At 37.4% G+C, this 144,179-nt stretch overlaps 1 protein-coding gene, 1 non-coding gene and 2 pseudogenes across 3 annotated transcripts; 2 read left to right on the forward strand and 2 right to left on the reverse strand.

Annotated features, from left to right (window-relative positions):
* Positions 1-20,207: 20,207 nt before the first annotated feature.
* LOC118540615 (H/ACA ribonucleoprotein complex subunit 3 pseudogene) lies at positions 20,208-20,626 on the forward strand (annotated as a pseudogene).
* Positions 20,627-37,101: 16,475 nt separating this feature from the next.
* Positions 37,102-37,406, forward strand: LOC118540612 (dolichyl-diphosphooligosaccharide--protein glycosyltransferase subunit TMEM258 pseudogene; annotated as a pseudogene).
* A 1,032-nt stretch (positions 37,407-38,438) lies between these two features.
* Positions 38,439-119,915, reverse strand: FAM83B (family with sequence similarity 83 member B). Of its 2 annotated transcripts, none has more exons than XM_036099874.2 (5): positions 119,890-119,915; positions 103,585-104,088; positions 52,336-52,500; positions 51,450-51,574; positions 38,439-44,855 (listed from the first exon to the last, which is right to left on the reverse strand). In XM_036099874.2, exons 2-5 carry the CDS (start codon positions 104,026-104,028, stop codon positions 42,554-42,556), a joined length of 3,036 nt encoding a protein of 1,011 aa, XP_035955767.1. In that variant the 5' UTR covers positions 104,029-104,088; positions 119,890-119,915; the 3' UTR covers positions 38,439-42,553. The 2 variants fall into 2 exon arrangements, with proteins under 2 accessions (XP_035955767.1, XP_035955765.1); XM_036099872.2 differs by having other exon boundaries at positions 119,795-119,909.
* On the reverse strand, positions 89,727-89,833 carry LOC118540616 (U6 spliceosomal RNA). Its single transcript, XR_004919741.1, has one exon. It is a non-coding gene; the product is annotated as a U6 spliceosomal RNA (small nuclear RNA).
* Positions 119,916-144,179: the final 24,264 nt, after the last annotated feature.

Genomic DNA, 144,179 nt, shown 5'->3' on the forward strand with positions numbered 1-144,179 from the left:
TTTTCTATTTTTTTGAGTGAGGCTTGGATGGCTATGTATTTACCCCTTAGGACTGCCTTTGCCATATCCCATAGGTTTTGGACTGATGTGTTTTCATTCTCATTGGTTTCCATGAATTGTTTAAATTCTTCTTTGATTTCCTGGTGGACCCAAACATTCTTGAGCAGAGTGGTCTTTAGTTTCCAAGTGTTTGAATCTCTTCCAAATTTTTTCTTGTGTTTGAGTTCCAGTTTTAAAGCATTATGGTCTGAGAATATGCAGGGAATAATCTCAATCTTTTGGTATCAGTTGAGACCTGATTTGTGGCCCAGTATGTGGTGTATTCTGGAGTAAGTTCCATGTGCACTCGAGAAGAATCAGTATTCTGTTGTTTTAGGGTGGAATGTTCTGCATATATCTGTGAGGTCCATCTGGTCCAGTGTGTCATTCAAAGCTCTTGTTTCCTTGTTGATTTTCTGCTTAGATGATCTGTCTATTGCTGAGAGTGGAGTATTGGGGTCTCCTACAATTAATGTATTGTTATCAATATGACTCTTTATTTTGGTTAACAGTTGGCTTATGTAGATGGCTGCTTCCATGTTGGGGGTGTAGATATTTACAATTGTTAGATCCTCTTGTTGGATTGACCCTTTAAGAATGATATAGTGTCCTTCTGTGGCTCTAACTACAGTCTTTAGCTTAAAATCTAATTTGTCTGATATAAGAATTGCTACCCCAGTTTTCTTTTGAGGTCCGCTGGCATGGAAGATGGATCTCCATCCCTTCACTTTCAGTCTGGATGTATCTTTAGGTTCAAAATGAGTCTCTTGTAGACAGCATATGGATGGGTCCTGTCTTTTTATCCAATCTGCAACCCTGTGCCATTTTATGGGATCATTTAGGCCGTTCACGTTGAGAGTGATTATTGAAAGATATAAATTTATTGTCATCATGTTGCCTGTGAAGTCCTTGTTTCTATAGATTGTCTCTGTAAATTTCTGCTCTATATCACTCTTGGGGTCTTTCTTCTTTTATAGAACCCCCCTTAATATATCTTGCAGGGATGGCTTAATGGTCACATATTCTTTCAGTTTCTGCTGGTCTTGGAAGCTCTGCATCTCTCCATCCATTCTAAATGACAGCCTTGCCAGATAAAGTATTCTTGGCTGCATGTTCTTCTCATTTAGTACCCTGAATATGTCTTGCCAGGCCTTTCTGGCTTGCCAGGTCTCTGTGGATAGGTCTGACATTATTCTGATGTTCCTTCCTCTGTACCTAAGGAATCTCTTCCCCCTAACTGCCCTTAAGATGGTTTCCTTGGTTCTAAGATTCGTGAGTTTTACTATTACATGCCGGGGCGTTGGCCTGTTTTCCTTGATCTTGGGAGGGGTCTTCTCTGCCTCTAAGACAAGAATGTTTGTTTAATTCCCCAGATTAGGGAAGTTCTCAGCTATGATTTGCTCAAATATATCTCGTAGTCCTCTCTCTCTCTCCACCCCTCAGGGATCCCAATAATTCTGACATTGGAACATTTCATGGCATCACTTATTTCTCTAATTCTGTTTTCATGGATTTTGAGTTGTTTTTCCCTGGCGTCCTCTTTTTCCTTCTTTTCTATCAATTGGTCTTCTAGATCACTAATTCTTTCTTCTGCCTCGCTTACCCTAGCTGTTAGATTATCTAGATTGGATTGGATCTCATTGATAGCATTTTTAAGTTCTGCCAGTTCAGCTTTCATTTCTGCCCTTAGAGACTCTATGTTGCCATTAATCAATTTCTCCATTCTAGCTATTGTCTTCACAATTGCTACCCTGAATTCCATTTCTGACATTTGGTTATATCTGTATCCATTTGTAAATCTGTGGCAGAAGTCACAGTCTCTGAGTCTTTCCTATTTTGGGGGTTCCTCCTCCTAGTCATTCTGTTGAGGGGTGGTTGCAGGAATGTACAGAGTCCAAATTATTGACCACAACCCAAGCAAGATGCACCTGTTTTATTGGGACCTTTAAGTTGCTGGCTTCTTGTTCTCCCAGCCTGTCTTCTTGGGGAGGGGCCTGCTGCGCTATTACTCAGGCAACCCTGTTTGGGAAGAGTTGCCCTGCCCCCTGTGAGGGGGGGATGGGCTCAGTGAAAACCAGTTTTGGGGGCATTTGTTCTCTGGCGGCTTTCCCTGGTGGCTTTGGCATCTCTTCTGAGAGTCAGAGCAGAAGAGATCGTTTCCAACCCTCTGCCTCAGAGCAGAGAGATTGCAGTCTATTCTTCAGTGAGCTCTCCAGGCCACACTCTCTCCGTTTCTGTCTGTGCTGCTATAAACTGCAGTGTCCTGGGTTGTGTGCTCCTCAGCAGCACCCCCGGTCCTGCCTCCAGGTCGGGGCACGTCTCTGCCCTTTGTGCTTCTAAAACTGCCAGCCACCCCCAGTTCACACGCGCAGCCCCACCACTCTGAGTTTCAGTCCCGAGAGTTGCCCTAAAGTCCTTTCCCCGCCGCTACCGGTCTGAGAGTCTGTGCCCAGTACCCAGCATGGGAGGCTATCACTCACCAGTGGTGTAGGATCCCCACAGCCAGGCTCCCTCCCACTGCCATTTATACTCTGATATCTGCCTGCAGAATTACGGCTCCCTGTTTCATACCTTGAAACCAACCACCTGCGATATTCTGTTTGTAGAGATCCAGATATATCTTCTTACATCTCAGGCTGATTTCGTGGGTGTTCAGAGTGGTCTGGTGGATATCCAGCTCAATTCTGGGGACCAGTTGGATAGGGTCCCCTACTCCTCCGCCATCTTTTCCTGACTCCTCTGGGGACTTAATGTCCCTACGAAAGAGGGACTCCCAAAAGTAGGATATCAGGATCAAGCAGGAAATCGCCACCAGGAAGAAAACAGGAAGGCGACTGAGATATAGAAAGTTCCTCCTCTGTTACAGACACTGTGGTAAGGACTCTAGCACCTGTGTTACCCTCTCAACACCAGGTCTGAAGGCCATCCAAAATGGTTTTCACTGGCTAACATCAAGGTGTAGTCGAGGCTGCCTTCCTTCTGTATGCCATAGAAGGAATCTGTCCCCTTTCCCTTTTAGTTTCTGAAAGCTATCCGCATTCCTTGGCTTGCAGCCACAGATCCAATTTCGAGAGATTGATATGTTAATTTGATCTACTGAAATATATCTTTAACAACTAGTTATGCACTACAGAAAAAAGCATTCACACAATGATATGTACATCATCACTAGGACTAAGATATTTGTTTGTTTTGCATGAATGCAAATGTGGGAGTTTTATTCTTTATTTGAAAAAGATTGTGTTTTTTAATCATTAACTATGAATTTAGACATATAATTAAGAAAACACATAATTGAATAGGACTTCCTCTGTATACAGTTCAGAGCTGGGCTTCTTTGTTCTTTTATATTTCAAACTCAATTTTAACAAAGCATCAGGAAGGAAGTTAGATATAAGGCTGCCTTGAATTTATAAAATAGTTTTCTTCCCAGGAACTCAAAATTACTTGCATTATTCTTACAAGATATTTGTCAGGTTGCCAGGCTTTATTGTGTTCTATTATGCACTAAGATGTGTCAGACAGGATGAATACCAACTCCTCCTGCCATCTAATCAGGGAGCTGAGCAGAACCAAGTAGATCTATATGGGCTATGAGTCTGATTTACTTTTAGACATGATATACCTCATACATCTATATATGGGATTGTGTTTGTGGAAACTCTATCAAAGTAGTCATGGTGGAAGGATAAACATTCCATGAAATTGCTACTGTATCAAATATATTTAGTACTCTTGTGGGTAAAGGGTGGTATTGTCTTCAGAGCAAGTTGGTGGACCACTTTTGTGTCACACATCTCTCTATGAACACATCCATTTTCATCAAACACAGCTTCAATTTATTTTTATTTTTCTTACTGTTTACATCATCAAATTACCCCTGTGCTGAAGATTTAATGACCAATGTAAATATCCAAAGAATGAAACACCAAAACTCATCTTTGTCTTTCATAGATCTGCACAATAAAAATGATGTTGATAAACACAATATTAGCCAACACTTACTGAAAATTTCCTGAAAGCCAGAAACTATTCTAGGCCCCTTACCTGCATAACTTCATTTAATGCTCAACACAACTCATATAATAGATTTTTTTAATGAGATATTGAAAGTTCACATAATTTGCCTAAGGCCATAGCTAGTAAAATCCTCTCCATATGCAAGTTCAACATTATCTATTTCCAAGTCACTTATGACCAAGGCAAAAAATACACAGGCAACTGACAAACACACTACTACTAGCAATGTACAAAGTGAGAAAGAAGGATTTATACTGTAAAGAATTTGCAATATTTGCAATATAGGAGACAAGGTCTCTATTTATCAGAGAAGCAGTCTTGAACTGGCACCACTGCATGCTGAAAGAGAGACTTTACCCTTGGACTCAGGCTGATTCAGATTTTATGGTGCCTGAAACACATTCAATTGTATGACCCTCTCTTTAAGGATAGGTTTAAAAGTATGAATAAAAGTAAGGGATAAAGATGTATATTTATTAGGAATGAGAAATCCTAACAAATAAAAAAAATTAAATGGCCAAGTGCCACAAATATCACACAGTGTAGAAAAATAACATGTCAGTATTATTAACTAAAAATCTGATACACTTATCTAAAACTTTATTTCCAACAATTTGTGGTGCATATTCTCTGCCTCTTCACATGACAGCAGTGTTATAATTTTATAAATGGAAAATAGAGAGGTAATATTCAATTGCTCCTCTGGCATGATTAATGGAAAGTTGGGTGTATTTTTAAAAATCATTGATTCATAAGTTTCTCTCTATGTCATATTTCTTTATTGGTAATGTCACGTTTGCTCAGAAACTGCTTCCTGTACGGAGGCGAGTCATCACAGAACTGCAATGAATGCTGCCGGTCCAGCTTGTCCACATCCTCCCTGTATCATCACCTCTTCCTAGGCCAACCCTCACCAGACCATTGGTGCACAGGGCATGATGCAGCCATGATGCCTGGTCATGGTAACCTCTGAGTAAGGAGCAATGGAGCAGATTCTGAATGAATTCTTTCTTCTTTAAGTCAAAGGTGGGGTCTAGATACATAATGAGGTCTTTGAGGCACAGATCTAACTATTGAAGGTAAAAATGGTAGTCTATTGGTTTGTCCTCAGCCCAAGCCACCATCATGGGATAGAGGGTCATACCCAAGCTGGGCAGCCTATCATGTTCCCAGCACCTCTTCACATCCACTATGGAGAGGGCTCCAAGCTGTGCTTTATTAGAGTCTTGATAAAGCTATCTCTGATTGTATTACTTTATGTATTTATAGAGAAGTGGGAGATGGCAAGTCGTGGATTATGCAATAATGGAAGTTTCCTAACTAGGGAAATGTCTTATTAGAAAAAGAAAACCCAAGTGAGTCTGATTATCAGCATTGCCTTTATCCTAGAGACTTTGGGTTCTTTCACTGAGCAAGCTCAGTCCTGCTAGCAAACTTTCTTTATCAAAACTTTAAAAGACATAGAGAGAGCCAACAGAGGCATTTAGGAGAAAAAGTAGACACTCCTCGATGCTATAAAAGAGAATGGGCTTTGGATCCAGATAGACTATTTCTGGCTCTACCACTAAGTTTTTCTATTAAATGAGAGCAATACATACTGTGGACTGTTGAGTAGAGATTAAATGAGATATTCTATGTGCAAAGGACAGTGCACTGCTTGGTCTGTATGTGTTTACTGTTGAATCCCAATCATCTTCCCTGAACCAGTCAAGACCATTATGTTCCACCAGTGATACAAGTTTTACTGCTGTAAACTTGGCAGGCAGGGAGCCTTGCTGAGCACTGGCAACTCAAATATGCATCAAGTCACAGCTGATATCAATCTCTGTACTCTTTGTCTAATATCACATTTTTGAGTTTAGCATGTCATATCTCCATCCTTGTCATAAATCTCTGCTCACTTGACTAATTCTGAAGGTATTCCTAATGATGTTACTTTGTATTAATAGCTTACTGACTTCAACACTTCTTGATGTGAGTGATTCCTGCTACCTTGTTCAACCTACCAAATTGTATTTCCTTCAGCATCGTTGCTGGCTTGTTTGGAACTTGGAATTACTCAAGCCCTGTGGCACTGAGGAGCTGGCTACAAAGCTAAGTCATTTGATTTCATCTGGTACATTCATGCTTCTCTTCCCTGCTGGCTTATGCTGCCAAGTACTCAGCAAGTAGGAGGGTCTAATGCAGTCTTTTAAGCTACTTCTCAAAGAGGTACACAAAACCATTCCAAATAACATGGTTGAAAATATATATTAACTCCCGGGATGACTAGTCTATAAAAACCACATGTACTTGAATAAAAATTTTAAGGGCCAAAATAATGCTAAGAACTTTATGTTCATTATCTCTCTTATGCTTCATCAGAACTCCATAAGGGAGCTACTAAAATTCTGCCCATTTTATAGATCAGAATTTAGCAAAACATGGTCTTTGGGTCTGGCCTGCTATCTGTTTTTGTGTAACCCAATGAACCAAGGATGATTTTTAACTTTTTAAGTGGTTAAAACATAATTAAAGGGAGAATATTTTGTGACATGTGAAAATTATTTGAAATTCAAATTCTATATCTATAAATAAAGTTTTATTAGAATATAAGACAGCTACATCCATTTGTTTACAGATTGTCTATGGGTGCTTTTGCTCTACCAGGCAAAGCTAAGTAGTTGCAACAGAGACCCTATACTTGGCAAGGCCTAAAATATTTACTATATGATCCTGTATAGAAATCTTCACTGACCCCATTGACATATAATGAAGCTAAAGAGCAGAGAATTCAGTAACTTACCCAAGCCTACCCTAAAAAATAAGAAACTAAGATAAAATCTGGATCTGATTGACCCAAGAGATCATACCTTAACAACTGTACACTGTTACTATAGTTCTGGTTGTTATGAAATTCAGTGAATTTCACACACACAAAAAGTAAATCACATTTAATTGTTCTGTAGTCATATTTTCAATTTTGACCATTGCAGATAGGTTTGGCAGAAGGTGACTGCTACCACTTCTGTAAAACGGTGTGTGGTGAATTTATAAAGACAGCATTTTGCTTTGCTGACATCTTCACGGCACACTGAAGTTCTGGTCCTATTTCAAGTGGAATGATTGCCAACCCCCATATTATAACCCTTCTACTTCTAAGCTAACTTCAAAAGCTCAGCACATATGTTAGGCTTTTGGAATTGGATGAAAGGTATGGGACCATGCCCAAAAAATAATTACAAATGATTATTCAAAATTATACATTCAATTAATTGCCAGTAAAGAGAAAAAGTAATCCTTTCCTCATTTCAGGAGCCAGAAATAGTGGCAAAGCATTCGATCCATTAAATAAGCAAAAAAAAAAAAAAAAAAATGACATCATCATAATCATTATCTCAGAGCAACATCTTAATATCCAATATTCATCTTAAGATTAACTTTTAAATACATTTATAATATTTTATTTGCACTTTAACAACTGTTCAATTTTAGAGATAATGATTGAAAATAATTTTATAGTCTTTTTTTTCTTTTTCATCATAGTGGCACATAATGTTGGGATTTTCAAGAATCCCATTTGCATATGTTAGAGCACACAGCTAGGGACATGAAGGATTAAGGGACACTGTAGACTACATCTCTGCAGAGACTGGGGTACAATGATAAACTGATAATTAGCATTGTGATGATACACTGACTTATGAGTTAACAAATTCATAATTGGTATCACATGCTATCCTCATTGCCAACAGTATTAAAATCTTTGGGCTGAAAAACAATCTACTTATTTTGTGTCATGGCCGCCAACTCTGAAAGACTTCATCCTTCAACTATTGCTTCTACTGTTACCATGTTGCACCTTAGGATATTTGTCCTTGTGACTTGGCAATAAAGGTAAATGGCACATCTTGGATGAGCCATGGTTTTACTAGACTAGTGTTTACCTTCAGTAAACAAGTAAAAGAGATAAGGCTTAAAAACAAAACAAAACAACAACAACAAAAAACCCTCTAGGTAAGAAGAGAGGACATAAGTATTAGAACATTATAAAAGGTAAAGTAATTTGCTAAAAATTAAAGCTGGACTTCCTATCTCCAGTTCCATTTATAAGGTGCTTAGAAGTTGCCATTTCATCCTAACAACAAGTTAAAAACTGTACAGACTGAAAAATCAACAATTCTCTTGGATCCATAAGAGAGGAGAAAACACTGGAAAAACCACTGCCCCAAAGACAGAAAAGACACACAGTCATGGCTCACCAGAACAGACTGAGTAGAAATCGCATGGGATCCAGGGCAAGAGCATGAGAACCTGAACTGAAATTGAAGAATTTCTGGAGTTTTGGTGTGAACATTTCTGAGAGTTAAAAACTCTAGGGGGCCCCAGTCATAGTGGGGCCCCACAGTATCAAGAGATTTACCTAGAGGAGCTCAGTCAGATTCCCATGGGGAGAGTGGAAAAGGAACCATTTTGGAATACTCTACAGCACTCTGTTGTTAACAGGGCCTGCCCTCTGGTGAAACTAGTTAACCAGAGCCTAACCCACTGGGGTATTATCAGAGCCTAAAAAACTTGGGTAAGAGAAATGCCCAAATCCAGCCCACTGTAGCCATCCTGTTCCACCTGAGGGGGGAGGAAAACACTTAGACATACTCGTGTAATTCACAGTCCAGAGACAGAGGCTCACTAAAAGACTGACACCTAATCATTGGACTATGATTAGAATGCCAAGAATGCTTTCTCTCTCCCACTCCTCAGTACCACGTTACTAAAAGCTGATTTATAGCAGTTCCTTTTACCCCACACATCATGCCCCCTATCAAGAAAAGATTACAAGGCACACCAAAAGGCAAAGGACACAGTTTGAAAGGACTGAGAAGGCATCATAACCAGACATGGCAGGGTTGTTGGAATTATCAGACTGAGCATTTAAAACAACTCTGATTAATATGCTAAGGGCTTTAATGGATAAAGTACATAGCATGCAAGAACAGATGGGTGGTATAAACAGGAGATGGAAATCCTAAGAAAGAACCAAAAAGAAATGCTGTAGGTACAAACCACTGCAACAGAAGTGAAGAATGCCTTTAGTGGATTGAATCTCAGCACTAGAAGGTATAGCAATAGAATCCTAGGAAACTGTAAAGCAAAGAAAACGAAGAAAAATACCAGAACAGAATATCTGAAGACTGCGGGACAATTACAAAAGTATAATATATGCATCATGGGACTACCAGAAGAAGAAGAAAGGGAAAGGAAGAGAAAAATATTTGAAACAATAATCACTGGGAATTTGCCCAAATTAACATCAGAAACCACACCATAGTTCAAGGAAGCTCAGAAGAAGACCAAGCAGGATAAACACCAACAGAACTACACCTCAGATGTAGAGCTCAGTAATTCATCAGTTGCATATAACACCCAGTGCTCATCTACATCTGAAACTAATGATGTACTATATGTTGGCTAATTGAGTTTCAATTAAAAAAACTATACCTCAGAATAACATTTTCAAATTAGAGAAAATCAAAGATAAAGAAAAAAAATCCTGGAGAAAAAGAAAAAGAGCCAGAAGGGGGAAAAAAAAAAACTTATCTATAGAGAAACAGAGATCAGAATTATATCTTACTTCAACTCAGAAACTATGCAAACAAGAAGAGAGTGGAGTGAAATATTTAGTATTGAGAGAAAACCACCTATGAACTTAGAATTCTGTACCCTGTGAAATTATCCTTCAAAAGTGAAGGAGAAATACTTTATCAGACAAAAAAGGCTGGAGGGAATTTGTTGCCAGTAGACCTATTCCCTGCCTTGATAGAAATGTTAAAAGAAGTTCTTTAGAGAGAAAGAATATAATATAGTCAAAAACGTGAATCTATATAAATAAAGGAAGAACATCAAAGAAGGAATAGGTAAAGGTACAATAAAAACTTTTATTTTTTTTCTTAATTGATTTAACACATAACAGTTTGTTCAAAATAATAAGAGCAATTATATATTCAATTACATATGCATATATTTTTATATATAAGTTAAATGAATTACAGCAATGATACAAAGGATGGGAGGAAGGAATTAAGAGTTATTTTATTATAAGGTATTCACACTACATGTGCAGTAGTATAGTGTTATTTGAAAGTGGATTTGGACAAGTCGTAAATGTATTTTGCAAACTCTAGGACCACAAAAAGCATAACTGATATGCTAAGAAATGAGAAAATGGAATCATATAAAAATGCTAACTTAAAATCACAAAAGTGAGAAAAAGAGTTGACGACAAAAATAGAAACAAAGAATTAGGGGAACAAGCAGAAAACAGTAATATAGTAGATCTTAATCCAATTATATCAATAACCACTAGGAATGTAAATGGTCTAAATGCACCAATTAAAGACAGATTGTCAGAGTGGACCAAAAACATGACATAATTATATGTTACCTATAAGAAATCTCCTTTAAATATAAGGACACATATAGATTAAACATAAATTCATGGAAAAAATATACCATGCTAACACTAATCCAAAGATAGTGGGAGTAGTTATATTAATTTTAGACAGAACAGATGTCAAAGTAAGGAAAGTCATCAGAGATAAAGAAGGGCATTACATAATGATAAAGGGTCAGTTCTCCAAAAATACAACATTTTCTTAATATGCATGTGCCTAACAAAAGAGCATCATAATCCATGAGGCAAAAACTAATGGAACTTCAAGGAAAAACAGACAAATCCACTACCATAGTTTGAGACTTCACCACCTCTCTTTTAGAAACGGATAGATCCAGCAAGCAAACATCAGTAAGGACATAAATAAACTCAACAATATCATCTATCAACTGGATATAATGAACAGCTACAAGCCATTTCATCCAGCAAAAATACACATTTTTTTTCTGAAGCTAACATGGAACATTCACCAAGAGAGACCACATTCTAGTCCATAACACACACCTTTACAAATTTAAGGAACAGAAATTATATAATGTCTACTCTCAGACCACAGTGGATTTAAACTAGAAGTCATTAACAGAAAGATAACTGGAAAATCCCCAAATAGTTCAACATTAAACAACACAGTTCTAAATAACACATGGGTCAGAGAAGAAATCTCAAGAGAAATTTAAAAATATTTTGAATTAAATGAAAATGAAATGACAACTTATCAAAATTTCTAAGATGCAGAGAAAGCAGTGCTTAGAGGGAGGGTTATAGCATTGAAATGCATAGATTAGAAAAGATGATCCAAAATCAATCATCTAATTTTTCACCTTAGAAAACTAGAAAAGGAAGAACAAATTAGGTCCAAGTAAGTAGAAGACAAGAGATAGTAAGAATTAGAGCAGAAATCAATACGAAAATCAATAAAGAAGATAAATTAATAGAGAAAATCAACCAAAGCAAAAGCTAGGTCTTTGAAAAGATCAATAAATTGATAAGCAAATTAAAACAGCAATGAGATACCACTACACTCCCATTAGAATGGCCAGAATCTAGAACACTGATAAACCAAATACAGGAGAAGATGTAGGGCAACACGAGCTCTCATTCATTGTTGGACAAAATGCAAAATGGTGCAGTCACTTGGAAGACAGTTTGGCATTTTCCTACAAAACTAAACACATTCTTTCTATACAATCCACCCTTCGCACTTCTTGGTATTTACCAAAAGGAACTGAAAACTTATGTTCATACAAAAACTTGCACATGAATGTTTACAGCAGCTTTATTCATAATCACCAAAACTTGGAGGCAACCAAGATGTCTTTCAGTAGGTGAATGGATAAATAAATTGTGCTACATTAGGGACAATGGAATATTATTTAACACTAAAAAGAAATGAGCTATCAAACCATTAAAAGATATAGAGGAGGGGTGCCTGGGTGTTTCAGTCAGTTAAGCATCTGCCTCCGGCTCAGGTCATGATCCCAGGATCCTGGGATTAGTCCCCACGTCAGGCCCCATGTTGGGCTCCCAGATCAGCGGAGAGCCTGTTTTTCCCTGCTCGTGCTCTCTCACTCCCTCTCTCTCTCAATAAATAAAATCTTTTTAAGAAAAGGTATAGAGGAAAATTAAATGCTTACTACTAAGTGAAAGAAACCAGTCTGAAAATGCTACATACCATATGATCCCAACTACATGGCATTTTGGGAAAGGTAAAACTATGGAAACAGTAAAAAGATCTGTGTTTGCAGAGGGTGGGGTTGGAGGAGTAGAGATGAATAGGCAGGGCACAGAGGATATTTAAGGCAGTGAAATATTCTATCTGCTATTACAATGATTGATATACATCATTATACTTTTGTTCAAACCTATAGAGTATAAGACACCGAGAGCGAACCCTCAGGTAAACTGTGGACTGTGGGTGATTGTGAGGTGTCACTGTAGATTCACCCTTGGTAAGAAATGCACCTTCCTGATCAGCGTTGTTGCTAATAGGGGAGGACAGGCATGGGGGGGGGCAGGGAGTATATGATAAATCTCTGTACTTTCCTGTACTCTGTATTCTCCACTCAATTTTGTCATAAACCTACAATTGCTCTTGAAGTTTTTAAATAAGAAAAACTAAAGCAAATGAGATATCCCTAACCTGTCTTCTTACTTTTAGTGTCTTTGTCTCATTTTCTGGACAAAACTTGCTTCAAATTTAAGCTACTTCATATAGTGAATGAATGATGTGAAGCTTTTCCTGGTTATGTTTCTTCCTTTCCCTTAGTCCTCTAAGGATTTTGTCTGCATGCCTCTGGTTGCAGTTTTGTTTCTTATTATTGCTGTTTATTTCCTTGAGTCATTCTGCCAGATTGCATATACTGTAAACTTTTTGAGGGCAGGTACTGAATCTTAAAAAGGTATTTTCATCTCCTGCTATAGGGGATGAATGAAAAATTATTGACTTCAATTGGATGAAACATTTAATTGTGGAAATGTACATGATAAGGAAAGATGTGTGCTTTTTTTTGTTTGGCAGGCACAGGGAAACAATGATGTGCCAAACAGTTTCTTGTGTTAAACTAATAAATACCTGTCTGCTTTAAATGTCTGGTTTGCTTTGATCTTTTGCAAAGAGAGAGATTAGATAAATATGAAGTGGAGAGGAGAATTTATTTTGGGGGGAGAAAAGTAGAGAAGGGGAAGGGAAACTTCAGAGGGAAGTTAGAGGATTAGACCTGAAAAGAACATGCCATCCCCAAGGTCAGGAGGGCACAAGATGTCATATTGGAAGCACTGGAGTGCCCAATCTGAACCTTGTTTTCAGTAGGATCTTCCTTCCAGGTGCAGTCACATCATCCAAGCATGTTCTCCTTTTCTCCGTGTCTCTAATACTTATTAAACATTTAGTATATGCACAGAACTGCTTTAAAGGCCTTAATATTTTGTATTCTAAGTGCCTCAAGTTAATTTTGCTGAGGTGGGTAGATAAATATGATTGCTTATTCTAATTTATGATAATAAATCTGATCTGAACAGACTTTGTGGTTAAGATACTAGCAGTCATGCCAAGTGTTTTGAGCTGTAGTCAATCCAGTGAAAGATGAGTCAATTCTAAAACATAATATTTTTTCTTTAATAGGCTTTGAAAGCTAATTGTCTCAGTTCAAATTCTGATTCTACCATTTACTGGCTCTTTGTACTTTCAGATATTAAAAAAGTTCTGTAAGTGTTCAGTTTCCTTGTTGGATACATGAGGATGTTAGCAGAGCCTAGCCAATAACATCTCTGTGAGGATCAATTGAAATAATGAATTTAAAATACTCTGCACATTATTGGCACTCAATAAATACCAATAAATATTAATAATATTGTAATGTTCATCTATTCTACAGCTGTCTCTATTATGGCCAGACATTTTTGAGTGGATAGTTAATGCTAATAAACTTGAATTTATTAACTGGACTTTAATAAGCTGCTATTTGTCCATTCAGAATGCTTTATATAAAGAGAACTAACTGTCCCAGGCCCCCGAGTCCTTGGCATTTTCTCTTCATACTTAACAAAGCACAGAATCACCAATCTTGATGATCTGTCCACTTTTATTTTAATTTTTTAGCTAGCTTTAAATAGTATGATGTATTCAAGTATATCTTACAGTTCATTAGTTATATAATCTGAATAGAATATATAAACCAACAGTATGTTTTTTAAAAAAAATCTAGTTCTAGTGTGTTAAGTCTGATAAAGATAACACAGTTACTCAATATGCCTTTACTGTGAATATACGACACTGATTCAAGAAGTGAGGGGTGGGTTAGTTTAATGGGCTAAAATGGTTAATTTTACTTATTATTTCTGAAAATAAAATTTTTTGTGAGGAGTACCTTATTGGCTTCTATTCAAGTTTATTAAAATTATCATTGATTTTAGGAGTATCTAAAAAAAGTTCAGAATTCACATTTGATGTCCAGGTTATTTAATAATGTTTTTTCGTGCTATGTGTTAGCCAGATCAAAACGATTGCAACCACAGAACTCTGGAGCAGCAAATGAGCTCCCTTGTCATGAATACAGCAAAACATTTAGGAAAAAAAAAAGAGAGAGAGATTCCATTCTCAAATGGCAAATTAAATTATACCTTGATGATCTATAAATGATATAGAACATATAATTTCCAATCTAATTTCTAATATCATTTATTAAAAATAAAATACATTAGCCTAGAGGCAAATAACATTTGTCCCAATAAGGCAAACTAGTGTACATATCATCCCTCTCCACTTCTGATATACACATCTCCCACAGCTGAGTAAGCAAATCTACAAATTTGGATTGGGTGGGTAAATTAACTATCTTTGCACAAGTTGAAGAATGAACCCATTTAGTGGGAAACTATTCTGGGCTTAAAGATGGAGGAAGCATGATTTCTCTCTAATATAATGTCATTTATTAAATATTGATTTTAGGAAGTACATGTGCATGTGTGTGTGTGTGCTTTTGTAGGAGATAATGAAGGAGGTAAATCATTCCTAAAGAAACAAGTTTTAATATTTTATTTTGGTAGAATATATTATAGTTAAACATTGTGATTTCAACATTGAATTTTGGTAGTGTCATCTTTCCTGAAATTATTAAGGCTTAGGAATTTTTTTAGAGGCACTAAGAAATGTAGCATTTGGTGGCTCTCAAATGTTATTTCTAAACTAGCAGCATGCACATCACCTGGGGAGTTAGAAATGCAAATTTTTAGGCCCCAACCCAGAACTAGTGACTCAGAAACTGTAGGGGTAAGATCCAGAAATCTGTATTTTCTTGAGCTCACTAAGAGATTTAGATACACACTAAAGTTTGAGGGCCTCTGGTCTAACTCAATTCCTCACCAAAAGGAGAAATTTGATACATGTGCCAAGAAGTCTAGGAGCAAACACATGAAATCATTAACTTAAGTCGCATGTTTGTCATGGATGCCTTTTCCAGATCCTTTCAGGTCCTGTCTAGCTATTTACTCCTTTGACTAAATTAGAAAACAATGGACACAGTGCCATACCTGCTTCACGTCCTCTGTGTAACAAGCTCAAGCTCAACCTCATTTTGGTGTATAAGATGGATCTTGATCATAGTCAGGGATATTCAAGTAAACTCTAGATCAACAATTTGAGGTTCAGCATCATGACACTCACTGCCAATCTGACTCGCCATATGGGCTCGTTCTACTTTGTCTAGTTATCAGAGCATGTCCCTATTTCTAGAAAAGAGTAAAATATTAATGCTCTTCTCATATTTCCACCCCTTCCCACAGAGGATAGAATGTCCAGCCAAGCATGTGCTTCTGACCACCAACCTTATTAGCTCCTCTGAGTGGATGGATTGATTCATAAGATTAGTCAGAAAGGAAGTCATTGAATAGGGCACTTTTCACTAGCATGCAAAAACACTGTGTGTATTTATATGAGGATAAAACATGGGAGTGGGCAGGAAAGAGGGGTGGAAAGGAACAGAACTACTGCAGGAAGCATCCAACAGGTTCCTAGATCTAAGCTTTAGCACTACTTTTCAGCCAAACCCTGAGTGTGGTGAGGACTGACTACTGGGGTATCAGGAGCTTCCTTATTAGAGAAGGCAGAAAGAATAACGTACAGAATTCAAACACTAACATTCACTCCCCGACACTCTAATTTCTCAGATCTAGTCACTGTATCCCTGTTTTGTTGTCTGAGTCCAGATTTCTACCTGGATAACCAAAGATTTCCAGTCTCAGAGCAACTTAGTTGCTCTGACAAGTCCCCAGATTAATTAGAATATGTGCTAGAAACCCTGTCAGGAGCAGGTCCCAGTGGCCAGCCCTAACTCCCATGCTAACCACTCTCAGATAAACTAGCAGGTTATATACTCCACTTACCTACCTTTGGGGCCTCATCTTACTCCTTGTTAGTACTTCCAAATGTTGGATTCTGTTTTGGACTATCTGTTCTGGTCTCTCGTTATATTTCTAACATTCTAAGTTCTTCTTTCCTCTCATCCTTCCAACTGAAGTAGTCAAACTCCCCCCATGCCTCATTAGAAGTTATTATAGTTGTAGCTCTAGGTTTTAGATCTTTCTTTACAATTGTGCTGTGGTTCCTTGGTTCCTGTCTGGTCATATTTTGAAGTATGGTAACTTTACTTGGCAAATAATGTCAGGACAAAGAGATCCTTTGTGAAAATGCTTCACCTTTGAGTTTATGTTACCACCATGAAAGGCCATCTGAATAAAGAAGAGCTTAATAGATAAAACACTTAAGGAGTTACCAAATCTTCTTTCTTTGTTACTTTTAGCCTAAGGCAGTTTTGTGGTTGCTACCATCGTGAGAAATTTTGGTGTGTATTATACACATTTTTATCCTCATCATGAATGTGGAAGAAATATTTAAGAAAACTGGCCAGCATCCCTCAGTGGGATGCCTGATTGGCTGAGTTGGTGAAGCGTGCAACTCTTGATTTCAGGGTTGTGAGTTCGAGCCCCACGTTGGATGTGGTGATTACTTAAAAAAAAAATAAATAAAATCTTAAAAAAAAAGAAGAAAGAAAGAAAGAAACATAGCCAGCATCTTGGATTTAAGTCAGAGGTTTCCAAGGAAAGATCTCAGGAAAAGTCTTATTGACTATTTAAAATATACAATCAATAGCAAAATAAACATTTTCAGCAGGGGAGACACATTTATTTTGTGGTCATTTGTTTTGTGAAAAAATATAGGATAAAAACTCATTTTCTCTTCTCTCCTCTCTCTCTTCTTTCTTTTTTCTTTTCTCTTTCTATCTCTCCCTGGAAATCTTACCCAGTGTAATTATCCAGTTCAAGCAGATTACTTTCACATCTGTCTCATTCTTCCCTCCTGAGCTCCAGATACACACCATTAATGGCTACCTACAACTGAGCATCTTGTGGGCATCTGAAACATAATACAATTGCAAATGACTCATCCTCGTTGTCCCTGCCACAACACACACCAAGCCGGCTCCTCCTTCTGTATGCCTTTTCTCTGGTAAGGAAACCATGCAGTCTTCCAAGCTAAAAACCTCAGAAATATCCAACACTCATCCCTTTCTTCAATGAAAATCATATATTTGGTTATCAAGTATTTATTCTAATTCCAAATTAGTTAGCAATTTTGTTCCCTCTCATTCACCCTCCAATGCCTCTGCATTAGTTTGTCATCCACCGACAGTTTCTTGGATTCACTGCAATAGTCTCCTTGTCGAACCCCATGTCTCCACATTTCCTCCCAACCATGTCTCAGAGTCACCTCCTGGGACTTCTTTTTACAAAATCGTCATCATCACCATCATTATCACAACAACAATGATAATAAAGTTTGCTCCATACTTAAGGGACAGCAAAAATTTCTCACTGCTTCCAAAATGCAGTCTAAACTTTAGCTTGACACATAGGATATATAATTTGGCTCCAAACTTTCTTTTTTCATATTTACTGCTCCTTCTTTGCACCCCCATAAACACTAAGATCAAACCATACAAACTTCTTCATTGTTTTAGAAAAATGCCATGCCTTTTATACATTTCTTTCTCTACATGCTTTCCCTCTGTCTAGAGTATATCCTCTATTTACTGACATTCAGTATTTCCACTGTGGCTTCTCACATGCAACACTGTTTATTTGTTACTCTTGGCTCACTAAACTGTGCTCCTGAAGAAAAGGGAATATAAGTCAACTATAGGTATCAAGCGAACAACGGACATTTAATTTCAGTGACTGAATAATAAATGAATCTAAGGCAACATGCATAGTAATTACATCTATAAAGAAGGATCTTTGTGATGTTAGAATAAGGTTGATTAATCAGTGAGTAGTAAATTGTTCAAGATATACACATTTAAGAAAGGATGAAAAATCCAGGAAGATACTTTTTTCTTCTCTGTTACTTGCAGAATGAGGAAAAACTTGATTCTACATCAAAAGCAGCCCAAATAATGCTACTTTACATTCCCATCAAAGTCTAATTCAGAAATTATGTCATAAATTTCCAACATATAGCATCTACTCAATCCACCACATGTAATGTCAGGCACACTTCTAAGTAGTGAAACAGAGATGGTGACCATGAAAGACAAACACATTTTTAGGTCTTTGATGATATTAAGGAATAATTGATAATGGTATTGTAGTTACGTTAGAAAATAATCCTTGAATTTTAGTGATACATAGTGAAAACACAGGTATGACATCAAAGATGGCTTCAAACAGAGTATGAAATGGTGAGGTAGTAAGACTGTGGATATGGCAGCTTTACTAAGTGTTGATGGATGTTTAGGACAGGTGATGGATAATGGGAATTCATTAAAGTATCTGTCTACTTTTGCATGTGCTTGAAATTCTGTCAATATATTTAAAACATTTTCGATCATGACCAACTACACAGTTGTAAACAATTAAAGTGACATTAAATACATGTTATTTGTACTTGTGAGGCACTCTGGTACTTTCTATTTTATTCTTTCCTATTCTATTTTATTTAAAAAAAACCATAATGATAAACCACTAAATTTATTTGTTTTAGCTAATGAGCCATGGAAAACACAGTTTTATACAATGAAATAATTCTCCATGTGTTAATTTCCCCCTGTCCAATGTACACTCTATGAGTTTTCTACATTTCATATTAAATACCAACCTTCTCATAGGGCTTCCAGACTTTTAAGCATCTCATCTCCCTGATGTTGCTCTAATTTTGTCGGGGAGCATATTAAAATTATGTTCTCGAGTATATATTCCAACAGAAACATCACTTTAAATAAACAGTGTTGTTCCAAGTGATGAAATTGTATCTTTTATTCAAACTTGACCCTAGTATAAAAGGAGAGTGCTCCTGAACATACACTCTTCTCTATGTTCCACTCTGTATGTAAGCGTCTACTCTCGTTATACTGGTCTTTCTAGCATTAGGTTCTGATTATTCTTTAGCTCTGCAACCACAAATAAATGTCCAGATTCATAGACTCTCCAGGCATCCAGTCATTCCTTAGCTTATGTTTGTACAGCCTATTTTTCAGATTTTTAAAAACTGAATGTCATTCTGTGGTTTTAAATACTTTCCCATTTACTAAGGTCATTTTCAATCTTATTTTCTATGGCACAAGCTAAGCCTCCTGGGATGGTGCCATCTATGAAAAAATAAATACTTTTTACATAGCAGCATTCAGCTGAATGATAAAGTTGAATACTATGCAGTCCCACTGAACCATCTTTTTTAACTGTCACTTCAAAACAGTGACACTTCATTTCAAGCCTCAAACCTATTGTAACTGATCAAATAAATGTAACAAATAAGGAACAATTGAGTACCACTAAGTTCTTGATAATAAGCCATATAGATTATCTAAAAAGTGGCAAATATAACAGTTTGGAGATGATTTAATAGATATTCATTTATAGTACTACATTTAAGAACCATAAGACTTGATAAAATGAATATATAAACTTACACATTGTGTTATAATCTCTAGCCTTCTATAATTGTACTTATGTGTTTACATACTTTCCACAAATGTATGTTATAATCCTTAAGATCTGTACTTCATAATGTGTAAGATGGTGTTTGATGTGTGCTAGGTAATTTAATATTATGCATACTGAATTAAAGTCCAACTTATCCTATTTCATTATTACTCTGACATAGGAAGATACAAAGACAAATAATATCCAGGCATAGAAAAAATAATTTGTTAAGTACTTGAAGAAATGTACCTACAAATAATTTTTGGTGATTACATACGGAGTAATATGAAAAACAAAAACAAAAACAAAAAGCCTTGGGGATAAAAAAGAAAATGTGAGTCAGAAGGAGTTGCAGACTAAACTGCAACATCTGGCTTTGGCGTGATCATGTTTCTGCAGCATTATCTCAACAGGGGGGAGATCAAGTCTATACAATGAAGAAGCTGAGCTGAACCTATGGGACAAGAGACCTCCTCGGCTCATCCTGCTGGGCTCTCCCCAGATGACAAATACTCTCGACACTGAATCACCATCAAGAAACACTTCAAGGCACTCAAGACCCAGCAACCATGCCCCGTCCTCCGAGCGTCCCTTACATTTCATGTCTCTTCTGCTGTCTGCTCCCCTCAGAGACTTTTTGAAACCAAGCTCTTCCATCTGTGAGCCCTGAAGCCTTCTTACCACCCTTGCTCTTTGGAACCCTGTTTCACTGTTGCCTTTGATCCGCTTGTGTGAGGCAATCATGGTAGCAATCCCCCTTAAGGGAACCAGTTTGAATCTTCTTTCCATATTTTGAATCACTGCCAGGCTACTAAAATGATTTGAAAGAAAAAAAAAACAAAAAACTTGAATTTGGATAAGTCAATATGGAGCCTGATGCAGAAAAGTATGTAACTAATCTAAAATCCACAACTTAGTGTGGATAAGGATCATGGCCGTTCACCACACTTATTTATTTTTTATTTTTTTAAAGATTTCATTTACTTAATTGAGAGAGAGAGAGAGGATGAGCGGTGGGGATGGGGCAGAGGGAGAGAGAGAAGCAGACTCCCTGCTGAGCACAAAGTTTGATGCGGGACTCGATCCCAGGACCCTGGGATCATGACCTGGGCTGAAGGCAGACGCTTAACCGACTGAGCCACCCAGGCGCCCCCAGTTGCCACACTTTAAAAACACATTTTGCCACTAACCAAACTGAGCTGTATTGCTATTGTAGTAGATGGTCTGTGAGAATCCCAAACATTCTTAGGATTCCCTGACATGAGATAAAGACAACTTAAAACTGACTTCTCAGGTTCACGATACATTAAGAAATCCTCACAATCTCTAAAACCATTGTATTTAGGAATCCAATAAAAGTAAATGGGATTCTATCACTTTGACAAATGGAACAGCTCTTACTCCACGAAAGTCATGGAAAGGCTGGGCGGGAACATGTGCGGCAAGATGACGCTGGAGAAGCACCTGCCTCCCACCTGCTGCCTACCTGCCACCCACCAGCCTGCCCTGCCTCCCAGTCATTCTGCTCTAGCCAATCTGTAACCTCTGGTTTTCTATTTCTTGGAACTCACTCAGAAACACATTAAGCTAGATGACCTTTAAATATATACTTCACCTTCACATGTTTACAGTTTTCATTCCCAACATCTGGAAATCAACCTTATTGTCCAACTTTGAACCCTGGAGAAAATTGCTAAGAGTTTAAAAATTATTCCTGCCTTTATCCAAAAAAAACACATTAAAAAAAATGCTGGTCCTACTATGCTAATATTTACCTTGTGCCCTTTTTTTTAAAGGGAACTCACATCACAAAGTAAATGTCTTTAATATTCAAATATTTATATGAAGTACCAGATGTTATTATTTTCATGTATTACAAAGGGAATCAAGCACAAAGAAGTTCAGTGCCTGTAAGTGGTTTGTCAGAAGATAGTACATTCAGCTTTCCACTCTGTTCTTCCTTCTATTTTTATCTAATTTTATTTTAAAGCAACGCCTTTTATCTTATCATGATTAGAATGCAAAATATTCTCAAGTTTTTCCTCTGCAAATCAAATGTGATCAGCACTTTCAGTCCCTTCCCTGTGCCAAGCACTGTGACAGCACTTGATAGAACAAATGCTATTTAACTCTGGATCACATAAAACACATTTTAAAACATTCTTTGCAAAGTGGAATACACATTGTTTTATACTTGAATTAGCAAAATACATAACAGAATTTTCTTTTCTCTTTAAAAAAGCAGTATTATATTCTGCTTGGGGGAGAACAATAAAACATCAAACCAAGTTTAGACTCCCCTGCGCATGAAAACTGCAGCAGGTGACTGATGTCAGCCTTCTGTGAATGTCTCAAGCGACCTCAAGGAGATCTCAAAAACAGGTAGAACCAGAAAACCAGTTAAGGAGAGGCATGCAGGCAATATTTCTGAATAATCAGATATGACAAAAACCTAATGTATTAAGATGGCCTAAGGGTTTTTCTCGTGTCTATGTGGAAATCAGAAAACCCTAATTTTTTATAACTGTAACAAAGTATACCTTATGACACACAGGTATTTGGAGAATTGCTTGCCAGCATGTACCCCCTTCCCCTTTTTGTATATATAACCCCCTGTAGCTAACAAGCGTTGGAGCAATTCCTCAAAGCAGTCTGAAAGACTGCTTCCTGGGCAATCGTCCTCAGTAAGACAGCTAATAAAGTATTTACTAACCTATTTTGAGGTTGGCTTTCTTTCAGTTGACAATTTGGCGACCACGAAAGGACCCCAGAAGAGGCCATTTTCTCATCTGGGCTCCACCAGGAAACGGACCCCTGGTACTGGTTCTTGTGCCCAATTGTCTCCTTACACGAAGTACAATGGACTGGGTGGGCGCTTCCTGGGATCCGGACCTCTCCGCCTGGTAGATGGTCCAGAGCTTTATTGATTGTTGTTGTTTTTCTTTCTTCTGCAAAGTCAGGAAAAGGTGGCATTCTGTGTATGACCCAGGTTTTGGGTTTTAACCTTTCTTTCTTTCTCCTGCAGTCAGGGAAGAGCACCATTTTGTGCTTAACACAGGTTCCGGGTCCTATCTGTTGTCTCTTTCCTCCTGCGTAAGTCAGAAAGGGCACCGTGCTGTACAGAGCACAGGCTGCAGGTCTGTTGGAGGGACAAATCTTCATCCTAGAAATTAAAAATTTTTCAGAATTTTGCCAATGTGAATACGCGATGCTACCATGACATAAATGAGATTCTGAAGAAATCCGAAGACAAAGGACAGGAGCTCCTCTCATTGGAGAGTGCAGAGACTAACCTTACATGCTGCAACTGGTCTCGTAGGGATTCCCATTTACAGTACAGATAATTTAGTTGCTCTACTGAGGGATGCATGTAAGTTTTCTGCTCAGCATTCTGAGCACTTTTCATTTTCGCCAGGCTAAATAGAGAGAAACAGCAAGACACAAATACCATTAACCAACTCCAGGGGGAGACCCTAGAGGTGCAAGGTCACTCTAATCAGCACATCACTCCACAACTAAAATCCCTTAGGTAGTGCCAAGCATTTAAACCCAGTAGGACTGAGATAAATCATCACAAATGGAAAAACAGGATGGGTAACCCTTCCAACACTCCAGGGGGGATTCATGTTTAACACACATGGATCATATATTTGCAAGCTTCTAAATAAATGAGAAAATTATACTAAGGATGATTCTAACATTCAAATGGCCTAAATGGGAATCCCTTGAAATACCATGTATTTACCCACCCAACTCAAGAAAGCCAGCTATTAAATTAAACTGGAGTGGGATGCATATTTTGATTGGTATTTAGAAGCTCCTAAAAGAAATGCTGGTGCTTACTTGGCAGCACATGTACTAAAAATTGGAGCAGCTGGATGGCTCAGTTGGTTAAGCGTCTGCCTTCGGGCTCAGGTCATGATCCCAGGGTCCTGGGATCGAGCCCCACGTCAGGCTCCCTGCTCAGCGGGGAGCCTGCTTCTTCCTCTCCCTCTGCCTGCCGCTCTGCCTACTTGTGCTCTCTCTGTCAAATAAATAAATTATATAATCTTAAAAAAAAAAAAGGGAAAAGATGATAGCTGATAAGCATCTCAAATTTTTTATTAAGAACAAGGGGATTAAAATAGATTTAAGATAAAAGTTTATAGATTTGTCAGCAATATTTGTGTCTACTTAAGGTATTTTCCCCTAATTGTTTTTTTGTAAGTTAAAACGTTAGAGTTTTGCTAAGTTATGTGATGGATAGTCATTAAATACCTAGATCATTTTCAAATAAGATAAAATACTGAAACATTAATTACTAACATAGGTTTATCTACCTTGAACTTTCTATTACAGAGAAACTAAAGGTATTTGGGTCTATTAATAAACATATTTTGTGCCATGTTGAAACATTTACGAGAAGGCATATATTTCTAAAAATTACTAAATGTATTTGTAAATTTGCCCATCTAAAGAATACTGGTATAACAAACAGTTCACAGTTGCTTACTACTTTAGTTTTTACTAGAAACTAAGGTTTCTAAGAGTTCAGAACTCTAATAAATGTAATTAAGATTAATGGACATAATAAGGGAAACAACTCTATGCAAGGAAAGTGAGATATATGTTTTTGGTATAAAAAACAAAGAGCATGAGGAATGGGAATGCATTTTTGTTGAAGGAAAAGAAAATTATTTTGTCCTAAAGTGAGACTATTTAAAGAGGGAAAACTTAGGACAAATCTAAATGTAAAAAAAAGAAGAAAGACAAAAAAAGAAAGAAAAGAAAAAAGTTGTAGAAAGTTTGCAAAAAGGAAACCTTTGGAAAAGAATATGTATGGTTAGTAGTAGCTAAGATTAGAATAAATTTATATAAAATGATGTCAAAAGTACACTGGTATAAGATTGGAATTTGGTTTTTCTCTTTTAAAATGACAAAGTTTCCTTAGATTATTGCTCTACTCTTTTTTTTTAAATTTTTTTATTGTTATGTTAATCCCCATACATTACATCATTAGTTTTAGATATAGTGTTCCATGATTCATTGTTTGTGCATAACACCCAGTGCTCCATGCAGAACGTGCCCTCCTCAATACCCATCACCAGGCTAACCCATCCTCCCACCCCCCTCCCCTCTAGAACCCTCAGTTTGTTTTTCAGAGTCCACCGTCTCTCATGGTTCGTCTACCCCTCCGATTTCCCCCCCTTCCTTCTTCCCCTCCTGCTACATTCTTCTTCTATTTTTTTCTTTCTTAACATATATTGCATTATTTGTTTCAGAGGTACAGATCTGAGATTCAATAGTCTTGCACAATTCACAGCGCTTACCAGAGCACATTCCCTCCCCAGTGTCCATCACCCAGTCACCCCATCCCTCCCACCCCACCCCCCACTCCAGCAACCCTCAGTTTGTTTCCTGAGATTAAGAATTCCTCATATCAGTGAGGTCATATGATACATGTCTTTCTCTGTTTGACTTATTTCGCTCAGCATAATACCCTCCAGTTCCATCCACGTCGTTGCAAATGGCAAGATCTCATTCCTTTTGATGGCTGCATAATATTCCATTGTATATATATACCACCTCTTCTTTTTTTTTTTTTTTAATGATTTTATTTATTTATTTGACAGAGAGAGACACAGCGAGAGAGGGAACACAAGCAAGGGGGAGTGGGAGAGGGAGAAGCGGGCTTCCTGCCGAGCAGGGAGCCCGATGTGGGGCTTGATCCCAGGACCCTGGGATCATGACCTGAGCCGAAGGCAGACGGTTAACCGACTGAGCCACCCAGGCACCCCTATACCACATCTTCTTTATCCATTCATCTGTTGATGGACATCTTGGCTCTTTCCACAGTTTGGCTACTGTGGACATTGCTGCTATAAACATCGGGGTGCACGTACACTTTCGGGTCCCTACTTTTGTATCTTTGGGGTAAATACCCAGTAGTGCAATTGCTGGATCATATGGTAGCTCTATTTTCAACTTTTTGAGGAATCTCCATACTGTTTTCCAGAGTGGCTGCACCAGCTTGCATTCCCACCAACAGTGTAGGAAGGTTCCCCTTTCTCTGCATCCCCGCCAACATCTGTCGTTTCCTGACTTGTTAACTTTAGCCATTCTGACTGGTGTGAGGTGGTATCTCATTGAGGTTTTGATTTGGATTTCCCTGATGCCGAGCGATATTGAGCATTTTTTAATGTGTCTGTTGGCCATTTGGATGTCTTCTTTGGAAAAATGTCTGTTCATGTCTTCTGCCCATTCCTTGATTGGATTCTTTGTTCTTTTGGTGTTGAGTTTGATGAGTTCTTTATAGATTTTGGATACTAGCCCTTTATCTGATATGTCATTTGCAAATATCTTCTACCATTCTGTCAGTTGTCTTTTGGTTTTGTTGACTGTTTCCTTTGCTTTGCAAAAGCTTTTTATCTTGATGAAGTCCCAATAGTTCATTTTTGCCCTTGCTTCCCTTGCCTTTGGCGATGTTTCTAGGAAGAAGTTGCTGCGGCTGAGGTCAAAGAGGTTGCTGCCTGTGTTCTCCTTTAGGATTTTGATGGACTCCTGTCTCACATTTAGGTCTTTCAACCATTTTCAGTCTATTTTGGTGTGTGGTGTAAGGAAATCGTCCAGTTTCATTCTTCTGCATGTGGCTGTCCAATTTTCCCAACACCATTTGTTGAAGAGACTGTCTTTTTTCCATTGGACATTCTTTCCTGCTTTGTCAAAGATGAGTTGACCATAGAGTTGAGGGTCCATTTCTGGGCTCTCTATTCTGTTCCATTGATCTATGTGTCTGTTTTTGTGCCAGTACCATACTGTCTTGATGATGACAGCTTTGTAGTAGAGCTGGAAGTCCGGAATTGTGATGCCGCCAGCTTTGCTTTTCTTTTTCAACATTCCTCTGGCTATTCGGGGTCTTTTCTGGTTCCATACAAATTTTAGGATTATTTGTTCCATTTCTTTGAAAAAAGTGGGTGGTATTTTGATGGGGATTGCATTGAATGTGTAGATTGCTCTAGGTAGGATTGACATCTTCACAATATTTGTTCTTCCAATCCATGAGCATGGAACGTTTTTCCATTTCTTTGTGTCTTCCTCAATTTCTTTCATGAGTATTTTATAGTTTTCTGAGTACAGATTCTTTGCCTCTTTGGTTAGATTTATTCCTAGGTATCTTATGGTTTTGGGTGCAATTGTAAATGGGATCGACTCCTTAATTTCTCTTTCTTCTGTCTTGTTGTTGGTGTATAGGAATGCCACTGACTTCTGTGCATTGATTTTATATCCTGCCACTTGACTGAATTCCTGTATGAGTTCTAGCAGTTTTGGGGTGGAGTCTTTGGGATTTTCCACATAAAGTATCATATCATCTGCAAAGAGTGAGAATTTGACTTCTTCTTTGCCGATTTGGATGCCTTTGATTTCTTTTTGTTGTCTGATTGCTGTGGCTATGACTTCTAATACTATGTTGAATAGCAGTGGTGATAGTGGACATCCCTGCTGCGTTCCTGACCTTAAGGGGAAATCTCTCAGTTTTTCCCCATTGAGAATGATATTCGCTGTGGGTTTTTCATAGATGGCTTTTATGATGTTGAGGTATGTACCCTCTATGCCTATACTCTGAAGAGTTTTGATCAAGAAAGGGATGCTGTACTTTGTCAAATGCTTTTTCTGCATCTATTGAGAGGATCATATGATTCTTGTTCTTTCTTTTGTTAATGTATTGTATCACGTTGATTGATTTGCGGATGTTGAACCAACCTTGCAGCCCAGGGATAAATCCCACTTGGTCGTGGTGAATAATCCTTTTAATGTACTGTTGGATCCTATTGGCTAGTATTTTGGTGAGAATTTTTGCATCCATGTTCATCAGGGATATTGGTCTGTAATTCTCCTTTTTAATGGGGTCTTTGTCTGGTTTTGGGATCAAGGTAATGCTGGCCTCATAAAATGAGCTTGGAAGTTTTCCTTCCATTTCTATTTTTTGGAACAGTTTCAGAAGAATAGGTATTAATTCTTCTTGAATGTTTGGTAGAATTCCCCTGGGAAGCCATCTGGCCCTGGGCTTTTGTGTTTTGGGAGATTTTTGATGACTGCTTCAATTTCCTTAGTGGTTATAGGTCTGTTCAGGTTTTCTATTTCTTCCTGGTTCAGTTTTGGTAGTTGATAGTCTAGGAATGCATCCATTTCTTCCAGGTTATCTAATTTGCTGACATAGAGTTGCTCATAATATGTTCTTAGAATTGCTTGTATTTCTTTGGTGTTAGTTGTGATCTCTCCTCTTTCATTCATGATTTTGTTGATTTGGGTCCTTTCTCTTTTCTTTTTGATAAGTCTGGCCAGGGGTTTATCAATCTTGTTAATTCTTTCAAAGAACCAGCTCCTTGTTTCCTTGATCTGTTCTACTGTTCTTTTAGTTTCTATTTCATTGATTTCTGCTCTGATCTTTATTATTTCTCTTCTCCTGCTGGGTTTAGGCTTTATTTGCTGTTCTTTCTCCAGCTCCTTTAGGTGTAGGGTTAGCTTGTGTACTTGAGACCTTTCTTGTTTCTTGAGAAAGGCTTGTATTGCTATATACTTTCCTCTTAGGACTGCTTTTGCTGCATCCCAAAGATTTTGAATAGTTCTGTTTTCATTTTCATTGGTTTCCATGAATTTTTTTAATTCTTCTTTAATTTCCTGGTTGACCCATTCATTCTTCAGTAGGATGCTCTTTAGCCGCCATGTATTTGAGTTCTTTCCGACTTTCCTCTTGTGATTGAGTTCTAGTTTCAAAGCATTGTGGTCTGAAAATAGGCAGGGGATGATCCCAATCTTTTGGTACCGGTTGAGACCTGATTTATGACCTAGGATGTGATCGATTCTGGAGAATGTTCCATGGGCACTAGAGAAGAATGTGTATTCCGTTGTTTTGGGATGGAATGTTCTGAATACGTCTGTGAAGTCCATTTGGACCAGTGTGTCATTTCAGTCTTTATTTCCTTCTTGATCTTTTGCTTAAACGATCTGTCCATTTCAGTGAGGGGGGTGTTAAAGTCCCCCACTATTATTGTATTGTTGTCAATGTGTTTCTTTGCTTTTGTTATTAATTGGCTTATATAATTGGCTGCTCCCATGTTAGGGGCATAGATATTTACAATTGTTAGATCTTCTTGTTGGATAGACCCTTTAAGTAGGATATAGTGTCCTTCCTCATCTCTTATTACAGTCTTTGGTTTAAAATCTAATTTGTCTGATATAAGGATTGCCACCCCAGCTTTCTTTTGGTGTCCATTAGCATGGTAAATGGTTTTCCACCCCCTCACTTTCAATCTGGGTGTGTCTTTGGGTCTAAAATGAGTCTCTTGCAGACAGCATATCGATGGGTCTTGTTTTTTAATCCAATCTGATAGCCTGTGTCTTTTGATTGGGGCATTTAGCCCATTTACATTCAGGGTAACTATTGAAAGATAGGAATTTAGTGCCATTGTATTGCCTGTAAGGTGATTGTTACTGTATATTGTCTGTGTTCCTTTCTGGTCTATGTTGCTTTTAGGCTCTCTCTTTGCTTAGAGGACCCCTTTCAAGATTTCTTGTAGGGCTGGTTTCGTGTTTGCAAATTCCTTTAGTTTTTGTTTGTCCTGGAAGCTTTTTATCTCTCCTTCAATTTTCAATGACAGCCTAGCTGGATATAGTATTCTTGGCTGCATATTTTTCTCATTTAGTGCTCTGAATATATCCTGCCAGTCCTTTCTGGCCTGCCAGGTCTCTGTGGATAGGTCTGTTGCCAATCTAATGTTTCTACCATTGTAGGTTACAGATCTCTTCTCCCGAGCTGCTTTCAGGATTTTCTCTTTGTCTCTGAGACTCGTAAGTTTTACTATTAGATGTTGGGGTGTTGACCTATTTTTATTGATTTTGAGAGGAGTTCTCTGTGCTTCCTGGATTTTGATGCCTGTTTCCTTCCCCAAATTAGGGAAGTTCTCTGCTATAATTTGCTCCATTATACCTTCTGCCCCTCTCTCTCTTTCTCCTTCTTCTGGGATCCCAATTATTCTAATGTTGTTTCGTCTTATGGTATCGTTTATCTCTCGAATTCTGCCCTCGTGATCCAGTAGTTGTTTATCTCTCTTTTTCTCAGCTTCTTTATTTTCCATCATTTGGTCTTCTATCTCACTGATTCTGTCTTCTGCCTCATTTATCCTAGCAGTTAGTGCCCCCATATTTGATTGCACCTCATTAATAGCCTTTTTGATTTCTACTTGGTTAGATTTTAGTTCTTTTACTTCTCCAGAAAGGGTTTCTCTAATAACTTCCATGCTTTTTTCAAGCCCAGCTAGTATCTTTAAAGTGATGATTCTGAACTCTAGATCTGACATCGTACTAATGTCCGTATTGAGTAGATCCCTGGCAGTCGGTACTACCTCTTGTTCTTTTTGTTGAGGTGATTTTTTCCGTCTTGTCATTTTGTGCAGAGGAGAATAGATTAGTGAGAGAACAAAATGCTAGCAGGGTAACAACGTCCCCAGAAAATATCCTCTAAACAAATCAGAAAAGACCTGAAGCAGTGGGAAAAGAAAGGGAAAGAGAGAAAAAAGAAAAAGAAAAAAAAAAAGGAAAAAGAAAAAGATAAAGATAAAAACAAACAAAAACAGAACAAAACAAAACAAAACAAAAACAGAATGTGATCAAATATGATCAGGCTGGTATATAGATCAGTGCCACACACTAGATTTTGGGTGTATTTTGGTCTGTTAAAAGAAAGTCCCTCCCAAAATTTTAAAGAAATAAAAACTTATATATGTACAAAAATAAGGGTTGATCTGATGAAGGAATGGAATATGACTGTAAAGATGGAAATTATAAAAAATTTTATAAAAGGAATTGATAAGTTGTTTGAAAAAAGAAAGAAGAGGATTTAAAAAAAAGAAAAAAAAAGGGAGAGAATGTGATCAGGCAGGGGAGTAGAAAAAAACCATACACTAGAGATTTAGAGTATATTTTGATCTGTTAGAAGAAACTATCTCAAAGTTTTAAAGAGAGAACAACTTAAATATATATGCCAAAAATACGGGTAACTACTATGAAGGGATAGAATATGACTCTAAAAATGAAAAATAAAAATGTTTTTTAAAAAAGGGATTGATAAGATGTTGGTTGAAAAAGGGAAAAAGAAAAATTCCAAAAAAAAAAAAAAAGTTAAAAAAAATAATTAACTTTGAAAGACTAAAGAATCATGGTAAAAAAGCCATGAATTCTATGTGCAGTATTCTCCTAGCGCTGGAGTTCTGCCGTTCTCATTGATCGGTAAACTTGGTCTTGGCTGGCTGTTCTCCCTGATCTTCTGGGGGAGGGGCCTGTTGCCGTGGTTCCCAAATGTCTTTGCCCAAGAGGAATTGCCCCGCCCTTGCCGGGTCCGGGCTAAGTAATCTGCTGGGTTTGCTCTCCGGAGCTTTTGTTCCCTGCAAGCTTTCCGTACAGCTTTGGAGGCGGAGAGTGAAAATGGCGGCCTCCCAATCTCCGCCCCGGAGGAGCCGAGAACTCGGGGCCCTGCTCTTCAGTGAGCCCCTAGAGAAAAGCAGTCAGTCACTCCCGTCTCCCCGGTCTCCGGCCACACTCTGCGCTCACCCGGCCTGTGACCGCGCCTTTCTATCTGGCACCCGACCCCGGGTGGAGTCTCCAAACCCAGCAGATCCCCGCGGTGCGCTCCCGCACCTCTCCTCCCGGGGGAAGAAGGTGAGTCTCCCCGGATCTGCCGCTTGTTGGGTCCCTGCTGGAGGAGCAGTGGCCCGACTGTGCTGCGGATCACGGTTTATAGCAACCCCGAGCTGAGAGCCCGCGCCTGGGCTCCGTCTCTGCAGCCGGCTTCCCTGCTCCGATACCTGGGAGCTCTGCCGCACTCAGGCACCCCCGGTCTTTCTGTGACCCTGAGGGTCCTGAGACCACACTGTCCCGCGAGGGTTCCACCCCCCACTTCGCCACCAGAGTGACGTCCCTCAGCGGCACAGACTCTAAAAGTTCCGATTTTGTGCTCCGTGGCTCTATCACTTGCCAGAAGCGGCCAACGGAGGCCCCTCCCCCGCAGTCTATCCTCCCGAATATCACCTCGGATTCACTTCTCCGCACGTCTTACCTTCCAGAAAGTGGTCGCTTTTCTGTTCAGAGAGTTGTTGCTATTCTTTTCTTCGATCTCCTGTTTAGTTTGTAGGTGTTCAGAATGGTTTGATCCCTATCCAGCTGAATTCCTGAGAGGAGATGAAATCCAGGTCTCCTACTCCTCCGCCATCTTGCTCCGCCCCTCCTTATTGCTCTACTCTTAATGTGAAATTGTAAACAGGGTTGTTTATCTTTAATGTAATCACCTAGAAAAAGTTTCTTTGTTTTGTATTTATGAGATCTTTGATCACTTAAGAAAACTGAATTTTCTCAGTATTAAAAGAGCTAAGTTTTGCTAACAACTATGTAATTTCTTTATTTGCCTTTAGAATCTTTTATTGCTACCTTGGTTAAATAGATAATTAAGTATTATTAAGTATTAAGTTTTGCTCTGTAATTCTATTTAGGCACATCCGTTAAAACTTTGATATTTTTGACAACCTTCACAAAATTTTGAAGGACATCTTTTTGACTAATTAGTCTTATTTGGTACATTAAACTACATGGGAAGCATTGTCAGATAAATGATAAACCTTCTTAGATTATATAATATGGGTGAATGCTATTAATATAATTGTTCTAGAAATTCTATGAAATTTCTCAAGTTTTGATTTGTTTTGGTATAATGTTATCACTTGTAAGTCTAATTATTGAAATGGTGTGTGTCTCAGAAATAACCAACTTTGCCTTATAATAATGAACTCTCATCAGATCTTTAACCATGGCCATTTTTGAATCTTTTGTCATTTACCATTATTGTTTTTACTCTGATGCTCTTGCAAACATGTTTCAGATTCAAGAATATTCATGGAAAGGACTTACGACAAATACAAGTATCTGATACCCTTAAGGTCATAAAACTAAACTGGGTAAAGAATTGCCAGAACTAATGGGAATACTGGATTCAAACAGAGCAGGAATTAATAGCATGGTAGTGAATGGACTGAGGAAGATGATTATATTTTTTATGACTTTTGTTTGAAACATTTACTGGTTCTATAATGTTTGCTCTTTCAGATTTAAGGAAACTTTTTCTCTTAAGCTATCTTTGACTTAGAGAAATTTGGTAAAATATTCCTTTGTAAACAAATATGAAACATTTCTCTTTCTCCCTACCTGATCCCTCCAGAATTTGGAAACTCTCAGTAAGTATTCTTACTTCCAGGACAGTTATAATTATTTGCATAAGTTCAATAAGAATCTGTTCTCCTTGTAACAGGACATCATTGGAAACATCACTTATATTAGCAAGGCTTTGACTGGAATGCCATATTTGAGAGAGACATTCATAGGCTCAGGGATGAGCAGACAGCTTTAAGCAACTAAGGTTGATTTTATGCAGCCAGTGAAGCCCCTTGGAGAAATCAGCCTGATACTGCTTATAGGATTCCTGGGAACCTTACCAGGTGAGTAAGGAAGGTCACTTCCTGGCAGGCTTTGGAACCTCAGAATATTTTAGGGACTGCAAGAAGAAAGGAAGTAACCAAATCTACAGCTATTACAGGCGAGTCTGATGTCAGGTATTTGGCTTGGCTTCTTAGCCTCAAGGGGCCATTAAAATTCTTGATAAAAATTTGCAGCAGAGCAGATTTGAAAGGACCTATATGGCCAATCCCTATTCTTGCTGGCATTGTGTAAATAATTAGGACAAGATTGTTAAAACTGGACTTATTTTATAAATTAGTCTCTGGCTAACTTTGATGGAAAGTAAGGGTGATTTCAGAAAAACTGTTTCAGTAACACAACTTTGTGGATGTTAGATTCTAGTCCTGATTAATTGTCTTTGAGTGTTTGTTGTTTGCCTATAAAATTGGGCTGGATCCTGAATTCCTCTGGTTTCCTCAAATATCTGGCTATTACTTTCCAAACTAAGATTTCCAATTTTCTTCTGTTCTTTTGACTTAGAGTCATTGAGAACTTAAACTGCCCATTTCCCTGAAGCCCTGCAGACTGAAGCTAGACAACTTGAGGTAAACTTCAGAAAAATTGCCACAGTGGCCATATTTAGACAATCTTCATATTTGTTGCTAAATGGGCCAATCAGAAAGATCACCAGAGATACTCAAACTGAACCAGAAAAATCTGTCAGACTGCACTGTCTGTTCTCACTCCATCTGAAGATGCTTTGAGCCCAACATCCAGAAATTATCTCACCGATAGTACTCAGGACTCAGACACTGAGTTTATAATTTGCTCCATTAACCCGTGTTTTTCTTTTCTTTCTATAAGAAATGCCTCTATTCATTACCTACATTGCTTGCACAATGCAGTCCTAACTCTGAGAGACCACCTGCAGGACCGCTCCTGAAACGAGACAACTGTATTTAACTGAACTGACCTGTTCTCAAGACTAGGACTGGTTCATGAGATGTGAAACAGACTTCTTACCTAAGGTCCAGAACAGAACAGTTAAACTCCAGCTAAGAGGGAACAGTGTTGATAGGTGATGTTATTCTAAGAAAAAAAAAAAAATCTTGTCAAAAGGGGAGAATGTTACTTTGTAACCATACCACAAGGACTTTTGGTGAAAATCTATTCCAGATATGTGTAGACGACTCTCAGGGTAGATTAAGTCAGAGGGCTCCACTCTGCTGGAACAAGCTAATCATACCAAATATCAGCCTTAAGTGACCCAACACCCAGTCTCAGGAAAATGTTAGCTCAATGGCTTGGTTCTGAAATTCTTGGTTAAAATCTATTCTAATGTTTCTAGCTAAGATATTAGCCTTTTTACTGTTAATATATTTACTATACAAATTAACTTCTTGTTGTGTGCATTGGTGTACTCAGACTTGCCCTAAGCTAATGATGGTCAAATGTCTGGATACTATAAATAATATATACAGTTCTGTATAAAGTTTGACAGTTTATACCTAGACACAACGAAACACCTCAGGCTATAAAATTCTTAAACTTTAGCACATTTAGAGGTTTACAGATAGTTATGCTTTTTAGGACATGTTTGCCTCATATATCAGAATAACTAGGAATCTACCTTCCTAGTGCCCTGGGACAAAGAGATACTTGGTCACCATTGTCTCCTACAGGTTGCAATTTGCCAAAAAGGGGGACTGTGCATGAAAACTGCAGCAGGTGACTGATGTCAGGCTTCTGTGAATATCTCAAGTGACCTCAAGGAAATCTCAAAAACAGGAAGAACCAGAAAACCAGTTAAGCAGAGGTATGCAACAATCAGCTCTGATTAAAACATAAGGTATTAAGATGACCTCAGGGTCTTTCTCCTGTGTGGAAATCAGAAAACCCTAAATTTTACAACTATTACAAGTTATACCTTGTGACACACATGCATTTGGAGAACATGTATCCCCTTGTCCCCATTTTGTATATATAACCTGTAGCTAATAAGCTTTGGAACAGTTCTTCAAAGCAATTTGAAAGATTTTACTGGGTGTTCATCCTCAGTAAGACAACTTATAAAGCATTTGCTAATTTACCATTTTGAGGTTGGCTTTCTTTCGATTGACACCCCAATTATGAAAACACATCTAAGTCTGAGCTTTCTGGCAGACTCTTATTAGCTAGAATGCTTATCTTGATTAAATGACTATCAACTTATTTAGCCTTAGTAGTGAACTCAAAGAAAATTTTGCTAATTTGTAAAACAACCAAATAAACCAAAAATATGCCCCCTTCCCACAACCCAAAAGAACCTTCTTTAAAAAATGTGGTCTATTAAATCTAATTGAATGTGCCTGATAACTGAGACACAGAGAGATTGTGAAAAGGAAGTTTAGAGACAGAATGTGTTAATGTCAGGCTATACCTTGAAAGTTGTTCTCTAAAATAAGTCCCTGATTTAAGGTTCTTGTTTTTGTTTTGTTTTGGGGGTTGTTGGTTTCTCCCCCCCATTACCTCTTTCTAATTCAAGCAAAATAGCAGAGACCATTCTGTCGAACTGATTATGTGAATTTTGTCACAACATTTTGTGTTTCCTTGTGGCTCCGTTACAGATGTGACATACTTCCCAAGCCAATGGAGTTCAGCAAGAATAAGGAAACTGTAAGTGCCCATCTAAAGCTGTTCTGGTGGGGTGTCCACCTCTCCTCATTTCCTACTACATATGTTCTAGGAGTCCCCAGAGGGATTTGCTAGCTTGGCTTCCTCATGGCACCTGTTCTTCTCTGCTCTGGCCCTCTGTGGTAATGCTGCCAAGGACCACTCACACCCAAAGTGGTAGATGTACCTACTTGTGCCCAGAAGAGTCTGCACTGGTTGCTGTAACATTTTAACATTAGCACAGAGGCTGCTGTTGAACACAGGAGGCTGTGCTGAGGATCATGGTGCGGACACCCATGGTGGTGGCCCCTGACACCTGACTCTCCACGCACCGTCCATGGAGAGTTTAGAGAAGTCATTCTTCTGCTGCAGTCCCACAGAGTCGATCTACATTGGTTGACAATCCGAATGACCTTACGCACAGTCACCACTTCCTTCCCTTGTGTGTCAACTATCTTTGAACTGAATTTGAACAGCTCTCCTCCATTTTCCTTTAGAATGAATTCTTCATCAGGGGTTTTCTTTCCTTCAAAAAAAATTATGTCCTCAGAAGACTAGCCCTGTTGGATCTATAAAGATGCCAAGATCCTAGGTAAATGTGACTGAAATTTATACTAGGACCCCTGCTGCATTAACTCATCCATGTTTTTGTTTTTTTTTTTAATACAAATGGCTATTTAGGTATCTGTACATTTTAATGTATCGATATTACTGGAATATATATTTACCTAACTATAGTTAAGGAAATGACTGGATTCACACACAGAATATTTATCAGGCATTTCTTCTGTGCACTTTGGTAGGCACTAGGAGTACAAAAAAACACAAATTTGGACAAACAGGCTGTGGGTAGCAAATTTTTGCTGTTAGTTTGGGCTATTCTTAAAACACTCATGAAAACTTGCTGCAGCTTCTGATTACCCATTCTTTTATTCCTTACATCAAAAGTTTACTATAACCTATATACTTGGAACAAAGTAGTTTCCCAGTATGAGTGTTAGATTCCAGTGGCAGAGCTGTGGATGACCCTGTGCCTGGTAAAATGGAGCTTGAGGCCATGAGCAGATACACCAGCCCAGTGAACCTGGCTGTCTTCCCCCATCTGACTGTGGTGCTGTTGATCATTGGCATGTTCTTCACTGCCTAGTTCTTTATTTATGAGGATATCGACACGTGCACTCGGGATATCTACAAAGAGCTCCTCATCTCCTTGGTGGCCTCACTCTTCATGGGCTTTGGAATCCTCTTCCTGTTGCTCTGGGTTGCATCTATGTATGAGCTTCCCAGGGTTCCAACCAGGTGGCTTCACTGAATCCCTGCTTTTGTAAATTAATTTTTTTACTATTGTTGGAAGTGTCCTACCTGCTGCTCACAATAAAGACAGATGTGTGACCACCCCCCCCCCCCAAAAAATGAGCCAGACTGTTGAAACAGATTATGGGAGAATTGTCCAATTTGACATATTTTTCATCTATATGTCTCTTACTTCAGTTTCTTACTGCTTTCAGCTCAGGTAATTTCACCTCATGTAATTCTTTCCCACAGGCAGGACATACGCTTACTCCTTTCAATCCCCTCTCATCTTAAACCCAGTTACCTCAGGTTGGTCTTTGACTCCTTAAATAACAGAGCCTAGTTAGGCGTTTCTTTTAGGTATGGTCACAAAAGCAAAACCTTACTTATTTTCCTTACTAGCCCATTGAACTAGGGTTTTCTTAAACATCCGTATTTACAGTAAATGGAAAAAAAAATCAAGGTTTTTACTGAAAATTATACTTATCTACTTAAAAATCACATTTGCCTTTAAAATGATACTATTTAATTCTCAATACACAGTATTTCAACTACATCATAATCTGTGATAGAAGGGACAGGTTGTTTTTTTTTTTCCCTAGGAAAAATGCCTTTTGAATTTTAAATAACTTTCAGACTCTAGGTTATTTAATGTCACTAATTGATCTACTACAAATGCACCTTTAGAATATTTATTCAAACTAAATGCTACAAAGTTATACAAAATTCAGTTATCAAGTTTTTAGCAAAATTGCCTGTATTTTTCAAAGTCTCAAGTTATTTAAAATAACTATATGTTACAGTAGCAATAGAAATAGAGTGTATAGGATATCGTTGTTTAAGGGAAGAGTATTGTCACTGGGTATCAAATATGGATAAATTATTGTATGAAATATAACTGCTAACCAAAAATAAAATGACGTGTTTAAGATATTTCAAAATTCATAAATATTTAAAAACGTGCACAAATATAAATGATATAAAACTAAGTAAAAGCATGTGTTTAAGTGGAGAAATGCAGGGTATGAAGATAAAAAACAACTTACATTGATGTTTGTACAAAATTATTTAATATTCATTTATTAGATCTGAAACCAAGCTACTTAGGAAGAATATTTCTTTGATAACATTTATGTATATAAAAATGGACTCTGGTTTATAATTTCATCCTTTTCATTTTAAATATTCTAGAACCAAACTAAATATTAAAATAAACATTTTTTTTAAACAGTATGACACATGGTTAATGTGAAACAATGATTCTACTTTATATTCCTCAGCCATAGTCATATTACATCATATTTGTCTTTCATGACAAATATCTTTGGAATAATAGGTGAATAACTGGATAATCTTGAGTAAAGTTAAAGTTGAATGTAGCCAGAGTTCAACTTCTTCCTTGCTTATCTGGATTACTCTAGATGTCATCTTGATTAAACAAGATATTTGCTTCCATAAAAGTAGATTGCCAATATATACCCATTACTCGATACGCCACATTAGAATTATGGCTAATCCCAATCATTATAATAGAGAGACACCAGCGTGTTCAGGATACAGGCACTTAAACTATTCTGAAGATATCTGCCAAGAACTACTTTGAATTCATACCTATTTTCTTGAGTTTCTGCTTACACACTAAATGTACTATGTAGAGAGTAAAACCACCTTACCCATCTTTACTATGAAAGTACATCTAAGTGCCATTATCTTTCCACCAATATTAATATGGGGAGAAAAGGGAAGTATTTTGCTTGAAAGGATTAAATCCATGAAGTTTAGAAGTGTCTGTTGAGAACTTAAACTCTGAGCAAATTATTTGAAGTATTATGTGCTTGCTCAGCGTTCACCCCTGAGGAATTTCTCAGCCACAGAAACTTTGGAAAGTTACTACACCTAGATTCTGACATACAGATGTTTCTGGAGGGAAAAATAAATAAAGGAAAATAAAGACAAACGGCAGAGGAGAATAAATCTGTGCAAAAGTCAAAGCTACCAGTCATAGGCCAATGAAACAAAGCCTCCTGCACTTCTCAATGCCATGAGGAGAGGAGGAATTCAGGAGCTATTATTTAAAAGCATGGAGCACTGGGTGTTACATGAAAATAATGAATCGTGGATCAGCACATCAAAAACTAATGATGTATTGTAGGTGACTAACATAATAAAATAAAATTTAAAAAATAATAAAAAATAAATAAAAGCGACCTGTTTCCAGAAATGGCAGTTGCTGCACAAAAAGGCAAGACTTTTGCTTGTAATTAAAAATGATTAAAACTAGTTTATGTAATTTCACCTTCAAAGTTATCTTGCTCTACATTTTAGGACTTCCAATTTCAGAGCTGCCTAAAGACAATTAGCCCATTTTCCTCTTAGGCCTGAAAAATGCCCCATCTAACAAAGAATGGGTAATATTAAAGTCAATCTGGTTTGGGTAACTGTGGGTTCTGTCTTTGGTAAGTGGGTAAAGGACAATGGTCCAGAATTACAAAAGCGAATTTTTCTAAGAGCAAAATGAAAAATCTCTTGCATTCATTGGACTCCAATTCTAATGCTTTTTAATAATTTGATACTAATATATAAAGATTATACAATTTCCTTATCAGATTATAAGCCAATGCCCATTCCAACAGTTATTTTTCTTTAAACGCAAAACTTTTGTAGATCAAATGGTTACTTTTCCTGTGAAGAATAACTGTTCTCTCTCAAAGTTTTATTTGTATGCTATTACCTCATTAGAAAGTCTGCAAAATTTCCAATCGAATACATGCAGCTTTCCAAAACAATAAAATCCCATGTTGCAGTAATTGGGAATTCCCTGTTATAATGGGAGTTGTAAAACCTGCTTTTATGAATAATGTTAAACTGGGTCCATATTCTGGATTTGTGTTTATACAATGCCATAAACGGCTTAGGTTACTGCAGTATTTCTGGTATATTCTGGTAGAGACAGAGCAAAAGAGAGAGACAACATTCAGAAAAGTTGCCTCCATCATAATGGAGTAGAAACCAGCAAGGTATGGTGTGGTGTAGTATTAAAAGTACAGGCTTTTGCGTTCAAACCTGATTCTGCGTTCAAACCCAGTTCTACTGATGCAGAGCCATGTGACTCTTGGAAAGTTATGTAACTTCTCGAAGGGTTAGTTTTCTCATTTGCAAAAAGGAACTATTTACTTTACAGCATTATTGTGAATACTTAACAAGGTAATATATTTAACATTGAGTTCCATCCCCTGCCTAGCTTCCTAAGGGACTGCTTTGCCTAGCACAGACACAAGTTAAACTTGTTTCCTTTCCCTTTTCATTGTCACAGGGCAACCAGCACAAGATCAAAATGGTGGCCTAGCAATTAAAACTGTCCTGGTAAGTTACAATCAGAAAGTAATGTCAATTTCATTCCCTACCTCACCTACTATGATTATTTTGAGCCCTGCGTGTCCTTGTTGTCTGGTGGAATTCAACTAAAGCTTTCTTGGCTGATTACCGTTGAGTCACAAAATGTAAATATTCTCTCATTTAATTCTCAACAGTTTGGGCGAGGCAGATATTGAACACATTCGGGAGGTAATGGGGTGTGACAATGTTACAGACACGTTAGTACAATTACTTATTTGTTATGTGACTTGGAGCATTACCTGAGTCTCAAAGTCTCATTTATCACCTCAATCATCATCTACAAATAATGGGACAAGGGTACCCACAAAATAATTCTTGTGGGAACTTTAGGTTCTAGCTCAAGACCTGGTCCATACAAGGGCTCACTAAATGTTAGATTTTCTTTTCCCTACTGTCATGTTTTCTCTTGTCATGTTCTCATCGTGTTTTTTAAACACTATGGAAAATTATCTTAATGACTGATATTTTAATACTCTCATCTTAACTTAATAGATATTATTTGACTGAATCTTGAATTTTTAAAACAACATACTGCCCCATATTACAACTTAGAAGGTGTTAATATATTTAAAGAGTTACAGAAATACCTCACACTTCTCAAATGGTGTGTTGTTTCTTGAATTCTGTCCTTTGTGGATGAAGTGCAGCCAAGCTAAAGTCTCTTTAATGGATGTGGGGCTTTAATTTCATTACTTTAAGAAAGGCAAAGAGTATCTTATGATCTAAATACTTGAGGATGATCCAGTTAAGATAGGAAAGATTTAAAACTTTCAACCAGGCTCTCTGGTCATGAAAGAATGAGGCCAGATACCATTTCTCATGTCCATCACGGTACTTTCATGAAAACACTATGCACTCACACTGCATTTGGCACAGCATAAAAAAGAGCAAGAACTTTTGCAAGCAAAACACCTAAGCATTGTTGGACTGCTCTAAGATAAAAATTTATGCAGAAGTTTACATTTCTAAAAGCTTTTTTATCTTAGAGGAGAGGTATAATTCAGGTTTCTCAAATATCTGCTGGTTGCTCTAAGTTTCAAGGAAGGAATGACTATATAAGTTCAGCAGCTGACCGGTGAGGGCAGCATGGGGTCCTCTAGTCCAGAGTGGAAAGATTTTCACAAAATGAGGAAAAGAAATTCCTACCATGTACCACATGAGGCTGATACTTTGCAAACACCTCAAAATGAAAGATGTGCTGAGCTACATAGTTTAAATTGTACTGTTGCTGCCCGACCAGTTGTATATGCTCCACAGGAAAATTAATAAAATATAACAAGTTGTCCTGTAGAGTTTAAAGGTAATTAAAACCCAAAAAGGCTTTGTCCTATTTTTCTCATAATTTGGAAATATGAAAACCCATAAAGATATATTATAAAGGGCCACTGATAGTATTAGGATCCTTTTTTAAAAGGAAAGACTTTGGAATGAATGCTTAAAATCCATACGCCATCTCTCCACTAAAGTTTCTATTTGAGACTTAAGAAGATCTTCAGTCTGAAGAAGACAATTTACATTCTATTTACCATTACCATTTAAAAATCATGTGTATAGAGACATTTCATCTACACTGTAATTAAGCACAACTAACTTTATCACACAGAACAACTTTACTGTATATTAGTACACTGGTAAACATACATCATACCCCAAACTCTCTCCCTACAGAAATCTATTGGCATGTTACAAAAACTGTCCACAAAGTTCTTTGGACAAATGCTTATAGCTATAGTCATTTGTATTTTAAAAACTATTTGAAATTATAGTATTTCATTTATTTTTGTGTATAAAGTTTCCAAACTTCTGCATAAATCCTCGGAACTTGTTTTCATTTGGCTGGTATGAGTGATAAACACCAGTGTTGTAATTAAGCATCGGGCTGGACCTGCCATAACTATTGCCCATGGTTGTGGATTTTATTTCTGGGCGGTGCACACCAGTATTTGGTACGTTGCTTGCTGGCTGAATAGAGCTTTCAATCTTATAAAATGGCTCAAAACGACTGTAAATGCGCCTGTCAGTTGAATGAGATCTTAGAAGCTCATTGGGCTTTGGCCGTGGAGAAGAAGCTGGTTTTCTTTCAGGAGCAAGAACTGTATTAATCTCCTTTGAATCTCGGTATTGGATCTGTTCAGTGTTAAATCTCGGGGCAGAAGCATCTCCTGCTCTTTCCAAGAACTTGTTTTCAACTGGACCCGGAGCAGGTATTATTTTGCTACTTTCATCAGATGGAGAATTTATCCCCTGAGATGAGCTAACAGTTACATCTTCCTTACTCTTGTGAATACTGCCTTGAGAATTTGATGACGAAGAACACTTTCTTCTAGGAGATGAATCAATTTTTGGTTCTGATTTTTTTGGTTTTTGATTCTCTTCAGCCTCAGAAACTAAAGTGACAGAACTACTACACATTCTATAAAAGGCGGGTGCTTTATTTTTGGATAGATTTTCTTTCTTCTCTGGGGTAAGGCTAAGTAATGACCTTAACTTCTGAGATCCCTTTTTCAAAAAACTCGGAGAGCCTTTAACTTCCTTCTTTGAAGTGAGTTCTTTGCCAGGTTCATCTTTATTCATGTCAAGCAAAGCAGCAACGGAAATTGACTTGGTCGTGGTGCCACTTGGAGGCTGTCTCTTTATGACCTCCCTGTCCTCTTCTATGCTCTGGGTCATGTTGTGCATGCTTTTAGAACTTTTCAGCAAGTCCTCTTTGGGTTTTTCTGGTTGTCTAACTCGATTCCTGGTAAGCGTACTATATACATAATGCTTACTATGTCCATGATCTAGGTTGGCTTTTGAGTGGTCAAAGAATGGGAAACTTCGTCTTTTGAGCAGATTCTCATTTTGTTGATTCTTTAGATTTTCTGTCTGCTTATTTACACACAAGGATGTATATAAATAGTTGTTTGCCTCTGTTTGGCCATTTGTGGTTTGATTTAAGACTGTGGAGTGGTTTTCGGGAACCTGCAAGGTGTGCATTTTTGGTGCCTCTGACTGCAACGGGAGCTTGGGGCTTGATTCTGGCAAGGGTTTGTCTGTCACGTGCTGTCCACTTGTAGGTGTGTCCGGGACCTCCTTAGGTGTGTCACTTCCCTGGGAACCAATGACAGTTGAATTTGAGGAGCTAGTCGTACAACTGTTAACTTCCTGCTGTTCGGGTAAAGTTGGTTTAAACACAAAAGAGGAACGAAGCCGAGAATGAGTATAATGGGCATTGGCTTTCAAATTTTCAGAACTATCGTAGCCCTCAAACCGGTCACCTAGAGCCAATCCATTTGAGTCAGGTGCAGCTTCTGAATGATCATTTAAGTAGGATTCAATTCTCCAGTTACGCAAGAAGGACCTCGTGGTATGTTCAAGGGTTGGCATTCTTTGCTGCAAAAAGCGAATATGATTATCTGTTCCGTTAAAAGACCTCCGCACATTTGAGTTCCTCTCTGCAAGATTTGCTGTTTTTCTCTGGGCAAGCCGATCAGCAAAACTCTGTGCAGGTGTGTTTTGGTGGCTCACGTAGCCTCCTCGCGATGAGGAGGCCACACTGAGGCTATCTGAAGGCTTTTTCCAATTACCTGGAGGATTAATGTTTCGATTTAGAGCCCTGTTAAGCAGCAGGTATGGTGCGGTTTCTGGCTGTTCCCCAGCATAACTATGCCTCTTCCAATTTTCATTTATCTGACTGGATTGATACTGACGGACTGTATTTGGACCATTAAAGTTTGGAATAAAATGAGGCTTGTATCCATGATTTCTTATGCTGTATTTGTCATGTTCATTTAGAGTATATATCCCTCTGTTTTTGAAGTAACCAGATTCTAGTTTATGAATTTTGTCTTGTCTGCCAAAAAGGTTTCTTTGGCTGGAAACGGAAGCTAATGAAGAAAGTGACCGCTGGTAGGTGCCATTCTCCCAGAGTGCTTTGCCAGGCTTCACCCTTGCTGATTCTTCTTGAGCGAATGAACTGGGGACACAGGATCGGGCATAGAGAGTTCTAAATTCTTCATCAAAGGACTCAACAAGTTGTCCTGTGATTATCTGAACCATGCTGAGGTGAGCTTTTTCAAATGACCACATGTAGCTGAAAAAGAATCAAAATTGGAAAATTTTAATTTTTCCGTTAGAAGATTAATGACAATATATAACTCTACGAAGAAAAAATGTGTTGTTTAACATCAAGAGCATTTTTGTTCATTTTCCCTGCCTACCGTAATTTAGAACATCTTCCATCATTAAATGCTTGCAGAGCCTGTATCTCCCTACTCCCACATTTGTATCTTAAATAACAAAGCAACTCAAGTCCTGGCTTTGAATCCACCCATAATTTCTGACTTTACTTTCTAGAAGTCCAAAGAAAAGCCTGCTGTGCATTTTGCATCTCTGCCTAAGATTTTATGGTGTAGAAAATGTTATATTTCATAGACAGCAGCCTGGCAGAGGGCAGGCAAGCCAGTATGAGTGGAAAAGTTGAGAGACCTGGCTTTTGTTGAGCTATCTACTCACATGAGTGTGGACCTCAGTTTCCAAAATGCTAGCATAATCCTACCATTCCTTATAGTTCTAGCATGTTATAATGCAAGATAGGTCTTTGCTAATACATTTTATCTCTTTGGCTTACTCAGGAAGTGTACTTTGGGATGCTAGGGCTTGTGAACAGAGAGAGCATTTGTGGGCTGCAGTCGCAGTCCATAAAGGGCGCCTTACTGCTTACTTTATGCACGCAGTGGACAGAGAACTGGTAAATTTAGCCTCAAAAGCCATGCCAGTCAGAATGCCAATTAAGATCTTTTCATATAAAATACAATTTCTAGGAAGTTAAAGTTTGTAACTACTTTATAGTATTTTGTGGAACTTCTACAGTTTAGAGGTGACAGTTGAAATGTCATGTAAAATTTTAAGTCAGATTTGTAAAAATTTAGATAATGTAACATACAGAGTCATTGAGCCAAAAAAGGAATTGCTAATATGCTATTTATCAAATACTGTTCCTGATATAATAGGGGTTAATAAAGGAAAAAGGAGACAGACATTCTCCACAATGGAGGAGCCTGCTCTTTATAGAGGGGACACAATAACAAAGGCAGATGAAATACTAAAAGAATGTACAGAGTATGAATTTAAAATACACAAAATATCATAAACAAGAGAGTACAACTTAAAAGTCCTATTATTTTATCTAGTGTGTTTACTGGATGCATGGTATGAAAAGAATAACTAAGTGCTCTTTTTGTACAGACTTGTGGGCCACAGGTTGACTTAAAATAAGTGATACAAAGTGAATCACTACAGGAATTTTCAACCCCACTGAAGAACTGAATATAAAATTTGTGAGAAACAGCCAGTAGAGGAATGAATAGTCAACTATGACATATGAGAAAATCCCCAGAGACAAATGGAAGTTTAGCTGTATTTTGACAGAGACTAGACAACCCAGAAGTTAAAACACAAAAGGTGTGGAACAGCTTGTGTGGGAGGAGAGACATATGGGAATAAGAGGGAAGTAAGAATGGCCATGTTTTGGTTGAACAGAGAAAAGAAATTACATTTAGTGGAAGTAAAGAAGTTATATAAGAGACTGATGAATGGGTGGGGACAATCTTGAAAGCAAAGCAGAGAGTTTGACTGTGTACGATTTTTTTTTGTCAAATTCAGATAAATTATCATAAAAAGATGTTTGAGGAGTGATTTTTTTCCAGTAGGTATTTGTACTATAGACTTGAAAGATGAGGGACTGAATTTACTGTGATGGGTAAAAGAATTGAAGTAAGGTGATAAGAGCCCACACGAGAGTAGAAATTGGAATAAAGAGTAAAAATGTTGAGGCAGTAACAAGAAGAGAGAACCAGAATATCGGCACATCATAAAGGACGTGTATAGGTTATTAAATAAAAATAAGCTCCAGGTGTTGAGCTCAGGAAACTGAAAAGATAGTGGTACTGGTGAATATGTTGAACTGGAGAACTTTCCCTGCTTTGGTCAATCAAAAACAATATTGTGATATCACTTCAGGTAACAGGAAGACATTCAATTATATATATTCAGTGTAGAGATTATTCTCTGGAAACACTAACAGCCCCAAATAAAAGAGCTATTTTACTGACATCCAGGAAACTTTCAATAAAACTGTCAAGACTCCAGCCAATCACTCTCCTGTAAACTCAGCTCTTGATAAACTTCCCATGCAATTTCCAATAAGCGTTAGAGTCCCTCATTCTTTAACAATACACAGCAAAAGATCAGCAGACATTTGAAGACAGTTTAGAAGATGGTTTATAAAGCTTAAAAGTTTAGATGCAAAACAGACCAAAACAAGCAGGAAACAGGCACCTGGAGGAAACAGAAATTGCACAGATAAGAATACGTATAAAAACAGAGCTACAAAAAAACTATAATTAATATCCTCAAAGAAATAGAGAAAATGATGCATCTATAAAACACAAACAGGATGCTTTGAAAATGGTCCAAGTAGGAGATATTAAAAATATTTGATAACAAAATTAAAAAAAAAAAGTTGTAAAAGATGTGTTAGAATAAACAACTGAGAAAATCCCTCAGGCAGTACAATGCCACCCACCCTCAGACAGAAAATCAGAGGGGAAAAAATTATAATGGGAGCAGAAATCTAGTGAATAAGAATTCCAGAGGGAGAGAGAGAGAGAGAGGATAGAGACAACTGAGGAGAAGAAATGATCAAAGAATAAGTAAGAAAATGTCCCAGAATTGGAAGATAGGAGTATTTGGATTGCCTAGAACAATAAATTAAAAAAAGCCTAGACCAAGAAACATAATAAATTTGAGAATAGCAGGGAATAGAAACCTTAGAAGTTTCCAGTAAGAAAAAAAAAAAAAGTTACATAAGAAGAATGGGAATAACAATTGTTTGAGACTTCTCAACAGTAATTTTGATTGCCGGGCAGTGTCTTTCAAATTCGGAGGAAAAACGATTTGGCTTAGAGTTCTATCCACAGTTAAGCCATTAATCACATAAAATTATGAATTTTTGGACTTAAAAAAAAGTTCCATGCTAATGGAAATCGTTCTTGAACAAACATGAGAGAAAAACTATGACTTGGAAACAAAAAAGAAGGAAAAAGGGGATTAACATGGGATTTAAGAAATTGTGGCTCAAACTACCCGGGAGTATGGGAAATTACAGGACCCCAGCAGAGCTCCAGGTAAAAGACCTGCTAGGCCACATGGGACATGACAGATTGTTGGTAGTGATCGAGCATTTGGAAAAGTTGTTCATGTGCTAAGAAATCTGTAGAGTCAACTGGAAAAAGAAATAATAACTATCAGAAGAATTAGCTGAAAGAATTAAATAACTGCATCTGGAGATCAGATTCCAGGAGTGGATACAGATGGAGGACAAAAACCGTCTTGTATTGCATATCTATCTATCTTTTCTTTCTCTCTGTCTTTCCTTTTCTTTCTTTCTTTCCTTCCTTCCTTTCTCTTTCTTTCTTTCCTTTCTTTCTTTCTTTCTTTCCTTCCTTCCTTCCGTCTTTTCTTTCTTTCTTTCTTTCTCCTTCCTTCCTTCCTTCCTTCCTTCCTTCCTTCCTTCCTTCCTTCCTTCCTTCCTCCTTCCTTCCTTCCTTCCTTCCTTCCTTCCTTCCTTCCTTCCTTCCTTCCTTCCTTCCTTCCTTCCTTCCTTCCTCTCTTTCTCTTCTCTTCTTTCTTTTCTTTTTTGTAGGCTCCACGCTAGGCAGTGCTTGAACTCACGACCCCCGAGATAAAGGCCTGAGCTGAGATCAAGAGTCGGACGCTTAACCAAGTGAGCCACCCAGGTGCCCCTGTATTGCTTATGTTTTAGTAATATTTGCTATTTTTAAAAATGTGCGTGAAACATAAAATTAACTTACTGCTCCCATTCCCTCCAGACACACTGTCATATTCACACATTGGGAAAGTGGTTATGAATTTACATATTAAAAAGTGGCTCAGAAACTCTGACTTCCCGGTTGGGGGTTTACACAGTGCAATCCAGAGAGTGAAAGCAGTGACAGCACAGGGGTTGCAGCACGGATCTCTGACTGTGACAGTCTTCAAGCCGAATCAAAGATGGCAGCTGGGAGCCAACAACTTCAGTGAAATGTGTCTTTTGAAAGGAACTTTAATAGAGACCATAAGATTAAAAAAAAAAAAAAGGCTTATAAAATTCTCCTCTGTCAAATTTGTGGACAATATTTTACTAAGTATGTTCCAGATTTTCATACAATTTCAAAGGTGGGCATCCAATTCACAATTTGATTTGTACACATCAATAAAAAGTATATGTGTTTTATCTCATCAGTGTAAGTATCATGATAGGACAGAACACCTGTTGCATTCTTCTGATAAAACTGTCATCACGATGAGTGAATTGTCACACATTGTATGACTAGATATCAGGCCTCTCTAGAAATGCTTGGAGTTTAGAATATGAAGACATTTTGGGGCGTCTGGGTGGCTCAGTCGGTTAAGCATCTGCCTTCAGCTCAGGTCGTGATCCCAGGGTCCTGGGATCGAGCCCCGTATCGGGCTCCCTGCTTGGTGAACCTGCTTCTCCCTCAGCCTCTGCTGCTCCCCCTGCTTGTGCTCTCTCTCTGACAAATAAATAAATAAAATCTTTAAAAAAAAATAGACTATGAAGACATTTTATGGCAAAGAATTTTGAGTTAAAGAAGGTGGCATTTTGATTTGGGCTATGAGGAAGACGATGGCAATACTGGGATATGAAACAAAGGCTGTTTTTAACCAAAAATAAGTCAATTTTTAACCAGTTTCTATGAAGACTGGTTCATAACTGTTCCACCAAATCCTGTTACAATATTGTTAATAGGAAAGGTCCATGATAATGAGGAGAAAAAAAAAAAAAAAGACAAGGGCTGACAATCATTTTTTTTTTAAATAAGTATATCTAAAATCAACATGGAAAATAAGGAAAGTGGAGTTGTTACATAAAGAGTTTTGGTTAATTTTTATCATCTGTGGTCCTAGGCATTCTATAGATTCACTTCCATAAACAGTAACTTAAATTCTGCCTTGGCTTATGATATATATAGAAAGATAAAGAGTTTCTATTGCTGTTGTTTGTTTTTCCCAACATCACTTTAAAGTAGTTTAGCCACAGTCATCTCAACATACAACACCTATTAATGCCTAGTGGTAGCAAACCAAAGTTAAGGTGAAATTATTGTTCAAGGTAATCTTAAAAGTCAAGTTAAATAATAAAAACAGAAAGCCTTCATTATGATGAGATTAATAAATACCATTCTATAAGTCAAGTGAACGCCTAATTTTAATTAAAATTTCAATTAAAAACCCTGTAAAACCAAGTGGGTCTGAACAAATACATACACGTATAATGAGTCTTTAAGAGGACTCGTTAGTTTCAAGCACTGGTTGTAATTTCGGCTCTTAACAAGTTTTCCTTTAGAACTCTAAAAGGCACTTTTGAAAAACGGTCCCAGAGCCTAGAGGGAAAATTAGCAGATAGTAACAGCTAAAACATGCCTATGGTAATAGCTGACTTCAGGGGCTATGCTGCATTGACTCCTTTGATTCTTACGACGACACAAGGTAGGCTCTAGGATCATCGTTACTTTACAGAGGAGTAAACTGAAGTGCAACCAAGTTGAGTAACTTGCCCATGGCCAATCACTTCAACACGTTTCGTTGTCTCCTTATTGTGGACTTTTTCAGTCCTTAAGAGGCAGATGTTTCCTCTCACACTGTCCTGTTTACCCCCACAGCTCCCCTGGCTCCTTCCCACGGTCGTTAGTAATGAGTCTGTGCTGCCCTGGTGACTTAGCAGTTCGCATGTGCTGGTTGGTATTTTCATCTGCCTGGTGATACGACCTTATTGTGTAGCCCATTTAGGACTGATGGCCGGAATTTATCAGAGAGTATTAGAGAAGCGCTTGAACTCTGGAGCCAGCAGAACTTGGACTGGGCTGCCAGTCCTCGACTGCTTCTGACCTTTAGCTGTGGAGTTTTCAGACAAGTCACTTAGCCTTCTGGAACTTCAGTTTCATCATTATAAATGTAGATGAGAACAAGTGCCCTTACACCCTGTATAAGTGGTAAGGATGGGGGATGATATATGTGGAAGAGCCAAGCTGGAACAGAGTAGGGATTCCAACCGGTGGTCGCCTTGAAAGATGTCAGATAATAGTAACCCGAGTAACCTTGTCTAGTGTCTACAATGGCATTTTTAATAGCCTGACTCTGAAATGCTTTTTTGGGTAGTACTATATATAGTGGCTACATGATGATAACTATCAGATTCTTAATAATACTAAAATAAGAACAATCCATAGGTCAGATTGCTCCAACTGATAAAGCGCTTCTATTTTTATGAGCAACTGATATTATTAAGCCCATACTACGACTGTTTTCGTAAGGAGCAAAACCACTCCTAGCATTACAGAACTGTAGGGAACCTGAAATATTAGTCAACACCCCACTCCCCATTTTGGGGACAGAGAACTTGGAACCCAAGGAAGTTTTATGACTTGTCCGATGTCTTAATGTTCTTTAGAGGCACAACCAGAACTGAAACCCAAGTCTCCAAGCTTCCATGCAAAGGTTCTTTTTTATTTCTAAGAAATAGCTAAATAGATTATATTAAAATTTAAAATTAATAAATTCTATAAATGACTGAAAATGCTGGAGGTAAACACAATGATCTTACCTGTAGGACCCATACATAACTTTCTGGCAGTCAATTAACAAAAATTTCTGTTCCAATTTTCCATGAAATTTTGCTCCTGTTTTGGAAAGATAATCTTGGCCTCTTACTGTCCGCACTCGAATATTCTATAATTACATGTAAATATAAAGTAAAATTATAACTAGAAAAGAGATATTTTGAAAGTGAAATACATGTCAATATAAAATCTTAGTACCAAAAATGTATACTTGAAATAATCTTTTAAAACACGTAACAGCAACAACAAAAAATGGTAAAAGCAAATTTTAAGATGTCACCCAAAAAAGACATACTCAAGAAAAACAGTCACTTTAAATATGTATTTTAACATAACATAAAGAGGAGGCATTATTTCACATTTACACAGAATGGTTTCATAAATCACCTACGATCCTATCGCAAGAGAGCCTTTCAGGTTATAGTAGCATGATTTCACAATAACTACAATTAAAATCCATGCTCCTTTTTAAGAAGTCAAATGCAACTGAAAACACTATGCCTAATGTTTGTGATAAGCAACATCTGCTGAATCAAAGAATCACTCGAGTCAGTGGTTTCAAGGGTATTCATGGAGAAACTGAAGCATTTATTATGACTGAGCAAAGTTAACCCAGAAGCTTAAGCGCCCCATTATCAAGAAAAGCACCTTCTAAAACCATCATGAAGATGTGTGTTTTCAGTCACATTCCAAAAAAGTACAAGGGTACCCTTCTGTGATCAATCATTATACCATCTTAAATATATTTATGCATATATGTATATATTTTTATTTTGGGAGTGCTGTAGCTTAACTTGCCTTAAATTCAACTGAGATAAAAATGGTACACAAAATACTTGAAGAAAAAACAAACAAACAGGGAATTCTTACCCTGAGTCGTTGAACTTGACAGCCCTGTTTTTCAGTCATATTTAGGAAATGATTAAAGTTGGACTCATCAAGCAGAATGTATACAGATATCCCTCGAGTTGATGCCTCCACTATTTCTTTGAAAATGTCCACATCTGTAAATATATCCATCACTAAAGCAATGACCTATTAAAGATAAAAATGTAAAACAATTAATAGATACCCAGTAGGGAAAGGTTTAGAAATTGCTTGCTTTCAATAATAATTGGATAAAATAGAAAATAATCAAATACATAACACTTATAAATGTATACACAATGTGTGTGCAGTTTCCTAAAATAGGAGATGCAAAAGTATACTGAAAATAAACAAGTGACTACATACAGATTTGCAGAACTAAGTAATTTCATACTGGCTTTAAGTCAAAGGGAATCTGAATTTCAGTAGGATGCTGGGCAAAGGACGAACCCAAATCATAGTCACAAGGATGCAAGTAGGGTAGTGGGAGGAGGCGGGTAGACAGAAGGCGGAAACCAGTGTTACAATTTTTTGTGGGAAACATTTCTAGGGAAAACTAGCTGTTAGTAATAAATGTTTTGGGGTACTGGGAAAGAGAAAAAAAATCTTATAGAAATAGAAATATAGCTAGGAAGCAGCCAAAGCTGAGAAAGGATACAGACTTGAAGATCAGAAAATTAAATACATGTGCCTAAAATAAGCTTAGCAGACAAAATAAGCAGAATAAGCAAAAGGCAGAATGATTAAGAAGATAAACACAGAAATTTCCTAAAGAACAGACCCCTAAAATGAAGAGAGTCCAAGTTAACTGTTGGCAACAGAACCATTATTGACTCTGAGAAGCAATGGAGTGAAATAATGCTGAAAGCAGGGTGAAATCATTCAACTGATCACCTACTATGTGCTAGACAAGAACACAAAATCCCTGCCCTTGGTGAAGATCATACTTTAGGTCAGGGAAGAAACCACAAGCAATAAATACAAGAAATAGATAAATTTGGTAATAAGCTCTAAGGTTTTTTTGCATGCATGAGTGGGAGAGGGATAAACAGATTCCTTACTGAGCATGGAGCGTGATGCAGGGCTCAATATCATGACCCTGAGATCATGACCTGAGCTGAAATCAAGAGTTGGATGCTTACCTGACTGAGCCACCCAGGCACCCCTGTAAGATGAGCTTATTGGGGAAAAAATAGAAAAGAATAAGAGGGATCATGAGCCCCCAGAAATTGACAAGGTAGGGTTTGGGACTTTCTAGGTAGGTCTCTTTGAGAAAGTGTCCTTTGAGCAAAGACATAAAAAGGAATTGAGTTAGTCATCAACATGGATATCTTGAGAAATTGTGTTCCTGGCAGGGGATACCAGCAGTGCAAAGGCCCAACATAACTAGTTTGCCTGGCATATTCAAGAGACAGCAAGTAGACAGTGGAAGTGACATGAAATCACAATGTCTTGAAGGTATTATAAAGCCTTCAGCCTTCTGTCCTGAATAAGACTGTAAGCTATGAGAAGTTTTTCAGTTGAGGGAACAATATGATCTGATTAATGTTTGAAAGGATTGTTTTGGCTACTTTGTTGATTCTAAGGGTGCGAACCAGGGTGGAAACAGGCAGCCAGTTAGAACTACTGGAGCAATTTAAGTGAGGGGTGATGGTGGCTAGGAGAAGGATAGTCCTGGTCCTAGTCACCATCAATGATGAAGACAAATGGCCAAATGCTGGATACCTTTGAGCCAAAAGATTTCTGAATGGATTGAACATAGCATGTGAGAGGAAAAGCAGGAAAAGAGGGTGACTCTAAAATTTTTAGCCTCACCAACCTGAAGGACCAAGTTGTCATCAACTGAGATCGGGAAGAATGCAGCGACACAAAATTTTAGGTAGAAGATTAGAAAGGCTAGTTAAGTTTGAGGGGCCAAGTGGAATGCTAAGTAGAGAAGTCTTGGCCAGAGATATCAATTGGGTGTCAGTTGTGTGGAGATGACAATTAAATCCAAGTCACCAAGGGAGACTGGATAAAGGAAGGGAGATCAAGGACTGTGCCCTGGGACAAGAGAAGCTACCAGCAAAGGATGCTATAGTTTTAGTGGAGTGGTGAGAGCAAAAGCCCTACTGTAAGGGGTTTAAGAGGCAATGGGAAGACAGATACTGGAAATAGCAGGAATAGGCAACTCTTCTTGAGTAAGTTGGCTATAATAAGCACAGAAATGAAGATGTAGCCATGGGGAAAGCTGGATCAAGTGGTTTTACTTTTTTGTTGTTTTAGGGTGACAGAAATAATGGCATGTCTGTATGCTAATGGAATGAGTGAAACTGAAAGATGTAGGAGATGGTGGGAGGTGGGTGGGGAAGGAAAGAATTTCTGGAGCAGTGTCTTTGAGTAGGAAATAAAAGAGCAAATCTAATGTAAAATAAAGTAATGAGAGCACAGAGAATAAAGACCAGGAAAAGATCATCTTTAATATCAAGACAGAAGGCCAAGGGTGCAGATGCTGGAGGAAAGGCAGGTGTGGCGGTGGTACTGGGCAAGCTCTCTTGTGAATGCTTCAGTGTTTTCCAGAAACTGGGAAGCAAGGGCTTCAACTGAGAAGACCCTAGATTATGGGAGATGTGTTAGATAGAAGATGACAAAAGGGGGATTAAGCAATCATCTAGGATGGCAGGAAACAGAATGAACTACAGAAATATAGTAAAATTACAGGGCTGTATTAAGGACTCACTAGATCATAAATTTAAAATGAGAACAGTCAATGTGATTGTGAGTTATTCTCCAGCTTTAATGAGCTGCTCCTGCATGGAGCAGGCAGAGAGTTTGACTTAACCACGGATGTAGTTATGGCCATGAGAGTATAATGGAGTGAGAGAAGGAAGCGGAACTGAGGGTGTAGGTAATGTGGAGTGGCTAGAGTGACTGGTCATGGGATTTAAACTAGACAAAGAGAGGAAAGAGTCATGGATGTGGGAGGCAGTGAAATGAGAGTGGAATCAATGAATCTGTGAGGTCTTGATGGGGTTAAAAAGCAAATATTAAGAAATTACTTTTAACTTTTTGACAGTATATATAATAATAAAAGTCTTATCCTTTAAATATACATAATAATATACATATTAATATAATTACAGTTGAAATAATAGGTTGCCTTGTATTTAGTTCACATGATAGTCAATGAAACAAAATTGGGAAAACATGAGGGTTCTACGTACTTACTTTCTACTTTTGGAAACTTTCACAGCACAAAGTTTAAAAAATAAATAAATAAAGGAATACTGGATACTAGCAAGTACCAGAGGGAAGTGACAATCAGATAAGGATAGACAATCAGATAGAGTTAGGTTCTAGAGGATCTGCAGTTACAGGCTATGCTGTTATCAAGGATATGACCAAGAGTCAATGGCTGAGGTATATGTAGGACAAGATCATGGGAGGCAAGGGATTGATCTTAGAAGCATCTCTTCATGGATAGCGGAGATGGGAGTAGCACTGGAAAGAGTGATGGAGACCAAGGAACAAAAACTGTCAAGAAACGAGAGGGGATGGAAGAGAGACATGGCAATGATAACCAGGAAAATGTAATGAACATAATTGTGAATATGTTAGAAGATGAAGAAAGTCATGGATGATATGTAAACTTGTTTTTATTTACTCTAATGAGAGCTTGTAAGAAAAAATTGGACCATACCCAAATTATACAAGTCGATGCCATTCTTCAAATTACCAATGAAACATACTTCATCAGATTTTTTCTAGGAAGAACAATTTCAATCATTCTAGCAGCTTCACATGACCCTTTTCTTATTTATGAATGGTATGAGGTGCCAGAACAATGAAAAAGATAGTGGTAACAAACTCATGCATGTCTTGTGCATATTCTTTATAAAACTACATATGAGAAAAAACCTTCAAGTCACATCAAAATTATTAATTAATGCATTTACTCTGAAATGACAAGTGGAATGACGATGTAGAACTTTGAGATAAGGAAAAGAAAATGTCTGTATTATAAACTTATTTTACAGAATAACTTCTAAAAATTTAGGTCTGAAGCAGTCTGACTATTTTTTTTAACTAGAATTTTTTCTAAATAAGAAAACATTATTATACAACGTGTATTGTTTAAGAAATTAATCAGCACATCTAAAGAATTTATCTCTTATTTGCTAGAGTCTCAGGTAATAAATTAATTAAGACTTTGGAAATAAACAAAACACATTACCAGGATAAATAAAGGTTTCTGTTTGCAAAAAAGTAATTGAAGTCAGTCAGCCAATGGATGATTCTAGCATACTAAATGTAGAACAAATTACAGTCTCTCTTGCATGACAGATAATACAGTGGATCAGGATCCAAGAGACTAGATTATACATCTTTGACAAGCTTATCTGATGTCAACCGAGTCAGGTAGCTTATCAGGACTTCAGGTTTCCTGCATCCTCATGAGGTGGAAAATTATATAAAGTCTACAGAAAATTTCAGCTGTGCCAAGGAAGGCAAAATAAAATTTAGTGCTTTTTTTTTCTTATGGGGGTTATATTCCTGGAAAGGAATAGTAATTACTAAGGAGGTATGCCAACCTGATCTGAAAGTATAACAATCCCAAGTAGTTAACTAAATCACACTGTGCTGTAGAAATGACAATGACTATCTATAATGAAAGAAAATTATATACCTAATTAACATAAGGCTTTTCAAAAGGTACATCAATTGATTTTATAAGTCAATAAAGAAACCAGTCACATGAAATGGTACTCATTAAACTATCATGCTATATACTGTTTAAATTCTTATTTTGCTTCTTCATTAATTCCTGTTTTATTCTTGCTTTGTAAATTGAAAAACTAAACAAATAAATGCATTTATCAGCAACATGAGACTTAGAAAATTTTTAGAAAGATATCCTGGGTCATTTTTAAGATTTGACTGAAACCTCACATCTTTTAGTAGTTTCAGAGAACCTGACTCAAGGTCATTGGTTTTCTCTCAGCTTACTCAGAGTAGCAAATTCTCCCAAAGTGACCCAGACACTGCAGGTCACACTAAGTTAAAATAATATGAATACTGACAATGAATTTCTCATATAAGGCCATTCAGGAGATTATATAATCAGTTGTTAAGTAATATACTGTAATCGTAATTCAGAGAAAGAAAAAACATGCTCTATATGTGCATGGTTATTAGGGGTGGGTCCACAGCAGAAGGAAAAAGACTAACAGAGCTTCGTGGATAAGCCTTAAATAATGAGTAAAGATTACTTTTAGCTATCTAAGCTGGAGGACCAGCATTGCAAAGACAAAGAGACAAAGATCAGAATGAAGATGATAGTAATATTTTTAAAAATGTTTATTGAATTAACCTCAAATTAAACACAAAGGTCATTCCTTATGAATATGGAATAGGCTTAGGATTTATACAGGTTATGAAAGATCTTGAAAATCTGACACATGTTTAGATTTGATTTGGAGTGCAATATAAATCCTGAAAAAATAAATATCTGGTCAAAATAGTGTCCTGAGAAAATGAGTCTGATAGTAATATTCATATTGAAAATATCTAAATTCCACTGAGTGATAATGACTGAAGATTATGAAGCCCCATTATTCTCATTGTAATGTTCATATTTATAAATGCACTAAAATACAAAAAAAAAAAGTGAGGCAGAAACCAGTGATAAGATGAAAAGAACTGAAAATTGAAGATAGATTTGATAGAAAATGTTTATCACAATGTTAATATTCAATACCTGCATTACCTTAGAAACATGCTTCACAATCTTCAGAATTTTAATTTTGAACCCTATCTTATTTTTCTCATTGTAATCCATTAGGAAAGAAAGCCATTAGCAATATGCTTTTGTATGACCTAGATACTTCATGAAATGTAAGTATACCTTGGGTTAATGTTCTGTAGTCACAGAACTGTCATTATCATCCTCAAAATTGAAAAACTGAATATTATACCTTTTATGCTTCAAAATACTAAGCACCATTTGAAAGGGTTCGGACTTCCTTGGTAATTGCCTACATAGATACAGGAAGATTTACTTTTTCCAACAGAAGAAAAGCTAATAAGGAGTTCAAATTAAAAAAAAAAATAAATTAATGGAGTTCTATAATAACTATGTTTTTAATAAAATTCAACATAGCTAGAAAACTTTGAATTGAGTAATAGAAATCAAGGGAAATGATCACTTAGGGAATATATATTTTTGAGTCTACAAAATCTCTCAAAAGCAATGAGCTAAGTGGATTTCAGAAAAAAAGAGAGGCTGATGTTATGAATAAATGCTTTTGGCCCTTATCCTTCTGCAGCCTAAGGAAAAGTGTTCATTTTGTATAAAATGTTACATACAATATATTGTGTGCACTATACTATTGTTTAGTATGACAGCTTTACCTTACGAAGGCCTTAATTTTTGCAGACATTTAAGCACCTGTACTAATAGTTGTTACCAATATATCATTTGCTTGGTCTATCACAAGTGACCTTGGGGAAGCTGCTGAAACAATTTGGAGTCTCACTGACCTCTGTTATACATTAAATAAACCAGAGAAGATCTTGCATTTTATCAAGTTCTAAAACTCTATGTTCCAAGAACTGTTGATTTACTCCCGATTACCCAACATCTGGGGGAATGTTTGGGCTCTATTATGGCTGCGACATAAATTTGTTGAACTAGTATGTATGTTTGACAACTCAGAAGAGAAACTGCATAAATTATTTCCTGCATCTTTTACATTGTACTATATGATTGAAGGTACTTATACACCACTGTTATGGACTGAATGTCTGTGTCCTTTCAAACTTTGTTTGTTGAAATCCTAACCCCCAATGTGATGGTGTTTGGAGGTGGAGACTTTGGGAAGTAATTAGGTCATGAGGACAGAGCGCTCATGAATAGGAATAGTGACTTTATAAAGAAAGACCCCAGAGAGCTCTCCTGTACCTTCCACCATGTCAGGAGAGTGAGAAGACAGGTGTCTATAAAGCAGAAAGGGAGTTCCAGCAGACATTGAATCTGCCAGCATCTTGATCTTGGACTCCAGACCTGTGAGAAATAAATGTTTGCTATTTAAGCTACCAAGCTACTCAGTCTGTGATATTTTTGTTACAGTAGCCCGAACAGACTACGACAACTACAAAAATGGATTATGTTTTTATCTTTATAATTTAATCAAAGCCTTTTATCAGCTCTGTGCAAGTCGGATCTTTGCTTTTTCAAAGACTGATTGATTGATTTTTAAGATTTTATTTATTTGTCAGAGAGAGAGAGAGAGCGAGTACAAGCAAGGGGAGTGGCAGGTAGAGGGAGAAGCAGACTCCCCGCTGAGCAGGGAGCCCGATGTGGGACTCGATCCCAGGACCCTTGGACCATGACCTGAGACAAAGGCAGACACTTAACTGACTGAGCCACCCAGATATCCCATAAATACTTATTTATTTGAGAGAGAGAGAGCGAGAGCATGAGTGAGACGGGCAGAGGAAGAGGGAGAATCTGAGGCAGGCTCCGTGCTCAGCGTGGATCCCAATGTGGGGCTGGATCTCACAACCCTGAGATCATGACCTGAGCCAAAACCAAGAGTCAGACACTTAACCGACTGCGCCACCCTGGTGCCCCTCTTTGCTTTTTAAAATAGCTTTTACCCTAATACAGAAAGAGGAAAGGAAGGAAAGGAAGGAAGGAAAGGGAAGGGAAGGAAGGGAGGGAGGGAGGGAGGGGAGGGAGAGAGGAAGAAAAAGGAAGGAAAAGGAAGAAAAAGGAAAGAAGAAAAAGGAAGAAAAAGGAGAAAGGAAGAAAGAAAGAAATGGGAGCAGGCCTAAAAGCCTGAAAGCAACTGCAAGGAAGAGCCATACTCCTTTCACTGATTTCACAGTTCAGTACTTCCCCTAAAGTGACTTTTCCTCAAATCTGGCCAGGCAAGGGTCTTCTAGCACGAGCCCCCGAAGCTGAGGCGTCACAGCATCTAGACAGAGGAGTCAGCAGTGGGAAAAAGGAGCTCAGGACTTCCCAGCCTCTGTGATCACAGCACAGTCCACCGGACTGCTGAAGCAGGAGCCCTACCAGGGAAGACGCGGAGAGCCTGAATGCGAGGAGGCAGCATGGAAGCCAATTCTGTTCAACCAGCAACAGTTACCATCCCACTGACTTTGTGCAAAGCCCAACTCAGTGTGTCAAAAGGATGCTCTCTAAAATAAAGATTTGTGCTCTGTCATCATAGCACTAGAAATGCTAGTTTATTCTGCTGCTATGGAAAAATCAGAGTCACATTTTAGTCAAATTCTGGCAACATTTATAAAAAAAAACAGGAGAAAGTTAAATTTATATATTTATTTAAAAGTAATAACAGACTTTACTAGGAAACTATAAAGCATTCACAATTTCTAAAAGACACAGTACATGTTATATAGTAGCCTAATACTTTAAGGTATATAAGTATACAGCAATATAGATATATAGTAGCAGTACCTCCCTAGGACTGAATTAAAATGTAATATTTATATGTGACTTTTTTTTAAAACTTCATTCTTAACTTTTATTTTCAAAATTGTCAAACATGCAGTAAAGCTGAAAGAATATCAGAATGAATATCCATACTGACACCAATATTTAAGAAGTGTTAAAATGCTGTCATGTAAATGTATTAAGAAATTTGGGATCAAAATTCAGAATAAAAATTGAGATAAATTTGATTATGGCTGGAATTTTTACCCAGGGTGTGGAAAAAGGCTTGGGATGGATACATAAGGCACCTGACTAGAACAGAAGATTCACTTGAGACCAACAGCCATTCATTAATAGTAATAAACATTTCTCTACTTAATTTCTTAACAGCTATTAACCTTTCAATTTTGCCCTAAAATTGTATGTGTAATTGGTTATTTTCACTGATGATGTTTAAAAGAAAACATTATGGGGAAAATGAGTTTATTAGAGTAATTATTATTTTAAATCATTAATTTAAACTAAACTATTCAAAATTCTGACCAAAGAGGTAAAACTATGGCAAAGGGTATGTCATTATATTTTTAAATGTTTTTGCTTTTTAATTTTCACCAATCATGAGTATTAGCATGGCATTAAAATGAGAAATAATTTTTTAAAAAATATTTTAAATTTAAGAGGAAGCCACTGGGAAAGAAAGAATTAGGAGTGGAAAATTCTTTAAAAATCATTTTATAGTCTTATAAAAACTGTAATTTTAAATAAAACCTCTGTTTAGACTAACACATATTTAATTGTTCTGAGTAAATGTGCTGTAATTATTGGGTTAGTTAAAACTTTCTGTAACTCCACAAAACTTGAATATATTTACATTGTTACCTAGCCCCCAAGGATAAGTATACCTGAAATAAATCAGGTGTTTAATTAATTTTTGTTGGGATGCAGTAGCTACACGATGCCTGTTCTCAAGGAGCACACAGTTTTGTTTTTTTTATGAGGTTCATTTGTAGAACTATAAATCAATGTGATACTTGCCATAATAAAATTATGACCAAACTACTGTAAGAGAAAAATTTCTTCTAAGAACTGTATGCCATTAGTACCTGGAGCCTAGCTGAGTGAAGTGTCTCCTTAGATCTTGTTAAATAAGGGAATGAGACTACCTTCTAAGAATTAAATGTCATTGAAGAGTGGATCAAAGCACTGGTACAAAGAGTCCCTTAGCAGAGAGAGAGGTCTGCACAATATGAGGATAGTCAAATGAATCCGCATGAATGACAGTAACATAAATAAAAGTAGATGCTTCAACAGAAGAATATGGCAGTTGGTTAACTGTGGAAACAGAGTCACAGAGACAAATACTGCCCACGTTCATTTAAGTACTGTCCAGAGGGACAAGTGGGTGACCAAAGGCATGAACTTGAGCTTTCTGTAATATTGGCCAAGTAGACTTGGTTTAGTAACAGCATCTGAACCAGACACATTCTAAACCTCATGTAACAAGTCCCTCTTACTCTAATTTTGTGGCCTTCAAGTATACTGGGGCTTACTATCATATTGCCACAGGGAAAGAATGAGACAGCTAGATAACTAAGGTCTGTCAGGACCGTGAGCCCTTACAACGGGCACTGTTAAAATGGCATTCTGATGTCAGACATCAGTGTTCAAAACATAGTCAAAATAGGTTTACTTTAAAGAAATGGATGAGGCTTTTAAGTCTAAGGTCCAGAATTTAGATCTTGTTGAGTTGACGAAAGTTAACTTTTTTTCCTGAGACTCGGGAGGATCTTTTTATTCTAAAACATAATCATCCATGGGCTTGAAATACCTCGTATGTGAATTTCTGCACTATAAAGGGGTGTCTGTCGTGAAGAAAGGAGTGAAGGGGACTGCAGTCAGAAAGAGAAAGAGAAGAAAGAGTGGAAATCCAGGTGTGTTAGGAACATTGCAGAATAGTGCCTGAGGAGGAGGAAGGGTTTGGGTAATAGGAGCTGAATCGTAAGGGAGGCTCAGAGGCAGGGAAGCACTACAGTGGGAACAGCTCGTGATCCAGTTTTGCTGAGACATGGAAATCTGCTGAGGAGGAGCTAACCATAAGGTTAGAAAGACTAGAATGGTCAATTTGGCCCAGATTGGAGGGGGCAGTCCTTGAATGCCAGTCTAATCAGATGCCATAAGGCACAATGGGGAAACATTTAAAAGCTTTATAGTCAAAGAATGATGTAATCAAAACAATACTTGAGAAGATTAATATGTTGGTATATATGGGATGAGTTAGAAATTGGAACATCTATCAGCAGTAGAGGGGTTAGGGGGTTTCAATCCTAATGCAGCATAAATGTATAGGATCCCAATGTGGATAGTGGTAGCAGAAATAAAAAGAAGGGGTGGAGGTAAATTTGTAAAGGGTGTTTTGACAACATTCAATGGCTAAGTGCTTGAGGAACACAACACAGAGCAGCTAGTCTGGGATCATTAGGGATAAGAGACCCAAATTAAATGGATAATTATAGCACCATTATAAGAAAACTTAAAATTCAAAAGTAGTATTTCACTTTTTTTGTATGTAGAAAAGCCAAAACTGTGATAAACAATGTGCTAAAAAAGTTGTATTCTTTGATTTTTCTATTTACCTATCCATCTATTTATCCATCCAATCATCTATCCATCATCCACCCACCCATCCATGCAGTCATCTTCTTCTTCTTTTTTTAACCACTGCTTAGGCATTTTTAGGCATATGGGAAAAGTTGGGTGGACACCAAAAGAATAAAATGGGAAAGAGGTAATTAGGTTGATGGCATAAGATCTCAGTGGTGTTAGAATGGGATAGGGTGAGCACAGGAAGAAGAGTTTGTCTTCGAATTAGGTTACACAAAAGTGCTAAGACCACAGGGAAGAAGAGAACCAGTGGTAACTGAAAGAAATACCATACATTTCATGGTTAGAGTTAAAGTGTTCCCCTGGGTGTGTGGTAAGAGCCCAGATTATGGGCTTGCATGGGAATGAAAAAGATCTGCTCTCACGAATACAGTAAAAAGTTAGGGGGAAATCAAGAGAGTTTATGGTGTAAAGTGAGAGATCAATTGGGATTAAAAAAATGTGAACTTGTTGATTTTTAAGCAAGTTTTTGAGAAATTTTCCAGCAATGTTCTATAGCTATCAAAGACATTTTTGTAACAAATAGGGAAATTTTAATACTGACTGGATATTTAATATTAATGATTTTTTTTAGGTTTGTAATGTATGTTTTTTTAAAAGCCCTTATTTTTTAGAGAATGAAATTGAAACAATTACCGATGAAATGAAATGATCTAATATATGTAGTTTTCTTTAATTTAATTCAGCACCAAAGGGGAATATGGAGGAAACAAAACTGACCACAAGTTGCTCACTACTGAAATAAGTGGTGGGTGCATGAAGTTTCATTATATTATTTTCTCTTTTATGTATGTTTGAAAACTTCCCTAACAAGATTAAGTAATCAAGAAACTAGAGTTTGACTCATCTTATTACTTATCTTTTCTTTTCCTATTTTTATCTTTTTAACTCATGTCAAATTTTCCATTTATTTTTGTACTCATTCTTCCTAAGTCACTTTTTGAGGTTTCCTTTTCTTCTACAAATGTCTGTCTTTACATATCTATTTGAATCTGAGATCAGCCACTTTCTAACTAGGTGAAATCAAGCGAGGAAAATGAATCTCTTTAAGCCTCAAATTTCTCATCTATAAAATCAAGTAAATAACTCCTATCCTGCAGGATTGTTAGAGAAATTAAGATGACATGTATCAAGTTGCTGGTAAGTGGCCCGTGAGAAAGAATAATAAGCATTATAAGCACATGGCAAAGGATCATTAAATAGTTGCTATTACTAAAAAACAAATGTTGGTGATAATATAGCTTAAAGAATAGACATTTTTGGGCACCTGGGTGGCTCAGTTGGTTAAGCGACTGCCTTCGGCTCAGGTCATGATCCTGGGGACCCGGGATCGAGTCCCGCATCGGGCTCCCTGCTCAGCAGGGAGTCTGCTTCTCCCTCTGACCCTCCCCCCTCTCATGCTCTCTCTCTCATTCTCTCTCTAATAAATAAATAAAATCTTTAAAAAAAATTTAAAAAAGAAAGAATAGACATTTTTATTATACTGAGCAGAACTTTATAGTCCCTAATTTAAAGAGAAGGTGAGTGAAGTGTTTCACATTTCTCACTTCATTATCCTCTTCATTTATAATGTTGTCTGAAAGAAATATTCCTGAATCCTTAGAAGAACAACAACCACAAACAGAACAAAACTTTCTATTCCTGCTTTAAGAGGCTGTAGTCTTTACTTGGGAAACAATTGTTCCACTTTAATGCCAACCATAAATAATTAATTAACATGACAAAAAAATAACAAACACACTGCATGGCAAAAATACCACAAATCCTATTTATTCTAGTAATTTCTATTGGAATAAGGAACTTCAATATCAAGGAGTTAAAGTCTTGAAATAATTGCAGCGGCTTTTGTATTGAATTCAACACATTGCCATGCCTTTACCTTATAGTCAAATCATATGCACTTCATCCCCTGCTCATTTAACTCCAATACTCCTCTTTTGTCTCTTGGGTAATTCTCACACTACTAACTTCTGTGAGTTGTGTATTATTTTTCACTTTGGTGCTTGAAAGTTGCAAGACAGCATCCCTTTGGTATAGGGAGCAGTGTTTCTAAAAGCTAGGAGATACGGATAATAATTTTCAGGAGACCATCAAGCTAAATTGAAAAACTTTAGCCGCATTAGACTACTTCCTGAATAATCCCTCTCCCACGCACTTCAGGTTTCTTAAGCATTTTGAACACCTAATGGCAGTCATTCTATACAGATAAACGATATACAGACACAAAACAGTAAATGTTTTTCAGTGGGGCTCTAATAAGAAGACACAGATTTTGTATTTTATTAGCAGCTATTTTATTTTCAAGTTTTCAATATTATTATTCAAATCCCATTGTGAAAATCTTCATTTTCTCTGCTGAGAAAATGATAAAGTATAATTTATTTGTTTTCCTAAAGTAGGTTCATAGCAAGGGACGGGTCTTATGTCTACGTAAAGTCTGTTTCTGTTTATTACATATTTTGCATCTGAAAGTTGAGGTTTTATCAAAATGAGACTGTTATCAAGAGCTGAAATAATCACATTTATTCCAACCATTGCCATTACATTAAACGCAATTGTTTCATCTATAAAATTAAGAAAGTTCCATGTCCTCATATATCACCCTTGACTGATAATTCTCCATAAATACATTTGAAAAATAAAGTGTCCCATATAATACATCCTCAAGCATCTAATCAAGCTGTAAATATAGGCAAAATGGAAGTTAATGATTAAAGAGGAGCAGAATGAGATGAGGACAAGAAGAAGAAAAACTATACACAAATTCTCTTGGAATAATACATTAAATTTGTACTTCCCTTCTAACAAAATTAGGGCAAGTAAAATATTTTTTAAAAAAATTAAATATGCCTATAATTTAGGTTTCTTGAGACTTCATTTTTGGAAATAGATCAAATGGCAAAATAAACTTATACTAGATAGGCATTAAAACATTCAGATAATCACAGCAGAAGAAAAAATTATCCAAATGATTAAAATGTGGAGCAACTCAGTAAGAAATCCAACCATAAGCTTTTATTATTGAGTTAATCATATGCAGCAGTAAGCCTGCCAACTGATAAGGGGTCCAAAGTAATTTGTCCTCTGAGAGGAGTGTAGAAGAGGGTTATGCAAAATGCTCTTGGGAATTTAAATAACTGATAGAATGTAGCATTTTAAATAACATATTCAGTTTTTTTTTTTTTTAAAGATTTTATTTATTTATTTGACAGAGAGAGACACAGTGAGAGAGGGAACACAAGCAGGGGGAGTGGGAGAGGGAGAAGCAGGCTTCCTGCCGAGCAGGGAGCCCAATGCGGGGCTTGATCCCAGAACCCTGGGATCAAACATATTTAGTTTTAAGTTAAATTATAATTCATGAGCATCTAGAAAAGATTCCCAACCCTACCTCATATATCCAGTTAAAAGATCACCTCACTATTTTTTTAGACTTAATGTTAGATCTGCCCTTTTTTACATTGAACTCAAACTTTCTAAGTAAAATTTAGGGGCATTTCTTTCAATTCTAGCATCTGGGTCAGAAAGTAAACAAACCAGCAGTTAGCAACATTGTTATAATATCAAAAAAAGTTATAAAATATTTGTCTATTATATAAATACACAGTTTGTCTAATTTTCTCCACCCCCAGAGTAAATATTAAACAAATAAACCCAGACCAAGTAAAGAAAAACAGCAATATTTTCACAGTTATGCCAGGGACCATGCCATCTCCCTTTCATACTGGAGTATGCACATTTTTTTTTTTTTTTACAAAACTGAGATTATATTATTTATGTAATGCCACACATTGGTCATTACAGAATATTCTCCTATTATACAAACTGTCATAACATCACATGTTCAAAAAACATAGTTCTCCAAAGCAGTGTGAAGAATGCAGTCTGCACAGAGAAAGACCAGTTAGAATTCTGCTGCAAAAGTCCAGAACCCTAATTGGAAAAGGGGATTCTATCTTTCAGAGTTCTGGCAGGAAAACAAATTTCCTGCAGGGTTTTAATGTTGACAAATTTATGAAAAGACTATTTACAGAAATGTGGGCACAGTTAAGGGTACCAAGAAGGGAGATGAAAGCCTGGAACTTAAGCAGGGAGTGTGCCAGGGAAAAAACAAAAAGAAAATGAACTTTTCTCTGTTCAGTCTTCACTCTCCTGTTGGTGCCTCCCACTGGGCACCCCTTACCCCCCAAGAGGAAAGCAGGCAGGAAGGACCCAGGTGATGCAGCCTACTGCAGCGCCCTCCGAAAACCAAAGGGCAGAGAAAGGTGGAAAAGATCTGACAAGCGTGCGGCAAGAGGATAAAACGCTCAAGATGTAGAACACAAGCCAGATTTCAGAGATATTTAGGATGGAGGTGACAAAAACAACATATGACAGTCAACTGGATGGCAAAGTACATGAGGAGAGTGTACTTCTGGAAAACATCCAGATTTCTAGGTTGTGTGACTTGATAAGTTGGTATCGTCGATGACAGACATAGGCAGATGGGAGGTTGGAAAGAATGAACTTGGCTTTGGGTCTGTTGAGTTTCAGCCATCTATGACACAGTAGGTGGAAACCCATATAGTCTGCTGGTCTTCGGGGCTGAGACTCAGGAGAAAGCTTCTGGCTTCCAATTTCACATATTCTGTTCTATACTTCAGAATATTCGAAAATAATTTATGGAATCAAATGTGAATTTTTTATAATGGAATTCACCAATCTAACTTTTCTTCTTAGTTTCATACATCACCGCATATTCCATGCATCCCACTCTGATGGCCATGTTCTTTCACCATCTTTCATATTGTACTACTTGTGCAGTTCCTTTTGTTTAAAATCCCCATCCTTCCCTTTGTCTAGGAAAATCCAACTTACCTTTCAGGCCCTAGCCTACCTGCAGGCCCCTTTTACAAAGCCTTTGCCAATTCCCTGGGCCTAAATTAACTGCATCCTAATTTATATTCCATCTGTAGTTTATTTATACTTTTAGCATTTATTTCACTCAGCTCTGCTGCTTACTTAGTCAAGGAAGAAATAAACTACCAGATGGTGGGAGGTATACCAGTCACTTTTTTGTCCCCATCAATTTACCAATAAAACTCAATAATATTACTGTTATTTCTCCAAAGCATCAAGTGTAGTTATTTTCAAATAGTAAACAACCAAATATTTTAAATGAATATTTACATTTCTTCTTTTGAACTCAAGATTCTTGTGATTTTCTAAATAAAGCACTGTCTTGGAAACTTCTCATGGTGCTTTTCATTTAAAACTGAGTACTCAAAAATAAATAAATAAATAATAAATAAATAAATAAATAAATAAAACTGAGTTCCAGGAAGGAAGTAGAAGGGAGCACGTGGACTGCTGTTACTACTATGTTTACAGTCTTGCGTTTGTAGGCAATATTTTATGTATGTGCACCTCTCTGAGAAAACTAGAAGATTTCCAAAAGGTTATCTGCCCGCTATTCAAATAAAGTATGTCCTGAAATATACTGTAATTGCCACAGATAATAAATGTTAAAAATGTGGGTTGTAGTAAATTGGGAATACAAACATTTGCACTGTGGAAGGTATTAATAAGAATCATATTTCTCAAAACAGTTCTATGAGTTGGGCTGGACAAGTCGTATCACAGACCAATGACATCCGTGACAAAAAGCGAATGATCACAGAAACTAAGATATTTAGGGGCGCTTGGGTGGCTCAGTCGTTAGGCGTCTGCCTTCGGCTCAGGTCATGATCCCGGGGTCCTGGGATCGAGCCCCGCATCGGGCTCCCTGCTCAGCGGGAAGCCTGCTTCTCCCTCTCCCACTCCTCTGCTTGTGTTCTTGCTCTCTCTCTCTCTCTCTCTGTCAAATAAATAAATAAAATCTTTAAAAAAAAAAAAAAAACTAAGATATTTATTTAATATCACACAGTAAGCGATGAAGTTATAACTAGAACTAATTTTCTTCTAGTTCAGCACTCTAATATGATGCCATATGACCCCTTGTCTGAATCAGTGGAAAATGTGTTTACTTGAGGAGGTTCCAGAACATGGTGGCCATCTCTTTTGGTAGAATCCAATTTGAGGGGCGCCTGGGTGGCTCAGTCGTTAAGTGTCTGCCTTCGGCTCAGGTCATGATCCCAGGGTCCTGGGATCTAGCCCCACATCGGGCTCCCTGCTCAGCGGGAAGCCTGCTTCTCCCTCTCCCACTCCCCCTGCTTGTATTCCCTCTCTTGCTGTGTCTCTGTCACATAAATAAAATCTTAAAAAAAAAAAAAACAGAAAAAAGAATCCAACTTGGGGCGCCTGGGTGGCTCAGTTGGTTAAGCGACTGCCTTCGGCTCAGGTCATGATCCTGGAGTCCCTGGATCGAGTCCCACATCGGGCTCCCTGCTCGGCAGGGAGTCTGCTTCTCCCTCTGACCCTCCCCCCTCTCATGCTCTCTCTCTCATTCTCTCTCAAATAAATAAATAAAATCTTTAAAAAAAAAAAAAGAATCCAACTTGATCCCAGATGTATGGTTAATGCTTCACTGATAATAAGAGGCAAAGAATAGTTTGATGCAGAGTTGCATTCTTGAAATAAAAATGTATGCTACGTTCTGAATGTTGTCTAAAAAATTCTGATAATCCCCACGTTATTATCATTGGATTAAACTAGTATTGAATTCTACTTTCTCTCGATAGTCTATGTAGAGCCATATCTAAAGCCATTACGGGCAGAACCTTAGTCTGAAGGGTCTATTCCAAATGTATATAAAATCATTATGGGCGCTTTCCAATATATGCATAAGTTATATGAGATATGAAAATTACAGCTGGATTTTTTTCTTAAAAAGTATAGCTGAAAAGTGGTTGTTTGAAAAATCTATCTCATTAATTTAAAAATTAAAAATCAAGTAATCAAAATGAATCATATGTTCATCCATGCTAAAATTCACAGAATATTTACATAAGACAGGTTTCAGAATATTTAAAGGAGCTCTTCTCTTCGGTGGTAGAGCTGTACCTTAGAAATATTTCTCAGAATGGAAGAACTGTACCTATTAAAGGAGTCAAAGCTACAAAAGTATAAACAGAATGGCTCAAGAGAGAAACTGCTTAGTTTCTAATAAAGAAACGAAGGGGAAAAAAGTGGAATGAGATAATAAGGAATTTGAGAGTGAATGAAATCACTGACTACAACTTCTATTAGTGGAATATCTTTTCTCAGCATCTTTGCTAGCATTTGCTAGGCATTTTTTTTTTTTTTTTCCCATGAAATCCCAAGAAGGTAATGCTCTCCACTGGGTCAACAAATGAGGTAGCAACAGCTGCCTTTTATTGCACAAATATCAAGTCCACTTACTTTTTTTCTTCTTCTAAATTTTGGTAAAGGAGAGCCTTAAATAAGTAGTGGTAATTTTTTTAACCCCTTGAGTGGATTTTCTTTCATAATGAGTTCTATATCACATCTGTTTAATGCTATTTCTTTGATAAAAATCATATGGTGACTCAAACTAAATATGTTACAACATTTATATTTGGTCCCTTTCCAAGCCATAATAAAAAACATGTTAGCTTTAGAAATTGAGATTCCTTCAATTTTTAATACGTTCTCTGAAATTTGGTCAACACTACAGTGTTTAACTGGAATCCTGCACAGAATAGAAGAAATTCATTCATTTATCAAAGGCATAAATTAGGTCAATTCTGACCTCTGAAATTCTTTCAAACTCTGAGATTCTATGCTCCTTTAAAAAAAAACCAAAAACTAAAACAAACACAAACAAACTTCACAAAACACATCCCCTATGAAAATGTTACCAAGATTTCTATTTCCTTGGTCTCATGCCATCAGGAGGCTCTTTATGCTACAAGCTAACGAGATGTTAGGTACAGAAGTTGAAAGTAAAGATCTAATGAGAGCAAAGAGAGTAAGGAACTGAAGAGACACAGCACTCCCTTTATGAGAATGGCGACCAGTACTCAAAAGTGTTAGCCGCACAAACATTTTACTTTTATATCTTAGCAACATTTTAACAATGCTTTGGAATTTGATGGTTTTCCACTATAACATTTCTAAACAATTGAGATCAGTAAATACAATTACACTAAGAAAAATAACACATTCTTAAATACTATTTGGTTGAATAAAATAATGATAGGAACAATCTTTAGTTTAATTAAAAATATGGTAAGACTTATCTTGATAATGGCTGTACACTACAGAAACAACAACAACAAAAGAGGCTGGAATATGTTTCTTTCTTTTCTTTTTCTTTCTTTCTTTTTTTTTTTTTTTTTTTTTTTTTTTTTTTTTTTTTTTTACAGTTAACCAGCATTCAAGAAAGGGCACAGGGTAAAAATGGATACAAAGCACATATTAAAAAGTAGGCTTTCTCCATATAACTGTAATGAGGTTTATATTTGATGGTACTGTTTACTCTAAATACGTTGCAGTAATAACATAAAATGGAAATGGGCACCTCATAAAACGGAATGAATTTCTATATAATCAGGAAAGGATGTCTAACCAAAGGGTTCGTGAATACACATTGGATGAAAGAGACTGCATCATACCTGTTGTACCTGTGGATGGATATTTCACCATGTCATTAGTCATAGCATTCTACCAGGACTTAAAGATAATTCTTGGCAACATTATATCAAATCCCCACATTTTTCAAAATCACCTAAGCAACTGTAGGAATAGTCAATAACTTGTTTTGCTTTCACAATGTAGTCTATAGTATAGACTTAGATTGAGTTCTGAGTCTAGGAAAATAAGGATGTTTTAAACATTTCAATTTAGATGATCAGATAAAATAGATTAAGTAGCAGCTCCATTCAGTCCATGCGATACCTATATGGAATCACTGTCACAGGTTCTGTTGCTTTTATCAGTTCTTAATAGCATAAATGACCCAGTTTATTTCTAAACTGAGCCAGACATTCTGTAAGTTGTGGCCCTTTGAAAGTGCCACTTAAATGGAGTCTAGGTTCTCTGCAGTGATGGAACAGGGTGGGCAGCTGAAGCAAGATCAGACTCCACGTTTAGTCCCATCAGCATACTCACACACACTGATGCCTTTACATTGGAGCCATGGGGGGACCCGTTTCCTGAGGAGTGGACTCCTGGCCATGTGGTCAGTATGAGAGCAGCTCCGACAGGCACGGCTGGAGCCCACAGTGACCCCCAACCGCTCCAATGCCCGACACTGTCTCTGCAGCAGTTCCGCTTCCCCTCTGTCCTTTCCTCACCCTCTTCCTCTTACCTTGAGTGGAAGCAGAGAAGACTTTACACTGAGTAAGCGGCATGACTTTAGCCAGCAGCTCCTCCTCATCTCTGCCCACTCTATTCTTGCTTCCACATGGCTCCTGCCTCTGGGATTCCTCCCCAGGCCTTGCCAGAACATCCTTCCCTTTCCTTACAGGTAATCAATTCTCCCTCCCATCCCTTCCCCTCTCCTCTTAGCCCTTTCTCCTCTCTCATTTTGTTTCTCTGTCCCTCTGGATATATATTTTTTCTTTGCTTCTCTTGACCCCTTGGCTTCTCCACAGAGTTAGTTTTTGCCTCCCACGTCCACTTGGCCAACTTTGGCTTGCGTGACGTTCCCGTAGCCGGAGCTAAACTCTGGGCCTGACTATTGTTGGCCTCCCAGCTCTAGTGCTAATGTCATCTACAGTCTCATGTTCTGAATTTCTTAGTCTAATATCTGGGCCAGAACCTCTTAAGCCCATCCATGAAACAAACACTAACGACTGAAATGGGCAGAGGTGGGGTCATGTGCATCTGTATATTTTTTATTTAAAACAAACAAACAAAACACTGTGTACTGAGCTCTCATTCTCTGCCAGGCACTGTGAGAGGTATTAAATCGGGGCTGGAGGGTGGGGGGTGGGAGGGTACCGTGGATGACTCTTTATCTTAAATTACCTCAGAAAAGTGTGGGGAGGCAATATCTAGGTTACAACAATATTCAATCTTTGGGCAATAGTACTTCTAGACAGACATGGTAGTATCTGTAAATTCACTTGACAGGGTGCCTTAGGACTTTTGGAAGATAATGCTATTCACTGCTTTAGAACAAATTTTTGTTTGTTCAGTGAACTTGTTGTTAACTGCCTTCATAGCAACATATTTACTGATCATCACTCCCTAACACTGTTAAATATCTGAGAAGAACAACTACTTTGTAAAGTATTTTAGAATAAAGAGAAATAGTCTTTCACTTATAATTTTTTTAAAACGTTGACTCAATACTTAATAACTGAACACTGAACAATATGTAAACAAAAACTTTAAACTACTTGTGATTAGTCATAGGAGCCTTAAAAAGCAAATATCTTGGCCAAATGGTGTGGGACAATAACAATCGAGGGTGCAGGACATAATTTTCACTCTAACGAAGAACTCTTCCCTTAGTCCTACTAGATAAGTTGACACTAATTCCTTAATGAGGAAGAGCTGGGCAGTGCTATCAGAACCTACTCTGTATGTGCATGATCTGTAAATATAGGGAGTCATGATTCTAATATTTGCCTGGAAAATGAAATGTGAATATATAGAAAAATTCACAAAAATTTGAGTAAGTGTAATATTTTGCTAGAATTAAATAGTATGCTTCTAACACATAAAAAAATAGATCAGTAGAAAGGAATGGAAAAAAAATAAAGGAAAGAAGAATGAGTCAAAAATATATTCAAGATGCTTTTTGATAAAGGTGATTTTAGAACAGTTGAAGAAAAACAATGTATTACATTAATGGAGTTAGGAAATAAGAAAATAAAGAGTAATACTTCTATAGAAAAATGATTAAAACCAATACACATATCCAATAAATGTATGAGAAGATGTACAAGACCTCAGTAACAGACAGGATTGCAAATTAAACTAGTTATTAGGTTTTACCTATCACCATGTCAAAAAATTGAAATGATTAACAACACACAATGCTGGCAGGTAAAGAGAGAAAACAGGTACTCATATGCAATCTCAGAGGGAGTACAAACTGAAATAATTTTCCAAGATGACAATCTGGCAATGTTCTTTACAGTTAATAGGTGACCAAACTATACCTTTTTACCACACCAGACCAATTCTCTGGACTTATCCTAAGGGGCAACATTACTCAAATGTGGAGATGTATGTATTTGCATGTTCAACACTGGATTCTCTATAATTACACAAATAACCTAAATGTCTGGAAAATAAAAGGGCATTGCAGTTATGGTACAATCATATAGTGGGGAAAAAAGTGGTGCAGATAAGCCAGATTCAAAGCAGTATGTAGGATAGAAACCCATTTATTGAAATATAGAGAAATATACAACTATAATCACAAAATTATTTCAGGTTATTTTTATTGTCTTCTTTCCACCTCTGGTGTTGTATTTGTATTAATATTATAAGTAGAATTAGTTCCATTTTTTGGATTATCAAAATGTTTTTAAGTATTTATGAAATTAAATTATATAGATTTTACCTTACATAACTGGGAGTTCAGTCATTCTGAACAAATCGTTTTATCCTAAAGGCTGAAGTTAAAGAGTCCCTCAAGATTCCTGTGCATAGAGAGAAAATACGGTAATCCAGCACTCTAAAAAATTCTGTCTTAATGAGACTTATTTCTGCCCGAGTGAACAATGGGTTACACGTATAAAAGGTTTTGGACATCACTACTAGAGTAATAGAAGTAAAATGAAGAGAACAATCTTAAATCTTACTCATACAATATAAGGGAGGTCTGCCTAGAATTCTGCAGTCTTTTTATCTTAAGACAAACACAAAAGTATTGGAAATTGTCAAAAACAAGATGACTGTAATTAAGAAGGGCATGTGTAGCCTCTCCGATAACCAAGACAAACTAATTAGAATTCTCAGAAATACTATTATCACAAGAGAGTTGAAGACTCTCGGAATAGACCTGGACAATTCCCACTAATGTGTCCCTAGATAAGACAAAATTCCATCTAGGGATCAGACTTCCAAAATTTCTACTTCTGGAAGTTGGTAGAGTCAAAACAATGGAAATATGATCCAAAATTACTAAAAGTGAATTCATGATTTATAGACTCACATATGCCTCTGAAATAGAAATGTAGGTGCATTTGGGGACACAGTCTTCCAATTTCAGAGTCAACATCACGAAACACAATTACTCTGCTATCTCACAACATGCAGTTTGATTTCAGTGTCAGAAGCAAAGCACAGAGATACAGAAAACAATGTTCAATCCCAAAAGGCAATCCCTTTGCCATGAGTGAGATGAAATAAACAACTGTCCTGAAAGTGATTCAGGCAAATGGTGGCACAATCACATATTATGAATGCAAATAAAGTCAGTCTTATCCTCCCTAAATAAGAAAGACCCAAGGATGGGAAGACAGCTGACCTCTAAAGACTGGAAAAGGAGGCAGGAGAGGGACTCCTGAAAAAAAAAATACAGTCTCAAATTAGCTACTTGCCATACAAATGACACACCTGTCACTAAACAACATCAACCTGTCAGAGTTAAAGTGCTTAATTACCTTAAATTACTTCTTTATCAAGCTGGTTAATAAAAATGATCTGAATGTAAAATACTGACTTCTCTTCAAAGTCATTCCAAGGTAAAACTTAATATTACCTCAACAGCGTGACTTCAACCAGCAACTGTTCCTTCTTTTGTTTCAATATTAAAAGAACGGATAAAAGAAGCAAGGCTATTTTTATAAGAACCTATGTGTTATTTCATTAATTATCTCTATCATGGCAATGCTGTGTCACCACAGCATTTTTATTTTTTTTTATTTTTTTTTTATTTATTTTTTTTTTTTAAGATTTTATTTATTTATTTGAGAGAGAGAGAATGAGAGAGACAGCACATGAGAGGGGGGAGGGTCAGAGGGAGAAGCAGACTCCCTGCCGAGCAGGGAGCCCGATGTGGGACTCGATCCAGGGACTCCAGGATCATGACCTGAGCCGAAGGCAGTCGCTTAACCAACTGAGCCACCCAGGCGCCCTCACCACAGCATTTTTAAAAGCTTCTTTCAGTGAGTATGTGATGTGTTACGTCTTCTTTCATTGGACAGGAAAGTCTTTAACATAATTGTTTCAGGGGATAAGACCATCACCTCTTTGCCTTATTATAACAAGCTTTTACCATATTTGTTTCAAGTCATAATAATATACAATTTTTTTATAAAGGTGAGCCACACTAAACCTGATACAATTTTGCTTACTGAGATACTGTGTTGAGTTAGGCATTTGCCAAATTCCCTAGTTCCTATGATGTTTCCAATCTAGGAAAACATGGTTAATGTATTAAGAGGAGGGCAACAGATTTCAAGGATAACCTTAAAAAAAAAGCAGGATCAATATAAATTATATTCTGAGACATTTATCATCTTTAACCTTCAGACTTGTTGTTTTTAGACTACTCAAGAATCCTGATTTGGCTAGATATATAGACAGATCCCCAGTTCTTTCTACATATGTGTCCATAATAGCTTTTGTTGCCAGCAACTCAGCAAAGTTGACTCGTGTCAAAGAACAGTCATGTTCTATTGAAGAAATTTAAATTCTGACCTATGATTGCCCTTTAATGTCTGAATACACAATTAATATTCTTTTGAAACGTGAGTATATCGGTGCCTGGTGTTATTTAGCAGTTACACATGTAAACAGAGTTCCTGTGGTCTTGCATCCATATTTCCCAGCCATTCTTACTAAGTAGAATGGGTGGTCTATCATGCTCACTTTTGGCATCTCTCGCTTCCTTGTTAAAGGGACATATGTGAGGTTTACCACCTTTAGCTAGAAGCAGAGTCGGCTCAGCCTTCCTATGTCAAGCATTTTATTTACTATGTATATGTGTTACAGGTATTTATGCATATATTGTCAATGATATGTCCCTTTTTCTCCCCTTAGTCATCAATATTTACTTGATTAAGAGAAAAGACAGAATCTGTAACACCAAAATTATTATTTTATAAATGCTTCATTTTGAGTATGTGAAAATATAAAAGGCAAATATGAAACAAAAGTGATATCAACCACTGACTCCTTTTTCAATAGTACTCTCATTTTTTCTGCCTTAATATTCTTCCAGAATAACAAACTCTCGTCAAGGAAAAGCTGTCTTTACACACGGCGATTCCTACTGTGTCCAAGAAGAATGAACAGTCTGAAAAGGCCCCCAGAGATTCTGATACGCTGCCATGGTGGGATGAGGTTGGGAGTGCCTCACTCTCTTCCGATCACTCCACCCCACTGAAAGGCAATGATCTAAAGATAGATAAATTCTATGTTCTTGCTTTCAAGTTGCCTTGTAATTTACATGAGGATACTAAAAACTGCAAAGCCCCACCATTAAGCTGAAGTATGCTATAATAATTATTACATTAATAACTTCATGTACATAATTACATTTTGCACACAAGTGCACATTTTCACAAAACTCTAGTCAATTTTAAATGTGATACTGCATTTTATAATCATTCATAAACTGTGTATCATGGAATAAACTATTTTAACCTGTTTCATGTATAGGTTTTATTTTTGTCTGTTTATACCTGAATCATTTCATTATGAATCATTTCATTATGATTAAAAAGTATGCTCTGGGTCATTTGGCCCCTGGAGCTCAACTTATCTTCAGTCACCAATGAACCCTTGAAAAGCATTCAATTTGGCAATTTCTACTAGCTTTTGAACCAACTACTGACAGAACCAGGTAGAGTGCTGGAATATTGTGTATTTTGATTCAGGCACAGAGTTGCCGCATTTACTACTACATCCTAAAATCACAGTGTAAATCATATTTGCTTGTGGTTTTTAAAATGCTTAAGAGAGAAATATTTAGGAAAACCTGGAACCTATTCTCTCATTCACATAAATGCTGTACATAAGGTCTGTTTAAAATACAATAATAAGGCCTTCCTGATTTCTACTTTATCCATTTATACCACTAATTCTGGATTTCACAACCCATCAGCACTTGTTCTAGTCATCATTTTGATTTAAGCAAGATGCTGGACATTTACTATGTGCTCAGAATTTTAAAGTATACCTTTAAAATTTCTTGAGGGCTTCCAAGTCTAGTTGGAGAAACAGAGGCATAAACAAAGATGTGGATCACGGCATGAGTAAGTGCTACAAAGATGTGCACGTGAGCATGGAAGGCAATACTGAACTAACGTGGGAAGTTCAGGAAATGCTTAGCAGAGAAGACATGTTAATTAAAACTTGAAGGTTAAGAAGAAATTAGCAGGAAGGAACACTGCAGGAGAACAGACAGATAAGAGGTTCCCAAAACAGTATGGGCAAGAGACCATGCAAGCCTGACGTAGAGCAGATGGCACTGGGGACAGAAGAGATAAAACCAATTTGGCATACGTTGGTGAGACAATCAACAGGTCTTGATAAAAATTTTAAAAGGGGGTAAAAGAAGGTATATGGGAGAGGGAAGAGTTAACAAAAACGGATTTCAAGGTTACTATTTTCAATGCATGTTAAGATGGTGATACCATTATCCTAGTGAGAAAATACAAATGCAATATCCAATTCGTAAGAAGGGTAGAGATAAAGAGTTCAGTTGGGCAAATACTAAGTTTGGGGTGGAGGCACTCAGATGGAGATGTCCAGAAGACAGTGATTGTGAGCTAATGATAGGCAGCAATTCATTCTTTCTGCTTCTGTCCCAATTCTCAACAAGTAACAAATGACCTACAAGACCAGCCATCTCCAAACAAGTAACAAATGACCTACAAGACCAGCCATCTCCATGTTTGAGTCTCCGCACAAAGTATAGCGAATACCCGAGCCTGCTTCCCACCTGAACACAGCTAGTGATGAGTCTCCCAAGGATTCCTATTATTCCTGCAGAGTCTTGGGGTTGGCAGAAAATTCTTTTCTGAGCTATAGGCAGCTTTGGAGGAGAAGAGCACTGAGGACAGCAATAGGCCAGTTAGAAAATGCCAGAACCTTCTTGTTCATCTCTGGCATTAATTCCCAGGGGATATATAGAGAAATCCATGTTGGTTCCTTGGAAATGCTACTTAAGCAAAAAAAAAAAAAAAAAAAAAAAAGTAGCTAAAACATCCAAAGGGGTAGGGAGAACATAACATAACATTAGCCACTCTAAGAAGGGCCAACCTGAATAGAAAAAGGAAAAGTATGTAAGGGATAGCATGATTTTGAGAATGTCTGATAAGGCTGGGTAAAAACGTATACTAATTCAGATATTTTCCCAGGTCTTCTCTTTGGCACAGACAATTGTTTTACTTGATTACACTAAAACACTGAAATTGGACAGGCATTATTTCTATTTTATACATGCCTAATCCCTCCCTGCTTGCCAAAAGCATTGCTGTGAACTGAGCTGCTCAATTCTTCTTCGGTCAGATATCTTAGTGTTACTTCCATGTCTTTTTTACTGTCATATTATCCTACTAGTCCAGGAAAAAAAAAAAAAAAAAAGAGTTACTAAGAAGTTCCAGAATATAAATCTACCAAACAAAAGCTTAAACTCTTTGACCTGAATTTGACAGCTAACTTAACAGTTAGGTTTTTGTGTTCTTTTGTATTTTTCCAGACATCTGCAGAATTTTTCAGATGGAAATTATTAGGATTTCTGTCAAAAGTTCTAAGAAAATTTCCTTAACCCTCTGCCCCTCTATTCTATTCACAGAGAACGCAATATTACATAAGTAAATGCCAGAAATTCTGACTTTACTTAAGAGCTTTCTATTTATAAGATTTAAACTACCCAGAATACATAATAATGCAATCAAGGCTTTCATTATCAGCAACATTATAAATATTATTTTAGATTAATCATGGTACCCATAGCTGTGTCCCATCTGTGGGACTATCTACTATCCAGATGTTACTGTTGTGGTTTTTTCATTAGGTCACGTAGCAGGTTACTGCCACACCAGTGTAGAAGCAGAATTAGCAGGTAAAGCTATCCCAGGTCTGTTAGAGGGTAGTAAGTAGCCTAAAGGGTCTCAGGGAGAGGACATGCGAAGGAATGGATGCAGTGTTGAATAGAAAATTAAATGAAGTATTAATAACAACAGAGAGGACTCAAGTGAAGAAAATAGACAACTTTGAACTAAATACTAACAGGATGGCATCAAATGTATTTTTATATTATTTTGCATTTCCTATTTTTTCCAAATGAATCTAGGCTTGACTATAATATTCAATTGTGTTTAATTTTTAACAGATATACTTGATTTTTACTAAAGAGAAGTTCCTTCCAAGGATCCTGGCTAACATATACAGTAATTTTCCTGATAGTTGTAGAAATGTGACTTTAAGGACCAAAATATGTTTGTTGCTTTGTCCTATCAATTTTAAATGGAAAACATTCTTACATAGAGAACAATCTTCCTTGACTTTTCAAGCATAGTATACCGAATATAATTTAAATCTGGAATTAAAGATTTCTAAGACAATGGCAATTTATTTTTTTTAATGTATAAACAGTTATTTTAATTTAATAAACAGTTAAATGTACCATAATCGTAAGAATATTGCAGAAGAGCCATAGTTTGGATCACTGGTCTCCCTTTTCACAGGGAGATAATAAATGTTCATGAGTCGAAAACAACTGGGTATAAGTCTCAGGACCGCCTGCCTGCCTTCCCCCCCCTCTTCTTTTATTTCTTATCTTCTTTTGGATGTGTTATAGGGTACTTGCAGAATTCTTATAAAGGGATTCATTGTTTGCCTATCATAATATAGAGTAAATATTTTCAATGTCAATAAATATACATGATATATATATAATCTTAAAGCAATCAAAAATACTATTAGTGCTAATAAATGAATTCAGCAATGGTACAGGATAAAAAAATTACGGTGAAAATGTATATTTATTGACAATGGCAATTTAGAAGGTTATTGACAGCGCCAGTCACTACATTTTAGGGCCTTAACTGCTAAGGCTCATGGTATTCTTGTGTCTGCTTCCTACTGTTTTTCTCTTGCTATCAAGATATCAAACTAATCTTTCCTCTTCTTGTCAGTATAGCTCCTTGTATTCTAATTTAACAGTTGTAACCTGATCTGGGTTGGGAAAGATTAGGGAGTTTATTTTAATTGTGTGTGAAATAAAGATAAATAGGTCCTGGAGGACGACCAGGTGGTGTGCTGCACCAAAAAGCTGTAGTTTATGGTCATGTCTATACTGGCTATTTTAGGGCTGATTCATTGATTTCTTGGTTCTCTGAATCATTCTAGATGCTATAAACAGGCAGCCAAATCTTGAAAGGTAACACGTTAGGCATATACTTTTGGTTTAAGCAATTGATAAAGTATTTTTTTTTTAAGATTTTATTTATTTATTTGAGAGAGAGAGAATGAGAGAGAGCACATGAGAGGGGGGAGGGTCAGAGGGAGAAGCAGACTCCCTGCCGAGCAGGGAGCCCGATGCGGGACTCGATCCTGGGACTCCAGGATCATGACCTGGGCCGAAGGCAGTCGCTTAACCAACTGAGCCACCCAGGCGCCCAAGCAATTGATAAAGTATTTTAACCAAAGATTTTTTAAAAAATATGCCACGTTATCGGTTATTGGTTTTAAAACCCATTTTCTCTAATTTAGTTGAAGTGTCTCTCAATAGAAACAACCATTATACACAATACATACAACCACACAAAGTTAAAACTATGAACGTGAACTTCACATGCTCGCTGTTAGAACAGGTGTCGCTTTGGTCATGTGAGTGTGTATTAACATTCTCTGATGAAACAACTGTGTTTGAACACATACTGCTTGTGAAAGTAAAAGCCAGAACCACAAACTGGCACATCTACCTGAGGAAAGAAAAGGTACACATGTTACAAAGGCAGTCTCAAGGAAGTAAAAAGACGTGTAATAGAATTTTATGCACGGCTAAAATGAGAAGGACTGAGGGGCCTTTACCCTCCCCTTTACCTTCCCAAGAATAGGCTTGCTCCAGTCAAACCAAAACTTGTTCTCTCCCAGCTCAGGAGTGATCATTTCTTCAACAGCTCTTTGTAATGCTCATTCTCACCCTTCAAACCAAAACTTGTTCTCTCCCAGCTCAGGAGTGATCATTTCTTCAATAGCTCTTTGTAATGCTCATTCTCACCCTTCCAGCATTTGGAAATTACTGTTGTTATTGTTTTCCCAGATCCCTTCTGAGTTACAAAGTCTACAACAATAGAGTATTTGTAATCCTTTGGCTGTAAGTCATAGAGAGGTTCCAGTCTTCCATCTACCATGTGTATCAGCTGCTAATCTTGGTCAAATTACTTAACTTCTTGAAATCTCAGTTTATCTGAAAAAATGGAAAAATAAAACATACCTACGGTGTTTTTGAGGATCCAATGAAATACTCTTTTAGTCACAGGGCACCAGACCTAGCACATGGTAAAAGCTAAGTCGGCAGAACTACAATTCAGAGCCAGTCTGGATCCAGAGTCCATGCTCAAAACCATTGCCCGAAGCTGCCACGTACACTTGCATGTTCTGAACTTTCTCTCTGAAAGGAAAATGTCAAATTTGTCCCTGCTCATTTCTAATACATTTCTGGCCAAACAAAACCATTCTCCACTAGAATCCTAAATTTCAAGGGCCTGTACCCCTTCCAAACTTAAGGAAGAGGCTTTGTATTTTATTCCAGTCAAAAACAAAAATGTTAATTCAAACACCAGATGGTTGAGGACAAACCCCCGTAGAGTTCTGTTTCTTAGTTTCCCTAAGATGACAGATATTCTTAATTAAAATCTCTTCAAGTATGTTCTCTCAAATATTAGACACCTGCATAAACCAGATTATATCTGTCCATTTTTTTTTTTTTTGGTATATGTGTTTTTTATTGGCAGACATCAGACACATATGTTAAGTTATAGAAAGTGGGTTATATTTCCCCAATTTACCTATGGGATTGTCATCCTAAATAAAATCAAGACATTCATCAGAATCCAATAGACTACTTATACCATCTGACTACTAATTATGAGATTTAAAAAAATGCTTCTAGGACTTGAGAGTTTGTAAATTCTTGGTAGATCCATTGCTTCCTGAATTTAAATATGGAACACCTGGGAGAGTCACTTAAAGCAGTGGACACCAGTCATCGAAGGCCACCAGCTGCATATACTACAGAATTAATGTGATTAAAGAGCAAAGGCTACACTGTTAAATATGAGCCTAGAAAGAACTCTTCTCCCTCACCCTTAAACTAACCCTCTACAAATATAAATGTCCAAATGGAAAAGAAGAGTTTCCTTGGTGGCATAATTAAAGAGGACTGTTCTCTGACCACCATAAAACATACTGATTCAGGTTAAAATAAGATGACAAAAAAACCAATTATCTTTTAGCACTTGTAACACTTAAAGTGATTAGATTGTCAAATCACTTCCAAAATGGAGAAGTAGGATGGCTATAGTCATAAATATTGAGGGCTCACACATATAAATGTCCATTATAAAGTACTTTTTAAGATTACTTTTTATATTTCTTTGCATATAAGTGTTATCAAAGAAGAATCCTTGGTGCTAAACTTTAGGTTTTTATAAAAAAGAATCACTTTCCATCTATATTACTCTGTGCAAGTATTCAACCTTAGAATTTAATTTAGAAATTGGCCCTGTAACTTGTAACTTTAGTAGAATTACAGTATTTTAATTGGTTCATGGATGTTGACATATAACATAATTGGAAATATGAAACTTAAGATGCTGAGAATGTCTTTTAAGAACCACCAGGTGATGGTAAACAATTATATCTAGAATCTCTTAAGACAAAGTGTTGTTACTGAATTGATACAGAAATTTGGTTCATATTTTAAGCTCTGATATATTTACATAGTTATTAAAGAGTTCAGACTTGTAAAAATTTGCCCTAATTCACCAAAGTATAAAATTTGTTGATGAGTAACTACAATACAAATAAACAGTGTCAAGGAACATGTCAGTGGTATAAATGAAGAGAATTCTAAGGAGGAATCTCATCTCATTAGCAGACATCAGGCTTCCTGTGTTGGTTATCTATCATTGCATAGCAAATTGCCCCCCAAATTTAGTGGCTTAAAGTAACATATGTTTATTATCTCATAGTTTATGTGGTTGAAAAATTTGAGAGCAGCTTAACTGAGTGGTTCTGACTCAGAGTCAAAGGTTGTGGTCACCTGGAATTGGCTGGTAAGGCGTATCTGCTTCCAAGACACTTCACTTACATGTCTGTTGGTAGGAGGTCTTATTTCCTCACCCCTTGGGCTTACCTATAAACTGCTGAGTGACCTCAAGTCACAGAAGCTGGCTTCCCCAGAGAATGTATTAAAGGAAGCAAGGAATAAGCATTATGTCTTTTGTAACCTGGTCACACCATCACTTCAGCCATGTTGTTTCCATTAGAAGGGAGTCACTAAGTACAGTCCACACAGAACTGGGTAAGATGAGAGAGAGATGAATCATATGTGATTCCAAAGTATGATGGCCTCAGTGTCTAAGAAAGTGATGATGCCTTTCACTGAGAGATGACAGGAGGGGAAGTATAGTGAAGTTCATAGATTTCTAGCTGTTACTTTGGACATATTGCATCAGGAGTCCCATGGGCCACACAGGTAAAGATGCCGCCGGATGGTCAGCTAGAATTAAAGACCAATGTTCAGAAGACAGGCCAGCCCAGAGTCATAAATAGCACTGGTAGCTGAAGGTGTGAAGTAGAAGGCAGCACTAAGGAATAAAATGCACAGAGAGAACAGACCCAAGGAGAAAAATCTTTGAAACATTCCCTTTCAGGAAACATTAAGAAACAACAGTTAAAGGTACAGGAAAAGAATGAATAGAGAAATATCATAGAAACTAATGGCAAGAGAATTAAAAGTTGACACTAGCTGACAGCAAAGCAGAAGAAACTGAGGGTGACTAAAAGGGCGCCAGTGTGTCTCAACCACGCAGACAACAGCGACCTATAGAGGAGAAGAACGGAAGAGAAATCCAGACTGTAGGACTGGGAGGAAAGAAAAATAAGGAAGTACAGACACTTGATGGAAACTATTTCTTAAGGAAGTATAAATGGTTAAAACATAAGAGATAAAAAAAAATGGTAGAAGAAATGATAGCAGGATGGAGGCAAGCAATTCACTCCAGAGTAGTGCTATACTGGAAAGCAGAAAGGAAATACTCATAAATACAAATTAAAGGTATAAAAACCAAAGTAATAGCTTCTCCCATTCTGTAGGTTGCCTTTTCATTCTGTTGACTGTTTCCTTCACTGTGCAATAGCTTTTTATTTTGATGTAGTCCCGGTAGTTTAGTTTTGCTTTTGTTTCCCTTGCCTGAGGAGACATATCCAGAAAGATGTTGCTATGGCCAATGTCAAAGAAATAACTGCCTCTGCTCCCTTCTAGGAGTTTTATGGTTTCGGGTCATATATTGAGGTCTTTAATCCATGTTGAGTTTATGTTTGTGTATGGTGTAAGAAGGTGGGCCAGTTTCATTTGTTGGTGTGTAGCTCTCCAGCTTTCCCAGCACCATTTATTTTAGAGACTGTCTTTTCCTTATTGCATATCCTTGCCTCCTTTGTTGTAGATTAATTAACCATATAAGTGTGGGTTTATTCCTGGGCTCTATTTGTTCCACTGATCTATTTTTGTACCAGTACCTTACTGTTTGGATTACTACAGCTTTGTAGTATATCTTGAAGTCTGAGATTGTGATACCCCAGCTTTGTTCTTCTTTCTCCATATTGCTTTGGCTATTCAGAATTTTTTGTGGTTCCATACAAATTTTAGCATTATTTTTTCTAGTGTTGTGGAAAATATTATTGGTATTTTGATAGGTATTGCACTGAACCTATAGATTGCTTTGGGTACTATGGACATTTTAACAATATTAATTCTTCCAATCCACGAGCATGGAACACCTTTCCATTTGCTTGTATCACCTTCAATTTCTCTCATCAATGTTTTATAGTTTAGAGTACAGGCAGATCTTTCACCTCCTTGGCTAAGTTTATTATTTTTGGTGCAAATGTAAATAGAACTGTTTTCTTAATTTCTCCTTCTGCCACTTCATTACTACTGTATAGAAACACAATTGATTTCTAGGTACTAATTTTATATCCTGCAACTTTACTGAATTCATTTATTATTTCTAATAGTTCTTTGCATATGATATATCCAATAAAGGCTTAGTACCCAAAATATATAAATATATAATAATAATCCAATTAAAAATGGGCCAGAGGACCTGAATAGACATTTTTACAAAAACAAAACAAAACATACAGATAGCTAAGTGACACATGAAAAGATACTCAACATCACTAATCATCAGGGAAATGCAAATCAAAACCACAATGAGGTATCACCTCACATCTGTTAGAATGGCTAGAATCAAGAAGACAAGAAATAGCAAGTGGTGGCAAGGATGTGGAGAAAAAGGAACCTTTCCGCACTCTTGGTAGGGATGTAAATTAGTACAGCCACTGTGGAAAACAGTATGAAGGTTCCTCAAAAAATTAAAAATAGAAATACCATAGGATCTAATCATTCCACTACTGGATATTTACCCAAAGAAAATGAAAACACTAATTTGAAAAGATATATGCATCCCTATGTTTATTGCAGCAGTATTTACAATTGCCAAGATATGGAATCAGCTCAAATGTCTGTCAATAAGGTAAATGGATAAAGATGTGGTCTATATATACAATGGAATATTACTCATCCATAAAAAAGAATGAGATGTTGCCTTTTAGGACAACATGGATGGACCTAGAGGATATTATGCAAAGTAAAATAAATCAGAGAGCAAAGGACAAATATCATATGATGTTATCTATATGTGGAATCTAAAAAACAAATGAATAAAACACAAAGAAGAATCAGACCTATAAATACAGGGAACAAACTGATAGTTGGTGGGGGGTGCAAATGAGTGAAGGGGACTGGGAGATACAGGTTTCCAGTTATGGAATGAATAAGGGTCATGGAAATAAAAAAACACAGCAGGGGTGCCTGGGTGGCTCAGTTGGTTAAGTGTCTGCCTTCAGCTCAGGTCATGATCTCAGGGTCCTGGGATAGAGCCCCACATTGGGCTCATTGCTCATTGGGGAGCCTGCTTCTCCCTCTCCCTCTGCCGCTCCCCCTGCTTGTTTTCTCTTTCTTTCTCTCAAATAAATAGATAAAATCTTAAAAAAAAAAAAAAAGACACAGCATAGAAAATATAGTCAGTGATGTTGTAACCTGTATTGTGACCGATGGTAGCTACACTTCTTGTGGTGAGCATCACATGACATACACAGTCCTTGATTCACTATGTTGTACACCTGAAACTAATCTAACATCATGTGTCAACTATAGTAAAAAACAAAAACAAAAATCAAAGTAATAGAATATCAGGGGTGTGGGTCAAGAGCAGAGACTTTTTTTTTTCCTCTGAAGAAAACAGATTAGAAGAGAGGGTAGCATTTGAGGTGGAAGAGCTGGAAACTTAAAGGTATTCCCCTAGAAAGTCCCCAGTTGGGAAGGAAGCTTTGGGGATTTTATCAAAGCAGCCATTGGCATTTGAGAACAAAGATATTCAGTCCAGTTTTAAATGTTAAGCCCCATGATAAATGCGTAATTTTTAAAAAATTGTTATCACTGTTTCTTCTCAGTTAATATGACCACATGAGTTGAGTATATTGTTACATAGTTAGAGCAATCTGTACCAGTTTCTTCAGTAGTAACCGGGGGAGGAAAATGGACTTTTTGTACTTCAGGTGTTGAGGGGAGTAACACGAGTAACAAGTGAGTGCATTCTCTGGGTCACATTTCCTGAACTATTATTTTAAATAATTGTTTGACCTCTCAGTTTCTTTGATATCACCTTTAAAAATAAAACAGTGTGCTCCATTCAATACGTGCCCTCTTTAATACCCATCACCAGGATGGAGCACTGGGTGTGATACGTAAACAATGAATCATGAACACTACATCAAAAACTAATGATGTAATGTATGGTGATTAACATAACATAACAAAATAAAATTTAAAAAAAAACACACTGTTTACTATACTGGAATTATTAATTTAAATAAACCAAAGAATAAAAAATAAAAAAAATAAAACAATGTGGACGCACATACTTATGTGAAACTAAGCTCTGGGAAATCTGTGACTTTGAGCTCCAGGGATTTTGCTACTGTGAAACTATGTAAATAAATCCTAAAACCTATGTTGATTGAATCAGAATTGGTCTACTTTTACAAAAACATAAAGTGGCAGCTGACAGGGCAATCTTTTATTTTAGGAATGAGCTGCATGTTTTTTTAAATTGGACTGTTAACTGAAATAAACTACTTGGAATGTAACTTACAAAGAGAGAAAGATTAGTATACTTGGCTCAATGAATACATTTACTGTTTGAATGTGGCAAATGTTTTTGGAAAAAAGATGAAGTAAACATACACTTGAAAAAAATTAATATTACAGTTTCCCAAACATGTTTTCGAGAACACAACTGTAAAGAACATAATGCTATAAAATTCTTGTTTTTGGTTTCACTCAGGGTTGCTTTCATCTTCATGTTTTGAATAGATTATGGCATTATATACTTTTGTTTAAAAAAATAAGTTTAACTGAAACAGTTAAAATATAAAAGTTATATATATAAAGTACTATTACTAAATTATATACGGCTGTATATGATATTTGTGACACAGAGTTAATTTTTTAAGACTTTAAACCTAAGAGCACGTAAGCCCTATTAAGTTTCCCAGTTAAACATTTGTAAGTGTTTTTCAAGGACTCTCTAATATTTTAAACATGCAAAACTGAAAATCTGTACCTATCCCCTCATATATACACATGAATGTCCATCCTTACATAGGTAGCATATCTATACCTAAACATATTCTTACATGTATACTATTTTGAGTAGTACTCTAAGCACAAGAATTTATCATCTGTAGCTTATACAGACAAAATTTCTTTGGAATACTGGTTAAAATAATGAGTTTCATGCAATGCATTATACAGAGAAATGTTGACAAAGTAAGGGCATGAGAAGTTAAAATAAGACACAGGATGGTTTCCATTCATAAAAATATTGGAAATGCTCAAAAGAAGAATAAAATAAAACTAGCCTTTAACTGATTCACTGAATGGTTAATATCTATATTTTTGTACTAGACAGAAATTCTAAATATTTTTTTCTAAACATTTAAATAGTGATAGCTTATCATTTTTAAAAATTTTTATTTAAATATTGGTTAGTTAACATACAGTGCAATATTGGTTTCAGGAGTAGAATTCAGTGATTCATCACTTACATATAACACCCCAGTGCTCATCACAACAAATGCCTTCCTTAAGGCCCATCCCCCATCCAGCAAAATTATGGAATGCTTCATGAATCTACATGTCATTCTTGCACAGGGACCATGCTAATCTTCTCTGTATCATTCCAATTTTAGTATATGTGCTGCTGAAGTGAACACTATCAATGGTTTTTATTTTAAACTCCTTTAGTATGTATCTGATATGTGTGCTATTTTTTTCTTAAATTCACCTACAGATTTTGTGATATTTAATCATCCTAATACATTCAAAATAAAATAAAAGGGATTTCTCTAATGATAATTTTATTAGACCAACTCTCCTACTGGAAATAAGGTCCAGAAAAAAATAATTAAGGCAGCCAGTATTTGTGGGGCCAAGATCATAGATAGAAGAGAAATAACAAAGTAAGTCAAATTTTTCCTGCCACTTTTTCACCTAACAGTTACACATTTGCCAATTCAGAGCAAGGCACAGGTAGCAAGGTAAGATATGGTGAAGACCTTCCAGCAATCTCAGAGGGATAGAGAAAACAAACAAAACTGGAGGTCAGTACCACAAAGGCAAAAAGGACTCAATAACCCCTTATCACAGAGCAAAGGGAATCACAATAAAGTGAACTCAAGATTCCTTGTGGTATTGCCCTTAAGACACTTGCCAAATCCTAAATTTCTCACTGAGTAAAAGGGTAAGAAACCAAACAGAAGGAAGTTGGTAAGAGAGGAAAAAGCTTAAGAATGTTTTTGACAATCACATTGGAGTTCAGATTCTTCTAAGAAAAAGGCCCCTGTAAACACCTTCAGTGTTTAAAGGAAATCCCACAAGTGTTACCCTAAGAGTAAGGGAAAACTGGAGATAGACCACTATTCTGAAAGACTAAATCTCAGCCTCATTATATCTCAATCCCTATCTGGAATAAGAGGATCTAATCTTACTTTAGCTGTCAACCCAAAGAAAACTAAATCCTGTCTAAAGGAGATTACCTCTGCAATTTTTTATACTAAATATCCAGCATTCAATCAAAAAATCCCAAGCACATGAGAAGACAGAACCAAATGAACAAACACCAAGAGAAAAAACAAACAACAGAAACAGACCTGTAGGTGATCCAGATATTGGTATTATCATAAACAGACTTTAAAGTAACTGTTATTTAGGCATTCAAGAATTACATGACTGAAAAATACCAATACCAAAATTAAGAACTCAATGGATGAGTTTAATAGTAAATAATACTCAAATGAAGAAGGGACAGTAACTTAAGGATAACTATACAGAAAATACCCAGAATGAAGTACAAAGAAAGTTATGGAAATTACAAAAATGAGTATGAAATTTATATGGGATGTTTTAAATAAAGAAACAAAGATGTATGTCATACCTCTAATTAGAATTCCTAGAAGAGGAGAAATAGAATAAGGCAGAAGCAATATTTGAAGAGATGCCAGCTGAGATATTTAAACAACAGGAATACATTAAGACACAGACTCAAGAAGCTTTAATATGTCCAAGAGAAAAAAAAAATGAAAAATACATACTCATGTAGTTACATCATATTAAAGCTACTGAAAATGAGAGAAGAAAATCTTAAAATAGAAAAAAACACATTATCTTTAAACAAACAACATTAAAAGTCAGTTGACTTGGGGCGCCTGGGTGGCTCAGTTGGTTAAGCGACTGCCTTCGGCTCAGGTCATGATCCTGGAGTCCCGGGATCGAGTCCCGCATCGGGCTCCCTGCTCAGCAGGGAGTCTGCTTCTCCCTCTCCCGCTCCCCCCTCTTGTACTCTCTCTCTCTCTCTCACTCTCTCTCTTAAATAAATAAATAAAATCTTAAAAAAAAAAAAAAAAGTCAGTTGACTTTACAATTAAAATGAGTTTAAGAAAAAATTCCACAGGAAGCACTATTCATATTTCATGTTATATCCAACATTGTAATGGAAGACCTAGCAATGTAATAAGGTAATCAAAAACTTTGAAAATTAAATGAGAAAATAAAACTCATTATTTATAGATATGATGATATAGGTAGAAAATTCCAAATAATCTATATACAAAGTACTGGATTGAATAAGTGAATTTATCAAGTCATTGGACCAAAGTCAAAACACACACACACACACAATTCTATATACTAGTAAAGACGACAAAAAAAAATTAGAACAAAAAACTTTTAAGGTATCAAGAAGGGATATACCTTGTTCATGGATTGAATGATTCAATATTGTAAAGTCCAATTCTTTTCAAACTGTTCTACGTAATGTCAATGAAAATCTCAGATTTTTTTTTTTAATTGACAAGATGATTTTAAAATTCCTACAGAAAAGCAGAGGATTTAGAATAGCCAGGGCAATACCAGGAGAAAAAAATGAAAACAACAGAGGACTTACACTACTAAACAAAGAGATTTACTATAAAGCTATGGTAACTAAAATACTTTGGTCTTGGCACAAGGATAGAAAATAGATCATCAGAACAGAGACCAGAAATATACCAGTATATATAAGTGGTTACATGATTTAGGGCAATAGTAACACTGTAGTACAGCATGGAAAGGATGATTTGCCAATTAAAGGTGCTGGGTCAACTAGATCTTCGTACAAACATTAACATGGACCCTGACCTCACATCATACATATAAATCAATACTGGAAGGATTTGTATACCCAAATATGAAAGATAAAATAAAACTTCTAAAAGCCAATAAATCTTAGGATAGGCGAATATTTCCTCCAAGAAACTCTGAAATAGCTAACCTTAAAAGACTGGGCTATGTTAAAATGAAGAACTTCTGTTTATCAAAAAAATACCATTACCAGGGTGAAAAAGTAAGCCATAGAAGATATTTGCAATATATGTATCTAACAAAGAATTCATATACAGCAAAGAAAAAGATTACAAATCAATTTTAAAAAATAATGTTGCATCGTGATAGATGGTAACTACATTTGTCATGGTGAGCATTGAGCAATGTATAGAACTGTTGAATCAATATGTTGTACACCTGAAACAAAGACATTGTATGTTAATTATATTTCAATTAAAAATATGAATCTAATCTTAAAAAGAAAATAACCCAGTTGTTTTTTTTTTAAGAGAGAAAAGAATAAGAATCCTGAACCCTATGACAGAATGGAGAATACAGCTCATCTAAAATCAAAGGACAAATACAAAGTGGCAATATCATAGGAGGTGACTCATCATTAACAAGGGTTTTTAAAAACTGAATAGGAGACAATACAGAAAAGGATTCTTCAAGTAGGGAAATAACCATTACAAAATTAAGAAGGAATAAGTTACCATGGAATGTCCAGAAAATGGCAATTGAATAAAACTGGAGTTTAAGGTGACTGATGGAAGGAGGAAGAAGATAAAGCACAAAAGGACACAGGAAGAGCCTCATATGTGCCTACTGAGATGGACTTTATCTGGTAGATAAGCAGGACTCAAATGTGACAGCACCTGCACAAAAGCATGGTGGGAGTTCAGCTGGTCTCCACAGTACCAGCATGGAATGGTCTATCAGAGGTAACATTGATCGTTATGTGTTCTGTTTGGACTCCCTGCCAGGGCTCAAATACCAGCATTGCCATTTCCTACTTCTAAACCCTAGCATAAGTTATTTAACCTCTTTGTTCTCACCTCGGAAAGGAGGCAACAGAGCTATCTATCTTAGAGAGCGGTTATGAATATGTTAATACATTTAAAGAGCCTAGAACCCTGCCTGGCACATGCCATTCAATGAACATTAGATATTATTGATGTTGTTGAGAAATTTACTTCTCCTTCCCAGTAGAGAAGCAACATAACATAAAAAAGTCTGATTAATGCAGGGGCGCCTGGGTGGCTCAGTCGGTTGAGTGTCTAACTTGATTTTGGCTCAGGTCATGATCTTGGGGTCATGGGGTAGGGCCCCACACTGGGCTCCTTGCTCAGTGCTGAGTCTATTTGTCCCTCTCCCTCTGCTCCCCTCCCCCCCCACCCCTGCTCATGTGCACATGCTCTCTAATAAATAAATACATAAAATCTTTAAAAAAAAAAAGTCTGGTAATGGAAATTGAGAAGCCTGAATACTACCTGTCCTAATAGTTACTAATCATTTGGGTGACTTCAGACTTTGGGATTTTCTCAATTTCCAACAGCCCATTTGTATAAAGACTACATGGTTCATGATTATTTATTTATTTATTTATTTATTTATTTTCAGTAACTGCTCCAGGATTTCAGCAGGCTTTAACAGGACTACTATGACACAGATACTGATTTTTTTTTCATGATTATGGATTTTCCAGTAGCACATATTGGATTGATATTTAGCCAAATGGCAATGTTTTTGCTTTTCACATTTATTTACTTGTTTAAAATGTCTGTTTGAATTCTTAAGGGGGAAACTGAAAGGTGATTATTAATAAGAAATTAATACAGTCCAAAGGAAAGTGTTGGTTTGTGAAAAAAATGTGTACTGATTTTTTTCTGCTTTTAAAGCTTTGTGAGTCAACTAATTATGGAGTGTCTAATGATTACACAAAAACAGTTATGAAGCATTGTTCCTTTCTAAAGGAATATTACCATGAGCTCTCGTCGTATCAGCGCTGGTGTACCAAGGAATGACAGAAGGGGTAAGGTTGGGTGGGGGGAGCAGGGATCTGCCCTGGTGAGGAGTAGCATATCATCAGTGACATTATTTACAACTGCCAGCATATGGTGTAATAAAAAGCAGACTGCCTTTTAGTAAATCTTATGTTGTTTTAAATTCCCTAGAGATAATGAACTTCCTTATTACCCGCATCCAGGGCAGGCAGCTCCCACTGTTCCTGCTTTGTGATGCCATTGCTTATCAGTACAGGAAATCAATTATTTTATTATGGGAAAAATCCTAAGTGAAAAAAGTAGGAGACATTTTTATACATAATTTCAAGTAGGATCTCAAGTATATTACATATAAACATTCTATTTCAGAGATCTACAGAAGGTGTTAAAATGCATACACACACCCTTGTGTGCACATATACTTCTCTATCCATCTATTTCTCTTACAGGGAAGAAAATATCTAGATTTTATTTCCTTATCTCTGTCCTGTATTTTTCCCTATTTCATGACCTCCTACCAGCCATAACCACTGAACTGATTTGAAAGACCTCCACAACTGGATCTCAATCTACCTCTCCCACCAACCCATGCCTTCCTTTTCTTCAAACCCACTCTCCTCACTCCACATTCCCTACTATCTGAAAATGCCAAATTTATTCACCCAAATGACCTGTGAAAATAGTGACCTCCCAAGTGACAACTTCCCAGTGTCTTATTCTGTCTTTCACTCACCTGACCCAGCATATGAGAGTTGCTAAATAATTGCTTTTGGGAGGTTCCACATCTCAGCAGGTTATGTAAGCTCCTGCTTTATCAGTTCCTGGGTCAGCATCCAGCCAGTCAGTCTTCTTATCTCTCACTCCATTCGCTCATTACTTTGTATCCGAATCTTATGTAAGTTACTTTCCATCCCTCACCTATGTCCTCAGGATCAGGACTGATCTCCAAGTCCAGTCTGTGTTTGGATTCAAATGTGATCCCTAATGTCTACTCAGACATGTCTGTAGGTCTTGGTGGCTAGGTTACTGGTCAACCATCCTGGGGAAGTGGTAAAAATAGGAACTTCCAGGCCTCTGTAACCTGGTCTCTGTGCTTCCTGATTCCAACTCTCTGATGACCGATGCCACCCTCAAATGACAATGCCATCATTCCAATTGCTCAGGCCAAAAATTTTGGAGTAACTCTTTAACTTATTTCACACCCACATTTACTGTCTTCAAAATATGTCCAAAAACTAACCATCACTGCTGCCATCCCAACCATTTAATGTATCATCGTCTCATACTTGAATTATTTTCAGAGCCTCTGATGTGCTTATTCTTGAGCCCTATAGTCAATTTTCAATATTGCAGCCAGATGTATCCTTTAATATAGCATATTTGAAATTGATTGTGTCTTTCTTTTGCTCAAAATTCTCCAGTGGCTCCCTATTTTACATAGAATATATAAACCAAGATCCTTATAATAGCTCATGCGGCTCTCCACGTTACTTCCTGAACCCACCTACGCATCTCCCCTCTTTCCTGGGTCCAGCAACTGGCATCCTTAATGGCATCCTCTAACAAACAGGAAGCCACGTTCCTGCCCTAAAGCTTACCCTACCTCTAGCCTACTCTGCCGCAAAGAGATGCTGTCTCATTTCCTCTTTCCTCAACTGTCGCTTTCTTGATGAGGTATACTCTGAGCACCCTATTTAAAATGCAGACTAACACCACCATCACTCTCAATCCTCCTGACCCAACCTATTTGTGCTTTGTTTTCTTTTTCTCCATACCACTCCTCATTTATTATGCTTATTATCTACCTCACTTGTATGTAAGCTCCATTCAAAGGCAGGGTTTCCTATGTACTTTACCCTCTTATGTATCCATAGAATTTAGAACAGTACCTGACATACAGTAGGCATTAAATATTTGCTTGAATGAATGAACAACCTGTCATATTTTTTACCCATGAGGTTGGCCAAAGACTGACTGATCCCCCTCTCACAGCTGAAGCCTGAAGAGACCAAAGGACAGCTTCATTATCTGACTGCCCCTTCCCTTACTTCTTCAAATTTCCCCTGCATTTAAACTCAAGAGATCCCATTTCTTTTTAGTGCCTCCTGATGTAGTCTGCAACCTAGATGCTACATCTCATCAACTTAATCACAACCTTCTGTCAGTGGCAGATAGGTTACTGTGACCTCTAATAGCAAGCCCACAATGGCTTTCTACGTGGTTCATTTAGAAACCAGTGCTTCTACATCTCCACCATCTAGTTTTAATCCTAGAGCCTCTCAACCATATCTTCTAATACCTTCATTTAGGAATAGGCTGTCATCACTACTTTCCAATTATGATCATTTTGGAGGCATACCTATCACAAAAAAAGCAGATTATCCATCAGTAAAATATGGATGATAAAAAGTACATAATTCACAGGGTAGTTGTGAAGGTCATTTTAAGGTAATGCACGTAAAGTACTTAGCACAGTGCCTGACACATATGCACTCAGTAAATATTACCTGATACTGTTACTAGATTACATAATATAAATCCATTACTCAAAACCAGATCCCACTTTTAGTCCTGATGATAAAAGCCAACAATTTTTTCTCAAGATAATTTGAAGAGTTACTAGTTTTAAAAAAAGAATAATTAATATAAAAGTATACACCACATGATGAATCTGTGGCAACTATAGAAGGGCAGGCAGAATCCTTTAAATACAAAATGTCAGTCTGGTGTTACAGCCCTCATCATCTCAAAAAGGCTCCCGCAGCAAACCCCCATTACATTTTACATCTCATTAGAAGGACAGATAAGTAAAGGACAGTTATATCCTCTTATTCTCATGAAAGTTAACTTTTGATAAGATGCCTCAGTGTGCACTTGAGGTCCTAAGTTTATCTCATTTAGCTCCAAGGTATGTTTCATTTATTAGATTTTTAAACAAGAATGCCTACAGAGTCAAGTTATCTTCCCTTTGCCCATGTTCTTTTCACTCCCTGCTGGAATACCACATGCCTTCTTCTCCTCTGCAGCGTTATTTTTCTAGCTTGGCTCTAAAGGGATATGAGTCTGGGCACCTGGGTGGCTCAGTCGGTTAGGCGTCTGCCTTCGGCTCAGGTCCTGGGATCCTGAGATCCTGGGATGGAGTCCGGTACTGGGCTCCTTGCTGGGTGCAGAGTCTGCTTCTCCCTCTGCCTGCCACTCCCCCTGCTTGTGCTCTCTCTGACAAATAAATAAATCAATAAATAAATGTGTATGTGTCATGCTTGACATGTCAACCATGTCAACTCCATCCTCACAAGGAGCCCATGGAGTATTAGCATCGCCATTTTACAGATGGGAAAAATAAAGCTCAGAGAGCTTGTAGTATGATAGCTAATACAAACAGCTATTTGAACTGGGATTCAACCCAGCCCTAACTGACTCCAAGATTCAGAGCCTTCATACCATTCCCTGAAGCCTCTTTAAAAAAGAGCATTATTTGAATTTGGGTAATTTAAAAAGAGAGAGAGAGAGAGAGAGAAGTTACAGTGTTTTGTCCATACACGTTTTCAAGTCAACTAAGGAAGCTCATAACCTGATCGTGCAATAAGGTCCGAGTCCCTGCATGGTGCCTTCTTTCCTCTCCCCTCCCGTAAGTAATTGTGTTAAAAAACTGTATACTTAGTATCATCAGAGTTACTGCTAATAGTAGAAGAAGGGAGTAGGTAAATGAACTGGGAAGAATGTGGAATGTGTTACCTCCCTGTAGAGCACCAGGTGCTCAGTGGAGAAAGTGGATTCCCCTACAGACACAACAACAGTTAGCACAGCAATTTTAACAAGATACCGCTCTCTCTCTCTCTCTCTCACACATATACACAATGTGTGTGTGTGTGTGTATATATATATATATATATATATATATATATATATATATATGAACATGTAATACATTTTAGAGAAGAGGTATTCAAATTAATGCCACAGGATAAAAAATGTCATTAAATCTAACTACACAAAAAAAAACATTTCCTGGAAAAAACTAATTTTGACTCAAGTTCAATGAAAGTATTCACAGTGAGAGTTGCAACAGGGAGGGCAGAGAGGAAATTCTTAATAAAAATCGGGAACATCAGGGCAGTGATGATCCTAGCCTAATAAAGGCACTGATAAATACATCAATATCACTTTGCTGGGAAGGATATGATCACAAAGTCATGCAGATGGAAGTGACACACTGTAACACAAAAAAATTATTCATATAATGGACTAATTCAGCAAGGAGTATAACATATTGAAATAATCTTGAATTGGGAAGCACTATTAGAGATCTGGACAGGAACATCAGATTCAAAAAAAAAAAAAAAAAAATACTGAAAGGCTTTGCTTCCTGTCTTTCACTACATAAATGAAGATACCTGGGGAGGTACAATGACCTGTTCAATCTCTAACTAGTTAGTGGTAGACCCCTGATAATAGAGCCTCTAGTCTAGTACTACCTTTATAATGCCAGGCAAATCCCAGGATAAGCCCCATCATCTGTTCACCTTCCCATCTGTGGCCATGGGCCAATTAGTGGTTAATGTTTCTCAGTATTACTAATAGCTCCCCTGGCCGTATCTGCCACACCCAACAGCAGTGACTCAGGAGAGGTAGTATAAAACACCTCAGGAACTACTCTGCCCTAATTCTCACTAGATTCATGCTTCTGTGTCTTCTTGAGTCCCTATTTCACAAGAGTAAGATTCATACCTCACAGAACCAGCTAGCCTAGAATAAGGAAACAGATGAAAATAGCATTCTGGTTAAGCATTCACATATTCAAGACTATCAGAAATCTTAACTTTATGGATATCCACCGAGAGGCCAGAAGAAAAATTACTTTAATGAAAGATGACTTTTTAAAGTAATTAGAGAGGATACTTTCATGAGAGGTGTTCACAGTAATTAGGAATACATGCATATATCATTTTGGGAACACCTCTTGAGAGACAAGTAATTACCTGGGAAAAGTCTTGCTAGACGCTATCAGATTATATAAAGTTCACCCAAATATAATTATGGCAACCACATAGGGAAAAATAGGAAGGAGTTAGAAAAAAGAGCCAGTCAATAAAAATATGGCCCACTAAGGGCACAAGTAAGAAGTTATTTCTAACTGGATTTTCCCAAAGGAAAATTCTCTAATAACAAAATAAGCATACAAAGAAAAAACAAACAAATGGAAAAAGAAAACAAAACAAAAAACCTCTATACAACTTAAGGTTTTTGTTTGTTTGTTTTTGACAGAGGGAGAGAGAGAGAGTGCACGCAGCAGACCCCACTGAGCAGGGAGCCCAATATGGGACTTGATCCCAGGACCCCGGGGTCATGACCTGAGCGAAGGCAGACCCTTAACTGACTGAGCTACCCAGGTGCCCACTTTATACAATTTCTGAGTGACAACTGGCAAAAAAAAAAAAAAAAAAAAAATGAGCAAATAAAAACAAATCTACGGATCTTTCAAATACTATAAAGATTATATTTTGCTTATAAAAGTAGAGTCATTCAGAGACTGTGTGACTTGAGATAGAAACAAGAGCATATAGGGGCGCCTGGGTAGCTCAGTCCTTAAGCGTCTGCCTTCGGCCAGGTTATGATCCCAGGGTCCTGGGATCAAGCCCCGCATCCGGCTCTCTGCTCGGTGGGAAGCCTGCTTCTCCCTCTCCCACTCCCCCGCTTGTGTTCCCTCTCTTGCTGTCTCTCTCTCTCTCTCTGTCAAATAAATAAATTTAAAAAAAAAAATCTTAAAAAAAAAAAGAAACAAGAGCATATAAATCAGTGAAATTTAAAAACAAGGTATTTCCAGTACAGATAGATATGATATAGTATCATTTTTATTTCCTTTATCAAGGGACTAGAAGGTTAATTTGGTGGTCAGACTTCCAATGCTTGGACCTCTAAGAAAAGTGCTTTTGGATTCTTTTCATTATTTTAAGATTTTTTCCATAATATGACTTTTTTTTTCATAAGTATCTTCTGTCAATTGCAAACAGAACAGTGAAAATGGACTTAAATTATTCTCCGAGATCACTTTTCTTGGGTTCTGCTTTGCTGGTTCTTAGCCCTACCTGTTTGGCTTCATATCTCAACAGTTTCATAATGTTGATTACCTAAAGAATCTCCCTAAGAAATCTGAAGGCAAGAAAATTCGTTCTATTCATTAAAATATACATTACTCAGGGGCGCCTGGGTGGCTCAGTCATTAAGCGTCTGCCTTCGGCTCAGGTCATGATCCCAGGGTTCTGGGATCGAGCCCCGCATCGGGCTCCCTGCTCAGCGGGAAGCCTGCTTCTCCCTCTCCCACTCCCCCTGCTTGTGTTCCCTCTCTCGCTGTGTCTCTGTCAAAGAAATAAATAAAATCTTAAAAAAAAATAAGTAAAAAAATATACATATATACATTACTCAAACACTTTATGGAAAAAATGCCTTCCTCTTCATAATGCCATGACAATTCATTGAGTTATCCAATAAAGAGAATTTGTCTTCTGAAAATAGTTTGAAAACAGAAAGTTGACCCTGATAACTAATAAGCTTCCTTTGATTCCAAAGATTATAAGAACCTGACTTATCTGCTGAGTAATGATAGTCATGAAAATCACACTGAATCTACAATGTGTTCTGATTAGCTTTTACTTCAAAATAATATTTGCTCTTCTTATTTTAAATTTTTTCATAAGACCTTGTCCAGTTGTGGGCTAAATAGTGTAACATTTTGTAAAAAATGGGTTCAATAACTTTTTCTTTTCTGGAGTATTGTATCCTTCTAAAATCTTTAAGTAGACATAGTGACACGCAAAGATATTTCCAAAAGACTAGGGAATTATACATTACATATGTGTGTGTGTGTGTGTGTGTGTGTGTGTATACACACACCACTTGACCTCAATATTTAATGCAACCCAGTAGAAATTAAAACATTCTCCAACACTTTTGGAAAACAAAACACTATGTTATCTGGTTTGATTTATATTCAAATGAACAAGGTTCAAATAATTCTCTTTCTTTGAATTCAGCTTGGGTATGTACACACAAAACCCAATAAAGGTTTTCTTATTTCATGCCATTTTGATTTTGTGGAAGAGAAGCAGACCATTAGATCACTGTTTATAGTATGGACTTCACGTTCCTCATCTTGCCAGTGCAAGTGGGAGTTCCCAGCAGACAATGACCAGGCAGAGGATATTACTTTCAGAGGCTCACTAAATAAATAGTTGCCACATTAGAAAGAAAGAAAAACACACCAAACGGTCATGACGAATGTTCAGTTTCCAGTGAGTGCTAGCCCAAGAACTTATGATATCTCCTGAATTTCATTTTGCATCACAGAAATGCAATGCTCCGAAGGAAACTAGCTGTGATGTAGGCTCATGAATTCATAACTAAGTTTACCATAATATTAATCTTCACTGATGTTCTAAATTTTCAGTTACTATTATAGTTCAAAAACATACTGTCTCCTGAAACAAAAATGAGCAAATGTTATAGTACCTGATATTTGTTATTCTACCTTTACAAGGATTCATATATATTCTTGACTTTCGTTCTGTTGTTCTACAAAATACAATTCTATGACATGTCCACAGAGTAAACAGTAAAGTATTAAAAATACTTGGGGCGCCTGGGTGGCTCAGTCAGTTAAGCATCTGCCTTTGGCTCAGGTCATGAACCCAGGGTCCTGGGATTGAGACCTGTATGTTGGACTCCCAGTTCAGCGGCAAGCCTGCTTCTCCCTCTCCCTCTGCTGCACCCTCCCCCACTTCTGCTCTATTTCTCTCTCTCTGTTAAATAAATTAAATTTTAAAAAATAAAATAAAATAAAAAATACTCATGGTTCAATCCAGAAAATTTAACTGACAGTTTAATTCAATAAGTTTGGACACCTACCATGTGCCTGATTTTATAGCTAATTTTTAACAAATGGAATAGATCAGTACTTTCTCTCATGTAATACTGCTAAGTTCATGGCTAAAAGCCAGGTTATTTGAGTTCAAAAGGTATAGGGGAAAAAAAAGTCACCTTACTTTTGCAAAGCCTACATTTAACATTAGCCTCAGAACACTGTGTTTCCCTAACATGATTGGGAGGCTTTTAGTTGCCTATCTTGCAAACTATAATGTCACTGAGAATTTCAAGGGTCTTATATTTCTGTACTCCATAAAAGCAAGCTTCTGGAGCATTTCTGGGTCTTGGTGACACGAAACAAAGCAATGTCATGTATGTGTGGACCCTCAAGTCCCTTTTAGATTTACATTTCTATATTAAATGGCATCTGTAAGAAATAGACACTTCATAGGGAAAAATCATAACTCCTTATCCATTCATTTTTAAAACTCTAGACTGAGTCAAAAAAGAGCTTAGGTAATTTTGTTGTAATCTCAAAATTGTCTATCATGGTACTGAGTACCTAGAAAACACTCAACAACTTTTATTTGATTGATTAAAAGAAAATTTCTAGTTTTTTTTTTGTTTTTGAGACCTAAAATAGAATTTCTGAGATTTATAAGCCAATATAAATATTTAATAAAGAACACAGAGGCCTTAAAATGCTAAGTAGCTCAGGACCTTACCTCAGAATTTTACATTGTCATGCCTGATTTTATACCATTTCCACACAACTGAGGAAATTAATAAGTAAATCTACGGTTTATTTAACAGCATAAACTATGTCCAGAGCAAGAATTAGGGCTCAGTCCTTTTGAGTACAAAAAAAATTTCACCAGATTTACCAATAACACATTTCCTTTCAGAGATTAAGGAAAATACAAGTGCTTTGAACTCAAGGAATGTATCACATCATCTTGTTGCCAATTCATATACCTTCATATAGCCTTCAAAGGGAGAAGAAGGTACATTAAAAGAAGGAAATCTCCTGCAGCAGGGACCTAACCACTCTGTTAAATACACACAAGATATGGGAAGTACAACTCTCCTATGTATTCATATGCATATTTTCTGAGAATAATAGGCATGGTCTACACATACAGAGATTCTTTTAACATACATATCTGTTATACTACTCTGGTGCATTTTCCACATATTTCATATTTTTCATTTTGAGTGGAATGAATAAGTCACAGGGATGAAAGGTACAACATAGGGAATGTAGTCAATGGTATTATAATAGTGTTGTATGGTGACAGACGGTTACTACACTTGTGGTGAGCACCAGATAAGGTACTGACTTGTTGAATCCCTATGTTATACACATGAAACTAATGTAACATTGTGTGTCAACTCTACTTCAATGAAAAAAAAAAAAAATTTCACTTAAAAGAAAAATTTCATTTAGAAATGGAAAATATTACCTTTCTTGCTTCTTTGATCATCTTCCGAATAGTTTCCTTAATTGTAAGTAATTGTGCTCTCGGTGGATGAAAGAGGAGGTCTATATGGGTGCCCCCTAAGAGTCCCGGCATCACATACGGCCAGCCTAAGTCAAGATTTGGAGCTTCCACATCAGATTCAATGGGCCAGTAAGTCCCTGAAGATGAGGTATCATCGTAGGAGTTATCAGTACCGTGTGCTGTACTTTGTGCAACTTTCTGGACATTTTTCAGAATGTAATTAATTTCTTCCTCAGCTAGAAAGTCTGATACTCGTTCCTTGGCAAGAAATTCTTGGTATGCTTCTAACCCATGTTCAATTAGTACATCAATGGCTACTCGATACCATTCCTTGTAGTGTGGCTCAATGTAATTGTCTGATTTACACTCATCATTCAATGAGGACAGCATTGATGAGGTTTCCATGATTGCAAGCGTCTGACAACAGCACTTTCAAATGTCCATTCGTGCAGTGATGAGAGGTATCTGGGTATTCGAAAGGAAGGAAATCAAGATCAGTTAGAATTCTGTAATGAAAATTTTTTATGATCCATATCAATCACCATTTTTGCATTTACTCATTTCCACTACCAGGAACTCAATATGACACACATTTCACATCCAAAGTGGCATTAATTGCATCATAATTCACATACATATTACAAATAAGCTAAACAGATTTCCTTTTACAAGCCACTAGTTGGTTTTCCTTTTCCAAGGTACCTCTACTTTCAGTTTCTCACCTAAGGAAAAACACTTTCCTTTCTCTGACATCCAGAAAGGTCACCCTTAATTTTAATCTGGGACTACAAATGGTCATATCAGTTTCTAGACGCTTTCTTGATTTGGGTTTTACAGTATCTTAAAATAGAATACAATCAGTACCTGGCCATCCATTAATATAAGTTTTTACTAGGTACTGTTATGCATATACTTGCATACTAATGGAATATAAAAAGCATGAAATACTTGCCTTCCGGAAATGTATTAATTAGCTGAAGAAGCAAAACATACAAACTGTCTGTTACCACTTTGAACAAAGCCATATATTGCTAAGGGCCAAAATGCGTACTGCCTATAGTCAATGCTTTCAGGTTAAAGCAAGTAGAGATCAATACAGAATAAAGGATTTATGTATATCCCTATGTGCAGGACCTGGCTTCAGCTGAACCTAGGGTGATAAGAAAGAATATGATCAGTGGCAAGAAGGCATATTTTAACCCCACCCAAGAGAGAAAAACATAGCAAAAGCGCAAACAGGCATGAGCTTGATATATTCATGAATTAGTTAAAAACAAACAAACAAAAAAACCTTGGTCTGCTGGAAAGCAGGTTCCTTTCACTAGGAATAGGAGACAAATTTGAATAGACATGATGGAGCCAGGTGTGGAGGGACACAGGAGATTTTTTGTGATTCAACAAAACCAGTCTTTAAAACAATTAGTCTGGCAGTATCAGGGGAATGGAGGAGAGACAAGTAGCTAAGTCTTTCAGTGTTCAAACACCCAGTCAAGAAGTGACAAGAATATTTAAGAGCTGGTTCAAAGTAAGAACTCTTGAGATTTGATAGTTTGACAGCATTTAGGTGATGAAGAAATTTAAGATATCAAAGATAATTCAGGGATTTCTCTTAGGGATTCAAATCTGCCTAACCAAGCTCATACCCCAACCCCTCATAATGCCCACAAACTGTCACTCATTCAATCCTTTACTGTGTAAGATACCACACTACACTTTATCTCGATCAAATAAGGGACTTTCCAATCTTTTGAAGTCATGCTCTCCAATGTAGAGATTCAAACAAAATTCAGCTCCATGAAGTGCTACAAGCACTAAAGGACTAATTTGACCATAAACCTCTTTGTCAAGGGCCCTGTCCTAATTTAAAACTTTCCACTTAACCCAGGTTTTTCAGACTCAGGACTATCGAAACTCAAACCTGATTTGGGAGGGTAATCCACAAAACTATTATCATGTATTAACTCCTCAGCTCAAAAGATGTAACAAGTCACTAATCATACAGAGGAGTTGTGAAGAAATGGGAAACGGGGCCACAAGTTTTGCTGAAAGGGTGGGGAGATCAGAAAAGATTCAGCACACATTCTAACGCAGAGCTAACAAACAAGGAAGATACAGGATCGACCTGGCTCTTTGAGTGGAGACAATCCTGTCCCCATCCCTAGGCTCAAAATTCTTACCAACAAAGTCTAAAAGTACAGAGAGGCTAAAGATTAAATCGGATACAAGAAAAAAACAAAACATGTTTATCTCCTGGCATGTACTGTGTAGAAGCCAGGGATGCTGTTAAACCTACTTCAATACACAAGACAGCCACCTGCATTAAGGAATTATCTGGCCCAAAATGTCAATGGTGCCATGGTTGAGAAATCTTCATCAAGTTGCTCACTTAATATGCATGGTATTATACTACTAATTAATGACCTTTTCGATGTTCATTAAAGTTCTTTTTTGCACCTAATACTGGACTCATTTTTAACAAAGAAATAAAGTTTGGGACGCCTGGGTGGCTCAGTCGGTTAAGCCTCTGCCTTCGGCTCAGGTCATGATCCCAGGGTCCTGGGATCGAGTCCCACATCGGGCTCCTTGCTCAGCAAGGAGCCTGCTTCTCCCTCTGCCTGCCTCTGTCTCTCTCTCTCTCTGATAAATAAATAAAATCTTAAAAACAAAAAAAAACAAAGAAATAAAGTTTTTATTTACTTGACAGAATCAATCCATTGGATTACAGTATAGTTCCCTAAGGTTTACTGAGGTGTGGTGTTCATTTGACAATTCCAGTTCATGAAGGGACAGCATCCAGTGATCCCATGAAAATCACATCTATTATTTGTAACTGCTTAAGACAGTAGTTAACTACTGGTTGTTTATAAAAATCTTAAATTTTCTTAGCACTTATTTCCTAGTTTTTAAAATGTAACTTTTGAAGTCCTATAACATATGAAGTTAAACAGCTATTATCTACTTAGAAGCTAAAATGCATGAAGTGCTTTAAAAAATGGTATTGATTCCCAAGCTTTATCTAGGTAAATATATACTCTGCAACTATTAAAAAATTCACTCTTGAGCTATGGGTAAACTGTGAAATCACAGAGATCAAAAGGACCATGAAAGTAAAATAAAACCATGAAGACAAAGACAAAAAGTTAATTATGAGGGAAAAAACAATTGAAGATGAACAAAGGTAAAACACTATAGGACTCATCAAATAGCAATGCCAGATACAATGTAGAAAAACCCATCACAGAAAAAAATGCAACAGCTATGAGCATGGAAGTTGAGATATTACGTAAAAGAGTTAAGATAAAAAAATAAATTTGCTTGAGATTTTGTCCTGCTAGAGAAGCTAGACCCTCTAACCACTGTCTAGAGATACACATTTATCACAAGAGCTGTTTACAAGGGATAATTGTTGAAGGAACCATTTACAAACAAATTTTAAGGGAGAACGGTAAGGTAATGGCACTTGCATAAATGGGTACTGCAATAAAACAGCACCTGTATTTAGTTACAGATGTAATACAGCACTCTCAGGAGCGCAATCACTGAACATTTTAAGGATTTAATTTGAGGACAAAATTAATTGGGTATGCCTTTAAACATGTAAAAGTGCATTATTTTATTAATAACCATTAAAAACTCCTAGAAAGTATATAAACATACATAATAGAGTTAATGAGTAGAGAAAAAGTTTCACTATGATGTAAAAGCTAAACCAACCACTAGGCTCATCTGCTAGTTAAGTGACTCATTCCAAAAAAAATAGGCTGATAAAATATGGGATTCAAATCCATGCCTCAAAAGCATTACAGATTTATTTGATATTGAATCTTTGGTGTCATCTGTGGAAAGTAAACATTCCAAAGGTATTCAACATTAGATTTCAATTCATGGGCTACTCAGGGAAAACATTTTGGCAGTTTCATTATAAAACTAAACACGCAAATGACATACTTGTTTATGGTTTCTGATCTGAGAAGACTCATTGGAAAGACTTCTGAAAGAACAGGTCAATGGAAAAATGCTCCAAAGAGAAATTACAATTTTCTTAAATCACAAATGGTCTGAGGTTATGATTACTAACAGGCAAGCAGATGACCAACGTCAAGACTGAAAGAAACACAAAAAGGATCACGGCTGCTGGTATCTCTGAGGTACCTTTTCCACTTCTGTCTTAGGCCGTTTCTTTTCCACTACTAAATGCCATTATGGAGGGCGCCTGGGTGGCTCAGTTGGTTAAGCGACTGCCTTCGGCTCAGGTCATGATCCTGGAGTCTTGGGATCGAGTCCCGCATCGGGCTCCCTGCTCGGCAGGGAGTCTGCTTCTCCCTCTGACCCTCCTCCCTCTCATGCTCTCTGTCTCTCATTCTCTCTCTCTCAAATAAATAAATAAAATCTTTAAAAAAAATAAAAAAAATAATAAATGCCATTATGGATTAAATAATGTCTTCTAACAAGGTATGTTCAAGTACAAGCCCTCAGTACCAGTGAATGTGATCTTATTTGGAAATAGGGTCTTCTTTGCAGATGTAATCAAATTAAGAGAGGTCATATTTAATCCGTGGTCCACAACAGTTGAAAATTATATATCTCTTTTTTCCTTGAATTTTTAGTTACCAAGATTGTGTTTGACTATGAATTTGATTACCAGAAATTTAAGATGACAATTAAAACATTAAAGAAGATACTATTAAATTAAAAATTTTACTGTAATTGTCAAGCTGCCAAGTGCAATTTGATATCAAATATTGGCATATCCAAATTTATTAAAAAATTCTCAGCTGGTTTCATAATAATACTTACAACAAAATGGCCCAACAGTACAGATTACAGTCTTCCACAGGGTCTGATTTCCAGCAGGCCAAGGGATACATGAACACACAGCACACCCAGTCACAGGGTTCTGAATGCAAATATCTCCATATGTAGATCACAAATAGAATCACCCACCTTATCAAGCTCATGAAAAGGAAACTAAATACCTCCAATTCATTTCACAAATCCCAAATAAAAATTCTATTTACTCAATATCTAAACATCAATTTCTTTAATTTCTTTTAATTGGGTGATGGTATGACATTATTGATTTCATATCAAAGTACTTAATTCCAGGGTTTGTTTGTATTACCTGTTATTCAACATATTTTCCATCCCCAGTTTAAACTATAATCACTGTTATTTGGAATCAGGGAGTAATTCCTGTAGAGAAATTCATAGGAAAAAAAAAAAAACAATAAACCCTTTTCTCGGACAGCATATATTAGATAGTCACACTTTAGAGGAATACTCTATGCATGGCTTAAAATGCAAGTGGAATTAAAGCAAATTACTCTTTTACCAACACCTAAACGACTCCTGAATTGCATTCTATCATGACACAAGCATTCCAGAAGCTCCAATGAATGAGATAAGGTCATCCTAATGGGGTTGAATCTTGTGCTGTAAAGTGTTCCATCTTGTCCTGATCCCGATCAATATACGTAACAATCATTCAGATGAATCAATAGAAATACACTGATACAGGTGGCAGAAATAAACAATAGCACATACATTAGGTGCCAGAATTAATATTCAAAATGATCTTAAAGTGGTGAAATAATACAGCAACATGAATGAGTTTAAATCCAATACAGTAAGTGTAAAAGTTTTAATTTACACTAAAAATTAACCATACAAGTACAGGACTGAGCAGAGCTTGAGGCAGATTATGTCACGAAGAATAGCTGAAAAATTAGAGGGTTTAATCCAAAGAGAACACTAAAAGAGACACAGAAGAGTAGTCTTTAACCGTATGAAGGGGGAAAGTAGGGTCGAGGGACAAATCACTGGTTAGCTCAGTGACTCAGAGGGGTGAGATGGCCCAAGTTCTGTCTTCTGCTCTGCCACATACTGGTCTTAAGATTTGGGTCACAAAATTTCAGGGCTCTAAGCTGCATGTCCCTCACTAGGAAAATGGGTAAAATAACAGTACTGACTGCAAAGGGAATAAAGGAGATAAAAGCCCTCAACTCTATCAGCCATAAAGACTGCTACATAAATTGTTAGGTAGTAACGAAAGATGACTTCAAATACTTCCATTTTGACCTCAGTGTGTACTTCCTAATTGATTAAATTCTTCTTTCCAGCTTATCTCTTAAGGCAGGGAAAAGACCCTTCAGGCAAAGCATCCTGTGTTGCCAAGGAACTGAAACTACCCCCTCAAGCAATGAGGACTGCCCTGAGCCAGCGAGACCCCTTGTGACTGACCCCAAGACAATAATGGGCCTGACCTTTCCTGCCCACCTGCAGGTACCCACTGACCTTCGTCCCACATTTTCCTTATATACACCTGGAAGTATTTTCGGCACTTTGGAGACAGTCTTTGAGGTGCTAGTCCACTGTCTCCCCAGTGGTGGCCTCACTGAAATAAACTCCTTTCACGTTTCCCCACCACTTGTCTCTCTGCCTTTGGGTTTTGTCAGCAGTGAGTGGCTGAACCCGGTCTGTTTGGGACCCCGGAGCCAGGCACTCTTGCACCCCCACACCCTGGTTAGAGTAATATAGGAGAGAATTTTACTTAATAAGGTTCTATTTTTCTCTTACTTTCTTAATGAGTATCCTCTTTCTGTATGTAATCAAGCAGAGGACATATTTTTGAAAGAATCCTATAATGTGTAACCAGGTGGGCTCCAGGGCACCCTTGCCAAAATTCTAAGATGATATTCATTTTGCCTGCTGAAAAGATCTGTGATACCACAAACTTGTTACCATTGTTTGGAGGGAGGGAGGTGGTTAAAAAAAAAGTGTTTCTAGTGTGACAAAGAACTGCCTCATGTCCTTCTTCTCAGTTTCTCCTAAGTCAGCCTTCACAATTCAGCTTCATTTTTTTTTTTTTTTTGAGAGAAAGAGAGAATCTTAAGTAGGCTCCTTCGATCTCACCACCCTGAGATCATGACCTGAGATGAAATCAAGAGTCAGACACTTAACCAACTGAGCCACCCAGGCACCCCTCAGCTTCATTTTTTTTGAAGTTAAATAAAGAATATTCTACATACTCACTTTCAAACGCAAAACAAACAAAAAGCCAAGAAAATCAAAAGCCTCCTTTAGTAGTTTTGATATCATGCAAAAACGTTTATATTATGATGCTCTATGGATAACAAGTAGGCTATCAAACTATATAAGAGCAGAATTATAATTTAAAAAATTTGTCCAAAAACAAAAATAAAAACATACATAAAAATGAAAGTGACTGATTTGGAGAGGTGGTTTTATGGGTGATTTTTTAAAACTACTTTACACATTTCTGTATTTACCAAATGTTTACATATATATATATATATATATATATATTGTTTTACTTTGGAGGGAAAAAATGAATTTTTAAGAGAATTATTCCAATACTTATTTTTTACTTTAGAATACCCTCCTCTTTATCCATTCATGTACTAAGTTGACTGTCATAGGTAATTCAAAATGCTGCATATAAAACAATTTAATAATTCTTACAGAGCAACACATGAACAAGTGCAGAATATGAGAAACTAAAGCTGTATGGATTCAAGGACCAACAAGGAAAAAAAATAAAATAAAAATAATAGCATACACTTAATGAGGTCTGAGTAAGTAGCTCACTGATGCACAATGCTGTCCCTAACTCCCCGGGGCTAGGGACAGAGCCACTGCAAGCCCATAGCAATTTCTGTGCATATTATCACTTTCCATGCACTATTTAAATGCATTATTCTCTACCTTCTTCACTATAAGCTCTGTGATGGTGGAGATTATCTGTTTAGCACAATTATCAATGCTCAGTACATAACTGTTACATAACAAGCTAATAATATACTGCTTTAATAACTCAGCATAACAGAATGAGAGTTGATTAAATATGATAGGCCAAAAGAAATCCTGAAGTATAATTTTTTTAAATGACAATATCCACGCAGAACTTTTTAAGACTGAAGCACATATTTGTTTCTATTAAATGGAAGTTAGTTTTTTGATAATACAAAATATTACCCACTGAAAAGGGCTTTTAGTAGACTAATTAGAAAAACCACTGAGCACTGTCAAAGTAATTAGATAAATCCATAGATCTCTATTGAAAAAAAACAAATACTAATTTCAAATGAGCACTTTGTGAGAAGGATAGAAATATTATCAAGTGTCCTTTGGGAATTCTCCCTAAGAACTGTATTTTGAAATGTTTAATTATGTTAAAGTCATTCTGAAAAGTTTCTGCGTATTTAAATTAATCTTCATGAAACAAAGTTCTAAGTCTTGTTTTTCAACATAGTGATACAAATTAGCTGTAAAGTAGGAATTATTTCTCTTCTGTTTTTGATATTAGTTCTGTTATTATATTTCAGCAGGAGGAAAGGATTCACTGGGTGTTTAAATGGATTATGATTATCGATGTTTAGTATACCATTAAGGTGAAATTAGAGTTAACTATATATTCCAGAGCAGTGCTGAGAAGTTTAAAAGTCCATATTTTCCAATGTAGTAAAACAGAGCTGTGTGAGGCTTGTTTATCCAACACATCATCCAGATTCTGGTTTCAGAAGTATGTAGATCACTCTGCCCTAAAGGTAGGAATAACTTGCAACAGGATCAGCATCTTCCCCCCCCCCCCCTTGAGTGCTACAGTCGTAGGGGAAATGATTTTTAACAGTGACGACTGTTACTGCCAATGGTATCTGAAAATCATTGCTGGGATGCTGGGTTGTAGGACAGAAGGCTACGGCTTGCCTTCAAATGCCATCAAAGCTACTTATTTCCCTGCTGTCTGGGCTTGGACTTGGGAACTTGACTCAGCTGTACCTTCAGTCTTCTCTGTCAATATGCCTCCCAGGATAATGTCATCCAGTCTCACAGCAGGAAATATTCTATATCCACAGATGATTCGAACACCTCCAGACGTGACTGCTCCCCTAGGCTCCAGACTCATCTATTCGACTGGTTTCTGGACACCTTCCGTGGTTTACTTTCTTTACACTGAACATGCCGAGTTAATTCCTGTTTTAGGATCTTGGCACTATTCATTCCAACAGCCTGGAATTATCTTTCTTTTCGTTCCTATCTTACTCATGTGGCACCTCCTTAGAGAGGTCTTCCAGACCTCCCATTTTAAAAAGGACCTACCCTCTTTGCTATGCTTAATTCTATTACTTGGTTTTATTTAACTTCTAGCACTTATTATTATGTAAAAATAATCAAGGTATTTGTTTACTTGCCATTGCCTGTATCCCCCTCACGAAAATGGAAGTTGATCAAGGCCACCAAGCTGTTTATTCTAATTTCTCTGTGCCACTGTCATATTGGGTATTCCTTATTTTGAGTATCACTGCTGTCTTAGATAAGGCCTATTGTCTTAACATTTTAAGTATGTTGGGATCTATGTTCCATTCTTCCCTCACTTGTCCTCACAAAGGTGAAATAACTAGGGGTCTACCTATTTCCTCACTTGTTTGCCTTACCAACCCTCCCCAAGTTGTAACACCTAGATTCCCAGATTACGACAGGAAGTGGGTTCAGGATCTTTCAACCTCAGCTTCTAAACCTCTGTCTAATATAAAACAAGGACTTGATATATTTAGATGAGAGCACCGCAGGCAACAAGGGCCCCACTGAGCAAAATGTTGAATGTGTCTCATATGCCCTCTTGTCCCAGCTTCTGAGTCTACTTAAGACAACAGAGAGCCAACCTGGGTACACGCTGACATTTACAGAACAGGTGCTGTAGGAAAACGTCATAAACATGTGCTCCAATACAAACCATGAAAGTGGCTTTCCAAATATGTGTAACAAAAGCAGTGTGCTTCATCTATGAAAAAGTGAAAGTTTGCAAATAAAATGTCTTAAGAAAATGTGTTTTCCCTACGCATGTTGGGAACAGCAATCAAAGTCAGTGTTTTAAGTATTTAGCAGCAACAAAAAAATCTTGGACTATTAAAAAGTAGAGGAGTGGGGTGCCTGGAAGGCTCAGTCAGTTAAGCACTGGACTCTTGATTTCGGCTCAGGTCACGATCTCAGGATCGGGAGATTGAGCCCTGCATCAGGCTCCGTGTCTGCTTGACCCCTCTATTCCTCTCCCCCCCGCCCCCCGCTCCTATGTGTGCACTCTCTCTAAAATAAACAAAAATCTTTAAAAAAAATTAAAAGTAGAGGTTTAAAACAAATAATAATGTGGAAACTGTGCAAGTGGACACAAGTTTATTTTTAACATGCCAAAAAATATTAAGTATTATTAATATATCTAGCCTGGAAAGATTTTAGTTTAATTTTTATAATTTAATTTGTTATAAAGAGCCACGTAAGTAAACTGAACATGTGTAAAGCAAGCCCAATGTCTAGCAATCCTTTATTAGTCTTTTCCCTCAGGATTCACTTTTAATTAAGCCTGCTTAGGTAGCTATATCACAGATGAAATGAAGTGTTTCTTTTTTATTTTCCCCTCAGAAATTCCCCAAAAAATCTTATTGGAAAACTAGCCTGTCCTAGTTTAGACCTGGTATTGTTTTCTTCATTGGCTCCTCTCACTTGCTTACAGAACACTTTCACACCAAGAAGTTAACCAAAAAGATATAAATACATTTTTTTAAAATGTGTAAAATGCTGCTGGATTTATAAAGATGGATTTGTAGGTCTCGTGGATTACGGGTGAACAGTGTTCCCTGACAACCGTGCTACGGTCCTGTGACAGTGGTTCTACCCTGGGCAACAGTAACGACTGACTGAAGGCTGATGCTTCTAAAGTTCTAGTCATGGTTCCCTCAACCAGACCTGAGCCAGAAACTGCCCCTGGCAGCTCTTCTGTTTCACTCCCATTTGTCTGTAAGACCTACATCTGTGTAACTGTGACAGAGAAGGCAGACGATACCCCAAATAAGGATATCCCTATGCTAGGATGTGAAAATCAAACATAATAACTAGTTTAACTCAAGTAATTCATGATTTTATCAAGTCATTTATTTTATGTGTGATACATGCACACACCTAATTAGGATGTTCATGGGCTCCTGTCCCAAATTTTGCAGAACCGTATTTTGGGTCCAATGGCCTTAAGAGAGATTTTAATTTTCTTTAGTGTCATTTTCTTGAGATTTTTTTAAAAGAAAGTTTCAATTATACGTATTAGTCCCCTACGTAGTGTTTTTGACCTTTGAACTTTTCTACATTAGACACTGACACTAAAAGTACCTTTCCTGTGATGAATCCAGTTTTCAATCCATCAATTAACAAATATTTCAACTTACTGCACAGAGGCTGTGGGCATGTCAATATCCAGTTTCAATAACATCATGATCCTTCTTTTTTACTATCTTATTTGCACCCTTATTTGAATATTTGAAACTTTAACTTATTGTATAAGTTTTAGGCAAATGGAAAAATGAAAGTCTTGATGTTAGTAAAATGCTTATCTAATAAGTTGAGTATAATAGAGGCAAAGATGGAAATTATTGAACATGCCAAAGAAGGCAAATCATGAGTTTTAATCAGATGATCATTGTACACATGTTCTACTGTGAAGGTAAAGAACGTGTTTTTTTAAAAGATTTTATTTATTATTTGACAGAGAGAGCACAAGTAGGGGGAGCAGCACAGGGAGAGGGAGAAGCAGGCTCCCCGCCGAGCAGGGAACCCAATGCCGGGCTCGATCCCAGAACCCTGGGACCATGACCTAAGCTGAAGGCAGACGCTTAACCGACTGTGCCACCCAGAATCCCTAAAGAACATTTTTTAAAATGTATAAAATGCCAGAAATGTATTGTTGAATAGTGTATTTAATATTTAAAGTATAACTGGCAATTTTATTTATATTTTAACTCTTACAGAACAAAATTACCTCTGCAATATGTTATTTGATTCTCATATTATCTGAATTTTATAGATTTTTAGAAACCTACAGTGTACCAAAATAGAAAACTACTGATATTGAGATGACAGAAATAAAGACAAATAGGTGAACAGATGGAGAAATAGCCAAATAAATAGAAGTAGGGAATGGGTGAGAAGAAAAAAGAAAAGATGAGAGGTGGGACAGAAAAATGAAGGTGAGCCTAAGGAGGAAAAGGGACGAGGAAAGGAGGGAAGGGAAGACAGAGGAAAAGAAAAGGAAGAGAAGCACAGAGGAGGAACAAAGAGGCCAGAAACCTAAAATCCTACAAAAGATCAGAGGGCCAATAAGAGATGAAGGAATGAAGAGATGAAGGAAAGGAAGGCATGAACCCGAAGCAAGCAAGGGATCACTGGGGGACGCGGTCACGGTCACTAGCTCCTTACTGTAAGAACATCTTGGTTTGATTTTGCCGTTCTCTAACAAATAATTCAGAAGTCACATTTATTCGAGAAAAAGACAATCATTTTAAAACATCAGGAAACAGCTGCTGAATGAGTCAGAGGAGACTAAGTAGTTAGAGCAATGTACTGTTAAGAATGAAAGCCGTCACTGCTTGCGCGTGGAAATAAACGACAGCCCGGACAAACAATCCGCTGGGTGACTGACTCCACTGTAGCCACTGAGGTGGCAGATGCCATTTTTTAATGCTTTGAAAACTGCCTTTTCTTCCCCAAATGAGTAATGCTTAGACAACCAGAGAGGCAACCTGACAATAAATAGAGAACTAAAACCCTTGGAAATGAAAATTTGACAAAACAAGTGAAAATAATGAGCTGCCCAGTGACACCGCTACGGGGAGATGTCCATTAGCATCATTTTACAGTACCCTCAACAAGAAGTGATCACAGAGAATTTCAGAGCAGGATGGGACAGGCCACTGAAAAACCAGAGAGGCCAAAAGAATTTAGGTACTTTGTCCAAAATCATGACTAAGTCAGGTCTGCTAATACTCAATTTTACAAATGATTAATGGACATATACAGTATCTGCTGGGACTTCCAGAGAATAGGAAGGAAATACTAAATAAGTGGACCAGATTCATTAATTCCATTTGCACTTATAAATGTTATTAGGTCCCTAACTGTAAGCTTCCTGAGATCCAGGAACAGTAGCTTGCTACCTTCCTACCCAGAGTGGAACATATTGCTCAGCCCAAAATAGTCAATACATGCGTGTTTAATGAATGGATAGAGTGTAAGAGCAAAAAGTCATAACTTTTAGATATCAGTACTGCATAACTTCTGCGTAAACTCTTCAAAATCGGCCACTGCCAGCATCATGGAGATTACACCCGACCCTATGCCAGTTCTCAAAAGGCTGACCATCACTAACTTACCTTCCCCAGATGTGGGTGCAGTCTACAGACTACTTGATACATAGCTCAAAACATAAAAGTCATATGCCTTTAGGGGACATCTGGCCTCACTCCTAAAGACAGTATGAAAATAAAACAAAATTACAAACTGAGTAGTAATTAGATGTCCCCGAGGAAAAGGTTCCTCATATCAGCCATGATCACATGATTCAAACACTTCCCAACATAGATGTGCCCAATGGGTGAATAATCCTTATGCTTGGATCAGTCTCATCTTCCTCACAGCATCAAAGCTGCTGAAAACATCATTTTGCCTCCCTGATCCCCCACCCCTACCCCCTATATATGTTAGCCTCCTGACTCCTTAATAAACCCTCCTTCACAATCCTGGAGCCAACCTGCTCCCACTCCACTTCACCTCCACATGAGCCCTTCCTACTGGAGCCCACCATTTCCCCAGTTCCTGTGTCAGCCACCCACAGTACCCAGTTTCCAAGGATCGGCAGTACGGACAAACCCCCCCAACCCTCCTCCACCCTTGGGGGCCGGGATAGACAGCACAAAACAATGCTAATGCCCAATGGCCTGCCTCAGTTAAGAAGGAAGCTCCATCTGAAGGCTCCAGTACATTTTCTCAGAGAAGTGTTGGTGGATTTAATTTTTTGGTGGGACCTAGGTGCCATGTGTATAAAATTTAATCCACAATATCTTAAAATCCATAACCATCGGTTAGAACACTATTTTTGGGGTGGTGCGGAGACTGTATTCTGATTTTCAAATGATAAACTCACCAACAAAACTCTAAAATACATTCCACGTCCAGATTAGAAATTAAATAAACGAAAGTACATTTCAAAATTAGCAGTAACATTGTATTTAGCAGACTCTGAATTGTGAAACATCCTTGGAACACTCATATTTTACAAGTTACAGAGGGACAGATGTGCAAACTTACCTAACTAGCAAAACAAGGACAACTTGTAATTTTACAAATAATTAGCTAAATTAAGCTAAGTGGGGCCTCTTCAAAAGCTCTCCTCCAACCAGATAATTTTTATAGAAGAGGCCTGCTTTACTGGGATCACACTTTCACCCACAAGATTCTCAAGACTTAAACTATAATGTTACATCATGGAAACTCACTACTGTATAATATAATTGAACAGGAAACAGGTAGGTGAGTTGCTGCAGGATAGTCATAGTCAAGAAAATACTCAATGCATGAGCCTCCACCATAAACTTTAAGGGGACATGGTAGCAGGAGGAGATATAATAGAATTAGAAAATTAATTAACCCATCCCAAAAGAGTTTAGTCAGTTAAAGTAATAATTTCCAGAGAGTAATCACAAAAGACATCACTGAGTCAGCACCAGAGGTGTGGTTTGTCTCCATCTCTGCAATCCCTTTCAGCAGCTGTTCAATAGGCAAAGCTTCCCACAGTAAGTTCTGAGCATCTGTGGTCTAGAATGTGCCAGCTTTAAAGGCAGGAGCCACCCAGCCCCTCAGGCAGGCTCTGCAGGGCGCAGCCAGCACTCTTTAATAGGGACACACCTATTAAAGTACAACCACGTGTATGCCCTAAACCCAAAGCCAGGGGGTGGAATTTGAAAGTGGAAGGTGTGAGAACTGCCATCATCCTGAGAAACAAAACGAAGACCGACCCCCAACCCCCACTTCATCCTGTTTGCCACCTTCCTCATTATTTTTTTTTGAAAAACCAACCCAACAAACAAACAAAAAACCAGCTTTCTCTTCTAAGGCCCCTTCATCACTGCTCCCTTGTCCTATTTCTTGTCAGGACTGATTCAGCCTCAGTCATGGATTTCCCTGGGGCTCTTGCCCTGGTTGGGGATGAGAAAGGGAAAGAGGGGAGGTGCCTGCCAGTAAACTGGCAAAATGTGTAGCAAGTGGGAATCTGGAAATGAGCTGTGGGCCATCATGGTCTACGGCCTCGACTGCCTGCGGCCAGCATGGCTTTTTCTTTGTGTTCTGGCCTCCTCGGAGTTCTCCACTTCTGGGTCAGAAACCCTAGAACCTAGAACCTCATCACTGCATGCACAGTCAGCACAGTATCCTGTGTTCCCACAGCCTCCTCCCTATAAAGCACCATTGTCTCTTCACATACTCATGAATGCAACAACACATGCACATTCTCTGCCTCCTCACACACCTTCTAGAGGTAATAACTCTCCCACCGTGTCAGAGAATAGGCCTAAAGTCTCCAAGCACCTTTCCAGAGGCTATCTCCTCTAGGCACACTGTCCCTTTAGAGCAGTGGTTCTCAGAATCTGGTAGGTACCAGAATCACCTAGGAGGCTAACCAAGGACACAGACCCAGGCCGACTGGAGTATGGAAAACACCTGTGGACAGAAGCCCATTGGATACAAACAAGAGAAGAGATTTTGTTGCAAATAACGTTACAAATAACATTACAAATAACGTTGTCTTCCTTTCCCAGTTCCACTCCCCACTAAAGATCTAAAGAACACACGCGCCCTTCTGCAGCTTACGCTCCCCACCTTTTTGCCCTACGCCCCCCTCCGCTACCGGCCCCCGCCCCCCGCCCGACCGCGTCCCCCCTTTACTTCCTCCCACAAGGCTCTTCCCAGACCCTCACCACCGCTCCCTCCCCCGGGGTCCGCGGCGGCCTCCTGGGGGACTGAGAAAGCAAATCCCACGTCCAGGGTGGGCGGCGCCTGTTCCTGGGGCCCCGCCTGAGACCTAACTTTTCAAACTTCCCAACGCGCTCTCGGCCACACGACAATGAAAGAAAGTTGACCAAACAGAGGAAAGCGACCTCTGCACGGTGGCGAACTGTCGACTCCGCGCCGGCTCCCCTGGGGTGCTCCCCATCCCTCGCCGCCACCGGGCCGGCCCAAGGTGGGTGCAGCCTCGGGACCCCGCAGCACCCGGCTCGCGCGCCCGCCAGTCTCCCGCCCGCCGAGGCCGGGGAGGGGAGCCCGGAGCCCCACTTACGGCCAGAAGCGCCCCCGAGCCGCGCGCCGCCGCGCCCGCCACCGAACGTTTGCCGCCCAGGAAGCGGCGCGGCCGAGGGAGGGGAGGGGAGTTACCTGCCGAGCGTCAGGTCGGCGGAGGGAAGCTGACTCCGGCTCGGACCGCGCCTCCCCGGGCCTGGGTGCCGAGCCGAGTGAGGGCGGGTCTGGGGACGAGTTGCAACAAGTCTGAAGTGGTGTCACACCAAACCCCGCGCAATCAGAAAGCGCCTCGGAACCTGTCTGAACTCAGAAACCCAACCCAGCCCTCTACCAGCAAAGTATAAAGCCTTCCTTCTCCGTCCGCCCCCGAGGCTCTCGGGTGATTACGCGTCCCGACACCTGGGCCAGGGCGAGCAGAAATCCGGGAGGACGGCGCCGCACACCTGGGAAGGGGGTGGACCTCGGAGGAGCGGGGTTGTGCTCCCACCCACGTCCTTCCAGGGCTCTGGAATGCTTGGGGTGGGGAGGGGGTGAAGGGGCTTCAGGGTTAGAGCGGGGGCGTGGGGGAGGGGGTTGTACCACCCTCGGGAGAGTGGGGCGGATTCAGCCTGCAGGAGATAATGCCAATCAGCAGCCAGCAATGCAGACCCGTACCCAACCACCTGAGTGTTTGCTGGCTTGGGAAAGAGCAGGGGGTGGAAAGGTGGTAGAAACAGTGCTTGTGTATGTACATTTTTATGTGAAAGAGAAATTGTAAACATCATCAAGATTTGGTATTGACTTTGGATGACCCTGGTTGCTGACTTGAGATGAAAAGATACTGTTTAAAATAGGAATACCTGCGTGAAGAGCAGGTCATTCTAGGTGGGATACTGTGTAGCAATGTAGAAGGGGAGTAGAGGCGTTATCATTTGGTTTTAACATAAAATAATTACAGCAATTAATAAAATTTATTTTAAAAATTTGTCTACATCTCAATAAATCTCTTAGGAATGTTTCTAATAATTGTATAATCATATAGGCTTTAAGATATAGCCACTTGCAGCAAACGTTAAAAATGCAGCCTAGTATGGGAAAAATGAAACTTAGGGTAATAATAAGCATATTTTAAGCTTTTGGCATGATATGTAAATTATCATAAAATGGAATTGACCTTAAAAATGACTTCTATGGATATTTTGCTCTGAATAAAATACTTGGGGAAAATGTTAAACTATAGGGATTTCAGTTAGGTCTTGACTGATGAGTCGACTTAGGAGGATGAGATTTACATATTCTAGACGCTAAAACAGAGCAAAGGACAATGTCAGAAAGTAAAAGCAAGTTCCAAGACAGAACAGATGCAGGTTTCCCAGATTGTGGTGTCTGTGATTTATAGTTTTTTTATTTTCTTCAACGGTACGTGGAGAATTATCTTGTTTTATATATATAACTTTTTTCTTCTGTCCCTCTAATTTTTATGTCTAACCTTTTAATATTTTTTGCAATCCTGGTCTTCATTTTGACATCTGACTCACTCAATTCATGTTATCTGTGTGATACTTCATTTACTCATTTGCTTTTACGATGTTCAAAAATAATTCTGGATGTTTCTTATGAGCATTTGGGACTGCATTCATAAATATACTTACTTAAAAGTAGCAATAATATTTAGACTAAACAAGTTAAAATGGGCCCATAGAAAGTCTGATTTTGTTAAGATATTCATTCATACATAACTCGAGGGAAATTTCAAAGAAGGATATTTACTAGAGTGTTAATTATTAAAAGCAAATGAAAGAGAGGAAAATGTAGGTGAAGAGAGAGAATCCATTAATGGTGCTATGCTAAAGGCTTTCTGTCCTTAGTGGGATGGGAAATTATGTAAAACTGATGTGACCCCTTAAGGAGCGTACAAGCCAGGTTAAGAGAGAGGACACATGAACAAGGAAAGGAAGCTAATAGTACAAGCCAGTATGAGGAACTAGAAGTGGAAAGCACACAGGTCTTTAAAAAACGTAAGAGGAAGAAATGATTAACTGCTTAAATCATAAAGGGATGCTGATGGAACTTTACAGAACTGTAGGAATTTGAATTGAATAATGACTGAAGTCATTACTAGTAGACTAAGCTTGTGTCCCTTTAAGAGCTTTATAATATACATATTTTAATGCAGTTTAAGACAATGGCTTCCAGGCAGATAAAGCCACTGATACAGAAAGAATGTCACATGTAACAATAAAAAACTAGATGTGTTTATCTAAAACATTTTTCCAAAGTACTCTGAGGGAAGTTAAGAAGCAAAATTACTGATAGTGTTGGCAAAACCTACTGGCTGAATCAGCACATTAGTTTAATAATTTTAAGACATTTCATGTTAAGACTACCATGAAAATTATTGAAATGAGCTTCATGGGACGCCTGGGTGGCTCAGTCAGTTAAGCGGCTGCCTTCGGCTCAGGTCATGGTCCTGGGGTCCTGGGATCGAGTCCCACATCGGGCTCCTTGCTCAGCGGGGAGCCTGCTTCTCCCTCTGTCTCTGCCTCTCCCCCTGCTTGTGCTCTGTCTCTCTCTCTGACAAATAAATAAAATCTTAAAAAAAAAAAAAAAGAAAGCTTCATAATCATTTCATATATCTGCCACATTTAAATTGTTACATAAAGTATTATGTAAGTGTCACTGTTTCAACACATAGTTATTGAGAGTTTTCTGTAGGAAAGACATTGTGCCAAGCACTGGGCAGAGGATGGAAAGATGAATAAAGCATAGTAGATATAACTAGGAATCATCCATGTTTATCTGAATTCTTGACTTGTCTGTGTGTGCTTATTTATGTGTGTGTCAAGATGGCACAACTTAAACACAACTTAAAGTCCACAAAGGTGTTAGAGTATTTGTGAAGAGAGGTGTGTGGAAACAAGTATAATTACATAAAATTAGATAGATACATAGATTAATAATTGTTTTATTCTCCATCACAAAATTCCTTTAGAAGGAATGAAATATACATTATTATATTCTGTGATTCCTTCATTTTCAAAATTATTATGTAGTACTGTGAAGTTTTTTTTTTAATCTGTAAGCATCTAAAAGGTTAGATCATTTTAATATTATTTCAGGGAATGAGGTAGAGAAATAAAATGACAAAACAGGAGAAATCCTTTCTTTTTAAATAGCTATACTCACTAGATCCTACCCTCTCATGAACACATCCCCTCTTCTCTTTCTTTTCAGCAGATCAAATACATGAAAATATAAGGTCATTTACATTTTTCATAACACACATAAATAATTTTTAAGCCCTTGCCAGTATTTACTGGTAAAATGAATAATCATGCAATTAAGTGGAGGGACAGAACAAGAAGCGATGCTAATAGAAGATATTTGATATAAAGTACTGATTATTGTAATAATTCAACGTTTAAATATTCATTATTAGTCTTTTGTTGCCAGTATTTGCTAAGAGATATGAAAATTGTCCAATTTAAATATCTTTTAAATTACTTCTCCTGAAAAGTCATAAACTCTTTGTCATTGTTATGGATGAATATGAATGCCATCTTCCGAGGTATTTTATCATAGCAATATGTAACAGTTATTATCACCAACATTATTAACACCATCACAGACATCCACTGCTATCCTATGTTGTATAAATTATGTAGAAATACATCAATAGTGGTCATTCTAGGTGTCCTTGGATGCAATCATTACCTGGACTAGATTTCACAGAGGTCAACTGAGGTCTGCAATATAAATTATACTTTTGTAGTGAAAAGAAAAAAAAAGAAAGAGGCAGTAAGAGAGAGAGAGAGGAGAGAAAGAATCAGTAAACTGGCAACTCCATGGGCCTTTTCTGGAAGATCTAATTTGCAGATGTCTGCAATTCTGTATCACTGTCTCCCAGACATAGCATGTTTATTTACACTTCATGCCTTTGCCCATCTCTGCTCAGTAGATGTCGGCCTGTGATGCCTTTCTTGCTTCTTCCCGCCTCTCTGTAGGATAGACATCATTCAAGACTCATTTCTAATCCTTCATTGTCTAATTCTAGCTTTGGCTTGCATGGGCTCCTTAAAATGCATAAGCCTTAATCCCCTTTCTACTTCTCTACCAAAGATATGTGATTTTATAACACCCCTATTATTATTTGTATCTGGGGGGGGGGGTGTTGCTTTGCTTTTTGTTTTTTGTTTTTTCTCTTGGGCTGTTGTTGAAGTTTTCTGGTATAATTTAACCTTCTCAGTGTCTTGTCTTATCTTCCAATCAGATCAGTAGTTCTCAGTACAAGGGCTACCAACCCATAGAGGACATGTGGAAAGTGCTATAATGACTGAGGGCTCTACAGGAACTTAGTGGGCGAGGATCCAGAATGACAAATGTCCAAAATATGTCCTTCACAATGGAAAATTACCCCATGTCTTGTACAAATAACAGCAGTTCTGCCAGATATAATGAAGATGAAAAGGCCATTAATAATTACCTAAGTCTAGAACTTCTCGGTTTTACACACAACAGAAATTTTTGCACAGTTTGAATATATATCAAATTCCAGGAATCCAATTACAACATATTTTTTTTAATCTAGACATTTGTTAAGAATTATTCTTTATTTTTTATTTTATATTTTAAGGTTTCTTTCTTTCTTTTAGAGAGAAAGAGAGCAAGGGAGGGGCAGAGGGAGAGAGAGAATCACAAGCGGACACCCCGCTGAGTGCAGAGCCCAATGTGGGGCTTGATCTCACAACCCTGAGATCATGACCCAAGCAGAAACCAAGAGTTGGACATTCAACCGACTGGACACCCCAATTCTTTATTTTTTAAATCACAGCACTAACAGAACTACATCAGAGTTACCAATAAAACTCATGAGTCTCCTTAAACATCTGTAGGTCAAGCATCTGACAGCTTCATGTTTTCTGGTCTATTTTTGTGTGAGTATTTATACACAAACAAATAGCATTCTTTGTAAATTGCATATACTTATAATTAGGCATGACATTACTTTTTAAAAATATGCGCATAGGTTATTTTATCAAGAAATTTCATTTTGTTTTACTATAATAAGGGGACTTTAACCTTATTAACCTCATTTGTTCAAAAACATAGAGGGGCATTGGGTCTGAGTGGTGAGAACTACAGAGCCACATTATACCCTTTTATGGGAGAAGCAGGTTGGAAAGAAGTGGTAAGCAAAGGAGAAAACTGGGATTTATTGAGTAATCCCTTTGTACTAGGAATAATGCCTTAGATTCTAATATATACTCAATACTCTGCAGGACCAGCACAGTGACAGCATGCAACTGCTAAGTGATGAAAGAATAAATAGTTCAAAAGAATAAAGCATTCACTGAATGATAACAGCAAAGTCCTTCACATGGCTTATTCTTGCATGGTCTGGCCTGTCTACTTCTCTGCTTCACCTGGCCTCTCCTCTTCCCTTCACATTCCCCCGCCCACCGCCCCCATCATTTTCTGAGATCTAACCCTATCATCCCCCTTTCAGTTAATCTGTTTTGACAGATTCTCTTCTTCATCAGATCATTTGCAAATGCTGTTCCTTCTGCCTGGAAAGCTGTCTTCACCCTGCTTCCCCTCTTTTTCCCTTGAGGAACCTACTCTGTAGAATTATTCCTGTTTGTTTGTTTGTTTCAATAAATATTCCTTTTTTTTTTTAAGGATTTTATTTATTTATTTGACAGAGAGAGAGAAAGAGAGAGCACAAGCAGGGGGAGCGGCAGGCAGAGGGAGAAGCAGGCTCCCGGCTGAGCAGAGAGCCCCCCTCCACATGGTGCTCCATCCCAGAACCCAGAGAGCGCATGACCTGAGCCGAAGGCAGACGCTTAGCTGACTGAGCCACCCAGGTGCCCCTATAAATGTTCCCTTTCTTATGTAATATCACTTCATGGAAATCCCTCTGTGTCAAAAAGTAAAGCTTTCATTAATTTTTTAATGGGTGCATAATATCCTTTTGTGAGGATAGCTATTATACATATGGCCTTCCCCTACTCATTACAATTCTATGTTGATGATATTTTTCTACTATTCTCAATGCTGCATTAAATAACCTTGTGTATTTAAAAAAAAATCTATGAACTCCTCCTTCAGAGTTAAATGCAATGTTTCCATCCTCAGGAAAGCCTTCCTAGCTTCTCAGACCAGATGAATTCTAGGTTTATAAAATGTCATATGCTTTTTCTTCCTAAAAACCATCAAAATTATAATTTTAGGTTTATTTATGCAAAGCCCACCTCTTCTCATTCCCAGAGAACTCCCACTAGTTCCCAGAGAACAAGCATCCATCTGTTTCTGTCCATCATTTTATCCCTAGTGCATAGTAGGGGCTCAACAAATATATGAAGAATGAATGAAGGAATGAATGAAGAAAATGAATTCATAAAGTATTATAACTGAGTACGCCCTGGCTTTAACTCTTCTAAGTAATGCTGGCATACTCTCCCTTTTATCTCTTAACAACTCCTATAGCTCATATTTCCTCTTTCCTTCTGAGAATTGAAATTGGTATAGGGGCGAAAAGGATAAATGGAAGAGACCGTGAGCTTCAAGAATTTGACTTTCAAATTCTTCAATATGAAACTTCCAATATCAAAATTCATCTCTTCATCATTGCTATAATCCCTAGAGTGAAGTTATTCATATGTAAACACAAGCAGTCACACTTTTGAACAGTGCCCTTCTCTGCCTCCACCACTCCCCATATGACAACCAAAAGTATATTTCCCTAGTGGAAATTAAAGTGGAATTTAATTTAAATACACTAAACTTCATTTAAGTAGATGTTCCCTACGGCTCCAATTCTGCTTACGAACATAGGCAAAATAAAACCCACCATCATTGTGATTGTTAGTTGGAAAAAAGGAATTAAGGGAGAACATTTAACCAAGGAAAAAAAATTTACCAAAACACATAAAATACTATTGTCGGGGTGCCTGGGTGGCTCAGTCAGTTAAGTGTCTGCCTTCAGTTCAGGTCATGATCTCCCAGTCCTGAGATGGAGCCCGGCATTGGGCTTCCTGCTCAACAGGGAGTCTGCTTCTCTCTCTCTTTCTCTCTCTCAAATAAATAAATAAATAAAATCTTTAGAAAATAAAATGGAACAAAATACTATTGTCATAGACAGATTACATTGCTATTTGTTATTATATGAAGACTACAGTTCTTTATTTTTAAAAAATCTATTATGAAAAGCAGTTGGGATTTTAGAGTAACCAGAATGGAAAAATGGTTAAGAAGAAAATAGAAATTCAGATGGAACAGAGATTGAAATCCAAGACCATTACCTAAATTTACTGAGCCCAAGTTTTAGAGCCACTTGATTTTTCATTCAAATCTTGGATGAGTCATGACTCTTTAGCATGGCCTCTTAAATTCCTGTGTCATCTTAAATTCCTGTGTCTCCATATCCCCAGATCTGGTGTAATTATAATAATACTGACAGACCTCAAATTGATGTTGCATAGCTTGGAAAACCTGCAATTATCATACAAAAGTCTGATACTACTGTGGTTATCATTACTGCAGACATTCTGCACGTACTGCAAACATCAAAGCCAAGGTGAGCTCTAGGATAAATTAGAACAGAAACACAGTCTTAGTCTCTTTGTGACAGAACTCCATTCTGATGCTTCATCTAGGATGATCATGTTTTAAAGAGATCATCTGAGGTTTCAAAATAACCCCCCAAAATGAAGTTTTCATCTTGCACAACCTATGAAATAGGGGCAGGCATTTGTCTTAAATTAGGCCAATCAGATTTTCTCTTGGAATTTAGATACAACTTGAGCATGGGGAGTCTGGAGCTATCAAATCAGTCTATGGAGTAACCATATTTAGCCATGTAGACAAAAAAAAATAAATAAAACTGGTTTGCAAAGAGGTTGGGGACACACAAAGGTATAGTGCAAAGTAGAGACAGAAGATGACACTGAGTCCTAGTTGTTTTCCACTTCCTAAATCCAGATTCTGTTGTGGGCTTGAATGCAATCCTGCCCTGGGACTCAGGGAATAGGTATCCATCCTCATAAAATACTTTCCATTCCTATATTTGTAAATACAAGCTGGTTTCTGTTGCTTGTGATCTAAAAATTCTAACTAATGACTCATTTCAGTATGAGGTGAAAGGCTGAGTATAATAGACCTTCAGAGAATGTGGAATTGACTAAGTCAGTAAAGGGTCAAGTCCAGGGAGAGTTTTCTCACCCCAGAGGAAGAAATTGGTAGTCCATACCATACCACAATGAAGTATTTGATTGAGCTATTATCTGTAGGCTCTTGAGACATAGTCTGAGTACTCACCAATAAGGAACATTAGGGGAAACAGTAGCAAATAACTGGATATGTGGGAGTGGGAGTGTGTTATTTGCACCTTGAAATTTTTAGTTTTAGTCCAGGATATGCTATAGTCCTGTATTCAGCGGCAAGCATATAACGAAAACCTGGGTCACTTATTTAAAATATTTGAGGTTTATAAAAAAAAAAAAAATCACGAATCACATGAACTACAGTAGGTAGATTTACCAGGTACTGGTATGGATTAAGAAACTCCAGAATCTAAGTATTGGGTGTACATAAATCAAACCTGACAACGCTCTCCCAATCCTATGTCTTTAAAGCAGTCTTCAAACATTTGTTTCTGATAGTAAAACTCTCTGCATTTCATTGAAAAGCTCATTCTATCACTACATGGTCAGGAAAAAGCACCAGGATGGGGCCCTGGTGAGAAAGGCTTCTTCCTTATCCCATTGTTACCCACCCATGGTCTGTGGCTGAGGTCCATGAGCAGAGAATAATGGGGATAGTTGAGCATCGACAACAGCTCATGATCACAGGCAGGGAGTTTTTATGGTGAAATAGGGTTTGGAGAGTATCCTGACAGTGTCTTGTGGAAATGTTTTTTAAACAGATGGAGTTCCCCAAAATGAAGTCAAAAGACAGTCCAGGAAGTTTCGGGGCAGTATGAAACTCTGAGGAGCAGTGACCCACAAATAGTGTGGGGGGTATTATCCACTTGGGTCACCCTCAGATCCCAGTCCAGCACCACCAGGAAGTAAGGGGTGTTTGCATACCTATGTGTGTGTGCTTACACACACACCCACACACAGAGGAGGCTTCATCATGTTCCTCTTGGGGGTGGCTCTGAAGGGCACTGCACAAGGAAAAGATTAAGATTTACTTCGTTAAAGACTCATCTTGTGTGTTTTTTTTTTTTTCTCCATCATTGTGTATCAGGTATGTTGATGTATGTTGACCATGGTTAATGTTATACTTTCGGGTCATAGTATCTAAGGTGGTGAGAATCCATACCTGGACAGATTTCAAATGAACTAGAGAAGGAATGAGTTTCATTTAGGGAAAATTAACCCATTAAAAAGTCCCTCAATTGTTTTTGTCCAACCAATAACCCCCCCCTCTTTTGGAAAACCATATTTTCCCTGTTCCTTTTGTATCTGATGGGCTGAGAACCACAGTACCTCTTCATTCTACCCACAGCCACCATGTCAGCATATGACCTAGCTTTCCACATTTTACTGGAAAAAAAGAAATGAGGGGGCAGGCTGCTCAAATCATCCAGACAGGGCCAATCAGAGGTTGTCTCTGAAACCAAACTCCCAACATTAATAACATTTTTTTTTCTTTTTTAAATTATAAAATATCTTGGTCATACTGAAATGTATAATTATGGAATAATATAACAAGGACTCATGTAAACCAATACAGCTCAAGTCCCTAAAGTACCGCACCACAGCTCATTCCCCTGTGATCTTGCAGAGGTAATCACGCTCCCCAATTTGGTGTTTATCATTCTGATGTCTATCCTGACACTTGTTTTCTTCACATATGTATGCATCCCTAAGTGACATATAGGATTATGTTGTAAAGTTTAAAACAATATCAATATATCACAATGCAATTAGAGAATTAGAAGCTTTCTGCTGAGATTATTAAGATGAAGTGAAAGAGCCTGGAGGACTGGCTTCCTTCTTTCTTAGCTGAATGAAGGAATGTTGGAGGAGGAAATTAAGCCAATTTGTGAAGGAAAATAAACCATAAACAGGAGGGGGAGGGGGGAGGAGCTTTACAAGATGACTGAGTCCTAGATATAGTCAAGTATAAAACCATCAACCCAGTTCCGTTTTAGATTTAATCCGAGTTGTGTTTTGACACTTGCACCTCAAAGAGTCCTCATATATAAAGTGGTATCTTGGGGCACCTGATTGGCTCAGTGGGTTAAGCATCTGCCTTCAGCTCAGGCCCTGATCCCAGGGTAATGGGATTGAGTCCTGCATCGGGCTCCCTGCTCTGTGGGGAGCCTGCTTCTCCCTCTGCCTCTGCCTCTCTCTCTGTCTCTCATGAATAAATAAATAAAATCTTAAAAAAAATAAAGTGGTATCTTGTAAAGGAATGCTGCAGGTAACAAAACCCTGAAATAGAAAATTGTCTGAGGCAACATGTCATTATGAGCAGCAATGATCTCTGTCTCTGCATAGGAAAGTTGGAAGTATTTGATATCTCTGATGTATCCTAGAATTCAGACCCCCTGCCTTCCTTAGGTGGAACCTTTGGGGACCTAGCAAATATATGAGAATGTTAGCAAATATTGGTCATTTTTAGCAGCCTCCAGTGAGATCTGGCAAGAATGGGACAAGCTTAGATTCCCAAGTCAGAAATCTGCAAGCAGAAAGAGAACAATATTTAGATTTGTTTATATAGCGCAACACAGGAATCTGAGGTGGCTGAGAGTCAGAAAACCAGTGCCTTGTTAATCATAAAACAAAACAAATTATTTGCCCCCCAAAAAGTTAGAACAAGTGAAAGCAGAGAGGTGAGAAAACACGATTGGCACCCCGAGTGGTTTAAGTCATAGACTTCATCTTCCAAATATCTCCTAATGTTTGTACCCAAACTGACAGTTAATACTCTCTCTCTAGGAGATAAATAATGTAAAGCACTATCTTCTGGGATGAAGCAGGACAGGGCAGAGGTGGGCTCACCCTTCCTACCATTAGCTTAGGGCCAAGTAGAAGTCCTGTAGCAGTGACTTCGAGAGATCAGCACTTATTACAGTAACAATTATAGGGAGAAAACCTGTGGGTTGAAGATCCAGTGCTCTTGATCTGGGATTTTTTTTTTTAAGATTTTATTTATTTACTTGAGATTGAAAGAGAGAGAGAGAGCATAAGCAGGGGGAGGGGCAGGGGGAGAAGCAGGCTCCCCACTGAGCAGGGAGTCCCACTCGGAACTCGATCCCAGGACCCTGGGATCATGACCTGAGCTGAAGGCAGATACTTGACAGACTGAGCCACCCAGGTGCCCCTTGATCCAGGATTTCTACTGCTAATTATCATCCTGTGGAAATTTCAGAAATAAATGAACAAGTGGAAGAGTGGGCATTTCAGAAAATGTAATTTTCAGAGAATCCTCAAGCCTGGAAAACAGGGATCTATTCTATTGCTCAACCATTAATTCAACACTCAGGTCATTATAACCATATCTACAGGAAGTGGGTGGATTAAGCAATTACAGTCCTACTGAGGGAATCCTTCCATATGCTCCTTTCATACATGGCCACTGAGGAAAATGGTCCCTTGAAATCCTTGCAGCAGTGAGAGTGAAGGGAGGCCTATCAGAATTTACACCAGACCTACAATTCACTCCATGGTCAAAGAGGCGTTCCTTACTATCCCTTCCTATGGAATATAATTTATGCTAAGTTTCAGTAACAGCTATCTATCATTTCTTCTCCCCTTTTTCACAAATAGGAGGCTTATTAGAGTTACCTTTTTTTCCCCATCCACCCCCCATTGTGGGTTGTGTTAGGGTGGTTCAATACTTCAGAGAGACCCACATCTGGGCCTGATCCAGGGGGAGTACACATCAGTGGCTGTGCCATCTAAAGCTGATATTGATGTGTTGCCCTTTGGAGAGGGACTGAGTATATATTTGGTGACATTTATTATAGCATGTTAGGTGAAGACGTTTAATGAGTAGTCATAATGCCAATGATGGGCAACCATGGTTGGAATATGGGAATGGGCTGGGAAGTATTTTTTTTTTAAGATTTTTTTAAAATTTATTTATTCATTTGAGGCACAGAGATACAGAGAGAGAGCATGAGCAGGGGAAGAGGCAGAGGGAGAGGGAGAAGCAGGCTCCCCACTGAGCCAGGAGCCCGACACAGGGCTCCATCCCAGGACCCTGGGATCAGGACCTGAGCGGAAAGCAGTTGCTTAACCACCTGAGCCACCCAGGCGCCCCCGGGCTGGGAAATATTTTATCAGTCCTTCTACCTTCGTGGATCCATTCTTTCCCCAATAACGAGGTCCTGTGCAGCTGTCAATTATACAGCATGTCCCTACCCCATATATATGTCCAGCTTCAGAAGTAAACACATGATGCACACCTGGCCATAGGAAGAACTCCATTTTTCTTAAATAGAACAACTGATCCAGGATGGGCCTATGACCGAAACGAGATCAATCACAAGAGTCCTCCTCCGTATTGTGTATTTGATAGTGGAGAGAAAACTGGGGTAAAAAATAATGAATCTAATAGTGACCTGTCACCCCTAGACACATGGATAAAGTCCTTCTGAAGTAGAGGCAACATGCAGAAGGAAGCAGTGGAGGTAGAGATACACATATGGAAAATTCTTTGGACTTTGCAATCTAATTGAGCCTAAATCTAGAAATATCTTTGCACTTCCCAATTAAATGACTTAATAAATTTCCATTTTAGCTTTAAATTAATCTGAGTTGTTTCTCTCCTAAAAAGTCCTGATACATGCTCTGTGGCATGTCTCTGGGTTCAGTAACAGATTTCACTTCAGGTTTCCTCCATATGGAGCTGTTCAGTGTGTTGTTACGCATTAGGCAGTTGAAGCGTGGATAGAATATCTTTTGGATATATGGAAAGAAAGATATATATGTGCTAAGAAATCAAGAGCAGAATATGGTAGATCTTTTTTGTAGTGCTAACAATAATCCTCTATCCTCCAGAAACTGTCCGAAACATCATGAGGATGAGAAGACAGCCATTTTTAAATTATATCAACTCTTTGATCCTAACAGAGTCAGAAGGAGATTAGTGAATCCAGTTGGACTGATCACATTTTCTCTCCTATTTTTGGAGAGAAACGGCTTTGAAAGCTAGGTAGTTAGTCCCAGCATGTGACTTGAACCACAACATGTGAACTCAGAGGCTGTGGCAATTTCTCTGAGTTCACATGTTGTAGTAACATGCAAACTCCTTTTTCAGAGAAAAGCAGGAAAGCCATTATGCAGAGGCGAAATGCTGATGCAGATGTGCGGGGATAAACAGCAGAGAGGGAAGGAGAAATCTGATGGCTCTCCTGGGCCTAATCCTATTGTCTTCTGAGGCTCAATGCCCATCCCACCCTTATGTCACTCTTTGATCTCTGCAAATTCGATTAAGCTGCATTGTGTTCTTGCCCTACTACTAGTTGGGTTCTCTTTACTTGCAACTGGATGTTTCAGAATAAAATGGTTATGACGTTATAATAATAATTGTGATGGTAATGATAATAATAATGCTAGTTAAAATTTATTAAGCATTTTTCATAACTTCACATGTATTATTTATTCTTCTCTATAACCTCATGAGATAGATGTTATTATCCCCAATTTAATGATGAAATGACTGGTAACATATATTGTTATATGTTTAATTGAAAAACTACCAAGCAAGTTATTATTACAAATTAAAAAATCAATAACTATTGAATTCCTTTAAATAAACTGTGATATTGACTTCCAACAGAAAATGTAAGGAATAATCGCAGGAAGAGAGCAAGTTCTTTCTTGGTATTGGTAATTCACCGGCATGGTATGATAATTATTAAGAGGTAGATATCTGCCATCAGGTGGCATTATGGGTCACTTTGACAGATACTATTATTTGATCAAAAAAAATCCCCCAAAACAAACAAACAAACAAAAAATGATATCCCACTGTTTTAAGTTCTCAGTAAAAATCTTGTGAATCTGTTCAGAAAGATAGCACTTAGTGCATTCTCTCATCAGTATCCAATTTTGTTTTCTCCTGATATTTTTCTTAGCTGAAGTTCTGGCTTTAAATTTTAAACAAATGCTTACATGACTCAGACAATTTGATAGAACATGAAAAGACAATTTTGTCCTTGCTGAACTCACGTGACTGCCTAAATAAAATTATCTGGAAAAAAAGTTAACCATGGGAAGCCTTACCTATGATATGACTCATCATAAAATAATTCAATATAAAGACAGAATTTGAATCTAATATATCATTGTATCTTCTACCGCACTTTGTATGCTTTTATGTAGTACTCACTAGATATTTTTGAGAAAATCAATGTAAGGTAGATCCAAATTTGAACTGCATCCAGGGATGACTTGTATATGATCCAAAAGGCTTTCATTTCAACAATTCACCATGATCACAATATCCTGTTAATGTTCCACAGATTGCTGGGAGGCATTTTCACTGCATTACCATGTATTTTCAAGGTTATCTCCCCTATTAGAATGATTTCCTTAATACCAGAAACTGTGCCACCCTTATTTGCCTTTCCTTCTGTGCTGCCTAGTACATTGTGAGCCCTTGATAAAAACAACAGGTAAAATGAATTGTTATTATATTGAACACAAGATTATCTCACAGTTCCCGTGTATTCATGTACCTCGGACAGTTCGGCTTGAAGAGTCCATGAGTTGTTTGGCTACCTATCATCTCTCTTTGTTGCTGCCATCTCTGCCATTTATAGATTTCTTAGTCACACTCTACTTCCTTGAAGATTCTAGAACCTGGTTTGCTCTCTAATTCTTGGTGAATGAGGATCCACAGAGATCATCTTTCTAATACATGCTGGTGATTAAGGTTTTTAATCTCTTCTCCAACAATTTTAGCCTTCAATTTACCTCAAGTAACCACTTTCACGGTCATAACTTGGACTTTACCATTACCCTCAATGATGCTCCCTCCATAATATTGGTGTCAAACTTCACACACACTGACCACCACTTCATTCTTCTGTTTGTTCCCACTACACCTCTGATATCTAAGACTCTAACTCTTGTAGACCTTCAGTTCATCAACTCCAGCACCTTTCCCTTCTGTTTTGCTCCCTCATCCCTCATTTTTCTCCTCCCTGGCTTAGATTCCACAGTCCATCATTATAGTCATTCCTTATACATACTCTGAACTCCCTATCCCTCTTTCCCTCTATTGTATTATCCTGGCCAAGAGCCTGATCCTGAGTGAATATAATCCTCCATCTATTCTACACCTACACCCAAGGCAAGACTACAGCTGGAGAAAAACTCACCACCATGCTGACTGGTCCCAGTTTACATTTATGATTAGTAACTTCCAGCGACACCTAGAACAACCCCCATTACCCTTGTTTAATTCACCCCACACTGTACTTCCTATTTCCTATCTTCTCCTCTGTCCCTGAATCTCAAATATCTCCACCTTTCCACTCATGCCTAATGATTTTTCTCTTATTTTACTGAGAAAACTGAAGAAATCTGAAGAAAATGTCCCAAAATTCCAGCAACCAAATATAAAAACTTGAAAATAAAGTCCTGCTCTAACCTTTGGATGAACTATTTTTACTCCTGTGAAAGGCCAATTCCAACACATGTACACTAGATTTCCAACTCCTCACTCATTTTCACCCACTCAAAGGCAGGACATGCTTCCTCTCTCTCCTGCTTCATTCTTTCCACTGATTCTCTCTACTGAATCTTTTCTGTGAACACACAAACACAATATAGTATTTCCCATCTAAAAGAAAATGAAAAAAAATTATAAGTTACTTCCTCATCCCTCCTTTTCTCTTTACAACAAAGGTTCTAAAAAGAGCTGTCTGGGGAGCCTGGGTGGCTCAGTCGGTTAAGCATCTGCCTTTGGCTCAGGTCATGATCCTGGGGTCCTGGGATCAAGCCCCACATTGGACTCCTTGTTCAGTGGGGAGACTGCTTCTCCCTCTGCCTCTGTCCCTCCCCCCCCTCCCATGCTCGCTCTCTTGCTCTTTCTCTTTGGCAAATAAATAAATAAAATCTTTTAAAAATAAATAAATAAAATAAAAAGAGTTGTCTGTACTAGGAGTCTCTAATGTCTGTCCTTTTTTTGGAATCCATTCCAATGAACCACCCCCTTGACACCCCCATCCACCTAGTCAACTTAATAACAACAGCTCTTGACAAAATCATCCATGTCCCTGTCATTCACATTGCCAGTTCTAATGGTCAATTCTTGGTTTACATTTAACTGGATCTGTCAACAGCATTTGTCACAGTTGGTCACTCTATTCTTAGAACACAGCCCCATACCCCATGCCTTTTGGCCTCTAAGACACCTCACTGGCTCTTCCTTCTGATTTTTTGTTGCTAATTCATCCTCATCTTTTGGATTTATATACATGGATGCTTCTCAGTTCGTCCTGTGATCATTTCTTTATACTTATTCCCTAGTGATTTCTGATGAGTCCATAATTTTATCTCCAGCCCAGTCTTCTCCCTTGAACTGCAGAATTATTTATCAGATGCCCCTACCATATTTCAATTTGGAAATATAATAGCATCCTAAAACTAACATATCCAAAATAAAGTCTTGCTTATTTTAAGACTTCAAAACAAAACAAACTTCTGCCCTACTTGTAATCTTCCCCGAATCAGTAAATAGTAATTCCATTTCTTTTCATTTCAGCTAAAAATATGGATGCATGTTTGATTGCTCCTTTTACAATATAATCTGCATTCAATCCACCAACAAATATTGGGTTGTTCTTTGAAATGTATCTTGAATCTCTCTACTTATTATTGTTCCATTGCCTCTTATTTCTGGTCATTTCTTACTTGGACTATTGCAGAAGCCTCCACATTTGTCAACCTGCATTCACTTTTGCTCCTATGATCATTAAGCTTAGATTCTGCTATATTTAATGGGAATACACAAGTAGTGGTATGAACAAGATAGAAACTTCCAGGAGGTTCCACAGTCATCAGGGACCTCTATCTCACTGTTCCACTGTATTAAGAGAATTGCCCCCAAATCTAAGATGTCTGCTCCAGCCTGGGCACCCGTCTGTATTCTGAGGAGCCAGGAGGGAGGAAAGCATAAAAAAGAGGTTACTCCCACTCCTAAGGAGCCGTCACATAAAATTTCACTTATTATTCACCAGAACTTTGTCACTTGGCCATGCCTACCATAAGAGATATGGGGGAGTATGTGAATCCTCCTGTCAAAGTGTTGAGCTAATGAACTATTACCAAAGAGTAAGGAGAAAGTAAATATCAAGAGGTATCTAGTAGTTTCTGCCACACTTTCCCATAGTGTATTCTTCAGAGCTTGTAGCTGTTTTTGGCAACAACAACCATCCAGATACCTAGTCACTGTATGACTGGAAAGAGACTATCACCTTAATTACTGGAAGAGCCTCTTAGCCCATCTCCCTACTCTTGCCCCATCATGGCTATTCTCACAGAGCAGCCAGAGTGAAATTTTAAAAATATATCTGATCATACCACTCATCATTATAAGGCTCTCTAATGGCATCTCTTCCCACTCAGAGTAAAGCCAATGTTCTTGCAATAGCCTGAAAGGTCATACACAAATTTTCCTCTGGGTACCTCTCTGATTTAATTGCCATTGACTTTCCCCCTGTGCTCACTAGTCTATGGACACATTGTCCTCCTTGCTTTTACTATAACAGAGTCTCACTGCAGTGCCTTTGCACTTACCATTGCTTCTGGCTAGAATATATTTTCCTCAAATTTTCACAAGGCTTCCTAGAGGTGACCTCATTTGTGAGGTCTTTCCCAACCACTCTACATAAGAGAACCAGCTCCGGGCATTTACTAATTCTTTTACCCTTCTTTATTTTTCTCTATAAACTTATATGACTTTTTTCTTGTTGCTTTATGATTTTTGTGATCTCTTCCTATCAGCATGTAGTCATTTCAAGGGCAGGGATTTCATCACATTTGTGATGAATAGCACTTGGCACACAGAAGGAATTCAGGATATAATGAGGGAGTAAATTAAGTTTATTAATGGGAAGTGTGAAAAAGTTAATATCTATTGTAGAAAATAATTTTTTGAGTTCATTAACTTTGTTTTTCTGTATATGTCTAGAAGAATATTAATTACTCATTTAATAATGGCTTCATGGGTGAGATTAGAAGTGCTGCTATGTGAATGTTTTTGATCATTCTGATCTCCTGGTGTGGAACATGACAGTTAAACACATACCTCCCATATCAAATGTTTATGAAATTTAAATAGATTTTCCTCACCAAGAAGTTTTGCTCAAGGAGAAATCATTCTCAAAGTTAATTAAGCCTCTTAGAATTACATTTCAATAGTCAAAGACTCACTAAAGCCACATTTTAAGGTAGTCAAAGACTTTTAGAGATCTTCATGTATATGAATGATGTGATTAGGTATTTCATCCTCTGATGATGAAAGTGTTGAATGAAATTTTTGTAGTTCTTCCTCCCTCCAATAATTTTCTATTGCTAATATCTAAAAGTTCAAGATTTCTTCCAGAAATAGATGTTTGGTTAAAAATTTCCCTATATTCTTTCTGTTCTGTAATTACAACTATACTGAAACTAATTTGACTTCATTGAATTCAATAATCTGGCTCATATTTTAATACCTTGTTTGTTGGTTGTCTCTTACCTTGCTTCTGAAGAATTTAATTTTTTTAGCTGAGTTCCAAGTTAAGAACCATTTTTTTTTTCTTGTGTCCTAGTCCTAAGTAGATTGCGTTGCTCTCTTTCCTGGAGACTCTAGATTGTTATTAAAACATACAAAATTTATTAATTGAGTACTTACTATATATTGAATCTATATATTAGCCTAATGCAGATAATATCATTAGCTCATCTTGAACTAGGTCACCTTAGACACATACTATCTTTTCATATATTTAAGATCTACTTGAATTTTCTATTCTGTTAACTTTTTATTTCTAATTTTTGTCCACTTTTCAATTAGGTGATGATTATTTACTTATTTGTTTGAAGGAGTTGGTTTTTGTTTTATTTTTTTGTAAATTAGGGAAATTAACTCTTTGTCTAAAAGTTGCAATTATTTTTTAGTTTGTCTTTATAATGATTTTTCTTATGATGATTTTAGCCATGCAGTCATTACTTAAATTTGTATTTTCAATTAATGAAATTCATCAGTATGTTATTTCATGGTTTCTGTTTTTTATTATATTTGGAAAAATCTTCTTCATTCTGAGATTAAAAAAGAATTATCCTGAAACTACAATGAGATATCGCCCCACAACTGTTAGAATGGCCATCAACAAAAAGACAGGAGATAACAAATGCTGGCATGGATGTGGAAAAAGGGAACTCTTGTGCACTGTTGGTGGGATTATAAACTGCTACAGCCACTATGGAAAACAGTATTAAGGGCCCTCAAAAAATTAAAAATAGAACGACCATATGATCCAGCAATTCCACTTCTGGGAATATATCCAAAGGAAATGAAAACACTAACTCAAAAAGATATTTGCTCCCCCATGTCCATAGTAGCATTATTTACAATAGCCAAGACATGGAAACAACCTGTGTCCATCAATGCATAAACAGATAAAGAAGTTATATATACATATGTATATGTATACACACACACACACACAATGGAATATTATTTAAGCACTAAAAAATGAGGAAATCCTACCATTTGTGACAACATGGATGGACCTTAAGGCCATTGAATGAAGTAAGTGTTGAGTGAAATAAGTGAGACAGAGAAAGACAAATACTGTATGATCTCAGAGGTGGAATCTAAAAAACAAAAAAGAAAGACAAACACATTGATAGAAAAAGAGATCAGACTGTGGTTACTAGAGATAGAGATAGAGGGCAGAGGGAGTTGGGGAAGAAGGTGGCCAAAAGGTATAAACTTCCAGTTATAAGATAAATAAGTAGTAGAGATGTAATGTATAACATGATGACTATAAGTGACACTGCTGTAGGATTTATAGCAAAGTTAAGACAGTTAATTTTGAGTTATCAAAGCAAAAAATTTTTTTTTCTCTTTTGTTCCTTTTCCTACTGTATCTTTATGAAAAGATGGATGTTAGCTGAACCTATTGCAGTAATCATTTCACAATATATGTAAATCAAACCATAATATTGTACACCTTAAACTTATATAGTGATATATGTCAATTATTTCTCAATAAAACTGGATAGAAAAGAGAATTACCCCACACTATTTAGGATGGCTATTAAAAAAAAAAAAACCAGAAGGCAATAAGTGTTGGAGATGATATGGAGTAACTGGAACCACTGTGCATTTGCACATGGGAATGTAAGATGGTACAGCTGCTGTAGTAAACAGTAGGTCAGTTCCACAAAAAATTAAGCAGAGAATTACCATGTAATCCAGCAAGTCCACTTCTAGATACATACAACAAAGAAATTAAAAGCAAAAATTTGAATGATATTTAAGCAGCATTATTCACAAAGCCAAAAAGTGGGAAAAACTCAAATGTCTATCAACAGATGAATGGATAAACAAAATGTGGTACATCCATACAATGGAATATCATTCAGCATTAAAAAGGGATGAAATTTTGATTTATGATACAACATGGATAAACCTTGAAAACATTGTACCAAGTGATATAAGCCAGGAATAAAAGGACAACTTTTATAGGATTCTACTTGTATGCAGTAATTAGAATAGGCAAATTCATAGGGGTGGGAAGTACAATAGTGTTTGCCAGGGTCGTTGGGAAGATACTGTTTAGTGAGTATAATTTTGGTTGGGATGATAAAAAAGTTCTGGGGGCACCTGGGTGGCTCAGCCTGTTGAGCGTCCAAGTCTTGATTTCGGCTTAGGTCATGATCTCAGAGTTGTGAGATCAAGCCCCACGTCAGGCTCATGCACAGGGTATGAAGCCTACTTGGGATTCTCCTTCTTTCTCCCCCCCCCAAAAAAAAAAGTTAAAAAGTTTTGAAAATGGTAGTGGCATTGGCTGCACAACAATGTGAATGCACTTAATTCCACTGAATTATACACTTAAAATTATTAAAATGGTAAAATTTATATAATGTATATTTTACCACAATTGAAAAAGAAGAGTGACTCCATTATGTCATTTAATACTTTTGTAGTTTCATTTTGTAGATTTCAATATTGGATCTATAGTTCAGTTGCAAGAAGCAGGCCAATTTTAAGTAAGGAAAGTTTATAGAATGACATTTATTTATTCAGTTTTATACTAGTTTGTTTAGCATTAAAATGGAATTTATTTTTTAAATGTTCAAAAAGAACCCATTATGGAGACTTTTCTGAAATGTGTATCTTAATAGAAGATAAAGCAAAATCAGCTTTTATTAGTTATAACAGTGATTTTACTTGAGAAAGGGAAAAGAAGGGGCTACCCCTAAGGCTCACTTTGTATTACTTTGTAATACTTAGGTATTACCAAAAATCAAAGTGGGTAATCATGTTAAAAGATAATTCAAGGTTGGAGTGCCTGGGTAGCTCAGTCAGTTAAGCATCTGCCTTTGGCTCAGGTCATGATCTTGGGGTACTGGAATCAAGCCCCGCATCAAGCTCCCTGCTTGGTGGGGCATCTGCTTCTGCCCCTCCCCAAACCCCTCCCCTACTCATGCTCTCTCTCTCTCAAATAAATAAATAAAATCTTTAAAAAAAAGATATTTCTTTTCATAAGTTTCTCTCCCTTCAGAAAATGTCAATTTATTAATATCTTTTGTGTTACATTCTTTCTTAATACATTATATCTAGCTAAAATATTCTTTTTCAAAATCTAGATGAGAATTTAAGGATGACCTTAATCCATTTTTTTTCAAATACAGAAGTGTATAAAAACTATATTTCTTCGAAGACTACAACTTTAATTATAATGATGATTGTTTTTATCCCCAGAAATTTCAACTAATATTTTTATATAAAAACCAAGGTTTCCATCTTATTTTATCTTAACACTAGCATACAGGAGTTACACTATATTTTTAGAAATTGGTCCTAAATACACATCTACTAACAATACTATTTACTAATGTGACTAGTACAAAGTGATCAAACATAAGAGTGGAAAGAGGTCAAGTCAGAGAGATTGCTGGGGCCAGATTATGCAAGGCCTTGCACTCTCTGATAAGGCCTTTAGATTTTTATACAGTTGACATAGGGAGATACTAGAGGGATTTTAACAGAGGAGTAATTTAAAGCAATATTCCCCCTGTAGTCTTCAAAAGATCCTACAGAAACATAAGGGCAGAAGCAGCTGAACCAGTTAGGCAGCTATGTCAATGGTCCAAATAAGATATGATAGTTACATGGTCTAGGGTGGTGGCAGTGAAGGTGTTGAAAAATGATCGGATTTGGGATATGTTTTTAAGTTAGAGTCAGTGGGATTTGCTGATAGATTGGCTATAAGGTATAAGAGAAAGAGAGGAGTCAAGGATGACTCAGGTTTTGGAATTACAAAATCTGTGTTTGGAAGAAGTGGAAGATTAGATAAATACAATGGATCTGAATAATAAGAATCTTAAGTGCCAGGTGAGTAGTTTGGACTTGCTCCTGTAAGCATTACAAAGTCAATTTAGATTACTGGGTAGGAGAATAACATGATGTAAGAGGTGCTATGGGAGCACCTGACAGCATTATCTAGCTGGGCTGAAAGAAGGATGATGAGGCAGGACTAAGGAAACAGGACTCTGCTGGTTTGTGTCTGATGGTGGTAAGACTTGTTCCTCCACTTTCCTCTTTTGGTAATGGAGGCCCTCTCACCCAATGGGTCCTTGTCTCTATTAAATATGCCCTCCAATTCCCTGTGGAATCTGTTGGAGTGAGAACATATTAGAATTAGTATGATTGGCCACACAAACCCCCCAAGACACAAATAGAGTTAATTGCCTCTCATAGAACTTTCCACACAGCGTTGTGAGAAGGTTGGTGGAAACACTCAGCCTAGACTATCTGATTTTGAATTTTGGTTTTACTACTTATATTTGCCCAACCTTGGGCGAATTATTTAACTTCCTTGTGTCTTAGTTTTCTCATCTGTGAAATGAGGTTAAAACAATACTTAACTCATAGGGCCAAGGTGAGAACTAAATGAGTTTTATATTTTAATGCATTTGGAATGTTGCCTAGGACATGGTAAAATGTTCAGTAAATGTAAGTTGATTGTTTTCCCTTAAGCTTCAAATAAAAAATGTAGACTAATCCTTTAGATATGTTCTTATAGAAATCTTGGTATAGATTGATTAGGGTTTGTAGAAGGTAACTGTGACAATATCATTTCAAAAAAATAGAATAACAATTTGATATCTGGATAAAGGAAGCAGAAGTGTGCATGATGATGCTGAATGACTAGAAGAGTGGTGTCCTCAACAAACAATGAGGAAGTTTGGAAAGAACCCACATTTTTTTTTTTTTAATGTCAAATGCTTTAGAGCTTAACATGTTTTATTTATTTATTTATTTTTTAAAATAAGCTCTACATCCAACATGGGGCTTGAACTCATGACCCTCAGATCAAGAGTTACATGCTCTATGGACTAAGCCAGCCAGGCTCCCTGAACCCACATTTTTAAAAGGGTTTTTGGCAAATTTGCCAAATTTGGCAAATTTCTTTGGAAATGTATTTATTTCAATCAATATTTTTTGATGATCATATGATATGTTATATTTACAATTTAAAATAATTCTATGATTGCCTGTAACGAAGTTTCTCTCTAGCCTCAGTGAAGATATTTATTGACCAGAAAAAAAAGAACAAAGTCCTAAAGGTGTATAAAGTGTGTGTGATCACTTTCAAATATAATCTTATAAGAAAGGAGCTAGTCACCATTATTATAAGGCTGTGTTTTCTGTTTTAAAATTCCCAAACATTTTTCTCCTGGATTGAAATTTTATTTTTATTACCACGTAGATTCTATGTATGTATGCTGACTATCTGATATTGTTACTGGTCACATATAATTACATGATTTAATTTGTTGCATGTTTTCAGATAATTATCAGCCAGAAATATTTTTATCTTCTTTAATGATAAAAAAATACTTAAGATACAAAAACTTTGATATTTAAAAAATATTTTCTAAGTGATTAAAATGATATTTAGGCATGCTAAAAAGAAATTAGAACTTTTGAGATTAATAAGGTTAGTTATGGCAACAGTTTCCTATACCTTCTACTCATTTGAGGGTCTTTATTTCTTTGCATCTGTGGTGGGCAGAATAATGGCCCTTCAAAGATGTCTATGTTCTAGTCCCTAAAATTTGGGAATATGTCACCTTACATGGCAAAGAAGTATTAAGGTGTTAGATAGAATTAAAGTTGCTAATCACTTGGCCTTGAGATGGGGAGATTACCCAGATTATCTGGGTGGGGGTCGCTATGTAATCACAAGGGTTACTATA

Source organism: Halichoerus grypus, chromosome 9 (assembly GCF_964656455.1).
Source record: "Halichoerus grypus chromosome 9, mHalGry1.hap1.1, whole genome shotgun sequence".
In the NCBI taxonomy this organism is placed as follows: domain Eukaryota; kingdom Metazoa; phylum Chordata; class Mammalia; order Carnivora; family Phocidae; genus Halichoerus; species Halichoerus grypus.

Excerpts from the sequence above, each read along its gene's own strand:
- FAM83B (XM_036099874.2), bottom strand. The coding sequence starts at position 104,028 with ATGGAAACCTCATCAATGCTGTCCTCATTGAATGATGAGTGTAAATCA. Across the intron at positions 52,501-103,584 it reads TGATCAAAGAAGCAAGAAAG|GTCATTGCTTTAGTGATGGA; the intron begins GTAATATTTTCC and ends TATCTTTAATAG. Across the intron at positions 51,575-52,335 it reads GTCAAGTTCAACGACTCAGG|AATATTCGAGTGCGGACAGT; the intron begins GTAAGAATTCCC and ends ATGTAATTATAG.